General features: G+C 33.2%; 4 protein-coding genes and 1 long non-coding RNA gene across 5 annotated transcripts; 4 read left to right on the top strand and 1 right to left on the bottom strand.

The window, feature by feature from the left end:
- Positions 1 to 4,236: 4,236 nt before the first annotated feature.
- LOC129806303 (zinc finger protein 771-like) lies at positions 4,237 to 55,122 on the bottom strand. Its single transcript, XM_055854776.1, has 8 exons — positions 54,532 to 55,122; positions 39,842 to 39,952; positions 37,878 to 38,049; positions 37,188 to 37,478; positions 36,408 to 36,577; positions 32,257 to 32,422; positions 16,355 to 16,438; positions 4,237 to 9,967 (listed from the first exon to the last, which is right to left on the bottom strand). The coding sequence occupies exons 1-8, from the start codon at positions 54,721 to 54,723 to the stop codon at positions 9,765 to 9,767; spliced, it is 1,389 nt and encodes a 462-aa protein (XP_055710751.1). The 5' UTR covers positions 54,724 to 55,122; the 3' UTR covers positions 4,237 to 9,764.
- Positions 55,123 to 63,270: 8,148 nt separating this feature from the next.
- Positions 63,271 to 63,740, top strand: LOC129806304 (uncharacterized). Its single transcript, XR_008752157.1, has 4 exons — positions 63,271 to 63,318; positions 63,393 to 63,466; positions 63,530 to 63,603; positions 63,678 to 63,740. It is a non-coding gene; the product is annotated as an uncharacterized LOC129806304 (long non-coding RNA).
- Positions 63,741 to 63,819: 79 nt separating this feature from the next.
- On the top strand, positions 63,820 to 69,270 carry LOC129806804 (uncharacterized). The gene has a single exon (XM_055855577.1). It carries the CDS (start codon positions 63,820 to 63,822, stop codon positions 69,268 to 69,270), a length of 5,451 nt encoding a protein of 1,816 aa, XP_055711552.1.
- Positions 69,271 to 76,008: 6,738 nt separating this feature from the next.
- Positions 76,009 to 78,521, top strand: LOC129806803 (putative gustatory receptor 28b). Its single transcript, XM_055855576.1, has 3 exons — positions 76,009 to 76,209; positions 77,650 to 77,718; positions 78,204 to 78,521. Exons 1-3 carry the CDS (start codon positions 76,009 to 76,011, stop codon positions 78,303 to 78,305), a joined length of 372 nt encoding a protein of 123 aa, XP_055711551.1. The 3' UTR covers positions 78,306 to 78,521.
- Positions 78,522 to 79,457: 936 nt separating this feature from the next.
- On the top strand, positions 79,458 to 87,864 carry LOC129806302 (UDP-glycosyltransferase UGT5-like). Its single transcript, XM_055854775.1, has 4 exons — positions 79,458 to 79,888; positions 82,361 to 82,737; positions 83,521 to 85,075; positions 85,290 to 87,864. Exons 1-3 carry the CDS (start codon positions 79,637 to 79,639, stop codon positions 84,446 to 84,448), a joined length of 1,557 nt encoding a protein of 518 aa, XP_055710750.1. The 5' UTR covers positions 79,458 to 79,636; the 3' UTR covers positions 84,449 to 85,075; positions 85,290 to 87,864.
- Positions 87,865 to 125,342: the final 37,478 nt, after the last annotated feature.

Below are 125,342 nucleotides of genomic sequence, written 5' to 3'. Positions count from 1 at the left end.
CTGGCTTATAATTTTATGTTGTTCAAATTGGTTGAAAACGAATTGAATTTTACCAAAATACGGAAAATAAGAAAATTATTATGCATCATTTTTTTGCAAATACGCTGTTTGATTTCTTGAATAGAAATTATTCAAAAACTGATATAGGCTGATAAATGTGATATGAACGCATAAAACTAATCTGCGCAAAACTGATATGAACGTATTAGTCCTTAAATGTTACATTTATTTTACGTACCGTAAGTATGAAGTATTTTATTGTAAGGTTGAAGTATTTTATGTAAGGTGACTTTGTTCTTTGAGGGTGACTGTGAACTTTTCTTTAGTTCTAGCACCTTAGTAATGATCTTTACCGATTTAATATACCATGTCTGATCGATAAAGAACATTCTTAAGTTCTAGAAATAAAGAAAGGCTTACGAACAAGGAGTATCAAAGTCACTCGCACTTACGGTAATATGCGATGGGAAGGTACATCAGCTTTGCAGAAGGCTCGAACTAGCGATATCGTTTTGAACGCATACCGGTTAACTACCAATGAAATTAATTAATAAATCATAAAACCATTACTGAATTTTGTTTCGATAATAGTTAGTAGCAAGTTTACGAACAAATAAAAAATATATTATTCGACAAATATAAATCATTTACGGGAACCTTACCGTTTAATTAACCGATGCAGCTGGATTGAAAATTTCAAGACCTTTCCAAAAAATTCAAATTACACTAAATCAGTTGAACAATGAACCCTCTAGAGTGGCTAAACTTTGAATTTAAAAATTTAAGAATTGAAATTTTTTACGTCTTAGATTTGTAGAGACAAAATACTAACTTGGCCTGTTCCTAAAAGGTATCTAAAAATGAATTAAACCGCATGAGTTGCTTTCGGAATTAACCAAAAGTATAAAGGTTCTTTTAAACAATGTTTTTTTTTGTTTTTAAATGAAAGTCACTGAAGACTAAGTGAGACAGAGTTGAAGTACCCTAAAAATCCCCACTCTCCCCTACTAATCAACTTTGACTTTTTTTGTTTGTATACTTAGGGAAAATTACGGCAGTAGTAAATACGGTGTAGTATAAGTATGAAAATTAGTGTTCACAAATGCTACAGTTTCCCTTGAATTAAATAATAAATACGACTTCATAGGTATTTAGAGATTTACATCACTAAGTATATTGTTATTGCTATATTACAATTGCTATTATTATTATTATAAAAGTAAATTTTACAATAATCGTTTATTTTCATATATTTTTTTCAGATAATGCAATAAACATAAATTCATAAAATATTTTTCTTTATTTACTTTTTTATTTCTAGGCAGTTAAAGTTAAGTAAATACTTAATAAAGTCATAATTGTTGACCAACGATGGATCATTATTGAAAATTTGGTTAAAAAAAACAATACAAGCTTTAAATATTATTTATATTAGCAACTACATATAATTCTTTTAATATTAAGCTTTATTAGTAGTTATAAATTTATATAATTGGTTAATAATAATGAAAAGATTTAAAACTTGATAATTTTAATGATTTTTGCCTAGTTTTTTACTTTAAATTATTAATAAATTACAAATAAGTAAAAGGTTAGAAAAATTAGAGCTTCAAATTGCTCTCTGACATAGGAGTATAACGTGCCGTATGCTAACTTGTCCTTCCAAATTAATGTTTTAAAGTTAATCAATAATTATAAAACAATTCTTAACACTTTACTAATAAAACTTTGACATTTTTATGTCTAATTAAGACATAAAATTATTATTTAATTAATTTTTTGTTTATTCTCATTTACCATCAAAATATATTTTATTCGATATTAAAAAAAAAAAACAAAATATATTTTTATTGAAGAATAGACCTATTTAGTAAAACAAATTTCTTAAAATATAATATAAAATCTTAACTGATAAATAAAAAAAAATCCGAAATAGGGGGAAGTGGGGAACTTTTGAAAGTGAGGTACCTTTGAAATTGGAATTTTTCTGCTATGCTTAAGTGAAACTGAGCCATATCAAAATGTAATTTAGCTTCTCAATCTGTTTGTGCAGCTAAATTACATCATGATAAAGACCAATTTTATTTAAAGACATGGTGAAAAATCCCAATTTCAAATGTGCCCTATTTTCAAAGATTTCTCACTTCCCCCTATGTGATTTTATAAGGAAATTTTACACTTTAAGGAAGTAATGGAAATTGCACACAAGTGAAGTTCTACTATTTTTCTTCTTTTACGTTATTTGAAAAAAAAATCATTAGTTTTGTTTCAATTTTCAGAAATAGAAAAATATTAAACGATTTTACAAATAAAAATCGACTAAAAGGAATATTTAATATAATTTGAACGTCACAAAAAATCATTTTGACTGATTTCTATCATGATATATCGCTCATTTCGATGAAAAGCTATTTATAAGGATAAAAAAGGCTCAATTCGTTTATGACAAAAATAAATATGTTTATCAATCAAATTTAGGGGAATGTAGGCATGGTTCGAACATAGTGAACCTTCAAGCGATGCGAATTTTCTCTGTGTTTGCAAGGAGATGATTTACCATTTCTCATCTCGTTTCATGAGGAAAATAATTATCCATATTCCTCTCGTTTAGTAGTAACCTTCCCGATTTGATAGCTCTCTCCGGTTGAAGTTTTTCCTTTACCGATTCGAAGGTAAATCAGAGAGAACTTACCTAAAACTCGTTGGAAGTTTGAACGTTTAAACCGACGAGTTACACAAAAATGAGCAAGATCATGAAATGGATATTTATCTTAATAAAATTACAACTCAAACGTTCTGCCATACTGAAATCCACAAAACCACACAAAAATTCACATTTTGCAGTAAACGTTTGCACAGTGTTGTTGACATTGTTGATGATTGAAGTGTCAAAAATATCGAAATTCGAAATAGCAGAACAACCACCGCTAGAGCGGCGGCTACGTGAACTTGCACTTTAGGCTTCCGGCAGATTTTCGAATAGGTTTGGCTTGGCTTTGGAGTGGATATGTCTCTTCGAAAGGTTATTACTGATTGGAGCCATTATGGCTAATAAATGACAAACTAGCTCTTTGCAAACAAAGAGATAATTTACGTTGTTTAAAGGTTCACTGCGTGCGAACCATGCCTACATTCCCCTATATGATTAACATTAAAGGTGTTTACAGGTAATATGAATAACTCTTTATTATCTCTTTGTTAAAGCTTTCATGACTATTAAATATTTTCCATGACTATTAATTTCATGACTATTAAACTTCCCTGCTTTTAAAATTGTTATTTGAATTTTAACCAAATTTGATTTATTGCTGACCAAATCTAACTCTTTTCTACTAATTTATAAATAGCAAAAAAATTGATCAACAAAAAAATAAAGAAATATATTTTTTACATTTTTTTCTCAAAGTTACATCAAAATCTTAAAATTGGAAAAAATAGACTTACGTTCACAAACTCCATTGGACGAAATAAATCTGCAAGGCACTGTACATGAAAAGATTTTAGAAACAGCGCCTTTTAACTATGTCCAAGCAATGACATCAACCGTTTTAGAACAGTCTGTTTTACCGACATATTCCACAAGGTGCTCTGCTTTTCTTACAATGCCTCCGCTCGTTAGCCTGTAATTCCTCAGAACGATGGAAGGTATCAAAATGAGAATTATGTTTCAGGGGGCCAATTATAACCAAAGGGCCATATTCTCAGTCAACACGCGAAAAAAAAGAAAGAACTGGTATTCATAAATTCTCCTTCAAACAGTGACCTAGTACAAATTGGTTTTAGGAGAATTTTTTGGGGAAAAGAAGAAAAAAATCTCCATGGGAGCGATGTGACATGCCTAAATAACAGTCTACGTCAAATATATAATATCCATCATTTCCTGTTGAAATATCAAGGGACAACACTGTAGTAGAAAATTACGGTTTGAGTTAGAGAATGTGAGAACAGAAGCTGGCAAACATGTTTGTTTCTTTTTAGTCAATTCTTTTATTTATTTATTTTTTGGATTTTTTTCCACATTGGGTTTCGCAAATCATACCAAAAAGTCCGTCGGCGAATTCGTTTGTTGCTCTGGGGCCCATCGTTTGGAATTGGGAGACTGGCGGTGGGCAGCCACCTCCAATGCAAAGGGGGAGAAGATGGATTACAATATGGGTTTCTCCTGGTGCAGCTGTCGCGAGATCAAGCAATTGAAATGGTGAAATTTTATATGTAGTGGAATAAGAAAACACAGAATTTGTAAATTGAATGTGAAATTCAAGCTGTATATTTTTTAAAGTCATTTTAACAATGTCCATCAGATACCTATATATACTGGGTGGCCGACAAAGGCAAGTGCACGATATTATCTCACACAAACTGTAAGAAATACGAGAAAAAAAGGACAAAACTGTTTGAATTCGTTTACTAGACTTTATCGACATTTGTCGTTTTCAGCTTTAAACTTGTGCTTTGTCTTTCTAAATATCCTTCTTATCGTTCCTTATCTTATATCATCACTTTTGTATCTCCTATAGGTTTCTAATAAAATATTGGTATTCGGGATAAAAGCCTTGTTGTTCGAGATTTTTCATTCTGAATACAATGTAACTGATGAGAAAACTGGAATAAGTACAGAGTAGCATAATTCTTTATTTAAAAATAGCTTTTTTACAACAAGGTAGTACTGAGCTTCATAAATAAGCCACCGATAAATTAGGTCACGCCCCTTTTAGGAGTTACGGCTATATGACAAAGTTGATTTTTTCTCAATGTCTAATAAAATGTAACAATATCTGCCAAGGTACCATTACTTATTCGTTTCTTGTTCTTCCTGAAGGCTCCGCCCAAAAAACAATAAGCCACGCCCTTAAAGGGGTTTATATGAGGCACAAAATTAGAACATATTTCTCAGAATGTTTTTGATAACTTTACCATTTTCTACAATTATAAGAATTAAATTCTCACTTTCCAAAAACTAAAAGCTTTGAGAGAGGTCAATGCTAAACAACTGGGCGGGGCTTGAAAGAAAATCCTTTTTATTTGAAACTTTCCCTTCTTCGTTCAATTTCCATCAGTCTTATCCGTTACAAAAATAAAACAGAATAAGGACAATCCAAACAAGTGACCGGAACTTCATATAAAACGCTTTTGAAATTATTTTTTCGCATTGCCTCCCACTTTCAAAAATTTCAAGAAAAAGAATTTTAAAAATAGTAGTCTTATACAGAATTATTGGATACGATTGAAAATTTAGCAAGATTTAATAAAGTTTACGAGAAACAGAGAAATTGTTAAAAGTGGAAAAAGGGAATTAGAGAATTTGGGTGGAGACAATGCAGAAAAGTGGGCGTGGCTTAAAAGAATTCGAGGTTTGGCCTTTTTTACCACTGCTCCCTTTTCAATCAATTTTGTGGGAAAAGTAATAAAATTAGGCGCTTTGAATGGGGACATTGCAACATATTTGCATATGTGGGACGTGGCAGCATATTTTTTGCATTCATTCTGCACTTAATCAATTATACAGAAAGGAGTAAACATTGGTAGCTTTTGGTGGGATAATGAATAAGTGGGCGGGGATTAAGATAAAAGAACATATAAGAATTCATTCAGAATTTACAGAACAGCAGATAAAAATCGGTGGGTTCGAGTAAAAATGATGTAGGAGGAAGTGGGGCACCTTTGAATTAGGGCAGATTTGAAATTAGGGTTTTCTCCTATTTTTAAATGAAACTGCACCTTATCATGATATAATTGGGTTCTATAAACTAGTTGTGAAGGATAAATCAGATTATGATACGGTACAATTAAATTTCAAAGCTGCCCCACTTCGCCCTATATCTAACAGATGAAATGTATTAAGCCAATTTTCATGTAATAAATCGTCAGAAAAATTGGAAACTTTGAAAAAGCATTTGGTGGCTTCTATTATGCTTTTTCAACGTGTTTAAGATTTTTAGTCACACCCACATGTGGGAGTGGCTTATCTTATAAGATATATATCTTATATATAATAGCGGGGCGTGACCTAAAATAATTTTTGGGTGGAGTTTATGAAGTTCAATATTGAATTTCTTTTCCCATTGTATCATTCTTTAGAACTCCCAAAACATTAATAGCTCTTTTATCCCGAATAATAGCCTTATCGTGTATTTTCTTTTAATTTGTCCAGCCTTCCCATATATCCTATACAATGATTTCAATGTGCCTGCATATTTTTTTTTTAATATTTCGCATAACTTGACTAGAAAAGTGGAACATAAATATTTAATAAAAACTATCCAATAAACTTACACCAACAATTAAAATAGAGAAACATTATTTCTTAAAATTTTAACTATGGGGCAAAATAGAGAGCAAACTTAAACTAACAAAAATAAAATCATAGCTTTCAAAAATTGTTCACTAATTAAAAGTTTGTTATACAAGTACGTCAAGTTATCATTTGTAAACAGCCATATACTTGAAAGTGCACAAAAGGACCAAGTAGGGAATTTTAGTTCTATTTCAAAAATACTTGTTTTTCCGATAAAGTAATGCGCTAAGAAAATCAGTCTCGAAGAAAACTTCATAGGCAGTCTTGTGAATAAGGATATTTTTGTACTAAATAATAGAATGATGCTCTGAAATAAAACTGATTTTGGAATATTAAAAGAGAAAAATATCGATGTTTCTGATAACTTGACATCTTGAATAAATCAAAAACTTAAATTGCGCAGATTTTAATTAATTTGTGTTGTACTCAGTGAGATTCATAATAATCTCACCTATTTTTCTTACAATTTAACAAGTAAAAAATATGAATACTGAAGAAGTTGGGTGATTATAGTGTGAAGGGATTATTTTTGAGTATGATTGAATATTCAATAGTATAAATCAATATATGGAAGAGCGGGGCTACATCGTACGCAGAGTTCAGTGTACAAACCTAAATCTTTCAAAGTGAAAATGATCTTTTTCCCATTTTTTCCTGTCTTTCTTTTTGGATTTTTATTTCTTGGTCTTCTGTAAGATTTTATTCTCAACATTCTGTTTTTAATGAATATTTGACAAGATTTTTTCCCAGAGAAAAGTTTCACTTTTGGAATTGTTCTTCACCTTAAATCAAATAAATCAGTTAAAGGATGAATGAGAGCCACTGCTCTAGGTTGTACTAGGAGCATTTTCTTTAAAAATGATTTTTTTTAAGAAAATTCCCCTATCGAGCTTGAACTGCAGTTTTTTTTTTTAAAGTAATTTTAGACGAAAATTGCTTCTAGTGTGTAAACGCCATTGCTCAGAAACAAATATAATAATTCATTATCTTTAGAAACTCAAAGTTGTTCATTTCAAAGTTTAAGCAATTGTTTATTATTTTTTTTTTAATTTTAAGAATCATTTTGTAGTATCGCCATTTGCTTTTAATATTTTTGTCTAACAGAATATCTAACAATTTATTGAAAAATAATCTGAGTTTAAGGGAAAATGATTGGTTTATAAAGGGTTAACTAAAATTAAAAAATAGAATATTTTCTTAAATATATTTTTTCATTTTTTTAATTGAAACTGTTAAATAGATGAAAAGACAACATTTAAACTATATTTTCTGAAATTTTCATTTAAAAATTTTGGAAATTTTGCCTCTCGTACCCGTTTTTTGAAAATCTTTGTTTTTTTTTTTGAAAAAGAAAAATAACTTTGCGATAGTCTCGACTACTCAGAAGTCAAAAAAACAAAATATTTCTCGTTAACCCTTTAAAAACGAAAGGATCAAAATTGACGAGTTACACAAAAGTGAGCAAGTTGAATTTCATTAAAATAATGGCAGGACAATCGCGCTAAAGCGGCGAATACGTGAACTTAATACTTAGGCTTCCAGTAGATTTTCGAATAGGTTTGGCTTGGCTTTGTAGTGACTTTGTATCTTCGGAAGGTTATTACACTGAGAGAAATCCGAAAAAGTTAAAATAACATTCCGGAAATGTTATTTTACCCTGCATTATTGATCCGAAATCGGTGTAAATATTATGCTTTTTAGGTGTATTATGGGTTAAAGTTACCCTTTTTCATGTTAATTTTACCCTTAAAAAGGTATTAAATTAACATTAAAAAATGCTGATATATTTTTACACCAAAAAAGTGTTAAAGTTACGAGGAAAAAAAGTTAATCGCACTCCATTTTTTCTCAGTGTACTGAACGGATCCATACAGTCGTTTCCATCATCACCAGGGGCGCTGGACTATAATTATTAGGGTTGCCTTATAGCACTTAATTTTAATTTAAGCTCATCAAAAAATCAGTTTACTTTTATTCAAATTGTTTTTCCATGTTCATAGGCAGATATATGACAACTACAGCGTTACTGATGAAGAATTTTGAAAGTCAACTTGTTTTAGAGAAAGATTAGAAATTTGAAGACCTTTCATTTTCACCATAAATCATTAAGTTCGGTAAAGTAAAACCAGAACTAGAGAGATTTTAATTTCCAAATAAGGTAAATTTGATTTTTGTTGATGTAGGCGCTGCTGTATGTAAACAACAGCGCCTCTGGTGATGAGTTTTTAAAGTTAACGTGTTGTTCTTCTTTGCTTGAGGTTTTATTCAGGACGTTTTGTCCATATCCACACAGCCATTAAAGTTAACTTGTTACAGAAATTTATTGGCTCTTTGAAGACCTTTCATTCGCACTATTGAAGATGAACTTATGTCTCATAAAACCAGAGCCATGACCATTTGAATACCGCAAAATGAAGAAATTAGTTTTGCCTACATTTCAGGTGTATTGAAAAGTCTTGGGAAAATTAAGAAGAAACTAAAAGACGATGTAACCCAGCTCTTCCGTAGTGCAACAAAATAGGAAAATTAGCTTAAGAATCGTGAAATTCGATATAAACTGTCGAATTAAATGATCAATTATAGCATAACAGGTAATTTTTTTCCTTCATCTGTTAAGTTTGTCAAGCATCTCAAACTTCACAGTAAATCTTGGGATAAGAATGAGAAACATCGCTCTTATTTCAACCAAAAATCAAATACGAGATTTTTAGAGGATTTTGTGTCATATGTCCCTCATTATTTTCTTCAATACATAGTTTGGGAACTGCTCAAATATTTTGTCTAATTGATATTATATAAGATGAATTTCATTGACACAATCAAAGTGTTTGATCTAAGGTTTTCAAATTATTAAATTATGTGAAAAAAATAAATTCCATGTATTTAATCTTCTGTCACATGATTGTATTAATAAATGTACAGTTAAAAAAAAATGTCATAAAAACGTAAGGTTCCGAAGGAGAATTACAGAAAAAAAGACGTCAGAATCTACACAAGAAACTGAAGCTGCACAAAAAAGTGATTGAAAAGTGTATCTATATGTTTTGAAGCGTAAAATGAAAAATGAAACTGACAGATGAGATACATATAGAGCTAGAACTATATTTTCTGAATCAATTAAAATTCAAATAATACGAGCACAGATATATGTATAGCTTAAAAACACCAACATGATTGTCAAGTTCTTCCTCCCATCATCGTAGATTGAACTTCAATATCATGTGAAGCCCATGAATGATATAACTGTATGAAACATAACTATATATGATACGACACCTTAAAATAAGTATTTTTCCAATGAAAAAAAAATCAAAAATAATAAACTACTTCTACAACTATGAGAAAATTGTTTTAAAATTATTTTTTTTAAATACAGAATTAACTTGATAAATTAACTTCCATATTTTACTCAATGAAATGGTAATACTTTAGTTACACAACATAATTACATGTACACAATTTTTTATACTTATTCAGTATCTTCATTTATGGATTCATCTTCAGTTCCAGATTCACCCGATGAGCGAAAAATACTTGTTCTAGACTCCCTGCGTCGTTCTCCAGATTCCCCAGATGAATTAGAGATGCATTTAGAACACATTCCCTGATGTATGATATTTGATGATAGCAAGTACACTTTACCACAGCTCAAACATTCTTCTTGAGGATCGCCTTGAATTGAAAGTTTAGAATTTCACGTTCATTTTTTTTTCTTCAAAAATAAAAATTACAGGTAACATAAAAATTTATGGTGAAGTATAAGGCAATTGCAGCAAATGCTCTTCAATCTTTGCAAAAGTATTGCACTTTATAGCAATCGACATAAATATAGAAAAAGTTTTTATGCAAGGAATAACTCAAGAATCTTTATCTTCTTGCATGCATATGTACCTCATAAAGGGCGTATCTTATTCATAAGGACAAATAGCATTTTATGCCACGCCCATAATGAAATTAATTACAGCAGAATGGGAAGTATTTTAGTAAATACGGTTAGTAAATAATATAAATAAGTAACATAAATTTTTAATACAAACATAAATTATTCATATTTAAAGAAAAGTCTAACGGTTATGAAGCATCTTTCAAAAATTATAAATATTTTTGTTTTTTTTTTAAATCAATTGATAGTATTGCTATTCGTCTGACGTGAGAAATGATATGGGAAATAGAAAGATAAAACTCCCTCCGGTTGCATCAGGGTTGTTTATCCTTTCAGAACAGGAAAAACACGAATATATTTGCCAAAGCTTTCGGCGCTACAACGCGCCTTCCTCAGTGGTGAAAATCGTGATAATGTCTCTGAAATTTGTCTCTTCTTTTTAGTAAATAAAAACTCTAGTTCGGTTGGTAATAAGTTCGATTATGGGCAGTAAAAATTCCAATTCTGTCAGTAGAATAGCGAAAAAAATCCACTAAAATCGTATTTTATTCAAAAACGCTTAAATTTCGGTCAGTGAATGGATTTCATTTAAGTTAATTGAACTAACATCTAGTGATTGGATTAGAAAAACATACTAATACTCACCCCGTTCCGAAAAAAGTCGTACGTTTACTAATATAATTTATATGAAAAGTGTAAGACTTTTTCGGAACAGAGGGAGAATTTATTTTCTCTGCTACCAAAAAACTTCCATGATTTCACGGTTTCGATAATTCTAAATCAATGATAAAATTAATTTTTCAGCACTAAGAAAGACTTGTAAAGTTAAAACAATTCTATCACCGAACTGAGTTAACTCAGGGGTTATCTATGTACCTATTACTCCTTTTTGATCTGAAATATTATCTCGACTGAATTATATGCTTTAATGTTTTCAATTTAACAATATACTTCAGTCAAGATGATTTTTTCTTGGCCAAATTCATAAGGAAAATCAAATGCATAACAGTGTTTCGTGAAAACATGTTCAGTGTATCATATGCATCATATGCGAGTTATTTCCCAATATCTATGACAAAGAAAGATGATACCTATGATATGAAGGAAATGATAAAGTAGAAAATTAAAACGAAGAATAATGACCAGCACTCAATAACTTTTGTTTGTAAACATGTTTAAAAAAATTTGCCATGAGAATGAGTGAGATGACTAGATCTAGATCTCACTCACTCTCATTGAAATTTCAAAAGCACGTTTACTAAATAAAAGTTATTGTGCATTTGACATAAAATAACAGAATCTGTTAGTTTTTCAATTTGAAAAAAAGTTTGGGAGTCACCAAAAAAAATTAAGGAACTTTTCCGCATAACCGAAAATAAAGTAAAATTAAATCAAAAATTAATATAGTTAATCAAGATCATACTGAATACTTGTTAATTTTACACCGATTCTAGTCAGTCTCAGCAGTCATACTTTTTCTCCGTGTACTGATTACATTTCATTTTATTATTGACCAAAATCAGTTTTTTATGGCTTTGGCATAACTTTTAGATCAGGAAAATTTCACAAGATCAAAATTCATATCCCTTTCTTTTTAAAAGTTTTGCAGTTGTCTATCAAACTTTCTCCCTCTCTTCTTCTTCTTTTTCACATCACAGCAAATTAAATTTAGTTCAGCTCAATTTTGAAACCGAAAAAGTGGAACAGATCTATGCAAATCTTTTGAGAAAGAAAAGGAATTTTGTTTTCATGAAATTTTACCGATCTAAAAGGTGTGCCGGAAGCATTATTAAACAAAATTAAGTTTTTATGGCTCCAGTACACCTTTTAAATCACGAAAAGTTTGTAAAGTCGAAATTCGCATCCCTTTCTTTCTCACACTTGCTGCATATATCTGTCCTACTCTTTCGCACTCTTCTTCTTCTTTTAGACATCATAAGACATTAAATTTAGCTCAATTCAGAGTACGAAAGAAAGAGATATATACATATGCAAAACGTTTGAGAGAGAAAGGGATGTGAATTTTGATTTCATGAAATTTTTCTAATCTAAAATGTGTGCCGAAGCCATTAAATTTGATTGAATTAACCCATTTTGAGTTTTTAATGACCAAATTTGCTTACTGCCTAACTAAATTTGAATTTTCACAAAAATACTGTTCATTCTGCTGGAGCTAATATAAATATTAAACTATTAAAATTGTTTTTTTCTAATCGTCATCTCCGTTCCACCTGTTTAAAAATAGCTTCTCCATTCTTTAATTAATTAATATAAAACTTTAAATTGATTCAACTAATTTTTATTTCCTTTGGTGTGAAAACTGATAGGCTTATGGAGTTCAGAAGCTAAATTTTTGATAGCAAACTTGGCAGTTTTATGTTTCTCCAAAAAACATTCGATGACATAAAATTCTTTTCAGAAAGTGTTCTTCACCTTTCACAAAAATGCAAATGAACTAAATTGATGATTAGATTGTATTAAATATTATATTATGAATTTATTTATTTTAAATATTTCTTAAATGGAACTCTGATGGGGGATGAAAATATTGAGAAGAGCTACCTTTCTGTGTAAAAACAAGATCAAAGATGCATCTCTGAATAGTTCGATTCTAATTTGAATATAGTGCTTTTGGTAATTGATGAAATGGCTCTCTCTGAGATATATATAAATTTATTTATTGAACAAAATCAAGTGTGTGCGGATGTGTGTGTGCGAGGAGCAGAGTTTCCCATATTGCAATTCATTCATGGTGAAGATACTATCGCCTGATGGCTAAATTTCTTCTTTGCACAGAAGCGCGCCGAGATCATTTTAAATTCATTCTTTCTTACTTCAGGTTGATGAGATGATTATTGCTTTATGACCGTAAGATCAGTAACCGGTTCACATCCTGTTTTCTGCCTTCTTTTATATTCCATTACACCACATATTATACATACATATAGTTAGATTTCCAATGGAATGGGTACATTTTATAATAAAATATCTGTGATCATGCCATGCAGTGTTCAAGTTTGACTGTATGCATATGTCCGAGCCACCATCAAATATAATAAACAAAAAAAATAAACAGTAAAAACAGTGAATGAAAATAAGAAGAGTTTGAGATTTAAAATGCTTCAGAAAGAAGGGATATAAAAAGGCAATAGAAAATAATGTCGTGTGACTGTGATCGATCTATCACGCAATATTTGCATATTACATCTACATATAATCTAGGATGATGGTTTTGGACTCTGTCCAATGCTCAATCTTCTTCAGAGGTCTAAAAAAAATGAAGCCAAATCCAGTGATAAAACAATTCTAAAAATTATTGCATTTTGTCTGTTGCAATGCGTTCTGTGTATTTCTCAATAAACTGCTGTATAGGTTTTTGCGAAAAAGTCGTAAATTTAGACGAGAAACGAGAGGCTTCGGAACTTGGATCTTAAAATTTCATTCATCAGACGCAAGTTTCGTACCACTTGAGTTTTTTTCTTATGTTTCTTATTGCGTCTGATCCATTGCAATATATTTTGTTACACGATTCTAGGGGGTATGGGGTAAAACCTTTCATCCGCTCGCAACCACCCTCATTTGGCTCACGACCGAAAGACAGCTAGGTGATCTCCCAGGTTAATTCCCGAACGTAATCAGTCACAGCTAGTTACTGTCTATTTCGTTTGTCTATTGCCTGGTTAGTCAGAAATTTAGCTATGGACAAAACCAATTTTCTCGTACAACAATCCATTTTGTTTTGATCTGAGACACTTTCCCTTCTTTTAAGCTGTGAGGCAAAATTATCTTTATATAAAATATTGATCAGCAACCAGTTAATAACTTTTCTGGTTATGCTCGTGAATTTAGACTCAAAATTCCTATAGAGCCCAAACAGAAGTAGATTTTGATTCTCCAATAGTGTCTGGGATAAAAGGTAAATGGAACTCTATTTGCACAAAAAGTCGTTGAAGTTCGAAGAATTCAAATACAATTTAGAATTTTCATACTAAATTTTCGAACAAGGCGAAGAAAATTTATCAAATATCACACTAAAAAGCTGACAAAAGAGTTACTGAGCCTAAACACAAGTAGATTTTGATTCTCCAATAGTGTCTCGGATAAAAGGTAAATGGAACATTATTTGCACAAAAAGTCGTTGATGATCGAAAAATTCAAATTCAATTTCGAATCTTCATACTAAATTTTCGAACAAGCTGGGGAAAATTTATCAAATATCACAATAAAAAGCTCGCAAAAGATTTACTCAGTGATTATGAAGTGATTAAGTAATGGGACAAGAACAGTAAGCGTCGTTGTCCTATTTTATTCCTCACAACAATAAGAAGACCGTCACATTTTGACACTTGAGCACTTCGAAATTCGAACAGGATGTATCTCAGCCACCTTGCGGAATTATCTAAAAATAAGAAAGTCTCTTTTTTGTCCACTTTTGTACGGAAAAATTGTGGACTTTTAATTAACTTCACTACTACATTTTACATTAATTTCCGGAGGGAGGATGGGTCACTTTAGCGACCGGTGGTAAGGGGGTTCTTCCACACAAGATCGGCCTAGGACAAATAGGAGCGGATCTCCAGAGTTATGACTTCCCAAACTCAAAACTATCACCAAACCTAATATAGAAAAATATTTCACTCTCGTTTATATTTTCATTTGTAAATGCATTGCTCTCAAAAATTATATTCTAAAAGCGAAAAATTTCTCTTTATGTATTCAAACTTATCTCACATTTCCTGTAACCAGTGACCTGTAGATTTTTTTAGCCCTTCAGTATGGTATAACACATCATATGCAAATTACCCGATTTTATACAACTCATATCCTTAACTATTTGTCCCGAAAGGATTGTAATTTTTCTTTAGTCATTTCAAATAAAATGAATTCCATTTAACTAAACTTTTCTTGAGTTGTCTGAAGGTAGCGCGCTTTCCCCTATTAAATTAATATTGTTTAAAATCAAGTTCAATATTAATTAAACCTTTAGAATTTTCTTATACGATAAAATATGTAGGAGGAGGTGGGGCTACTTTGAGCAGTGGGGCTATATCGATATACGATTTTTTCGCATAGTTATAAGGGTAACTTTGCTTTAACGTAATGTAATTTAACTCTACGAAACAATTGTGGTACTGAATAAAAAAAAATTCAGGCACAGCTTCATTTAAAAATATGTGAAAAGATCGTAAAACAATTTAGCTCCATAGCTCTTCTAAGCAGCCCCACTTCTCCCTATTTCTTTATTAACAAAAAATATTCGTCGTTTCAAGCAATCTACTAAATAGAAAATCTATTTAGTAATTTTTATTAGTTTCCTAATTAAATATTAAATTTTTTTTGCAAATCTTTGTCGTCTTTAGTATGTTTATAATTAGGGGAGAACCGCATAATTCAACACATGTTCCAAATGGTCATTTTTAATTAAAAAAAATCAAATAAATAAGATCGTGAATTATGAAATAGATAATATAAATATAAATAAAAAAATAAATATTTATTTGATTAGTAAGGGAAAATGTTGTATTTTCAAATGGGGATTTTTTTTCTCAAAATTATTTTAGTACATGACTGTATTCGTATGCGCTATCGACTTTTCCTTGTATTGATTTGTATCACGACTGTTTTCAACAGTTCTTCTTGTGTTCCAAAACCACCAAACAGTCGTGACAGGAACCAACACAAAGAAAAGTTGATTACAGAGTAGCAGATTAGAACAGTCATGTACTAAAATATCGTTCAGGAGAAAGATTTCCCCTTTTCATTTTCCATTAGAATAGCACCATTAGGTTATTCCCATACCAGCTTATCGTTATTTCACTAAATTTCTGTTAAGGATGCCGAATACGTAGAATATTGTTTTTAACAATAAAAGACAAGTCAACCGACATTCTTATAGAATATCGACAGTCATAAAGTTATTAAAAATGTGTGAAACAAGACTTAATCATCACGTCACACCCTTTCTCCCATTTATTTAAACAAAATAGGGTCAATTGGAAACTATTCAAACTTCTGGTACTATTTTAAGAGAACAGCATCATAAGAAAAATAGAATAAAAGGAAAATCTAATGGACCAGAACGTGCCATTGAAATGATTGCACCTAATCGGCCCCAAGATATCTACTTAAACTTTTGTTGTAATTGCCTCTACCTCAATATTCTTTGGTATTCTTACCTTCATGAGTCTTCATGTGAGCTCTCAAATTGCAAGCAAGGGCGAACTTCTTGTTGCACAATTCACACGCATGAGGTTTGTCACCTGAAGAAAGAACAGAAAATTTATTCTATAATGACGCCTCAATATCCATCTCGAAAAATTTAAATTAAAAGAAAAGATTAGCTGTCATAATTCTCCCATATATTAGCCTTGTAAAGGTGTTTTTTGTGCTGGACATTTTTTACTGAGTACGAATGATTGCTTCTGAAAGTTATTAGCTCATTTGGCCTATTACTCCCTTTTTTATACTTGTTAAAATCTATCCAATAATCTGAGGATTGTATATGATCGAAAACATCTATTCTTTTTTTTTACACGCCACATATCCATATACTCAACTGTCGGTCGACTATACATTTATCTAAATCTATTTCCATAATGGTTCTAATACGATACAGCAACCTACAGTCTTGTAAATAAAACAATTCTCAAATTAATGTACATTGGAAGCTTCAGTCTAATTGATTCCACGAGTTTTCTTTCAATGAATAGCATACAACAAGATGAATAATACTTAAGTTTTCGAATTCAGAAAGGTTTTTCTTCCCAACTATCTCATAGTTTGAAAAAAAAATCCATAAAGACGCGAGAGAGCTTATGTGAAGAAATTGCAATACTTTACAAAATAAAGATTTAACCTTACCAATTACAAACATAATTATTGTTTCTCAATACAAGAAACATGTTACTTGATATTCCAAAGAGCTTTTATTTGCAAATCCATGCTTAATTTGAGCGGAAGTGCATAAAAAACATCGATGCATTAAAATAAAATTATGGATTGTATTCCTTTTCTACCAATTAATTCTTTTATTGCTTCAACTTGTTCGGATTTCAACTAAAGATTACAATACAATGTAACCAAATCATTACTAGACTAAATAATAGCTTTTTATTTATAAAATGTAACGGTGTATTTTGAAAGAATTAATTAAATTTTGCAGAAAACCTAAGCGGAAATTTGAAACAAAAATAGAGAAAATAATAATTATTAAATGTTCATTGACAGCTATGCAAGTGGAGTGTGAACTTTAGAGCTTTTAAAATACGCTAAAAAGTATTATATTCAGAAGTTTCTTCAGTTAGCCGAGGCACTTACCAAATAACTGTTGAGTTTATTAACTAGTCGACTTAATTCTGATAATTCTTTCAAATATGTTTTCTTACATTTTTAAATTCAAGAAACGATTTACTAACATTTTTTAAAATGTTATTATAGAGGAGACTGGGGTAAAAAGTCACAAAACGATTTTTTTTTAGTTTTTTCAAGCTACCCGAGCGCCCCAGAAATTTCTAATTAGCGCAGTTTTACAGGAAATTTACCGCCTACAACTATTTGAAAGTCATTTTATTCTAGTTTGTAAGTAAATACATTTATAGAGCAATTTTCTTAAAAGTAATTTTGTAATTGATATCTTCTGCAAGGAAAATATTTCAAAAATAGAGCTAAAAGTTTCGATATTTTTTATTTTATAAATTCCTTGTTTGAATTCTAAGAAACGACATTGAAGAAGGTCTATGGAAGCTATCTATAGAAAAAATTTTAGGCCGCTATCTTTTTTATCTTGGAAGATATTGACTTTTTCGATTTGTGACTTTTTGCCCCAGTCTTCCCAACTTGTAAAAGAAATGAATTGTTTTAGTGTGTGTCTCGGCTTACAGCGAAAATTAGACCTTCGTATTTTTATTTCTTTATTCTAAGCTACCAGGGTTTTTAAATTAATTTTATTGCGATTATTGCAAGAACTAAAAATTGGAAAAATAGTGATTAACAAAAAGCGGGAACCTTGCTTCACACCATACAGAAAATGACTAAAATTAAATTATTGCGCTGCAATGACTAAACTCATTAGAACGTGTTTATGTACAGTTGGTATGTGTCTCGGTTAATTGTTTTGAAATTTTGACAGTGAATCTTAATAGAATATCAATGGACTTAAAATTTGGGAAACGCAACGGATTTTTTTTTCAAAAAAAAGTGCATTTGAATGTCTTTTAATTTCTTATCTAATTTATCTGAATTAAATAGAAAAGGTTTAGAACAGAAATAGGAAAAAATAATTATTAAAACTACTTTTTTAAATTGGTAAAATCAAAATAAATTTACATTTATTCTTTTGGTTAATTTAGTAGATATAATTAAATAAAATTATCAGATTTTGCTCTCTTTCACTCTGTCTATACTGTTACTCCCAGAAAAACGGTGGCTACATAGCCCTAGTTTGATCGCAGTTTAATTCTAAAGCTCTAATGAAAAACGATAGATTTTTTGCAATGCTCTATTTGAATATTAAATACAGTAAATAGAAAAAAATCTACATTCTCCAAAAAGAAACATTATTGATAGCAAATCTCGTGAGAGAAGAAAAAGATTCCCATATAACTCGTATAGAGACTTGTTTTAAATCACCCAATTTGAAACACATTGATATGCGTCCGATGGGCAGTAAATACCGCGTCCGGAGGTGTGAAGCGCCGGGAGACCCAGTTCGCTACATCTTAAATATTTGCCTTAATTTGAGAGACATCAATTCACGTGAAAGGTGTACGGCAATAAAGTTCAACAGGAAGTGATTGTTTGCTATATATAAATATATATCACATTCTCAAATCAATTAGTAATTTCCTTCTCTCTTTTTAAATCAATAATAACAATTCATCTATGTGGATTTTTTTAATGAACTTTAACATTGAATTATACACTTCCACATGATGATAATAAATTTAAGTTCATTTTTCCATACAGTTTCCCTGCATATTAACCATCTTTTGAGAAAAAAAAATGAGAAAAAAATTTCCATTCAATATATTTTAATTTCTTCTTTCAAACCTAATAATTATTCGATGTGAATTCAATTGCTTATTCCCACAATCAATAATTGTTCAGATTTATTTATTTCTCTTACCATATATAAAATATGCATTTTGTTAAATAAAAATCACTTTACTACCCAGCAAAAGAGATGCACGAAAGTGAAAAACACACAGTATGCTTAACATTTCAGCATGAGAATATACTTTGGGATGACTGTATAAATTAGTGTTGAAAAATAAAGGGTAAAGTAACCCAGACTTTGCAGAATGCTCGAACTACGTAACTTCGATAACACTGTCAAAAACCGTTTGAACCGAATCCGCGTAAGGCATGAAATAAATGTTGGATAAAATATAATTTTAGTGGTACACAACTTATTGGAACTAATTTAAAATTGTCAAGAATTCCAAGGCCTTTCAAAACAATACAAATTTATTGGATTCGGTCGAGAGATTGGGAATTAAAAGCGTTTTTAGTTTTAACTTTGACAAATCACTAAAAGAAATCAGTGATCAATGACCTGTGGATTAAACGACAGCTTGGGCATATTCCTAAATATTCATGGTAACATTCGTGATAACGAAAAAAATTATTAGTAACGTTTCCAAAACGTATCACAAACAATTTGATAATTTAAAAGGAAGCGTTCATAAAGATCAAGAAAATCTTCCCATCCATCATCCCGCGCAAATTATCTACAAGAGTATGTACGGTCCCGAAATATACCACCAATGAAGGGATCTTCCATCGTTTTGATCCCGAAATTTAGAATCGACGCTAAGACGGCGATGACCGTATGAGAAGTCAATAAAATTCAATTGAAAATTCAGTTCAGGACTGTTTAAACTCTTTAAAATAAAGAAAAAATTCGTTGTAAAATTATCCATGTATTAGACAACAATTTGTCCATTAAAGAAAGCCGTTTATAGAAAGCTTTGCTAAAGAATTTTATGTTTTCTTGTCCAGAAAGGAAAAGCACAGCTACAAGTAGTTTCATTCATTTAGATTTAAACTTGTTAGAATTTCTAGAAGTGATAAATGTTGTCCCTTGCGGAATACTACAAAGGCAGAGAAAAAAGCCCTGAACCAATTGATAGCCCCATCTAAAATGATTGATGCTGCCCTAATGGCCTTTAATCCTGATTCAAATGAATGTCAGGTTGCAGGAAACCTAAACAGTAGATAATGAAGGCAGGATGGAGTCCCCTTGTCCATCCTGTCTCCATTTACCAATTAATAAAAATCCATTTACCAATTGTACAATTGCATTGAGAAATTTGAAACGGAAGAAACGGAAGATGTTTGGTAAAGCAGTACTGGCTCAAGTTGAATTATCAGGACTATAGCCGGTCTCTTTGATAGAGTTTATTCGGAGAAGGAGCTGACTTAATACGGCAAGGGCTAATAGGGCTTAATACCCTATCCTTAATACGGTATTTTTAGGTAATTCATAATGGGCCTAAAAGAGAGGCTTGGATGCAGCGGTCACCTTTACAGTTTATTGTTTAGGGACCGCCCCTTATTTTTGAACCTAAATCTAATGAGGAAACTTAAATTGGACGTGAATCCCTGATGCGTTTAAATTAAAAAGCTCTGACCAAATGAAATGGACTAGAATCTCTACCTCTTTCAAGAAGAGTTTGTACTTTTACAAAGTTTGTTCTCGTGATATAATCATTTGACGAGCATTTTTTGTTTTTTTTTGCGAATATTTGTTTGTACATTTTTGTTTATTTGGAGAAGCTTTATGAACTAATAGCAAAATTTTACAATCATGTGTGTTTACGAACCTTTCCTAAAAAATGTTTGTAAAAGAAAAAAAATCTCGTCATGTGATCATGTCAGAACAATATTTGTGAAAACTTACGAACTTTTACAAACTTCTTTGTGTGAATTATAAGATTTACGAGCACTTCGTAGGGTCCCAAAAGAAATTCACAAACATTTACGAACAACGTTACAAAATATTTTTTCTGTACATAGCCAGTTTATAAAAAAGAGAAAATTGTTACTTTGAAGGAAAAAGTTTGTCAACAAGTTTGTAAAAAGTTTATAAAAGGTATGTTTTTCCGATAATTATACAAAACTATTTATATTTTTTAAATATTTTGACAAACCACAAACAAAAGATGTGACATACTTTTTCTTACAGAGTAGATATCGAAAAAATAGAAGGATTATATATAATGCAGTGTCTGTGAAGTTGGAGCAATAAAAAAGAGAGACTAACAAATGGAACATAAAATACGGGAGAAGATAAAAAAATAAATATTTGTGCTTGGGTGCTACTCCTTTTGCTTGCCAATATTTAACATCTCTATCGAAAATTTGCCAAATACCGATATCACCTTATTTACATAGTACAAGTGGTCGATTCGAAATGCATTAAGAGTTAATTGTTTCTATCAAGAAGTTGTACTCTTCAGAGTTTTCAAGACACAAGTAAATGAATAGTATAGAAGATGGACTAAAGCAAAAACATGGCAAAGTATCGGCAATCTTGCCTCTCGTTTCTACTCCATTATATACTTAAGTGATTTTGAAAAGAGAAAGAAATTAAAGAAGAAAATACAAAAGTTTACCATGTTATAACACGATACAAAAAGGATGCTATTTTATGGGACTGCTGATATAATTTAAATTAAGTTGCAATTGAAATTGTTGTTTTGTTTGTTCGTCATCCTCTGCTTCTTCACATCGGAGCTTTCCTCTCTCTTGGCTCTATCGGACTCATTAAGTCTTTATTGTGGCATTTATTTACAATCGATTAAGGCTGCAGCGTGGGTGGATGAAAGAAGCTACAGCTTAATTTACCCCTTCATTCTTATTTAGTGACTCTATTTCGCAAATGATATGAATTACATATCAATTTTAGAGATTTAAAGCTATACCATTCCTTCGTGTGCGAAGAATGTGGATTCCATTACATGGCATTAATACACAAGGAGACATTATTGTTGGCAGCTTTACTGGTTCAACAATCTCATTTAATATCAATTTCATCTACTTCAGCCACATAAATTAATGACGCATTTGTTGGAGTAATTCGCAGCATCTTTATGCAAAAATCACTTTGCAACATTTTCAGATGAAATTCTCTACGGCGACACATCAATGGTTAATTGGTTCGGAAGACATCATATTTGCCAGCTACCTTATAAATTAATAAACCAATTAGTCGATTTTTTTTCATTCTTATGGGCTTCGCACTTAAGAATTCACTGTCGGACTCTTCCCCACAACAGAACGTGTTTTAAAAGTGAATAACATTAATTTTTTATCAATTTCATCAGATTCATAAAAAAATAATATTCTACCTTGTCAGTTTTTTTTTTCAAAATTTAATAAACTTATTATATCGCCAATAACGATGCTATAAACATTGAGAAATGATGAGTAATGTGTTCAATATCAATGTATTTTCAAATGTTTCTATACATAAAATAATTAATTAATTGAAATATTAATAAAATACCAGTAACATATTAAATTTCGGTAATTCAAAAACTATTTAGAAGAATGAATCTCATTTATATAATTTTATCCGGTGGCAGCTAAAATCCCGAAAGCCAAAATCCCGAAGGCCAAAATCCCTAATATTCAAAATCCTGAAATTAATGAAATTATATGGATGAAAATGTTTAGAATAATATCCTAGAAGATTTGCCTTTGCTCCCGGAAAACGCGGGTACAATCGTGGGAGTAGCTGTGCAACCTTTAAGAATTCGGGATTTTGACCGGGACCCAATTTTATCATCTAAGATGGTTGTACGTAAAATGAATAACAGGAAAAAAATAATAGTTATAATTTTTACTGTTCGAACTCAAAGAGAGAGCGATATTACAATAATCAGCTTTTTTTTAACTTTAATTTAAACAGTAATACTGGATTCAGACTTGAGCTTTAGCCTAGTCCTCGAAGGTCTAAAAATTAGAAATTGCAGCCAATTTTATTGGTTTTCCAGGATTTTATGTGTCATTTGCCCATAGCATTCATTTCTTATTTTTTTTACTATTTACTTATTTTTTTTAATTCTTGACTAACAATAAATTACAGAACTTAAACCAAATGGCTAAGCCTTAGGTCTGAAGCCCGCATAAGATATCAATTTTCAGTTTTCCGTCTTGGATGCAATTCATGCTCATATTTCGTCCATAGACTCGTACCTATGTCCAAAAAATTTTCAATATCGCATTTTCAGAGATCAAAGTTAAACCATTCTGGACGGTGTCCTATTCCTCAACCATTTTGGTTAAATTTGAATTTTCTGGAATGGTTTAGAAATTTCAAACTCGATTATATCGAACTCTATCGTCACTTAATCAGTATATAGGGTGGAGTCATCACTTTCGTATGCTAGGAACGGCATGGAAAAATCTTAAATTTTCACCTAAAACACATTTCGAAAATTATAAAATTACCAGGTTAATAATTTTTGTACGTTTCCAAAATCGGTTTTAAGTATAAACTTAATATTTTTGCAAGCTATCCAGAAGTGTGTAACGTCTATAAGCGATGGCTCCACCCTAAACTTAAACGATTTATTTTGTTCGAAAACTTCTGATCAATCGTTTTTCGATCGATTTTCGATCTAAAACCTGAACGGTAAGAGATATTAACTTCCGGTCTTCGGATATTTATAATTCAAAACTTGAAATTTTGAGTTATAGCCTAATGATGCTACCTATTCAAATCTTGTCTCAGAAATTTCCGCATTGAAATGTTTAAAAGGTCCTTCCGAGGAGCTTGACATTTTAGCTGAGATTCTTTATAATCTCAGCTTTTGTTATCTTATGTGAAATCCGACCTCGGCAGATCGGATCAAAATTTTGGATTTACACGTTTTGACACTCATAGATCACGAATATCATATGCGCCAAAAATCGATTTTTGTGGACGTCCATCCCGACCGTTCCATCCGTCCCATCAGGAGTACAAACACTCTTGGAGAGAGAATGGACAGAGATATCAACAATGCCGAAGTTAACCGTTACAGCACTTCTCAGAGTCACCACCCCGACTGAACAGTGATTGCTACCATTATTGGCTTAAAAGAGTCTTCGTCAGGACGGTGTTTATCCCTCCAACACCTCTAGGCTGAACAGTCCTACTACAAACTGTGCTCCTAATCTGTTTCTTAATACAAAACAACCTCCTAGGTTTGTGTCCTCGGAAGGAATTAATTTCTAATAAGAGCAAATTTTTCCTCGCTACCTTCTTTGTGCGCGTTACATTTCAATTTTCAATTCAATTTATTTAAATAATCAAATAGGACAAACTGCCCTGTGTACAATAAATGTCCCTATACAATTGATTGTCTAGAATTAAGGAGTGCGTAGCAGTCACAAATCTGAAGATAAGCTTCCTGTTCCGCTCACGATATCACATCTCAGTCTATGAAATAGTTAGTTTTCCCTAATAGCATGATATTTCCTATGTTTCCCATATATTTCTAGTGAGCCGAAAAAACTTTTGAGTTCAATAGCTGTTTTCTGTCATTGTATAATGAATTAGCAAATAATACTAATACAAAATAAAAGCCAATTTAATAGCGAAGAGGCAACCGAAAACCCCAAATTGGCAACCTACGTAGTTTTGGAGATATCTCGTGAAATGTGTACGAAAAGAGAAAAAAATACACTAAAATCGGTCGCATTTTTCAGAGCTAATGTCACCCCCTGGTTTTCCCATGACACAAACCTACGCCTAGGCGAAATAGTGAGAGATATCAACATATATCCTTCAAAGTACTCCTTTTCTTTCCTTTTAAGTGCACTTGACGTTTTTTACCCAGGATTTACTATTAAAATGAAACAGTTAAATTATGATAAATTATTTTAAAATTTCTAGCAAGTTTTTGAATCAGATCGTAACTCCATATCTCTGGTGCTTTGTGAGAATTGACTTCATGATGACTTTCCAATGCCCCAAAATCGACTTAATAGACCGTATTTCAAAACGGACAACATGAAAAAACAATTTCTTAAGTCACCCAAGACAGGTAGAAAGGAAGAGAAATTATATGAATGATCACCCCTGCACATTGTTGATCCTGGAAGGTGTAGGTAGGTATATTGTGGAAAATAATACTCAATGGAGTGCAATGAAGACAGTTGGATATTATAATTGATGTGAAGCGTCTTTTGGGTGAGTTATTATCTTATGTATTAGTAATAGGAAGAACCATAAAGTCAGTTTTAAAGAAGAGACAGGTGCGTCGGTTATTTACAAAATTAGGTACATAAATATTCAACTGTTCGTCTGCCTCAAGCTATACGCCGTTCGTATCCTATTGCATACGTCTACACATACATAATATTGAAGGTGTCTCACGAATATTCCTACATCAAAAAATTAGGAAAAGTACAAGTGGCTCTGCACTTGGCACAAAAGAAATAAAATTCCAAATAAAATATCCTACATATGCTCCCTTTTTTTTAAATTCCATAACAATTGGCTTCTTTTCTTTGCAGCATGACTACCGTTTCTATTTTGTTAAATATAATTGAATGCAATTGTTGGTGAAAATAATAGCTGTGATAATTGAATATGCAAAACAGTCACATTATGCTATTATATATGACGAGTGGACTTCAACTACTTAAATAATCTCAAGATAGAAATTTCAGCTAAATACATGGAATAAAAATCTTAGTGCTATACCACGGATATGTACACTGAACCAGTTTGCAAACGGGAAAGATGATCAACTTATCATTAGTAAGAGATTGATCTTCAATCACACACGCGATTACAGTGAATGTTAAAAGGGGCAATTCATATCGAGTTGAATGGCTGATTTAAACTATCATGCGTTACAAATTTGCCTAAAGCTTGCATGAATGGAATGACATTCTCCTTTTATGAACTTTTAATGGCTTTCGGTTGAAGAATAGGCTCCCTGTATGAAATATAAGTGAACATTGATGTTGCTATTTGCCAGATTTGAACGAAATATAACTCCATGTCGGAAAGGAAGTTTGCAATTAATATTTAACGTTTTTCAAACAACCTCTGAACATATATTCATTAAGAGGAAAGCCAGGCAAATATTGCAACAACTTTAAATCCCTCTTAGAATTTTCATATTGGAAGATAGTGCTTGAACTTATGGGCTCTGCACGTAACTTATTCATGTATTGATCCCATGTCAATTCAATTTCTTGTTCAGAGAGCTTTAAGTTGTAGGGGGTAAGAAATTTTGCGGATGAAAATTATAACAGAATCTCAAATTTTTCGGTACAAAAATGTGAGTTGTGCATTATAATTAAAGATCTAATTTTATAAAATATTTAAAATCAATTGAGTTCTCTGATTGGCTATAGCTTTGAAAGCTTATAATGCTCTGAAGCTTTAGCCAATCAGAAAGAGCGATAGAACTGAAATATTTTAATAAATATTAAAAGAAATAATTAATGCCAAAAAAAGAACTTAATATAGGTAATTTAGATCTCGGTTAAAATCCCGAAAGCCAAAGCCCCGAAAACCAAAATCTCGAATTCTTAATAAGTGTCATAGGTACTCCTACGATTGCACCCGAGCTCGCTGGAGGTAAAGGAAAATCTTCTGTGTCTTGGGAAATTATTCTAAATATTTTCCTCTATCTAATTTCATCCCTTTCAGGATTTTGAAAATTCGGGATTTTGGCCTTCGGGATTTTGGCTTTTGGGATTTTGGCCTTTTCGGGATTTTGGCGTTCAGGATTTTGGATTCCGGGATTTTGGCTGCCACCGTTAACAACATTTAAACTATATTTTCTAAAATTTTCATTTAAAAATTTTAAAAATTCAGCCTCTGGGACTTGATTTTGAGAAACCTTTTTGAAAAAGACCATTATCTTTGGATCTTAATAGTCTCATAGAGACTTAGTTTTCTGTGTTGCATCCTCTATGGCGCTGCGATCGCTTTTTCTGCAGGGACATTTTCTTGATATTCTGTAAATACAACTCGTCTTGGTTGATTGGTTTAATAAAAATCATTGTCATTTGAAGTGGTAGAAATTGGCAGACTTCTGTCAATGTCAGGTAAGCTAAAATAGCAATGTCACGACTACAGAATCGCTTTTTCGAAAAGACTCTCCTGATATTCGAACGAAATGTTACAGAATTCCCCTACACTGAAAAAAATATCTTGTAAAAGTGTTTGTAAATGTTTGTGAATTCCTATTAGGGATTCACGAAATGCTCGTAAATAGTATAACTTACAAACGAGTTCGTGAAGGTTTGTACTTTTATCATAAATATTGTTCGTAATATGATTACTTGACAGTCATTATATATTCTTTCACAGACAATTGTTCGTAGTTTTTTGTTTCTCTGGTAAAACTTTACGAACTAGTGACAAAACTTTACAAACTTTTTGTGTGTTTACGAACATTTACGAATAAGTGTTTGAAAAAGTATAAAAATTCTCCTAAAATGATCATGTTACGAACAATGTTTGTGAAAAAAGTACAAACTTTTACGAACTTGCTTGTGGGTTATACGATTTACGAACAATTTTACGAAATATTTTTTTCTGTGTATTGGATATAATATACCCAAAAATAGAAAGCGTTGGCTTTTTAATGCAGAGGTCTTGGGTTCGATTCTCGCACCAAACCATTAATAGCTTGAAAACAAAACAAAAAAATGTTGAAAGGTTTCATTTCTACACCGTAAAACTCATTCGCGCTGAGTGGTAGCGCTTCTCGTCATTTCTTCAAACGCGAGAATATTCGTACAAACGATCGAACGTCCGAAAAACGATTTTGGTATTCTGAGTATTTTCCGACGAATAATTTAAATAATAGAGAACCGGTAAGCGTCCCAGAATGAGGTAGCTTAGAAAAAGACGATTCTTCCCAAAGCTTTCGGCTCGGATGCCCTGTGGAACCCCAGACAAATTGACAAAGCAAGAAAATTCTAGATTTGACCACTGAGGAAGGCTTGAAGTCCGAGCCGAAAGCTTTGGGAAGTATTGTCTTTTTCTAAGCTACCCCATCCCCTCTCTCTATTAGTTCTTGGTATTTTTCAAAAGATCAATATTTCACAACGAAATGTTCTTTTGGACTTAATAATAATTTTTCATGCCCGATACTAAATTCTTTTGGGCAATTTGCTGACACACTTGTACTAATGAAAATTGATTTAAAAGAAAATAAAGTACGCGTTACCAGATAGTTCTTGTTTTTTTTTATTCTAAAGCAATTATTCTCGAATCCACTGTGTGATATTTCATACACGGTAGAAAAGCAACAAAGGTATGATCACACAAATTAAATATCTGAAGACCTTATTATGGTCCACTCTTATGATACATGATGTGTAGTTCAATCTATATGGTGAGGAGGTTCATTACTTTTCTGTACCCGGGCACACCACAGATAGATATACAAAAAGAGATACTGAATTAACGCTATAAAAAACCGCCACATATTCAGAGCAGATACTATTTTTCATCTTCTTCTACTCAAATACCTTAAACCAATTTACTTATAACTGCTTGTTTATTATACATATAAAGTTATGTACGAATGAATAAAATTTCAATACCTTGAGGGCAAATGGCAGTGAGCGAACACCAAATGTTCGTTTGATCGGAACGACTATAAAGTCTATTGAAATGAAGCACATGTCTCGAATTTTCAAATATACCTGCATATATATTGATATATATACTGGACGATACATAATGATATATCTAAATAAAAAAAATCATATATAGCTACTCTGCAATTCGTTGGTCCACATGGTAATATGAATAACATATTTTTAAAACTGATATTTAAGTTTCTTTCTGTCTTTTTTTTTAGTTAGTGCCACATGTTGGTATTGAATACACTACTGCTAACTAATCTTATTCCCTATTATATTGTATATCATTATACAGAAGCCGACTAAAATTCTCAGAGTTGATTTAACTTGTTCTTCTCTTTTCCTTTATTCTTACTAAATGTGGGGTGAAATTATCGTTTGTCAGTGCCCGAGGTATTAATTATATTGTGTCGATGAACGTTGCGGCTATCACATTGTCTGGCTGTAAGGATTGGATTTTTCCATATATTATATATCACATTTTACACATATACATATACTCATAATGGACTCTACCCGGCTGACTATAAATTAGTACCAATTTCATCATGAACTTGGACTTGTAAGTATTTTATTCTGAAGGGTAGTACTCTGATGAAAATGATTAAAAAACGCTTAAGTCCTAAAATGAGTATAGAGCGTACGGCCGATTTGACATATGTCAACCCAGTCGACGGCTATAACCACGGATTACTATATTTCTGGATGGTAGGTAGACATTTTTGTGTCCCATAGTAGTGTAAACAAAGTGAATAAAAGTACGAATAAAGACGTCGTACCCTTGCTTCTTGATATTCTCGAGACTGAAAATCACTTAAATCCTCCATTTTCATTCCTCAGCATCAAATCGCATCATTCCTGGGTGCACTTTTATATGGTTTGTGTGCACTACTATGAGACACGAAAAGCTCTATCTACTATTCAGGAATATAGTAATCCGTGCTGTAATCCTAACCCCCCTATTCTTACACATCCTAAATACTCCTAAAGACCATACAAACCGTATAAACCGTCATAATAAAATTCCTAAGGACCGAAATGTAAAGTTTCCTGAGGAAAATGCTAATTTAAAGTGCAGAAATCAGAAATTTACAATTATGGCTAAAATTCATGCGAAGAACCGATATACCCGCTGGTATATCTAGCTAAGTGAATAAGTAGATCTTTACAAAATGAGCGTAACTTCAGATTCTATATCTAAGATGGTTTTAGAGGTTGTAGATAAGATGTAAAATTTTTATTACCTCTTTGCTAAAATTTACCAGACTGTTATCACTTACTTTTAGATTTCTAAATTGAGTACCGCTCAATTTTTTATTTATGAAAAACAAAAATAACTTTTTGCTCATTTGTACATTAAAAAATCTACTGAATTACTTGAAATTCAGAACGCAAAAATGCGGTTGTTTCCAGACTTTTAATATTAAATGTCAAATTCGAGCCTCAATTTTGTTGGATATCTTGAAAATATATCGAGGATTTATCAAAATCTCTTCATAATCACTGAGCAACTCCTTTAACATCTTCTTACTCTGGAATTTTATAAATTTTTGCAATCTTGCAAGAAAACTAGTTTACAAATTCGAAATTCAATTTGAATTTTTCGAATATCAACGCTTGATACCACGATTACACCCGTACTTGCTAGATGTAATGGGAAAATTTCTCTGTTTTGGGAAAGTATTCCACACATTATTCTCCGTATAATTTCGTCTCTTTAAGAATTTTAACACCTCGGAATTGTGGCCCCTTGGGATTTTGGCCAGAACCGTATTAATCATGTTTTCTAACCTAATACTAATATTTTTATTCGTAATGGCGCAGGTACATATTGTATATCAGGAAAATTTTATGAAATCAAAATTTACATCCTTTTCTTTCTCAAATTTTTTTGCATAAGTCTATCTTACGTATTCATGCTCTTCTTCTTCTTCTTTTGAACATCATAACAAATTTAATCAAATTTCAATCTAATTTTGGGTGGGAACGAGGGGCAGACAAGGTGGCTGAATCAAATTCAAAATCTTGCCTTGGAATGCCTTGGGATCGAACCCGAACATCTTCCTGAAGTGGCGGAGGATCGACAAGCATGGGCTGCTAATTTGGATGTCATGGGCCCGTGACCCCAATAGGGATAAGCGGTTGAGAATGAATGAATTAATGAACGAGGGGTAGATAACTATGCCGCTCACGGTTCACTTGGTGCCGATGTAACGATCTCTTGTAAAACTTGCCGATTTGCTGATTTTGCACAGATTTGTCGATCTCGTGCAGAATGCCGATTCTGCGAAATTTCCGCAGAAATTCCGTAGAAATTTCGAAAAAATTCTGAGACACGAATTTAAACGAGCCACACTAGTTTAAACGAACTCTATATTTCATAAGAGCCAACTGATATTTAAATCTGCCGAGTATTCGCTAAAATCGTGCCGATCTGCCGATTTTTGTTAACTAACATGTCGATCTGTCAATTTTTAGCTCGAGGTTGGTCAATTTTGCCGATTGAATGAGATGGACTTATGCAAAATGTTTGATAAAAAAATAAATGAATTTTAATTTTAGGAGATTTTCCTCTTCTAAATGCAATAATTTTTAATTGAATAATTTCTCCAAACAAAATTGGAAATTAGAAACACGAAGCGCAAAATGCGAGAAGAAAAACGAATAGCTTGGTCAACCGGGTGAGTTCGATCCTGAAGATGGTGAACTATATATGTTACTATATGTAGCATAATAATATATACAGGAGATCATTTTTTCATATTGTGCTACTAAAGATGCAAGAGCACAGTAGCCCAATATACTTGGGGCTATGTGATTATCTTTATGTTTTGCTACACATTCTTTCTTCATGCGCTAGTCTCTTCTTTTCTGCGTTCGTTTGATCGTCTGACATTCAGAAAATGTTCAATAGTCATATTTCTCTGGAGCCTCCATTCATATATAATACCTTACATTCACATATAAGTATGCATATACATAATGATTTCCAAGTCTGCACCTTTATTCTCAAGCATCTCGTGCCGCTACTGCAGAGATTGAACCGGATGACTATCGATAAGAACATCTTTGTCGGGTTACTTCTTCACTCGAATTCTCTTAGTGATCCCAAACATATTTTCGATCTCCTTTTTTTTAATTTTCTTTTTTTTTCTCTCTCTTTCTCTCTTCCCTGCTCTCTTCAGATTTAACTTTATTGCGAATAATTGAATGAAGTTTCATTTGCTACTGCTACTCCCTTGTTCATGAATACTATATATGCGATTAAAGACAATTTTTTTTCTCCATGCACCAGACATAAATAATAAATTTTTTCATGTTTCCCTCCTACTGGTTTTCCAACCCCTCGGCCAGAAGAAATCCTCTCAAAGTCAATTGTTGGCTATTGTTAATCTATATACATTTATCTAAATGTGGCTCAAGAGAAATCAACAAGTTGTAAAATTATTCAGAGCAAAGTGCAACTTACCTGTGTGGAGAAAGAGGTGGTTCTTGAGATTAGTATGCTTTGAAAATCCTCTCGAGCAAATATGACACTTGAACGGCCAAGAGCCACTGTGAACATACATATGTGACTTTAGATCTCCTGGAGTTGGAAAAGACTTGGAACACAATCCGCATTTATGAGGTTTTTCCTACAAAGAAATATCCAGTACCGGAAATTAATTACAATATCTAAAAATACAAAAATATATTTTACAAACTGTTTTGAATTATTTTCAATGAACTGTAAAATAGTTTTAAAAAAAAAATCAGAACATTCTTTAGCAAAAGGCCACAGGTGTTAGAAAGGAATTTTTTGGGGAGAAACAACATATAGTACAGTATGGAGACGAATTTGGAGCTAATTAGTTTTTTATTGTGGATCTTTAGAACACTGCTATAAAAAAAGTAAAAATAAAAAAAAATATGCCCCGTTCCTATGTCTTCAAACACTTTCATCCAATTTAGTGGCTGAGAGATTTTATATTTCACAAGACTTTCGACAGTATTCTAGTTTGAGAACCAATATAAAGTTGAAAGATAACATCAAGATTCAAAAGATGATATGTCTAACTGAAAAGCTCTTCAACACTTTGCCTTCATTTATATCTTTCTTTTTTTCTGGAATATGTTTCTTACATAAAACGTTATGCCACTCAGAAGATCAACATTTAAATTCGTTCATACAATTTCACCTGACTTCGATGAAATTTTTTCTGAAATTTTGGGAAAGATAGATAAATTACGAGTACTATACCGAATCATGACCGATTAAATCCGATGCAATCGGATTTTAAATTTCAAAATCTTTCAAAAAATCCTTTGAAGTGGTAAAACTTTAACTTTCGAAAATTCGATATCGAAATGGTTTTCGAACTTAGGTATCTAAGAACGAAATAATTGCCTTGATTACCTCCAAAACATATTCGAAGAGAGAGAGAGACATATTAGAGAAAAAGAACTGTTAAATAGTGTACCTCTTTACTTTTAGTACTCACAGAGACGGAACAAAGAGCGCTGTATAAGTAGATAATAAGAATTTTGGTACTATAAGTCCTTACTTCAAGAAATTTACTAGACTATAAAGAGAAAAATATTGTTATTGAGTACCTCCCTTAAGATCTTTTAAGCTGATTTTTTTATTCGAAATTCCTTTGTTCGAAAACAAACCCTTCATGGAGCAGACCTCTGTTCATTTGTGTCTGCCTTTCAGTGTACAAAATGGCCTCTGAAAAAATCCGAATCTGTTTAAAGATACTGTTCGAAATATTTACAAAGAATTATCTATTCTGAGGAAACATTTTGTTGAATTACATTTCTTTATCTCTATTTAAAACTGTATGAAAGTCAGGAAAATAAGTTTAGTTTTTGAAATAATTTCCTAGATATCGTATTTAAATATTTTTGAGATTTTTTTGAAATTTGAACGTATGTCAGAGAAGTTCTTTTTCTTACGCCGTCTAAAAATATAAGAGTATCACTTTTTCTGAAGTACCCTTCAAACAACTTTTTAACTTTTCGAAAGTAAATAGAAAATGTTTGTCCAATTATTTTAGCTGTGACACACTTGAGGGCAATTCAAACAGACGTTAGAAAACTTCCAAGACTCACGGTGCATAATATAATGGGGTGCATTTTGAAATACCCTCGTATAAACAAGCCCCTAAATTTCACAGACTTAACTTTAAATGATATACAAAAAAAATTGTCTGGGAAAGTAAATTAAAATGGGAAAATAAATTAAAATGTGGATGGATAAAATCTGTAAAGTTTTAAAAAATCAAGAAATATTCCTTTATTTTAATGAAGCATGAATTTCATTTTGAAAATATTTGAGTAGGGGGAAGAGGGGCTTTTTTTGAATTGGGCCACCTTTGAAAGAATTAGATTGTTTTTTCATCTATTTATAAATTTTTACTGTAATTCATATTTAAAATTGGTTTGTGGAGCTAAATTATATCATGGTAAAGCTGCCCAGGATATGAATTCTGAGATTCGTGATTTACTCACATGATAAATTCACGGCTCTGAGATCACCTTTAGTAAGCGTTTTTGTGAAGCTTTCGTGAAAACTATACCATGCTTCCTTATGTGCTGTAAGAATTTTACATGACACTTTTACAGGAAAACTTAACGAAACTCTTACTAAAGACGATTTAAAAGCCGTGAGTTTCTCACGTGAAAAACTCACACATCTCAGAATTCGTACCCAGGTCCGTTTAAAAAATAGATGAAAAATCTGTATTTAAAGGGGGCTCTCTTCCCCATATTGTTTAAATTCAATTGTCACGAGTTCTAATGTAAAATGAGATAACGTATCCTCTTGAAATTTTTCCTAAACATCTGTCACATACTAAAACTTACTTTGTTTATATTCCAAAGGTAAAATATTACTAATTTGTCATTAATATGTCTTTTCCCTTTTCCGAAAATACCGACCAATTCTAAGGGAAGATGAGGTAGCATTAATTCATACTTATAGGGATCCTTATATACTGAAAAAATGCTCGACATAAATCCAAGCAGTATAGCCACAATTATCAGTGTTTCATGCTATCCCATGTTTACTACTGCCCCATTCCCCCCTATATCTTTTATGAAGTCAACTTGTACGCTTTTACAAAAAAAAAATATTTTGGCAGTTAACAGTAATCCGCATCTAAAAGTTATCACGTTAAAAGTGTCTAATTGCAACTAAAATATCTAAAAGTTTTTTTCTGTACATAGTAAATTTTTACTGACGTGGTATATCGGAAAAATACTTTAAATATGGCAAAACGTGACTTTCTCTTATTTTCCGTAACATTGCTAGACTCGCGGTGCAACGCGCCTCGGGTACAACATTAAGCTGCTTATGGAATAATAAATGCTTGCTATTTGATTCGGAGCGAATCAAGTTGAATTTATACAATGAAAAAGTAAAAACGAAAAAAAAAACAGAAATGGAAGACTGTAATTTTCACGGTGAACCAAGACACACCCCATAAAAGCCTATTTTTTATTCTTCTTGTGAAAAATTCTTAATGTGATAGTGACGCTAACAATTTGAATTTAGTAGAGCAAAGAACAATTTTCCAGGGAAATTTATTAAAAGTGAAGATCTTGAAATTCAGAATTTTATAACGCTTTGTCTGGTATGTGTCTCGGCTAACTACTCTTTAATTATGCGTTTTAATGTGACCCATTCAAGGGGAAGATACCATCTTCTAAATAAAACCTTTTCAGAACTTCCACAGACTTTTCTACCACTTTTAATCAATTGAGAGTAGAGATTCTGGTCAGTTCAACAGAATGAACGAGCGAAAGAGTCTTCAACAAGATTACAAGTCGTATGGGTGGGCAAATTAAATTGCAATTTATAAAAAGAATATATTTTTGGAAATTTTGTTTAAAAATTAGGAAAAAAGAAAATTTAAATTTAAATCTAAATCCAAATCTCAAAATCTCTATAAAATTTTCGGTATGATCACTCACTTTTACAAAACGGACAATGGTTCCATGTCTACCGATTAAGAACTCGATACTACTGATCCTGAACCTCCGAAATGCAAGTGCAAATGGACAAAACCAAGCAGATTTGCATCTGGTGATCATAAAAATACCGTTTTGGTGAGCGCACGATTTGTATGACAATGCGATGCGGTAATGCGGTAAATTTGCGTAAGAATTGCAATGGAAATGCATAAATTAACGAAATACGGTGAGGCTACGGCGAGTATTTTATTGTCAATGTGATTCTGCCCTTAAGCCGTAAGTGTGTTCAGCACCTTACGCCCCTGTACTACAAGATGAGTGATATGCACTATGTTGTTATTTTTGTCAACCTTTGAGTAAAATGAGGGGTAGTTAGGGAAAGGTTTTCAGGCTTCGCACACACTCTGGCTTCAAACCCTTCATATTCTTCCCGTATTCCTTTAATGAATCTGCCCTATTTTTTTCAGGAAATGTGCGACTTAAGATAGATTAATTTCATTAAAAGAATATGGGAAAAATATGAAGTGTTCGAAGCCAGAGTATGTCCGACGTTTGAAAGCCTTCCCCTACATAGATTTAAAACTAAAATTCAGGATTTTCATACACACCAGAGACAAGTTTATCATAAATATAGCTGGAGAGATTATGAAAAAAGTAGCATACCTTAATGTGAGTCATTCGATGGTAATATAAATTGGAGCTGGCCGTAAAGCGTTTCCCACACACCTGACACTGATGTGGCTTCTCGCCGGAGTGTATTCGACGATGTGTGTTCAATGAACTTGATGTACTGAAACCTTTATTACATACCATACAAACGTGCGGCTTTTCACCTAAAAGAAAACATTCACTTACTGATAGCAAACTCGTACATATTAGGAGATTATTAATTAATACACAAAACTATTCATCTGCAAATTCCCTGACTTGACGCATTCATCATATTCCTCTTAACGAGTTCTCTCAAGTTCTTTTCATTTGGCACGCATACGCATTCAACTTATACCATTTGATCGTAAATTTACTAAAGAATTTACGATAAGAGGAGTGTGTTGAATTCTTAAATACTTCGACAATATTATTCGATAAATTGAATTATTAAATTAAAAATGAAAGGTTAAATATATTTGAAAATTTTAAGTAGTAAAAAAATGTGATAAAAACATGATCTTGCAGCAACTTTCTATTTAAAAGGTATTTTGCAGAAATAATTTCTGTATGGGTTTAAGGAAAATACAAGTGTTATGCTTTTGTGTCTCTGCAACGTCCAAAGAGAAACCAGCGATAAATACTTTTTTTATCAAAAAACCCATCGCTCTCTAAGGACTTATCCTCAGTGGTTTTTGTTGATATGTTGTATATGAACAAAAACCACAAAATACTCAGCAAAAAAATTCCTTTTAGACAAAATATCATTCATCATGAAATTAAATTGGCACCAACCTGTATGAGTTCTCATGTGTCGTTTTAACAGACTAGGTCGATCGAAGGTTTTTCCGCATACTTCACATGGAAGTAGGGCCCGCTCTCCACGCGTTGTGCGTGACTTTGGGGAGCATCTGTGGATTGAGCTCAGCATCCCTGTTTCTATCAGATCTCCTGTACAACTAGCGGCAGATGATGACGTAGAAGATTCACCAGATACTGACTTGTGCTCGTCTTCACCACCGGATATTGGTGAAATGGGCAGCAGGACTCGCGACATGAGAGACATCGACAAGTCCAGAGGCGAGTCTAGATATTGCAAAAATAGGTTATTTTTATCCAGGGCTAAAAATAACAATGTGACATGAGTAATTTTCAACACCAACTATTGTATCTGCTTTAATGAATATTTTGTATTTTTCCATCTACTGTTGATTAGATTAGTGACTTTAGTTATCTTTTTTGATAATAAAATGATCGAAGTCAAGAGAATCATTCCTTGAAAAGTTATCATAATGCTGATACGACAGTTGGTGATATAATCGACGACATTTCACTAAAACAGAACTTGCCAGATTCTAGAAATGATTATTAAGAATTCAGAATATTTGCGATATATCCAATAATTTCACTATGTTCGTAAAATTCCTGGTTGATATTGGCTAGTGAAATGCCCCTTAGAAAATGATAAATGAGAAGTGACTGTACCTTCAATTATTGAATCCATCGTTTGTCGATACAGAGTATTTCTCATTCTAACGAAGAAAAGTTCCTCCGGTCGCTCAGGCAAGTAATATACGACTAGCTCTTGATGAGCAGGAATTGGCTTCACAATTTCATAGATTGGTTCTCCCTTGACTTTAGTACAAACTATATTTACCTATAGAAAAATTTAAATTGATTAGTAAATTAAAATCTGTAAATAATCGTAAAACTTTTTTAAAATTAAGAAATAAATTGAAAATTTTGAAGAAGACTTTTTGGGTAGTTCCCACAAAATCTTGACTTAGATTAACCTATCGTAAAGTCATTTGGATTAGAAATAGTTGTGACCTTTTTGATCCCTTATACGAGCAATCTTTCATACAAGAAGCTGAAGCTTTTAAAAGCTCAAAATTTACAACGGAACCGTTAAATCTTGATAAAAGTTACGTATGCACAACAAAAGCTCAGGATAAAATGGATACAGTTGTAATACGAAATGGAGAAATCTAGAGCGAAGACTCAAGCTAGAAGGGATTTGGGAAGCTCTGCTAAAGCTTTCAAAAACTTAAAATCTACAGCGGAATCGGTAAGTCTTAATCAAAAGTGAAGTACATATCAAAAGCTCGGGACAATAAGGATAACGTTTTAATACGAAATTTAGAGATCTATAGAGAAGACTCAAGCTAGGAGACATTCGAGAAGCTCTACTTAAGCTTTCAAAAGCTCAAAATTTACAGCGGTATCGGTAAGTCTTAATCAAAAGTTAAGTACACGTGAAAAGCTCAGGATAAAGTAAATACAGTCGTAACACGAAATTTAGTGATTTAGAGCGAAGACTCAAGTTAGAAGAGGTTTGAGAAGCTCTGCTGAAGCTTTCAAAAGCATACAATGTTTAGCGAAATCGGGAAATCTTGATCAAAAGTTAAATATACATCAAAAGAGTGAAGGCTCAAGTTAGGAGACATTTCAGAAGCTCTTCTGATGCTTTGAAAAGCTCAAAATTTACAGCTGAACCGGTAAATGTTGGTCTAAAGCTTAATACACATCAAATGCTCAGGATAAAATGGATGTAATTATAATTCGAAACCGATGGATTTAGAGCCAAGAGATATCTTGGCTTTAATTAACCTCTTGTCAGACGTTTTAATCAGAAATTGTTGTAATTTTTTTATTATTACGTATACAAGCAATCCTTATTAAAATTTGATATAGGAGAAAGTGATCTGCCTTTGAATGAGGTAGCCTTTGAATGCTTCAATTTTTTTCTTATTTCTCAAAGCAAAAATTCTATTTTGTGAACTATACTTAATACTATTAACTATTATCTATAAACTTCGATTAACAAAATGTAATTCTAGCTTATAGAAATAATAGAAAAATTGAAGCATTCAAAGTCAGGCCACTTTCCCCTATATCAAATTTTAATAAAGATTGTTTGTGTACGTGATAATAAGAAAATTACAACAATTTCCGATAAAAACAACCGACAAGAGATTAATTAAAGCCAGGTTATTTTGGTTCTAAATCCGTTTTAGAAGAATTGCTGATTTAGGTGATATGTAAATTATGACAACTCCTGATCCAAGCGACGCTATATTATTGTAACCTTTTTGTGGATAATTTCAGATTTTTAAATATTTGAAATTTTCAGAAAGCTTAATTTTGGTTAAAAAAAAACGATTACGTTTTTTTTTGTTTGTTTTTCTTTATAGAACAAAGCCAAACAGTACTAAATTATGTATTTACTTGAACTCAATTAGAAAAACAATACCAATTTTCAGAAGCTTGCCAAAAGGATCACTTTTAAAAATCGTATATCAATGTAGCCCTACTCCCAATTTCTTAATTTTGCAATTTATTAATTCTTTACTGGTTAATAAATTTTCAACTGTTCAAGAACACGTAGAAAATTGTCCAAAAGAATAACAACAAGAATTTATAAAACAGAGGATAAGTCTGCATCTTACCATTGAGCCATAAGTTTCTGAAACCCTCAGAAACCTTATCCAGTTACAGTGTCGAACACGTTTTCCATTAGTTGCAGAAATTTCATCATATAATCCAAATCTGTGCCTTATCTGCAAAAAAAAAACATTAAAAAATGTTAGTATTGTCTGTTTCTCAATTATTTTATTTAATAAAGTTTCCATTGCTTTAAAGGTTTAGGGGAAATTGGGGTACTATCGAACATGGGGTAGCACCGAACATTGCGATTTTTTAATGAGAAAGGGGTGACCGGTGCAGAATTAGTCAGAAAATGAAATTTTCTTTGACTATAATTTATGGAAAACATGTTTCAATAAGCCCGATATGTATTTCAACAACCCACATTGCCTAATTTTATCCGTGGTTTATTCTGCTCCGGTCTCCCCTATTAGACTTCAGATGTCAAGGCCTATAAGAATTTATAGGCACTATATGGATGCTCGTCCATTGAGGAAATGGTCAGGATAATCAAGCAGTTTAGAAATAAAAATTAGTGTTCAGTGATGCCCGAGTTTCCCCTATTACTAATACTAAGACGGCAATGGGCCCTGAATATTGCAACTCAATCGAGCTTTATAAGCATCCTGGATGAATTAAATATCAATCGTCTATTTAATTAATTGTGACTTTTTTATTAAAAAATCACTGTTCCATCTAAAGTGAGAAGTCTTAAGCTAAGAACAACCTGAATCACATCACTCAGAGTGAGTGCTCTCAGTGCAAGAAAATTAAAATTCTCTACAACAGCGAAGAAAAAAACTTTCAACTAATTCAATGAAAGTGAAATCCCATATCTTGCTATTTCTCACTATCGTGAAATATATCAGAAAATCTTGTCAGTCGAAGAATTCAAGTCTCAGATGTTTCGCGCCAGAGCGGCAAAGAAGAATCTCCGGGTACGCTAAAGAATTTCTTAATTCAGAATGCGACTTAAGTGTTAGACCTATTGAAATTTAATCAGCAAAAAAGAAAAATATTGCAATTTATTGATGATTTCATTGGGAATCGCGTGGTTTTTTTTTGTTGTTTCGGAAGAATTACTTGAACAATGTGTTCTTGTGCATAAGTTTATTATTTGTTGTTTAGGAAAAAAAAGCAGCAGAATATTATTCCCTTTGGTCAATGGAAAATTGACATGAAAATGAACAATACCTATTTCTTGCAAAAGGCGCAATAAATTATGATAATGAGACACATTTTAACTGTATTTCGGCAATCATAGTTTATATTATGCTACTTTCATAATAGAAAATATGTATATATAGAAAAAGAAATATTGTTAAAAAAAAGGAGTAAACAAGAATGGGCATCAATAATGAGATTTTGCGAGATCCCATTAAAATTGTTCAAAAGTATAGAAATCAAGTACAGCTTGTATCGTATTCCTGAAAAGGTATTGAAATCTCGATATTAGTTACTTTATTGTGCATCACACGATTCTTTAGTTGGATGCGGCTCCTTTTGAATATGTAGTAAAATATCTCTTTTTAAATTCCCGACAGAAAATATACAAAAAGAAAACGATAACAATGGCACGGGCAGTTGATTCTTCTTTTTTTATTCTTAGCTCGCGAATACAATAAGCAAGTCTGCACATCGCGATTTCCTCCTTTTAATTTGGTAATGTGCATCAATATCCCCATAGATCACCCTTTTGCATCTTATGCCGAATTTGACCCCTAATTCAAACTACAAATTTAAACTCACTTTGTGAAAGAAAAGGTATACAAGGCTTTTATTTAAAATTTTGTTACAAGGAACTTTGATAATATTCACATGGGAGGTGAAGGCGTTGAAAGTTCTACAGATTTTCTACAATTTGAGCATTAAAATTCCATTAAAAATCTGAGAATTTAGTTTTTTAGTCATTGAATTAATAGTTTAGTGCTTAGGGTAAAGCGGGGCAACTTGAAGCATGAAATGCAAATTTGTATTTGATATTTTAACAATAAACCAAAACTTAATAGAGGAGAGCAGGAATATAAAAGATAGGGATGGTTTCAAACATGACAAGTTTTTCATTAAATATACCAAAATAAATTAAACAAAACAACCAAGTATTTATTTGTAAAAACTATAAACATATGGGCCAATTGAAGTTTCCGTCATCAATATGCTTCCGTAAAATGATGTGTTTTCAATAAAGTTTTACTACCTAAAATATATCAAAAAGGATGAGGAAATTATTACGTTCACTGGATGCTATTCGAACACCTACAATGCCAGAAAAATTTCTGGTAAGAGGATTTGAACCCGGGACACTTGTAACATAGTGCGAGTACTCTACAACTTAACCCATTGATAGCCCTGTCTGTGGGTAAACTATGGGCCATATAAAATTCTAACCAATGCAATTTCTTGATTTTTTGAAATAAAGTTTTAAAGTTAAAACACAAAAAAGTATCCCGATCATCCCCGCTTTCCCCTATATAAAGTTAACGAACAAACTATTTTCATTAGTAAATTAGAAATAGGATCAGTAAAAAAGTTAAAACTGAACAGAAATCCCTTTAACCCTCAAAGACGAATGGGATACCGGTATCCACAAAAAGACAACTTTCGGATAGGGTAACGTGTGGTACTTCGGGACACCTTTTATCATTTTCAAATTTAAAACAGGCTTATGACTTCTCAAATTATTTTTTTCTTTGTTGATACAAACATTTATGTTCCCTATTCTATCCAGAATAAGATTTTTGCCGAAAAATGCATAATTTTTTATTCAAAATAGCAAAAATGTTAAGAAGTAGGAATGGTATATTTCGGGGCAATTGGGTATTTCGGGACAGACAAAAATTGCTATTAAACAAATAAATGTCACTGAGCCCTTTACCTTTAAGAAGAAAGTCTAAACTTCACCCTTTCATAAAAATGTTGTTAAAATTTCACTTGTCAAGTGGCTCAAATCGAGAAAAACTCAGCACTGTTTGTATTGTCATCTGCAAAATTAACCACACTGAAGGTTTAGTAATAAATAGAATGTGATACTCAAAATTCACGTATATTTCACACTTTAAATTAAATAAAATTTCAGAAGTTTTATGTTTGTCTGATACATAAAGAGCTTAAAATTTCATATAGAACTTAAAAATAATAAGAAAACAAATATTTAGAGGATTTTTGATGTGTCCAGAAATATTATGTCCCGAAAAGTACCTTGTCCAAAAATACCACACGTTACCCTATAGAAAGTTATTTTGTTTTATAAATAATCAGAAAAATCGTTTTTGTTTTTAAGACGTCACTGTCCCAATTGTGCTTAATTTTTTTAAGAACGATTGGGTGGCAAATATTAAGTTCTAAATGGTGTGTTGATTTTAAGGAAAATTCAGAAAGATGTGTCGAGAGTGGTTTACAGATTTTTTCATAATATCTCTAACTTCGTCACCAGTGAACCAAAAATGGTTATTTAAAGTTATGTTTCGCTCTAAAAAGTCAAATATGGCTCATAGCTCCCTAATTCATTCATTGCCTCCTTAATATATTATTTAGGGGGATGTGGGGCTACACTGAGCTGAGGTCACGTTAAAAGCGCTATTTTTTGTATATGTTTTAGGAAATCTGAATCTATTCTTAATTTAAATAAAAACTACATTTATTTTGTCTTACTTAATTGCATTACATTAAAGTCCAGCTTCCTTTAGGAATATTCGAAAAAACTGCGTTTGCAATGTGGCCCCATATTCCCCTATATGAATTTAAAATTCATGAATTTTGCTTTATTTATTTACTGACTAATTTTCTTTATTATTTGATTATTATAAAAAACAGAAATATATCAACTGAAAAGACTCTGGCAGTCACCATTACACACACGTTTTAACGGTCACTGTATTTAACTTCTTCACCTTAAAACTTTACAAATACTATTTATTTATATTGTGTAACTGTCTGTGAAAAAAATTCGTTACACAGAATTCAAATCTAGAAAGAGAATGAAGGAAAATATTATCAAAATCGGCGCGATGTCAAACTTTCGGTATGTACCCAAGAAGCAAAATAGCTGCCTTGTAAAACCAAGTATCGGACAACTCTTTTAGTGCAATTAAAGACTTAAAGTGAGAATTTTCTGTTGAAACTCTTATTGAAGCTCTTAAGATCCTTAAGAGTACGCCACTTTACTTATAATAATCTCAGTGATGGAACCAAGGGCGTTAAAAGATTTTTCGTTCTATAATGCCTTACTTAGGGAATTCTACAAGAACAAGACGAAAAAACTCACGAGACCTAAGAAGAAAAAATTGCTTCTTGGGTAACTCCGTGCACAAATTTTGCAAAACACTTATTGAAATGATAAAAGTTCAACATAATCTAATTCTACGTCTGTTAGACTATTATTTCCACATTATTGAAAAACTAAAGTATCTGAAAATCCTTTCCCTGAGACGAAATGCACAGGGCAAAGTTCTGATGCTTTGCATGGTCCAAAGCTCCATATTGACTAATTTTTTTCTGTTTCTGAATAAATGTGACTCAGCAATGTATTTTAAAAACAGGACATTTTCCCCTAGTTTTTAAAATATGGGTGCGATGAGATACATTTATTTAGAAGAGAAATGTTGCTATTATGAAGCTTGGGATCGTACAAAGTATGAGCACTTTCCCCTACCAATTACGCAGAAATATTATAAATTAACCAAAAATCGTCTAGTTTTTGATGCAATTGATATGAATGGGTTAATGCACAAGGGTATTAGGTACAGCTTTATTTGCATAAAGCCTTAAACATTTTATCCATTCCTCTCAATAGGGAGATAAAATACCGGCAGATCAAACTGCCTTACTGTGCCCTAAATCATTGTGAAAAGTCTACTAATTCATTTTGTAATAAGAATAACTAAATCTTAATAAAATAATTGGATAATGTGGGAAATTAGTATGAGAAATAAAATAGAAAGTTGTGAGACTTGAATAAAAGGACCAAGAAGGAGTTTTGAATAAGGTACATTATGTATCTATCAGTTGGAAACCAAAGCTTAATAAGCTCGTTTCATCATTAATCTGGCTTAAAAGTGTCCTTTATAATAAATTGCTTTCATATTTAGATGCACTAATTGAGGGTATATTCACCCCTTTAACTTCAGGAGCTCCCTCACTAAGATCCTGTCTCTACCCTCGAAAAAGCAAATGCCTTTAATATGGTTCATGTGTGGAAAAGATTAGGTCTCTAAGTGGCTTGTTCATTTGGTTGCGGTAGACTGAACATTGAATGCTAGTTGGTGCCTTATGAGTGTTCCGGAGCGTTACCGGCACGTGGGCACAGTGATTTGAGGAATTGCATAGGGAAAGAGGTGTAACAATCATTTAGTGGTACACTTGTTTTTACAGAAGACTGCAACTTAACACCTAAACTCTTACCGACAGACCGTAAACATTGAAGAAGAAGATTGAGGTTTTTTTCCTCCTCAACACTTCATTTAAATTTCTAAATAAACTTTAATGTGGCGATTAATAAAATGTCGCTCACTAACTTGTTTGCCATTTGATTTATCTATTGTAATTAATAGGACACTTTTTCTAATGCTCTATTCGTGTAAACTTTTTACCATGGAGGAGTAAAATGCTGATGTCATTCCCAACGATATTTACAATCTAAAAAAAAGAATAGTTTTACAAATTGATCCAATTTTAAAGTTCCTGTATATCAAAGCAGATTTGGGAGAAGCGCCATCTCAAAAATAATGCCTTTTATAAGGAAGATAACTTTTGAATGTAAAATTACTGAGATGTTGAAAAGTCATTGCTGAAAATGATCAGTTTGCCAAATGAAAATCAATTTTGAATAAACTGTTTCTGTTTAACTGATAAACGAAACTTTACTGATCGTTTGCCACAACTGTTATTTTCTTTAATTTATTATATTCCTTTGACATCAGTAGTGTTAGAATTTGCATTGAACAAGCTAAAGAAATTTGATTTCATTTGATAACTGAAACATAAATACAAGAAAAATCTGCTAGGACTTTAACAACGCTAATTTGAAGGTCAATATATCTTTCAATTCTAAAAATTTTAAATTAAATATTTTAACTAATATAATTAAACACTATTTCGATTTTATATTCTGCAACCATATTATATTAATTATACTTAGAATATCCTGATCTAAGCCTATTATTGATTTTTACTATTTTCTTTACTTCTCTAAATTAACAAACGATCAATCCGGGAAATGTAATTCGCTGCTCAAACTTGTGCAGAAGTCACTCATTAATGGAATTGATTTCTTGTTTTAATTACAATTGATGATATACATAATAAGCATGTGCAGACTAATAAATAGTGCAAACAGCACTAAAAACATTTAAGTATATCCTTGTTATTATCGCTTGAACTCAAAGAGACAGCAATGTTATATAATCCGTTTTCTGTAAAAGTAATTGTATATATTATCTTTTTTCTAATTTAACGTATTCACCGTATTGAAATATAGATCTAAATATAATACTAAGTAAATTTAAAATATTCTCTTGTATTATCAATTAATTTCTGCTATCCAAACTGACATTTTTAATTTATTATTTAAAATATTGATGTGACATTATAATTATTTAGCCATGATTATTTTGATATCAATATAATTTAACAATATAGGGGAGACTGGGGCGAAATTAATAAAATCAAATATTTCACAATTCAAAAATATTCTCAATAATTAAAAGTGACAAAGGCTTCAAATTTGTATTATAGTTTAGCTATCACGAACCTCTTAAAGCGTACAGAATTTTAAATAATTCGAGATATAAATATGGAAAGAATTCAATGTTTGAGTGATAGCGGCCACCGCCGTCCTAGCATTGGTAACTAAACTCCAGAGTAAAACGGTGGAAAACTCTTTCTCAGGTTGTATGAGCCATCTGCATCAGAATAGTTATTTATTAATAGTTGTTATTTATTCAGTTATAAGAAGGTCATAGTGCTTCTGTCCGTAAGAGAAAGGCCTTCATATTGCGCTTAGGAATCATCCAGCAATTAAACTGATCACATTTATTAGGAATTTATGCAAAAAACTGTAAGTTCTGATCCTAAATCCCAACTAAATGTATGATAATTTTAACTGATCTATTACCGTTAAATTTTTAAAGCTGAGTATTGTCGGGGATCAATCTGTTTGTTTTTTCGGCACAAAAGCTTCGCGGCTTTAAATATTGTCATATCGTTCAACGTGTTCGGTGATTAACTAATGACCTCTACACACTGTGAGATATTTTCTTCAAAATAAAGCATTTTGCCTGGATTGATATGCACTATACATGTGTAAACGTTCGACTTCAAAATCACCCAATTACAGTGCCCGCTCTCTAATCAGGATTGGCGTAATCCGGATGAGTTATCGACGGTTACATTTAAAATAATTTTCAGGTCATGTATACATGTGTGTTCAGCAATGAAAATGAATTATCCTGTGATGTTTTTGTTTAATAAATGAAGTATAATAGCATAGAATTCTCTAATTATGTCTTTTTAATCTTCTTTAAAACTTTTATTCTAATTCTACAAAAAAATCTTGTATTGTATTTTCGAGACGTTGAACGTTGAACAATTCAAAAAATTCATTCGGATTACGAAGTGATCAATTTGTCATATTGTCTCCCAATCATCCGGATTACAAAACGGGCACTGTAGATGAAAATCTCTCACGATATCTATAAACGCCTCTATACGTTGGGATCAATTTTCGTCAAAAATTGTTTTTTTTTTAAGGAAATCGACTGAACTGCTGTAGGAGGAAGTATTTAAAATTCTGTCAAAAATGCAATTTTTGACGAGAATCGCTCCCATTGTGTAAAAGCCTTAAGTCTCTATAGCGGTCTTCAGACTAGAGGCTTAGCCCAGTTCCCTAAGGTCGTAGGTTCCCGAAACAACAAGCAATTGCAATAACATTTCAATCTTTCCCAGGTTAATTCCTAAATATACATTATTTAGTAAAACTTTTCTTAAGAATTTTGCGTATTGAGAAATTACAAAAGCTAAGCCATAAAGCTAAGCCTTAGGTCTGAAGGCCGTATAACCTTAAAAGCATTCCAATCCAAGCTTAAAAGTGTGCAATCAGCGAATGTAATTAACCTGAAGTATTTTACAGGAAAAAATATGAAATTGAAATTGAATAAAGTTTAAAATATCCCTTATTTTCAGAATTGAGATAGCTCGACAGAGTATTTTGAATAAGAAAAGCAGTCATTTATTCGCCAGGAGGGGTTATATTATGATTTAAGATTTTAAAAGACTGTCAAATTATCTTGACAAATACCAAATATGGACATAAATATCTCTAGTGTGTAAAAGGTAGGGGAAAGCGTGCTACCTTCGCACGACTCAAGCTTCGAACAATTTTTTTTCAATGTGTTTTAAATGAATTTAGGCCATTATAGTATTATATTTTAATATCTAGTCCAATACCTCAATTTTCAATAAAGGAACTATGAGTGAAATTAATAAGGAATATGGGAAAAAATTGAGTCGTCCGTAGGTAGTGCGTTTTCCCATATAAGGTAAGGTACTCTCTAGTCGGCCGTTTAACAAGTCGGCCACTATGTGTTCATCAAGTCGGCCGGTGGAATTATTTATTCATATTATTTAATTTTGCAATAATATTCCAGGAGTTTTATAACATCATAAGGTCAATAATTGTATAAATAACACAAATGACCGAGAATACAAATGAAATTAGACACAAAACATTAAAAAAAATTATTAAAAGTCAGAGGATTCAAATTTACCTTAAGCAATATTGGTCATTTTTAAGCATATTTTGATGTTCTTTATAATATTCACGACATTTTTTCACAAAGAGTTATTCGATTTATTACCTGTACAGATTACTTTAGCAGTCAAATTTTGAGTCAAACCGCAAGTTGAGAACTTTAACTAACTCACTGTGCAATAAATTTATTTTCATTATTGATAAAAATATTAATTTCCTGTCTTAAATGTGAAGGTGTGAAATTTTAAAGCCATGTTCCTCAATTCGGCCGGCTAAATAAAAGAATAAAAAGAATTTTTCCCTTACAATTTTTTGTTTTCTTAAAATTACTATTCTTTAAAGGTTTTCTTTCTTTCTTTCTCAATATCCTTTTCTAGTCCGTAAAAACGTTACGGGCTTTTAAAATTTGAAAAATAGGTGGCCGACTAGAGGAACCCCAGGTGGCCGAGTAGAGAAACGCTTATATTGAAGTGGCCGAATTGAGGAACACTCTACATTTTTAAAACATTTTAATTTTTTAATAATCTAAAATTATTTTATCTCCAAATAAAGTGTACAATCAGATGGACAAAAATCTATACTACAACTTAGGGTGAAAATTTGATCAAAACAGGCAAATTAAATGTCCTTTTACATAAGTTTTTCATAAAACCCATCCTTAAGTGGCCGACATACAGTCCCTTACCTTATGTAGCTAAACCATAAAAAGTGCTACCTTTGTATTTGCATATACGTTATTTCAATAAGGTTCAAAAACTTTTATAAGTTTAAGAACAAATTAAAATGCAAGTAATAAAATAAAAACAAATCTACAACATCTTATAAAAAGAAATAAAACTATGATACCATTTTCATTTTCTCTTAAATTTTACGGCCTAATATCCCACAGCAAGGGAAAAAATCATGTATGCACTGTATTGTACGTAATGTTCTTATTTAATTATTTAATGTCTTAAAGAAGCATTATTTGCTTATAATTATGGGAATAGAGTCTTTGGCGAAGAAGTGAAAATGGTTCTCACAATGAGAATTCCCTTCTTTATGTCACAAGATCAACTTATTATTCTATATAGAAAGGGTGAAATATTATAATGTGGTTTCACGGTTCTTACCCATCTTATTAATATGAGCACTGGCGTTACCCTTATATTACGTCTTAACCATTACATTTGACAGAAACACTTACTTTATCAAAACCATACAAGCAAAGGAAAAAAATTCTTTTTTTAAAACTGCCTTTCTTAACGTTTTCTTCAAGATTTTCCCACGGTCATGGGAGGGTGATTCTTTACACCCTAATGAGTTTCTCAGTGTTTTCCCTTTTTAGTTTCTTTCTCAATTAATCTTTTGTTTCTGAAGAAGTTACCTTCTTGAATTGCTGAATATATTTTTTGAATTTTAACTTGTAGGAGCACTTTTTTTTCGTATGTCTCTCAACTGACCAACATTTTAGTGCTTCTTGAGAGCACTTTCTCAGGGTTCTACAAATGGGAGTTTCCGTCTTCTGCTCAATTTAGAATAATTATGCTATTGAAGCTTTATTAAATGTCGCCCATATCGACAAAATATAACCTGTTGAAAATACCAGACACTCCCATTTACTCCCACCGAAATTATGGTTTTTAGACTTATTGTCATTCTGTCAATTTATGCCTCTGTTGAAATCTCTTATCAGCACAATTTGTTATTTGAATATAATCAAAATGCTAAAGGATATTTCCATTCGACACAATCATTAATTTGTACACATGATTTCCTTTTAGAATTTTCATTCAAATGGCCTAGAATAGATACATATTTCAAGCCCTGAAATAAAATTAGAGTATACACCTGCCGTATAAACAATCATCAATGATTGCTCCCACGAAAAGAGCTCTAAGAAAATAACAAAGGCATAAGACCTGTAATTATTGAGCAAAGAACGAAAGAGCAATGCTATATAATCCAGAGATATTTTTGAAGAGTCGTTAAGACAGCCTCTTGATCTCCAAAGGTCATTTTGGCACGCTCCAAACTCAGTTGTTCATGACGTAAATGGTAAATACGGCAAATGATAAGTTGTATCAACGTCATTGGAATCTTAAGCATTTTTTTTAAATTAATTGAGACTTCAATATTTAAATAATTCTAAAATCACAACGTTAAATTGTCAATACTCTTAATCGTATAGAGATATTCATTTGTTCGTTTGCTTCTAATTACCCTTTTAAGGTCCATTTAAATCTTCAAAAAGTTTTATGTTCCAATTATTTTTGAAAATGTCCGTTAAAAACAAACAAACCTGAGATACTTTCTTAAGCTCAGTGTTATGCATTCCTCATTATTTGTTTCTCTCAAATTTTTATTACCAAACCATACTGCATTATAAATTTCAAAAATTGGCAGATTTTCTGTTTCGAAGTAGAACTGAAAATCTGACTAACCTAATTAACTGATGAGGCGCATACAGAAATACCTCCATTTAAATTGGCCCATAGTGAAAGTATTAGCCAGTTCATTAAGGACTCTTCTTCAGTTATATCTCTGATATCTGGGCATTATTCTTTGAATTGGGAATATGGCAAAAATATGAAGTGTACGAAGTTAGAGTTTATGCTAAATCTGAAAGTCTTCCCCTATAAATTGTTCGTAAAAAAAAACACTGCGAATATTTAATTAGATATTACACTGCAGAAGACGAGACCTATATGAATTTATCAGTACTAAAGGAATGCGCGCCTACTGAAGAAACGATCGCCATAGTCCAAGTAGTTTGGTGATAAAAATCAGTGTTCGGTGCTACTCCATGTTCAGTGGTACCCCAATTTCCCCTATACTTCTTGCATGGATATTTCTAAAAATAGTTTGAAGATTTCAAGAAATCTCATAATTCCCACTGAGGACTTATGGTCAAAGGAAAACAAAGGGGAAAGTACCTATGCTTCGTACGATCCTAAACTTCGTAATGACTAAATTTATTTATATTCTAAAAAATGGTCACGCTCCCTTAGTTTTCAAAATATGGTTGGAAAGAATCAATTCTTTTTTTTTCTTTTGAAAAAAAAAGAAAAATGTAGTCAATACGAAGCTTCTTGTCATACGAAGCATGAGCACTTTCTCCTATCGGCATTTTTATAGCGTATTTAAATACCTATCCTTGTAGAAAAGGTAGATTAATGAAAAAATTGTCATATTGCTTAAATTTTATTAGTTAAATTAAATAAATTTCAATATTTATACAAAAATTGCTAATAAATTTTCCCTGTCGAACAGGTGCTCCTTGGATCCTATACAAAATGTTTGTGAATTGTATAACGCACTAAAAAGTTTGTTCCTTTTTCGCAAACATCGTTCGTATATTTTTGTTTGTCTGGAAAAACTGAGTAAGACTTTTTACGAACAAATGCCAAATTTTGCAAACATTTTTCTATTTGTTTACGAATTTATATGAACAAATGTTTGTAAAAAATTAAAAAATGTTCGTCAAGTGATCATATGACATACAATGTTTGTGAACAAAGTACAAGTTTTTACGAACATTTTAGTGCATTATACGATTTACGAGCACTTCGTAAGTCCCCTATTAAAATTCACAATCATTTACGTACAATTTATTGAAATATTCTTTTTCAGCAAAATTAATATAAATGCTCACTTTAATCATGAAGTGATGAGGAAGTGAGAGTACTGTGTCGGCCAGAAGATTCTTGACAAAATATATATAAGAAATCTGGTGGAGAAAATATAAAAATTATTGTAACCCATATATGACATTTGTGTATTTCAAAATAACAAAAATTTTTTTTTTTTGAAATACATAAATAATATCTCCGGAATACACTTGCCGAAAAAAAATTAAAAATAGTAATTTTCCAACTCATTTCTGATTTATCAAGAAAATTTTGGTCGACACTGTATCTGAATTTGACAGGGTGTATGTTCCTAAAATTCGGTGACTGGCTCTTTAATAATTGTAAAAATTATTAGCTACGTGATGTGTGAATCAAAAATACGAAAAGATACGATTAAAACATGTTCTTAATTTTTTTTTAAATCTCGAATTAGAGAAAAATGGAGTTCTTTCAAGTAATTCTTTTCTAATCAGAATGCTCTTCACTTTTAAAAATTTTGGATAACTTTCTAATTGAAAAAGAAGAATTTTAAGAAGAGTAAATAAGCATCTACTGCCCATCATCATCATCATCATTTGCAACCGTTTATCCCTATTGGGGTCGCGGGATGTACCGCTCTATTAACCCAAAAAGATAAATTAGAGGAAAAGCTCTTTTGGGTCTAATCACATAGTTTCGAAAAATTATTTTTTAAGGGTTTGTAATAAAATTTAAAATCAGTATCTAAGGAGAATTTTCATTTCAATACTGGCTTTTAGAATGCCCTACTCAAGGCATTGTCGTACCATAAAAGTTCTCCAAGGAGCTCAACAGCTTTGACAAGCTTTTTATACCAAATTCCCTTGATAAGCCGTAAATTCGTAAATTGGCCGTTATTTGACCATAAATTTATATGCCTGTCCTTAGATATTGTTCTTAAGTATTATTCTATTTCAAACATAAAGCAGGACACAATATCCCTTCCGGAAGTGTCAGTGAAAAGGTATCAATTCAAAATGAAACTTCTCAGACCCCAGTACTCCAAAACTTTAAGCGGCGTAGGGTAAAGTGCGCTACTTTCGGACGACTGAAGCTTCGGAAACCTCATTTTACTACTCGAACTCCCCGGAGAGAGCAATATAATATAATCCCTTGATTTTGAGTTATATATATTTTCTATGTTATTAAAGGATTTGACTTTTCAAAAAATTTAAGGCAGTAGAATAGCAATTTTAAAATAATATTTTTATGACTTACATTCAGTAAATAACATATTCAAAAAAAATTGTTTGAAGCTAGAGTCGTCTGAAGTTAGCCTGTTTTCCCATAGTGAACAAAATTCTTATTTAAAGACTTTAAGTTTTGACTTTCTAATGTTGTAGCTTTCATAATATTTCGAATCGCATTTTCGAAAGCTTTAGAGACACTCATTTGATATTCCCATAGATGTTTTTCTTACTAGAATATGGGGTGTAGTACAGTATAATATGGGGTAATTTGGAATCATGGCTAATTTGGAACTATAAAATTCTTAAACAGTCAAGAATCTCAAAATTCCAAAATAGACATGATTTCAAATTACCCCATCTTACCCTAAGCCCTGCTTGGTCACTTGGACTAAAATCGGCAATTAAAGACAATTTTGAGTTGGTATTGCTACGAAATAAGTACTATTTCATATGATCTATTCTAACGAGTTATCATATCTCGTATTCAATTACAATTTATCTTAAAACGAATGGCGGGAAGTACTGAAACACGCAAGATGCGGAACGAACAAATTATTAAAAATATTCGCTAATTTATACCTAAATTTGACCCTTACGGCGTGGGAGGGATTATAAATGGTCTCTCTTCCAGTTAAAGCAATGCAGAATCTTTGAATCTTTAATAATAATAGACTTGGGGACTTGGGTGAAAAATTAAGCCACTTTTAGAGATATTTATGTTTTTGGTTATGCAGTACACCTGTTGCAATATTGGGCAAAATTTCCATGAAAGGATCATGCAGAATGAGTATTTGTATACGTTCAACCTCATATTTGGTATGCCGCATAAAAGCATAGCCACTTGTTGAATGTTTCATACTTTTTCGTGACAGATGTTTTGGGGGTAGATTAACTTTAAATAATAACAAGGAAGGTAGAGGAAAATCTTAAAGTTTGCCTTATAAATCTATTTCTAATGAAAATGTTCTAACAAGTTTTTTTTCTATATAGTTATATCGTAATTTTAATCACTGTTCATTGTTTTTTTTTATAGAGAGCTTCGTGGGAAGCAGCAAGAACATTTGTATGAAAATTCTCACATTTTAATGAGGAAACAAAAGCAATTCTGGTCGAGAGTGTAAGTGTAAATATCCTGGTTCAATACTCACATCATCATCCGAAACATAGGAATATACTTCTAGCTTATCAGTTCTGATAGTCCCTTGAAAAGGATAACAGAGGGATCCTTGAGGAATTCGAGTTATGCTCCAAACTGATACAATTGGCTCATTTGAATGACGAGCTCCCGCCGTTGTAACGGCCAAAGCCAATTCTTGAGGTATCAATACACAAGTTTCCATAACTATGTTTAAAATCACTTTTAAGCCTGTCAATAATAAGCAATAAAGCACAAATTGTCACCCTTCATTATTCACTAAAACAACAAATTTTATTTCACAATAAAAAATATTCTGTTGGGTCTATTAAAAATTATTCCGTTGAGTTTAGAACGTCCAATTCACTTGTATTCTTAATTGATCTCAAATTAATCGATGTGCAATAATTAACAATTGATCACATTTCCAGCATCATCCAAGTTTTCACTAAAAGACTTCATCAAAACGTTAAACGTACAATTCACTCCGAAATAATCCCGTAATCAATTGAAAGATGACCCACACCTTGCCACAACTTTAAGAAAACTGTTTGCCGAGATCGGCCGGTATCTAACCATGACCTTCTGGTGCACAGCTCTGTACAGCCCGAATAAATATAAGAAAGAAAATAAGGTGTAGTACAAAGCGGTAGAGAGTGAGAGAAAACCAAATACAAGCAGACAAGTTGATTTCTCTACCTGTTGATCATACATATGTACATATGTGTTTATATATATATAGATAATTATAGGAATATATCTCACATTCCTAAAACATTCATTCAATTCGCGATCTTTCTTAGTATATGTATTTCTGGATCGGCGACAGAAAGGCACCGACTCAGTAGCTTTACCACATTCAATCAACTCCGCCTAGACTATCATGCATCTAACAAAGTAAAATATGTAAAGTGTTAATATCTCACCTTGACCTTAGTTGATTTTTCAAATCAAAATAAATGCAAAATAATTTTTTTTAAAACAATACTTTTCAGTAAAAAATGTGTTTAATTAATTCGAAAACATAACAGAAAGATAAAGCCAAAAAATAAAAATAAATCTAGCAAATATATTTGGGGTTTCCTAAAGTCGATATCTCATCAGTATGAGTCGATAAGTAAATCGACGAATCGATTAAATCATGTACGTCCAGCCGGGTCCTTATAAGAACGTCACTCTGCTACTGTGACTCGATCTGTCAAAATCTTCTTGTAATATCCTTCGCGAATTATTCCCAAAATATCTTGAATTTATTGTTAAAACTAGTTGATTTTTTTCATTAGAAAGCTGTCCTTATTTATAGACGAATTCCTACGCAGGATCTTGTAAATTGGCGATACGGAGCAGTTTTCTAAACCTCCCCTTTAAACTTAGAAGTCTCAGAAGTCGCGCCCCTCGCGGAAAAAAAAATAAATCAAAGAATTCTGATGAAAGTTCGAGAGCGAGAAAACCCATGTTGAGAAATGTTTGTTAGAATTGGTAGATTAAATCAGGAAATCAACGCAGAAATCAACGCATAGGTCTTGTGAAAGTTTTCTGTCTTACGTGACAGAACTACAATTGATATTTTACTACTTAAAAGTAATTCGCCAGAATGAAGTATTTTTGGCAGTGCAGGGGTACTAAAGTTTCGTCTTTTATCTTAAAAGTAACCAACATGGAAGAAAGGTTCATTTTCCAAGCAGAAGTTTTATAGGAGTGATATTTTATCATAAAGGTACACCTTCTACACACATAAAACAAAGCACATTGCCCTTTCTCACAGATATCGTATATACAATTGGTCCTTCGAGTCGGATGCTTCTATCTCAATATATTTCTATCACAGGTTTTACATAACAGTCTTTAAATTACGGGATTAACCCGATTCCAGAAGGTCTCAAAATCTTAAATAATAAGCATTTTTATTGGTTTTTCAGAATCTAATGGATCATTTACCTTTAATACTCAATCCTAAGTCAAATATTTCCAAAAGAACTTCACTGTGTAGCCGGGCTTCTGCCCTGAAAGATTCCATAAGGAGACCAAGGCTTATCGCGGCCAATTGCCCGGCAGCGACCCAGCTCTGTGCCTCCATCCGTACTCTTTCAGGCCATGTTACCGACTGACTGCCAGTGTCGCCTGTCAGCCAATCCCCCACACGGCGGGCAACAGAACTATTACCGCCAGTAAAAGGCCTTGCTTGGAGCGAGAGGCGGGAAATATGAATTTCCCGCGAACAGGGAAGGGAATCCACCAGCCGGGCTCTATTTCGCTATCAGGTGGAAAATCTCGACTACAACTGATAAAAATTTGGAGAAATTAAGCAATATGGCTCAGCCTTAGGTCTGAAGCCCGTATAAAGTTTTTCAAATGACATGTAAATAGCTTCCAATCTATACATTACCAATTCATTACTGATTGAGATCAATGCAGTTTATTTAGAAATATTAAGAGTTTACAAATACATCCATTCTTTACATAAACGACTGGGAATTAAACTATCCATAGTGATTTAACTTTTTCTTTGAAACATCCGAGATGGATAAACAGGGGGAAAACAAGTCTGCGCTATCTTGGAGACTGATCGCGCGATCATGAACACTGATTGCCCGATCTTGGAGGCAGATCGGTACGATCTTCCGGTCTGCCATTCACGGTTCATTCGCTATCTATACTTGTTCATCCCCTGTGGATAAACTGGAAGTGAAAAAATTGTACAGCTGTGGTAAATTTAAGCTTAAACTCAACATATTTATAAACTTAACATTTGTGAACTAACTAAATCCTTACAGTCTTGCGTTGCAGCCCCAATTTTCTCTATCTCAGTAGAGAAAAATATTCACTTAGAAATGACCTGCCCATCTTTTACTCTGGGGAATATTTGACGACCTGCTCTTCATACATTATTATATCATAAATAGGGTATGTCTTTTTCAACTGAAGTATATCCATAACTTGAAATTTTGCTCCTGAAAGCAAGATAGACCCTGAATTTATGAACAAAGCGTTCCAGCGTATGGTTTAACACACATTATTGAATATTTAATATTTTTTTATATCAGTAAGTAGTTTGAAATATATCAAAATTGATGTAAAATAAGATACGCCCCTGTAATTCTGGATTAACAGTCCAGTACCCTTTGCCTCTTTCCTTGACTTCCAGTAATAATTATTTTTAAATTTGCATTGATTTCGCTGTTTGCGTAGATCTTACGCATCTGTAGTGAAGAAATGGAAAAATGATCCAACATGTCAATATTTCGAATAAAAATTAATTTTTCAAGATTAAAATGTAGATAGCAAACCGTTTCTCAAAGTGTAATTCCAGTTCGGTTTGACTGTAGACTACATTTATTATTTTCATATATAGCTTAAAAAATAATAGATTCAGTTTCTCATGCTGACTTTTTGAAGAGATCACAAACAAGTTTAACGCAACGAACTTATAATAATATTGCTACCTGAAGTTCACCTTTTGATATACAGGTATAGTAGTCAGAACACCTTGCCGATGTAATACTCATTGACGTGTAGATAGTTGTACAGAGCCATAGCATAAAACGAAGAAGCGGAATGAAAGAGAAATAAAATTAAGGAAAAGGTGCTATAAGAAGATATGCTGAAATTTATCTTACTCTGTATGGAACCTACACAAGAATTCTTTCAAGTCGCTCACAATACATTGATAAAAAACCCCCAAACATATACCTCTACCGTCTTCTCCAGTGATATGAGAATGTATTATTATTGTTATTATATTGCTGTGGATCGTTCGCTCTTCCAACTTTCATGCAGGCGTTACCTATCCATGTGTCTCCAATTGTTTCTACCACCACTATTAAATCTTATTCATTTTCTGATCTGACCAATAGGCTTCGCGACCTTCCTTCTTAATGTAAAATTCAAAGCCAATCACTTCCATGTAGATTTTACTACATTAGACTGTAACTTTTATACATCAGTCTCCAAGCAAATACTATTAAACCTACTGGATTTTGCATTAGAATAACTCCTAGAGGACTAACCCACCCAAAGAACGCATGAGTGCATCCAATAATTCAGACATTCAGATTCGGATTTTATTTGTGCGATCTTCGCATTTTTTTGCGCAGTAAATTTACAACATTTAATTTTCAGTCTCGCAAAATGAAATTCAGAAGAACTCAGAGAGTGATAAACCTGCAATTTACGTCTTGACCATCTAATGATCCAAAATATAAACCTATATTCGCTAAAAGTGTGCTATACTCCCGTGATGTGATTCTGTTTAAAGGAATTTAGGGTTTATTCCTAAATAAAGATATAAAAAGAGTCTATCATACATTTCCCTATTATTATAGCTGGTTTTCGCTGTGTAGGTCGGTCACCAGCGTTAAGCTAACGATGGACGATTATTCCTTAATCCTTTCCTTAATTCCTTAATCCTAATAGCCTTTGCTGCGGAAATCGTCTTTTATAACAGACGCTTAGTTTGAAAAACGAATTTTCTTGAAGTAAATAAATAAACAAAAAACCACTGCTTATTACACAGTGCTAGGGTAAAATGGGGTAATTTGGAATGATTTCCAATTTAGTATTTTAGGATTTCCTTATTGTATCAGATGGATAAGGAGAAAAACCAGACCAGAAAGAAGTTTAATCCCAATTCAAGAGTGCTTCTTCAAGTTTTTTTTTTAATTCTTTTGTCCGTCTAAAACAGTGAAGAAACCTTAAAATTCTTAATAAAAAAATAGTATTCCAAAATACCCAATCTTACCCTAAAAGCCCTTCAATCCTTTCTAACAACAACGTAGATAAGTTACTCGAATTACTGGCTTTAGGAAGCTAACATACTATAGTTAAAGTCTTATATTAAACCCACGTTAAGAAAAAAATATATTACAGTAAAAAAACCAAAATCGTTCCAAAATGATTGGCATAAGGACGTGGCCCGTTTTGCTCAAGACACTTATAAATTTTATAAATTAAATTGGCATTTGATCCACATTTTTTTATAAATGGAACTTACTAACTATGGCGAATCATCATCGTTATCGTCATAATTTTCTACCACTTATCCTTATTGGAAATCCAGGTTAGCAGCCTACGTTTATCGATCCGCTGTAACTTCAGGAAGATGTTCGCAGTTGATCCAAAGCCGCACCAAGACAAGATCCTGGGGTGAAATGATAACTTTTATCGACTTCATCAAATCGATAGCATCGATAAATCTGTATCTGTTAGATTAAATTGAATATCTACTGTTTACGCATTATTGAACCATTTATTGAGACATTCTTAAGAGAATGTGATTGCTCTAATAGCTATGAAAAGTTCAGCTATCGTTTAAACTTTTCAGAATCGACATTCGATAGGGTAAAGTGGTACAAGTTGGACAGTGGTACAAGTTGGACAATGGTATAATTTGGACAGGGCTTTTCGTCTTTATAAATTTACTACTTCATTTTTATTTGTATATTTTTAATGCTTTAGTTTTATAATTTGGTTTCTTGTGCTTAGAAACAAATTTTGTACTGTATTTATCAAGAAAAAAGCCATGTCCAACTTGTACCGGCGAATTGTCCAACTTATATCACTAATTCCAAATTATACATTTTACCCTACTATCTAAAATAAGTTATCATGTCATTTCTGAATTTAATTCAACCACCTTGTTTCAGGTCTGCCCCTAAGACGAGGGCGGTGCACAAGGACTTGCAAAGCTTTTCTGGGGAATCTTTTTTCACCTATCGAGAATATTTGATAAATATCCTTATAATATTATTTTATAATTATAATAAAGTTTGCTATAATAGTATTTTGTAGAAAAACATATAAAAGATGAATGCTCATGTAACAATGAATACCAAAGAGTTCGAAGGTTTTCGATCTATTCGAACTTCCGAAAAGGAGCTGTTCCTTATATTATTTTTCGCAATTTTTTACCTGCATATAAGATTAATGTAGATTTAAATTTATAATTCATAAAACTATCTTGAATTTGATAATTGTTCAAGGAGAGGGTATTTCAAAAAAATCATTAACATTTTAATTAATATTCGCCAAATCAGGTGAAAATTATGCTTTTTGACCTCGAAAAATTCGAAATGGTAATTTTTCCAGTTGAGTGTTTATGGATAAAGTTCAGCTGGACTACCCCCAAAGCATAGTGAAAAACGATCTAAATTGCCTAGGCCAATTTTGAGAACAATTAGACGTATTTTTAGACGGATTTCTGACGTATTTTACTAGTATAGGGAGCGTATAAGAAGGATTTGAGAAAATAAAGAGATAATCTTCTACATAATATCGTTTTAGAAGGGGTCAATTGAAACTGGAATCCGATATCACTCACAGTTTGCCTTTTTTATGGGCCAGAAGACTGAGAAAATTTGAAAAAGAGTATTTTTAGAAAAGAGCTTTTACCGTTTCTTACATTATTCATTTCCGATTTTGACCGATGCAGTCGTGTTAGGAATTTCAAGATCTTTCAAATAAATCAAAATTAAACCAAATTCGTTGAAAATTATGCACAGGGTGGTTGAAAATTGACCTTAAATAATCCAAGATGACGATTTTTCCGGAAATCTTATGGGCGAAATATTTAGCTGGACAACCTCCAAAACATATTCAAAAATTAATGAAATCATCTATATCAGGGGTGAATAAGAACCATTTGAAACCGAATAAACGTCATAATAAAGTTGTCCAGATAGAGTTTTGACCATTGACGTACAATATTTATTTGAAATTGTGGAAATTGAAAAAGAAATTGGAATTCAAACAGTTAAAATTTTGAAATCGAATAAGAGGTAAAAAACACGGATCACAGTATGTTTAAAATTCAATAATTAAAATATAACATAATTTATTCTTGCAATGTTTTTTTTTAGAAAATTTCCATCTTCATTCGGGAAACATACATCCATTAAGCTAAAGAAATATTAAAAATAATACATTTACAATTAAAGAAGTAATATTATTAAGATATTATATTAAGATATTATATCACTTACTACTTTTTCATGATTTTAATTTAAACACTTACTGAATTAGGTTTCTTTAAGATATTTGGATCAAGTTTGAAAGAATAATTTGTGTTTTTTTTCTATTTATTTAATGTTTAATATTCTGTGAACAAATTTTCTTTAATAAAACAAATCAGAAGTCATAATGATCGCGATCAAAAAAGTAATAAAGTTTTACGAGGATGCGCAACAATAAAATTTAGCTGTGATTCTCGTCTTACGCTAGAAGGCCTTCATAATATGTTACAAATTTTCTGAATAGCATATTCTTCCGATTATCGCTAAAGGCTTTAAAATAAAAGAATAGGTTTTCGAAATTTCGGTGCCGCCTATCCAGCATTCCTTATTTTTTGATTATCAATAAGAAGTAATTGAATGTTCTAATTGAAGTATAGGTCTCTTTAACTATGGGTCTTACTCCTTCCTACTAAAACTCTTACTATACCGAATTTAAACAGACCCTATCTCTCAAATTTACAAGAAAAAACAGGACAAAATTTACGCTCGTGAATTGAAATTTTATTTAAAAAAAAATATTGTATCAATTTCAACAAGTATCAATTGCCACAATTTTTAAAAACAACACCCTTTTATGTTCTATGCATGAAAAAAATCGTAAGCTTGATCTTTTTGTCCAATAAATCATTACTGCAAAAAATATAGTGTATCATTTTAATTATTTTATCTTATAAAATTCCAATTAAAACATAAATCGTGATCTCACATGACAGATCTTTCAACGAATTAAAAAAAAGTGCATTACTTCTTGACTTAGTGATCTCTCCCTAGTTTTAATTCATAACTAAATTAATATTCTCATTACTTTGGCTTGATTTTTTTTTTATACACCAAACAATGGATAATTTTCATTCACTTTCAATGATTCGCACAATTTAAATGCATTATACTTTTATCTTATTTGTCTCACTTTATACATACATATTTCTATCAAAATTTTTCTCACTATTATAAAGTATGTGGAGAAGCTGAAAACTTTCATTGAACATTTATTTTCATTTAAGGTTTATTGACATGCTAAACAATTGGATATTGTAATACTGAAAAAATTATTTAAACATTTTATAGAGAAAGGTTAAAGACTTCAAAGTGTAAATGAACTTCTGACAAATCTTCGTGTGAAAAGTAAAATTTAAAAAAAAAGTAAATTAGACCTGTTACAAAAAAGTATATCCTCTTCATTGCTGATGAAGTTGATCCCCTTCTGTGATAACGAATTTTTTTCTCTTACAACATTTAAGGGGGAAAAATTCAATCGCAATAAGTACATTTCCTTGATATTGAACACGATGAGTAGTATTAGCCTGTTGGTAATTATCGCCCAATAAATATATGAAACAGTACACAATTTTCATGCGTTTTTGGTAAATAAATAACAATATCGAGTATGTGTTTTTGTTCTTCCCAACGCCTATAAATTCATCAGCCTTTAAGCCGTCTGCACACTCTGGAAATTTTTACAATAATATTTGGTACCGTACTGACGGTTGCCATTTGAATGGTTCATCCGAAATGGCGGATTCCGAAGCGGCGAATTTCGGAAACGACTGACTTCACGCCATTCATCTTTTTTGTCGTCACACTTTTGAGCGGTCTGTCATCGAGGCGTCATTGGAAATTTTCTTCATAAGCATTTTATTAATTATCTGAGTTATTTTGTCAAAATTTGTGAATTAAATCACTATCTGAATTAAAAAAAAGTGCGTTCTTCATCGTGCTGTTAAGGAAATTGGCAGGAATCGGGAATCTGGTCAAATCTCGCCAGATTCTAATCTTTTCCTCCATTCTTACAGGTATCACTCAATACCCTCAAGGGGTCTTTCAATACAGCAGTCACATACTTAACGCAGTCAAATTATTCTCATAGGTACACTAATTCCCACCAAAGGGTAATACATTGCATCATTCTTATCCTCATCACACCTTTTGTTACCATCACAGGTAAACACACCATAAAACTGGTCAAATCTCGCCAGATTCTAATCTTTTCCTCCATTCTTACAGGTATCACTCAATACCCTCAAGGGGTCTTTCAATACAGCAGTCACATACTTAACGCAGTCAAATTATTCTCATAGGTACACTAATTCCCACCAAAGGGTAATACATTGCATCATTCTTATCCTCATCACACCTTTTGTTACCATCACAGGTAAACACACCATAAAACTGGTCCTCCGAGGCTCCTTTGAGCCAACCCTGTGCTCCATCGCCACTTCGCTACTCAGAAGACTCTCACATTGACGCAATCTCCAAGCCTCTAAGCTTCCGGAAGTCACCTACACGTTCTCACGATGGCAGAGAAAGGTGCAGCACAACGTCAGCCTAATCTCAAACAGCTTCACCGTGAGAGAGGTCGTGTCAAGGGTCGATTGACAAGGATAGAGACGTACCTCAACTCAAACAGAGAGCTTTTCACTCAAGAAGTTCTCTCAGTTCATGAGGAGAATCTACACCACATTCGAGATGACTTCAAGGCTGTCCAAAAACAAATTTACAATACCATTCCAGATGAAGAATTGGACACTGAGGAAGCTGAGGAAGACGCATTTGATGACAGAATGATATCTGCTACCGCAAAAATCAGGCAGATGCTCAAGCACATCACAAAACACACAACACAATCAACTGGTGAATCATCGCAAGCAGATGAGCGCCTACTTCAGGTTTTGGAAGTCCTAGCAAACAAGGAATCAGAACCAAAATCAAGAATGAAACTTCCTGAACTCACCACGCAGACATTCTCAGGCGAATACGCAGATTGGGAATCGTTCAGAGACGTCTTCCTATGCAACATACACAACAATTCATCCCTGAGTGATGTCCAGAAGTTTCAGTATCTCAAAGGGCTGCTCGTGGGCAAAGCCAAGTCCGCCATTAAGCACCTCAAAGTGACTAATGACAATTACAAACAAGCTTGGCAAGTCCTCGAGAGACGATTCAGCAAGAAACAAAACACCGTTGAAGAGTTCATTCACCTCTTCATGAGTCAGCCAACGTTGAAAAAGCAAGACTACAAGTCTCTCAGACAGATGTATGACGTTGCACTTGAGGTCATCAATGGGCTCAATGCTCTCAACTGTGAGGAACGAGATGTCTGGCTTATCTACATCTACCTCAACAAGATGGACGATGAAACCAAGCTTCTCTGGGCACGTGAGAACAAGAGGTCTGAAATTCCGACATTTGACAAATTCCTGGAATTTCTCGATGAGCATTGCAACAGTCTAGAGTCTATTCAGCTGAAGCCTGGTGACAGTAGCCAGCTGAATCAACAGAAAGCAGCTGATTCAAAGGGTGCAAAACCTAAACAACAAATCAAAGCAGCAAATGAGAAGCCTCATAGCCAGAAATCATTTGCCATCCGTGACTCACCAACTTGCAAGATTTGTGCTCAAGTTGGACACAGCGTCTTCAATTGCCCAAAATTCATTGGAGTCGACCCTCAACAGCGGCTGCAACTCGTCCAGGGGGCACGCCTGTGTACAAACTGCTTCAGAGCTTCACATACAGTAGAGTCTTGCAAGTCATCAAGTTGTAGGCAATGCCATTTGCTTCACAACACCCTTCTGCATGACGCCTTTTCCACAAACGCACCAGCTGTTCACAAGCAAACAGTACCAGCAGAGGAGGCGCCTAAGGCAGTGGAAAAGCAACAACAATCAACAGTGCCTCCAAGTCAGGCTGTGGACAAACAGGCCACCAAAACAAGCATGGTGTTGGCCAGTACAATGCAAACATCAGACAATTCAGATCACACTCAAAAGGAGATTCTTCTACCCACAATCAGTCTGCTGGTCATGGGGGCAGACAGAAGATTCTACAAATGTCGCACATTTTACGATTCATGCAGTCAGCCCAATCTCATCACAAAGAGATTTGCAGAAAGGGCATTCCTCCAACTTCAAACAACATCACTCCGTCCACTCAGAGGTGTGACACCGCATCCAATGGAGGTTCAGCACACAGTCACGGCAGCCATCTACACAAAGGAAAAGAAGTTCATTGCATCAGTGGACTTTGTGGTCGTCGATGAGATCGCAGATGTGCAACCCACAGCACTCATAGATGTCAGCACACTGATCCCATCAAACATTCAGCTCGCCGATCCCGACTTCAATATTCCGGGAAGAGTGGACATGCTACTCGGTGCTCAGCTATTCTGGAAAACTCTTCGACAAGGCAATTTTGGGGAGTCTCCAGAGTTCAGGGAGACAGCCTTCGGCTACATTGTCTCAGGGACTGTCCCAGTGAATACAAATAGTGAGGCCTGTTACAACGTATGTTTTCTCACCAAGCAAGCTGATCCTCTTCAGCAACAGCTTGAGAAGTTCTGGACGATTGAGGAGGCAGAAGAGCCACAAACTGTTCTCTCATCAGAAGAGCAACTTTGTGAGAAGCACTTTTTGGAGAACACGACACGAGACGAACATGGACGTTTCATTGTGCGTCTTCCAACAAGGGACAATCTTCATTCGATCGGGGACTCCAAGCAAACAGCTTTCAAGCGATTTCTCTGCGTGGAAAGAAGGCTACAGCGCAATCCCGCACTCAAGGAGAAATACGTAGAATTCATGAGGGAGTACGAGTCATTGGGACACATGCGCCCCGCTCCGGCATCATACACATCCAACCAACCTGAGATCTACCTTCCACATCACGCCGTTGTCAAAACATCATCAAAGACAACACCCGTTCGAGTTGTTTTTGACGCTTCTGCGAGGTCGTCAACAAATATTTCACTGAACAGCACACTCATGGTTGGTCCCAAAACCCAAGAAGATCTGTTTCAAATACTGCTCAGGTTTCGCCAGCATACCGTGGCTGTCAAGGCAGATATCAGGAAAATGTTTCGTCAGGTCAGAGTCCATGAAGACGACCAAAACATGCAAAGAATCCTCTGGAGGGAGTCACCTGACAAACCAATCATTTCATATCTCCTACAAACGGTCACCTATGGCACTGCCTCAGCTAGCTATTTGAGTACCAGATGCATGCAACAACTCATTCAAGAAGATGGTGATGACTTTCCACTCGCTAAGGAAGCAGCAGCCAGAGATTTCTACGTTGATGACTTCATGTCTGGCCAAGACAGCGTCGAAAATGCTATGGAACTCTGTGCACAAGTTCATAGTCTCATGAAACAAGGAGGTTTTGAGCTCACAAAGTGGATGTCAAGTCATCAGGAAGTCATTCAACAGTTCCCTCATCAGGATCACGAGATTGAAACATCACTTGGTTTGAGTCCAGACGATACAGTCAAGGCTTTGGGCTTGAAGTGGAACCCAAGTGAAGATACATTTTCATTCGATACCATCCCAAGCAATTCCAAGGTCACAAAACGGATCATTCTATCTGAGATATCCAAGGTCTACGATCCATTGGGTCTGCTCACACCAGTGGTCATCACTGCCAAGATGTTAATGCAGACTCTCTGGCAAACCAAAATAGACTGGGATAGTGATATCGAAGATCCAGATATTCTTCAACGATGGACAGAATATCAACAGAGCATTCGTGATATTTCTCAAATATCCATACCACGATGCATCACACCACACTCAGCAACACACACAACGCAGTTGATTGCTTTTTCTGATGCCTCAATCAAGGGTTACGCGGCATGCATATACATACGCACAGTGACACCAGATGGCGAAGAGAGTTGCAGACTTCTGTGCGCAAAGAGCAGGGTAGCTCCAATCAAACAAGTCACTATCCCTCGCTTAGAGTTGTGTGGAGCAGTGCTCGCAGTGAAACTAATTCGTGTCGTACAACAATCTCTGACTTGCAAAATTGATTCCATCCATGCATACACGGATTCCATGATTGTTCTTCACTGGTTAGCTGCCGAAAATCCACGAAAATGGAAGACATTCGTAGCAAATAGAGTGTCAGACATTCAGGGAACGCTATCAAGAGAACATTGGGATTATGTTCCTTCAGAACACAATCCTGCGGACATTGCGTCCAGAGGTACTACAGCCAGAGAACTTGCAAATCATTCACTTTGGTGGCATGGACCCGATCTCAGTGTGTGTGGTATTCAGGAATTTCAAGAGCGCTTTCCAGAGGACGAAGTGGAACTCGAACAACGAGTCTTCCTCACCACGAAGAAGAACAACAGATTCTGGGAAATCATCAATCAATACTCACGATTCACGAAACTTGTCAGGGTTTTGGCTTACTGCAAAAGGTTCATTCATAACAAGTTTCTCTGCAAGCGGGACAATTCTGAAAGAATCACTGGGCCACTGACAGTTGACGAATTACACAATACGAAGTTGCAAATCATCAAGGCTTCCCAGCAACAATCTTTCCCAGAAGACATTCATCACTTGAAACAAGGCAAAGAGCTCTCAAAAGCATCACGCATCAAGAGTCTCGCCCCATTCCTTGACGAAGAAGGAATTCTCAGAGTAGGCGGCAGGATCCACAAGGCGAATCTCAACTACGAGCAGAAGCATCAAATCCTTCTTCATGACAAACATCATTTGACGGACTTGATTGCTGAAAAACATCATGCAGAGAATCTCCATGGTGGTCACCAGCTCGTGTTGGCTTCAATCAGACAGCAGTTTTGGCCACTCAGAGGTCTCGACGTCGTCAAAAGGGCAGCCAGAAAATGCATCACTTGTTTCAAGTGCAAACCTCAACTCAGGCATCAGCTGATGGGTAACCTTCCAGCAGAAAGGATTCAATACAATCGACCATTCAGCCGTGTTGGAATTGACTTCTGTGGCCCGTTCTTCATCAAACCACCACTTCGACGGTCTGCTGTGGTCAAGGTCTACGTGGCAGTTTATGTGTGTTTCGTGACCAGAGCCGTTCATCTCGAACTGGTTCACGATCTCACATCCGAAGCATTCATCGCCTCACTTCGTCGTTTTTGCGCACGCAGGGGTAAACCAAGTGACATCTTTTGTGACAACGCAAAAAACTTCGTTGGAGCGGCAAAACAAATCTCAGACATTCACCAACTTCTCCGAGACGAGAAGATCCAGACATCAATCTCAACAGATTCTGCACAGCAAGGAATCCGATTTCACTTCATACCTCCACGTAGTCCGCATTTCGGAGGGATTTGGGAAACTGCTGTGAAGAGTTTCAAGTCACACCTGAAAAGAGTTGCTGGAAACGTAGTTTTTACCTTGGAGTCTCTGGAGACAATCATTGTGGAGATAGAAGCCTGTCTCAATTCACGTCCGTTGTGTCCAATGTCCAACGATCCCCAGGACTTCACAGCGCTCACACCAGGGCACTTTATGGTTGGGGCAGCACTCAATACCTTACCTAGCCAGGACTTGACTCACATTCAACAAAACCGGCTCTCCAAATGGCGTGTGAACGAGCAAATCCTTCAACACTTTTGGAAGCGCTGGCATCGAGAAATCCTCACTTCTATGCAACAGCGTAAGAAGTGGCAACAGGAACGTCCAAACATCGAGAAAGGGGACCTCGTCATCATTCAAGAGGACAACATTCCACCTTTGAAGTGGCCTCTAGGAAGAGTTGTCGACGTCCACCCGGGAGCAGACAACAGAGTTCGCGTTGCTACAGTCCAGACACAGGATGGAATTTATAAGAGGGCCATCACCCGTCTTGCGGTTCTACCTACAGGACAAGAAGGTCTGGAGTCTGAACACAGTCCAGAGGGGGCAGGATGGTACCGTACTGACGGTTGCCATTTGAATGGTTCATCCGAAATGGCGGATTCCGAAGCGGCGAATTTCGGAAACGACTGACTTCACGCCATTCATCTTTTTTGTCGTCACACTTTTGAGCGGTCTGTCATCGAGGCGTCATTGGAAATTTTCTTCATAAGCATTTTATTAATTATCTGAGTTATTTTGTCAAAATTTGTGAATTAAATCACTATCTGAATTAAAAAAAAGTGCGTTCTTCATCGTGCTGTTAAGGAAATTGGCAGGAATCGGGAATCTGGTCAAATCTCGCCAGATTCTAATCTTTTCCTCCATTCTTACAGGTATCACTCAATACCCTCAAGGGGTCTTTCAATACAGCAGTCACATACTTAACGCAGTCAAATTATTCTCATAGGTACACTAATTCCCACCAAAGGGTAATACATTGCATCATTCTTATCCTCATCACACCTTTTGTTACCATCACAGGTAAACACACCAATATTGAAAACCACTATTAAATTAAAAGACAATTGATTCAAACGAAAAACTAAATTAAAGTGCCCGAAATATTGAAGTTATCAAAATAAAAGCTTTCAAAATTCTGAAATACACGATTCTTATTGACTGACAGCAATCTTTAAATGTTTTAACAGATTGGACGCCACACCTCATGTTATGAAATAATAAAATTACCAGTCTGACCAGATAAACGTCAATTAGAGCCTGAATTAACCCTTGTCTTTTATACGTGAACGACATTGTTTTACGATCATAGTGGCGAGCATTGGAACTAAAGAAATTGGTGTTGCCAACCGTGTAGCTTAGCTGTCACTGACAAAGTGAAATATTTTTTCAGTTATCTTTTTTTTTATTTATAATTAAAGACAAAGACTTTCTCTAATTTATTTTAAACACAGAAGATTTTTTTTAATTATAAAGAATTATTCGATGCTATGTTATGCATAGAAACTAGTACAGTGATAGCAATCCACAATTTCCAAACCCAAAATACGTTATTTTTTATATATCTTTTACTTGTGTATTTTTAGGGAAACCATTTTTCGTGCTTTTCTAAAGTGTTAAATCGTTAACGTTCTTTTGTAAAACATTATAACTGTCCTTACAACTTATACCATTTGTACGTCATTTCGAAGTAAAAACAGTAAGTCCTAGTTCGCCATTTATGTGCGTGGAAAAGTCTCGTCCTTAATTGAGTCCTATCGTAAAAATCTTAGTGTTAAGGCCTTGAATAATGCCTGAAGCTGGTTCTTATCTAAAGCATTATGATAAAGGGCCCTTACCCTATGTCAAACGGGTATTGATGAATTTTGTTTAAATTTGTAATAGTTTTAAATGTGATATTGAAGTAAATGACGAACTTAATCCATTATATGAAATTTAGAAAGATATTTTGAAATATATTTTTTACACATTAAGCCGTCTACATATTGGGAGCATTTTTAAAAAATGCTTTTTATAAAGAAAATTTGCCTTATTATTGGAGGCAGAAATGTCAATTGATTTTAAACGCATTTTTTAGCGAGAATTACTGTTAGTACGTAGACGCCATTAGAAAAATAATTATTTCAGTTATTCAATTATTTCTCAATTTCAATTATTTATTTATTGTTTGTTATTAAAATTTTGTGTGCAAGGAATATTGCAATAGTTTGTAAATACCCTTAGTACTAACCTGTGCTTCTATATGTAGTATTTTAAGAATTTTATTTTATTAAATTTTGATATAAAAATTTTTTGGGTATTTTGATATAAATCTTTTCAAACTGACTCAAAATACGGTTTAGTAAAAGTTTGTCAAAAAGATATTTTTCCATAATAAAATGTGGGAAAGTTTCGTTAAATTGAACACTGACAACACTTTTCAATTTAATAAAAGTAAAATTTTGATTTAAAAATCAATTTGGAGGTTAAGGGTATTAAAATTTCGACTTAGACTTTTATACATTATGAGAATTTTTTGTCAAATGGAGAATTTTGATGCGTTTTATCAGCATATTTACAAAGAATTTCCCTCAAAATGCTACATTTTGAAGATATTTTTTCGCAGTGTATAAATATCATCAGAGGTCTCACTTTATATCCTTTATGTAGCATATTTTAGACAAATGTATTTCATTAGTCCAATCATATGTCAATAATGTAAAAATATTGATTGTAATTATTGATCTAAATTTTTCACCATGTGGAGAAAGCTTAATCCACAAAAAATGACACATTTCCAAAGGAATGAGGGAGGACTGAGACCCTCAAGATATGGGTCGTGGTGGGTAGAAAAAAATTCTTGTTCGTGCAGGTGTCTAGCACATGGCTCGTGATGGGGTTGCAATACAATTTACGCCTTCAAAAAGACGTTGGATGAACCACTTCGTGCTGCCATTAAGTTGTGGTATCATCGAAAGAAGAAAGAAGAATAAATAATAGAGATGGTGGAGAAGTTATGCGAATTTATACAAAAGCAACACTATCATCAACCGTCATTTGGCCAAGAATGTCAGAAGTTACAGAACAACATAGGATATAGTTAGCTGCATTCATATATACTTAAATACAATTTTATGTTTTGTACTTTTTGAATATTTGTTACACTCTTTAGAGATGAAATACAAAATCAATTGCAAATAATATCCCTTTTCTATTTTCCTTTCCTTCCGTCCAATTTTTAAAGACCATGGAAAAAATTAAAACAATTTTAGGGGCATGTTTTTTAAATGATTTTCACTGATTAGTTTGTTCGTCTGTCTTTTCGGCCGTTACTGCGTTTAAGGCCCAAACAGTTAGAGACAGAGATTTGGGATCTTCAAAAGAGCACCTTCATAAGTCGACCATGAGACCAATTAGCATGTCCCTTATCTTCATCCTTATTAGCCTTCACTACCAAAATCATGTCTTTTTTAGATTTCTCGAGAATACATTATCCAATTTTCTTCATTTTTAGATGTGTCCTAAAGGAGCTAGAGGAACATTTCGTCCTTATACGAAAATACCGTTAAATCATTTAAAAAAAATGGATTTTCAAGGTCAAAGATTAAAAATACACTGAAAAGCGTATTTCTCAACAGAATGGTATCATATTTGCCCCATTGAAGACGTTCTTGGAATTTTCGATTAAACTGAGCCGAATCCGACCGGTTATGATGCGGTCATGTTCCGGTACGTAACCTGTAACTTATTTTTGTGCAACATAGAATTATAGCACTCCTAAAGTATTTTGGGACATGTTTTGGTTTTGAGTGATTTACAAATCAGTTTAAGTCGGTTGTAAATCGGTAATGAACCAGTTATAAAACGATAAGTCCAAAAGACAAATGGAAATCTGATAAGTGGAAAATATTATGAATTCCATTTTCCAACGGTTGTCGTCTTCAAGGAGTTGCTTTGGAATACCATTAAAAATTCAAAAACGTTCAAAACTTATAATGCTGTTTGTTAAAAGAATGTTCTTCAATACAAGATGCTTATCACAGGAAATAAATGAAATAAAAATTTTGATTTTTTTTAATGCGGAACGCTTCACGATTTTGATTGTCGTCGTTGCATTAAGGCCATTTTAATATTCTCTAAATCGTTCCAGTTTAAAAAAAATCATTCATTCGAAGAATAAATTCAAAAAATTTTAAAAATCTAATATGCCTGATTATAAAATAACAAAGAAAACAAAATAAAACCGCAAATATAGTGAGTAAAATATTAAATTTTGGTTAGTAAAAACTTTCATCTTAACAAAAAACGATCTAATATCTAACGCGGTTTATGGTAAAATAAAAACCTCTTCATTTACCGTTCTCTAAAATTTGCATGAAAATTTTTGATTTCTGGCTCAACAACTTTATTTTTTTAACTTAAAAAAAAGAAAAATATCTCAAACCATTTTATAAAAAAAAACAAAAAATAGATTTGGAAAGAAGGAGTCGTATAAAGAATAATCTAGTGGAAACCGCGCTACCTCCAGACGACTACAGATTCGAACAACTTATTTTTTAAATGTAACGTTAATAAATTTGATCCATTACAATCATTTTTTTTATTAGTTGAATTCCTCAAATTTCCGGGAAACATCTATGGGTTAAATCCCTTGAGAACAAACGAAGTGGAATTTCCCCTGTATTCGAGAAAATATCAAGTAATGGAAGGGGGTCACTGAAGTTTGAAAAGCGATGTCTCATTCAAATAAAAACCTAAAAAAAAACAGTTGGGGTAATAAAAGTTATTATTAATCGTATCGGAATACTTTATTGAAATATAATTATACATTGAAAATGCGCATATCTATGCTTCGTACGATCCAAAGCTACAGAATAATTAAATTTTTCCTATGTTTCTCAATAAATATGATTCATCGCACCCATATTTTAAAAACTAGCGGAAAGTGTCCTGTATTTATAATACATTGCGGAGTCGCATTTATTCAGAAACATAGGAATGATTTGGTCATTACAAAGCTTGGAATCGTAAAAAGCATGGACACTTTCCCCTATACGGTTTTTTTTTGTAAGTGCTACAGTATCGCAGACTATTCTATAGGGGGAAGTGGGGCACCTTTGAACGTGGGGCAGCTTTGAAATTGGAATTTAACTCCTATTTTTAAATTGAATTGAGCCATATCATAACGTAATTTAATTTCTCAATCTGTTTGTGTAGCTAAAATATCATAATAAAGTCCAGTTTCCTTTAAAAATAGGAGGAAAGAGTCCAATTTGAAAGTTGTCCCACATTTAAAAATTCCCCACTTCCTCCTAATTTATTTGTGTTTATTATTTCTAGAATTACATCGGTATTTGAATTATTTCATGTCGAATGTAGCCCGTCATTCCCCTATTGTCAATTAGAAAGGGTCTGTCGGTATTACAGATATTTTATCCAACTTTTGTTGAACCTCAGACACAAACCGTTCCGTGTTGACTCTTCCCCAGAAGATTGAGGTACAAGTTGTGTAATAAGAAACCAAGGGAAAAGTTTTGCAGTGGAACACTCATTCATAAGTTTACTAGGAAAACAAAAGCGTGCTTAAGTCTCTTGTAAATAGTTAATGAAAAAAACCGATCAATATAATTGCATGACTAAAGTAAACAAAACAAATACATTTTCATTGATATCACTCTCACCTTCTGTGCTAAATTGAATGTTGTAATTTAATTAGTATATTTATTTTCTATCTATTCAGAAATATCTTTCTACCCTTTAATTCACTCTTTTTTCCAATTAGTTTGAGTGGTACGAAAAGGCCTGACAATGGGTAAAATAAGTATTTTGACTATTTCAGTGGCAACTATTTAAAAGTTGAGTTTGAACAAGTGAAACAAAGTGAAGCAAAATGTTATCTAATAAGATAAATAATTTTTTCAAACCAATCAATATTTATTCAGCACATCGTCCTATATTTTTTTGTTTGTCATTTTCTGGATTGTTTCCATTTAAAATTATCAACAAGGAGGACAAATCTAAAATGGTTTTGACACTCCATGGACTTCTCAGTACACTTTCTCATATAATATTATTCACTCTTTGCTACGTGAGGACAATGAGGAAACATCAAAGTATTGTTGGATATTTTTTAAGCAGTGAAATATCCTCATTCGGCGATACTTTCCAATTTGCCACAAGTATAACGTCCATTTCTGCAATTTATGTTTGCAGTTTCATAAAAAGGAAAGAACTTGTAAAGTTTTTCGAAGGAATGTCCAATATTGATGCTAATTTTGCTGAATTGGATCATAAGAAGAATTATACGGGAACCTTGGCTCTCATTTGGATAAATCTTGTTGTAATGTTTATTCTTTACACAACATATTTATCCGGAAGCTACTTGTTGCTCCACAGATCTTCTATTTATCCGGAAATTAGTGTTTGGGTGGCATGTTTTCTTCCCTTCTACATGATTTGCCTCTCAATTGTTTTTCACGGATGTCTCTTGAAGGAAGTCGAATCTCAATTCGCAACCCTCAATTCTGTATGACAAATCCTCAAGAAATCCCTATAGTGCAGTTGTCTGAGAAGTTCTAATGGAAAAGTGAGGAATTTTCCAATAGGGGAAAGTGGGGCGCTTTTGAAAGTGGAGAGCTTTTAAATTGGGGTTTTTTACTAATGTTTAACTGGAACTGAGGCATATCATAATGTAATTTAACTTCTCAATCTGTTTGTGCAGCTACATTATATCATGATAAAGCTCAATTGTATTTAAAAATAGGAGAAGAATCCCAATTTCAAAGGTGCCCCACTTTCCCCTATATTTCTTAAATATTAATCCCAATATTCGTTCTGAAATATAATACGAATCTCGTGTTATTTTTAATCTTCTAGTAAGATTAGTTTTCATTTAATTTATTTCCTGGGTTAAGCATATCTTGTATAGGAGTATATTCTTTTAAAAAACAGCTTTATAACTTTTGGTTTTCCGGTACATATGGAATTTTCTAAAACGCTTAAATATTTCTCCAAAATTAAATTAAATTGTCAAAGCTGTGAAAAGCTCTATTAGTTTTTCCAAGCTTATCAAGCTCAGAAATGCCCCATGAAACATGTGAAATTTTCCATAAGAATGTCATGGAATCTTCTAAGAAAATGCACTGTGGGGATAAATTTTCACACAAACCAAAAGAACATTTTATTTAATTGCAGATTCTTGCAGAATTGCGCGATCAAGAAATTTCAAAGAGAAAATTGACAAGGGAGATCCAAGTAGAAAATTACAAGCATATAAGTGTTCATTCTCAAAAACAGACAGATCCTCTGGATAAGACTCTTGATACAGTAATAGGAATTCATGGAAAATTATACGAATGCTGCAGAGCAATACAGAACTATTTTTCCGTCCAAATGTTGAGCATAATTTCCATTTCTTTCATGACAATTGTATTTAGTACATTCTACGTCCTCTCAATGGTATTCCAAAGCAATACCTTGAAGACGACAACTGTTGGAAAAGTGGAATTCATAATATTCTTTACTTATCAGATTTGCATTTGTCTCTTGGGAATTAGTCATATTGGACACAGAACGAATAGTGTAATTGAGAAGGTAAGTTTACAAATAAATAGTGACTTAAAATTTTGTACTTATATTAAGGTATATTCTGTTAAAATTTGTAGGGGAAAATTTAAAGTTTATATCAGTTACAGTGTCGTTCAAAAATTTCTCGACAAATATAACTTTTTGATTTTTTTCTTTTTGCAAATGTGTTGCTTGTAATCCATATAGATGGTATTTATTATATATATTTTAAAGTTAGTTCGGCTAACTTCTCTTGATCCTGTTATATTTTAAAGTAATATCAGTTGAGAGACAAATTGTGGATTTCAACATTTTTAAAGTTTGCAATGGTCAATCTTTTGTTACACTACAATTTAGGTTAAAATGGAAAGTTAGAAGAAGTTTAAAGTCATTAGAAGTCGTCAATTGTTTAATTTTATGGAAAATCAGTGGAGGATATACATAAAATCGTCAAAATTTCTAGAAATAAGGCGCAAGTCGCACAAGTACATTTGGAAAACGCTACTGGCCTACCCAGGGTTTCGACTCAGAGGATTGATAACCTCGGGTTTGACTCTAATCCTAATGTTATAACTTCAAAACATAACAGGATAAAAACAAGTTAGCAGTACTTATTTGACCATTTTTAATCTTTTTTTTTAAATGTGTCAAGAAACTTTTGACCCATAAAAAATGTACGACTTTGAGAAAACAATTATTTTTGATATGAAAGAAAGCAAACTAATTTTATTTAAAATACATAAATAACATTTATGGATTACAAGCAACTCATTTGCAAAAAGAAACATTTCAAAAAGTTATTTTTTTCTATAATTTTTCCACCTGGTTTCTCCAAGAAACCTATGGGCGACACTGTATTTTAGTTGGAATGATAGGGGAAAGTGGCCTACCTTTGAATGCGGTAGCCTTTGAATGCTTCAACTTTCTCTTATTTCCCAAAGCTAAAATACCATTTTGGTAATCTAAGTTAATACAAAATAGTTAATAGTATTAACTATATCTCACAAAATAGAATTTTTGCTTTGAGAAATAAGAGAAAAATTGAAGCATTCAAATGCAGGCCACTTTCCCCTATAGGACAATATGTACAAGAAATATTGCTTAACTAAATCAAAACCATTGGCACTCAATGGGTCAAGTGATAGAACACTCGCTCTATGATGCAGGTTTCGAAGTAGTAATAAATGTTCCGAACTCCTCTTGCGGAAAGATCTACGTTCCTCTATGTAATGTTGTGCCACCATTATTATTATTTTTAAATCAAAACCGTAAAGAAAATTTAATTTAAAAAACTTCATCTAAAGTAAATTTGGTGCTAGAGATGTGCTCCTGGAAGACCAACTAAATTTTTTAATTTCTAATCGATCAACTAATGTCTATGAATGTAATGAGTATACTCACTTAACCCATTCTCCCATAAAATACCTCACAATATTATTATTTTGTGATAATTCCTTCTCATTCTAGAACATCGAAACGCCTATTCACGTATTCAAATTGATTTACAATGTCAAGGATCCAGAATGCAAAGAAAAGGTAAATTTGTGATAAAAGTTTTGAAAAAAATGCATTGATAATAAAGTTTCAAAGAAAATAGTAATTAGAGTAAGTGTACCAAATTTCGGGCTAGTTGCAAGCGCAAAAGTTTAATGTTTTAAATGTAATATTTTTAATACAAATTGATTTTTTTTGTTACTTTTTTTTAAGGAGTGTTGCTTGGAACCTTATAGATTGTTAATTATCTTTGTTTTCTCTAAAATCATTCTTAATACAGTTTAAAATGAAAAACTATGTAGACGTAGCTTTGGGTATTGTTTCGGCCACCTTGAGCCTCATAGTTTCTTGCCATTCCGGAATTCTTACAAAGTCTTTTTTTGTCTTCTCTTTTTATTTTATAATGTTAGAATATTCAAAACAAAAAATTCTTGAAAATTCAAGGAATAAAAAAAGTGGCCAAAATTGCAAGCTGGCCGAAATTTGGTACAGATCCCCTTATAGATGAAATATTTTTCAATTTTCAGCTGAAAATATTTTCGGATAGCTTGCTTCATGTGAAAATACAATTTACTGCCTATGATCTCTTCAAACTTGATAAAACAATTATCGTTACTGTACGTAAATGAGTTAAATAAGAGGAAGCGGGGCTAAGTCAGTCAGGAACTAAATTTTCAATCAGATAATTTAATTTGTTTAAAATAGAATATTAAATAAAAAGTGGATATGAATCTCTATATTAATTGAAATATTAGAAATGAAATACAAATACTTTATTTACTGACTAATTTGGTCCCATTCTCCCCTAATACTCCAGTTCATTTTGTAAGGTATTTAACCATTATTTTCAGGTAATCGGAACAGCATCGACATATTTAATTGTTTTAATACAACTTGTAATCTAAAATATCAAAAATACAAGGAAAAAAGGACAAACGGACAGACGGACAAACAGCCTGACGACAATTCTCAGAAATCATCTGAAACGCGAAGATTTTTGGGAAAAGTGGTCTTCACGGTATGAAAGGTTGGAATTTTGGGGAGTTAAAACATCGGGAAACTGCTCTCTCTGTGGAGTTCGAGCTGTAAAAGTATATTTTCAAATGGAAAATAATTAATAAGAAAATGAATTAAGCAATAAATTAGGGTTGCCAGTGTACTCATTTCACCTTTTCCGATGTAGCACTATTTTTAACGATCTCAAGCCTGGTTGAAAATATAATTCAGAATATGTTTATTTATCTAGACTTAAGAGTTCATTAAATTTTCACTAAGCTCTTAATCATAAAAAGATACTTTACAATATCTTACTCCTGGATTCAGTGATAAGACGGCGGCGGATGTAGAAAATATTTGCAATAAAATTTGTGTTTTGTTTAACGTAATATTTTCAAATAATACTGTTAAATTTTAAATATTTTATGTGTTTTTAAGATATAATATAATATATTAAATTGGAAAAGAATAAAGAATATATTTATGCATATAAAAATTTGTTTTATTGTATTAGTAAATTTTTAGGCCCAAATTCTCGCACCAGCATAAATCACGAAATATTTAGAAAACATTCCGATGTGGGTGAAACGATATGCATAGCATTATCTGTATGGCATTCTTTCGAAATTCATCAGAGAGCCTTATCTAATCATTTTGAAGCTCAAGATCCAATTAGGTAAATATTGGGTCAGTTTGCACCAACAAACCAATACAAACGCTACGTGTTTATAAATATTCTTGCACAGAAGCTATTAGCGATATTTAACTATTTTTAGCACCATCTCAGTCTTGAAAATTTGTGCACAGAGTGAAGAAGTAATTTTCTTTCAGACGTGCTTCAAAAATTGTTTCATTCACAAAAAAGACCAACACTCTCTCTCTCTTATTTGTTAGCCAAAATTCTGTGAATAACTTGCCAGTTCTAAAGTAGTGTCTGAAAGTGCTGTGAGCCAGTGATAAGACAATGAGGATTATTCTCAGTTTCCTTGGAATACTCCTCCTACACAATGTACTTGCCCATCGGATCCTTGGAATATTTCCTCTGGCTGCAAAGTCGCACGATGCTCTATTCCAATCAATTGTTGAGGCACTCGCGGAAAGGGGACATGAAATGACTATTATCAGGAGTCTTCCAACTTCCTCCAAACCTTCTCAGAGCTACCAAGAATTTTTGCTGAGAGACATGGAACCATTAGTTGCCTCATTCAACCTAGAAGTAAGAAATTCAGCCAAAAATTACAATTAAGGGGTTTGTCATTGATCTCTACTCCGAGTCAAAATTGATAAATACAGAAAAACATAGTGTGAAGGCTACCTATTTGGTCAAATTAACACCACATATGGGCAAAAAATTTTAATACATTAATTAACGGAAGTAAATAAGTTCAAAATTTATTCGCGCATTTTGGTCAATTAATTGGATACATAAAAAAGTTAATTATGTTAAGTTAGAAAAACTTTAGCATGATTAAAGCGTGTCTTATTTTAACATAATTAATTAAATAAGTACTGCAATTTCCGAATTTCTTTGGCTTTCAATCCAAAGACATGTAAACATTTCAAACAAGAACGTTGTTAAATGAAAACTATTTCGGCCGAAGTATATGCTTCATCTTGCAAATCTTCATGAGTAAATAATTTAGTACATTTTCGGTTTTTCTAATTTCCTGTTTTGCCAAAATTCCATTCAGAAAATTAATAGTAATGGCTCCGGTACATCTTTTAGATCTGGAAAATTTCACGAAATCAAAATTCGCATCAATTTCCTTCTCGTACGCTTAGCATGTGTCTATCTCATTCTTTCGTACTCCAAATTCGACAGGCTAAATTGAATTTGTTGTGATTTTAAAAAGAAGGAGAACAATGCGAAATAATGAGATAGACATATGCAAAGCATGTGCTTTCTCACATAAGGGACACAGGGGAAAGAAAGGGATTCAAATTTCGATTGTAAAAAAAATTTCCTGATCTAAAAGGTGTGCCGAAGCCAAAATGGCTATGGCACACCTTTTAGTTCAGGAAAATTTTGTAAATTTAAAATCAATATCTGTTTCTCTCTCAAAAGTTCCATATGCCCATCTCAGTCTTTCCCACTCAAAATCATATTGAACTAAATTTTTCAATTTTCAATTTTTGTTTTCAATTTGAAGTTTATTTCAAGTTTAGATTTAGATTAAGTTCAGATTGAACTAAATTAAATTTAGTGTGATGTTCAAAAAAAGAAGTAGAGTACGAAAGAGTAGGATAGATTTACAATTTGAGAAGGGAAAGGATGTGAATTTCGATTTCACAAATTTTTTGTTGATCTGAAAGGTGTGCCAGCGCCATAAAGACAAATTTTGAAATTAGTTTATTGCAGAAATTGTCAATATAGTTTTTTTAAAGCAAAACTTTTAGAATTCGTCGTCAATTTAAAATGAAAGAGAACTTATTGGACCATACAATATTTTAATTTGTAAAATAAAGAAAACATTAAAAAAATATTAATTGAAAAAAAATGAAAATCTATAAGTTGATCTAGGCATATAGCTGGCTTTATTTAAGGGGTTACATAGATCTTGAAGACTAAAAGAGCAGCATATTTTCTTTAAATTTTTTAAGCAAATAAAAATACGGCATTTAAACAAAAATTTCTAAAATTTTCAATTTAAAACTATAAAAATTCAGTCGTTGGGAACTGATTTTTGAAAACTTTTTTTATACTTATACTCGTAAAAATTTACTTTGCGGTAGTCATGATTAGTCACAGTAAATTAATCACAAGTCAGAAAACGAAATATTTCCCATTACTAATAATTTTAAATTATGTTAAAAATAGTATTTCAAGAATATAATGATATTTTTTAGTCTTCATAGACCACATAACCCCTTAAATTATTCATAGAAAAATTTCTGCTGTTAGTCGGATCTCTATAAAATTTTTACAAAATGTTTTCTTCATTAACAAATCATTCATAAATTTATTTAAAAAATAAATCCCGAATTTATTTGAAAAAATCCCTGCTGTACCAGGACTGTTCCCATTTTCGCCGCATCTGTTCCCATTTTCACCGCGATTGTTCCCAATTAATGTTTTAAGCTGTCCACAGCGGCGCTATGCTTTATAGCTAATTTACAAAGTCTTGTTTTCCTAATTAAACAATTTAATTAATTTGAAAAGATTAAGATAAGTCCTAAAAAAATTATTTATTAAATAATTTCGCTATTAAATAATTTTTAAATAAGATTTTTTTCTTTACAGAAAAACTTAGCAGAAAAGTTTTAAATATTAAAAAAAAAACATTTACATATAATATATATATTTTTTAAAAATATTTTGAGGTAGAGCAACTTTTTTATTAATCAGTGCCTAACCAAAAACTCCAATACATTTCAAAGGATAATTAATTTTAGTAAGTAGAAGTGGCCAAAAGTGGGAGAAAGTGGCCTTGAGGCGTATCACTCCCCTATTGCATAAGAAAAAAAAATCGATAGATAATTTGAGAAACTAAACGTAAGTAATAAATCTTCCGGGATTTTAAACAGATTGCTCGAAGCACATTTGAAACAACAGATTTTGCCCTTACTTTTGCCGAAAATCAATCAACCCTCGAGTGGGATCGGTGTGTGAGAAATAAATGACAAACCCTTTGATTGCCAACCACTTGAATTGATTGAAAAGGCCCTCAAATGGAACCGTATCCTACAGAATTCCTTTGCACCCAATATCTGGAATGTCTATCGAGATTTCTCAGGATTGATCGAGATGTCTGAGCGGTTGTGCAGGAGTCTCCTGAAATCTGAGGCACTATCCAATGTGCTGACCATACATGAGGAGAACCCTTTTGATTTAGTGCTAATTGAGCTCTTCGCCACGGATTGTCCCCTGGGAATTGCCAGCGAGATGAATTTGACCACAATTGGTATTAGTCCGTGCGCCCTAATGCCATGGCACTACACCAGGTTCAATCTGATGGATTTCCCATCATTTATACCTACGGAAAATTCACCTTTTGCCACCCAAATGACTTTCTGGGAACGGATAGTTAATTTTCTCACTGGTAAAGTCATGAAGATACTCTTTAGGTTGTTGTGAATTTGAAATTAACATTCCCCATAGCGCAAGTGTCCATGAAGTTCTGATAGTGAGGACATTTCCATGGAAAATTCTAGAACATTTCCCTATTACTAAACGACTTTCCGAGATAGGGAAAGCTGGGGTAGATTAGAACATTTTTAATAGCTGCTTAATTCATTGAGGATAATCGAATCAGTAGGGGAATCGCCTCATCACCTGATAGTCACTCATCGCTGGCATAATAGTTGTTCGCGTGAATTTTACCCTTTTAGGGTAAATGGCGTAGGAGACCGGGGCAGAATTAGCCAGTAAATGAAATTTTTCATTGAGCATAATTTTTATTAAAATGTTTGCATCATGCTAACAAATACTTCAATAAATAGGAAGGAAAGTGTAATTTTGGAATAAATAGTGGTTTCTTTAATATTCCTTCTAAGACATGCTATAACATCCCACTGTCTAATACCATGCGTGGCTAAATCTACCCCGGTCGCCCCTATATTGTTGCCTTTTTGTCGATTTAATCTATTATGTCCATCAGCAAAGGCCATCCTTAAGTGCTAGAATTAAAGAAAAGCAGCAGGGGTGCAAAGTTACATATACTCCTACTCCTCAATGTCTTCTTGACTGCCCCAGCCTACCCTATATGAAACATCCACGGAAACTCTATGGACAATTTCTTACGGAATATACGAATTTTCCATGGGAATTCAATAGGATTTCTTATGGAAATGCGCTATGGGGATTTTTAAAGCATTTTTCATGTTTTCGATTTTTGTCCTATTCATCAGGAAAATCCAGGAACAAGATACTGCTCTCCTGAAGGAACACTTTGGCAGTCACGTTAGAGATGTCGAAGTTCTGGGACATGAAATATCCCTGGCACTCGTGAATCAGCACTTTTCCGTGAGTGGAGTGAAACCTCTCAATCCGAGAGTCATTGAAATCGGCGGAGCACATATTAAATGGACGAATGAATCTCTTTCGGAGGATTTTGAGGCATTTTTCACATCATCACCAGCTTCAGGAATAATTTATATCAACTGGGGTTCAGTCATACGATCATCAAGTCTGCCAGAGAGTCATTTGAGGGCACTAAGAAATGCTTTAGACAGGTTGCCCATGAATGTGATATGGAAGTGGGAGGATGATGTACCCTTTCCCAATAAATCCACCAGGATTCTCGTGAAGAGTTGGTTGCCCCAGCTCCAAATTCTCTGTCATCCCAAGACAAAAGTCTTCCTCACCCATGGAGGACTCTTGAGTGCCAATGAAGCGGCTCATTGTGGAAAGCCCGTGATCGTGACTCCGGTATTTGGTGATCAACATCTCAATGGAGCAGCTCTGGTAGAGCGTGGGATGGGTATTTTACTGCCACTCACTGATTTCACCGAAGAGACAATCTATGCTCGTCTTATGGAAATTCTCAAGCCACAGTATCAACTCCGAGCCAATCAACTGTCTCACCATTTTAACCATCGTCTCATGAATCCCCTGGAAATCGCCGTCTGGTCCATTGAGCATATTCTCATTGAGCCAAGTGCAGCAAAATTTCTTCAGACACTTCCAGTCGATTTTAACTACACGAAAGCCAATAATTTTCAGGATTTTACTCCTATAATTTTGGGAATTTTCACATCTGTCCTTGCCATCTGTATTCTCTTCATTTTCATGGCAATTTCCCATTTAGCGAGAAAATTAAAGGCAAAATTTGTATGAATATTCAGAGCTGACAGAAAAACTCAATGATAAATCCCACAATTTTAAGGATTCTCTCAATTAAACATGAAATGCAAATTTCAGTAGAATAATAAATACTCTCACCAGAAAATTGCTTCCTTCAGGAAAATTTTCTCCTTTTTGGAAGACAGAATTCCAATGAAATGTAATCACAGTAAATATTTATTTAGTGTATTTCTCACACAGTTTGAGACTTTCAAATGGAATTAAATCTTTTCTATCCCAGCTGACCAGGGGGAGGACCTATTCCACCCCTTGAAGAATTTTCCGTCTTAAATGAAAAATATTTTAAAGAAAAAGCAGTCATATGTTCATTTTTTCTTGTCATTTAATCTAAGAGAAATGAGAAATTGGTATTAAAACGTAATACTATAGCGAAATAAGAAAATGCATGTTTAAACATCCAATAAATAATAAATTGGATAGGATATTGCATAAGCAGATTCTGATATAAAAAAGAGATAATATAATACTATTAATAAAAAAAGAGAAGCGAATTCAATTAAATTTATTGTCAGTTGTGAAAGACATATTTTACAATATTGTAGTACAAATTTATATAAATGGCAATAAAATACCATAAAAATAATAAATAGGAAAATATTTGTTGAGCTAGGGGAAACTGGGGCACCACCAAACACGGGGTAGCACCAAACACTAATTTTTATTTCTAAACTATTTGGACTATCTTAACCATTTCTTCAGTAGACAAGCATCCCTATAGTACCTATAAATTCGTATAGGTCTTGTTCTTAGAAGTCGAATATCTGATTAAAAAATCGCAGTATTTGGTGCTACCCCGTGTTTGGTGGTGCCCCAGTTTCCCCTACTTGAGGAATTCAGAATAAAAAAAAACTAATAAGGAACAATATTTTGTTAGAAATTTAAAAACGCAACAGGGCAAATTAAAAATTATTTACAAAAATTGTACTCCCTCTTTACCAAAAGAGTCGTATATGTTCGACTACAAAAAATAAATTTAAATTTATTTTTTGATTAATAAAAAATCTCATCCCCACTCATCCCTCAGAGAAGAGATGAGCTCGTTAAAAATCGTATCTAATCGGAAAATATGTATATGAGTTTACTGGCAATCGTAAATTGTAGAATTTCATGCATAACCCAGCTGAACTAGAGGAGCAGCTGCCACTGCTTACAAGTTTGTACCTAGTACAATAAGTGCTTTGTATCTCTTTGCGGAATTACGTATTTTATTGAATTTTATGAACTGCTTGATTTTATTTTCGAATATTATTCGCTAGAAATGTACGCCGAATATTAATATCTTTTAAATGTCAAAACTAATCATAGAAAACGTATCAGAATGGAAAATTCAAAGTTTTTGCAACTCAGAAAAATTATCTTATTGTTTGTAAAGCTTTCCGAAAACAACCTCATCACCAATTCAAGCCAAGATGTTTCAAGTATAAGGTGGGCCAAATCGAAGTTCCAGTGACGTAGATACTTTTACCCGACTGGTACAGTGTTGACAACACAGATTTGTCAAACATTTGTAATAGAAAAATAAGAATCGAATAATTTTCCTAAGATTAATTAATTTTCTTCATAAATGATAAATTTTGATTTAAAAAAAAAACACCTTTTTACTAATATGACCACATGTATGATATTAAAACTGCCTAGGATAAAATATGGTCCATATTATGCTATTAAACATCAATAATTTCCTTAAATCGATATTCCATTGTTAAATTTTAAAATTTAATCTTATTTTGCAGCAAATTGCATGCATGCTAATTGCATTCAAAATTGTACACTTCTTAGTCAATTTTCAATTTTGTTAAGTTTTTTTGAAAAATTATAGACAACACAGAAAAAAAATCACAGCATTCTCGTCAAGGCTAGCATTACTGGCCAATCCAATTTATCTCAATAGAAATGGACAAAAGTCGTTAATAAAATTATATGTGAACTTTAATGAAAAGTATTCACTTTCCTAGCTTAATGGAGCAATAATAATCGCCATATAGCGAAGTCAACCCAAATCATTAATATCACTGAGACCATTTCAGTAAGGACTGCAGCGACAGCTGGGTAGATGGTCACATTTTCATATAAAAAGTCGTTTATTTTTCAAAAGCAGAAGATGATGAATAATGCTTATCAGAATGACTTTCAGATCAATTTGTAATATATTGGGGGTCATCCGGGTGAGAAATTTGTAAGTCTTTCTGCGAATATTTGGTTTCATTCGCGGAAAAGTGACAGTATCGTGAGTCCATTTCTGAGAAGAATTTTTTAAACGAAAGAATAATACAAAAGAAGGAAAACTTTTAATTGGCATACAGATAATAAGAGAGTCGTAGGGTTCTTTTTTTTTGCTTTAAATCACACTCAATGAATTTTAAATTATCTCAATTTCACAGGGCAATAGATAGGAATGAAGAATAATAAAGATTTTGCAGAGAATGTCCTCTGGAAAAGCATCTCATTGGAAATTTTCATGAAGAAATTTACTCGCTTACTCAGCATAATCATCTTATCAATCAACATCATTTCCAATTTAAATATTTCCCCATCTCTTTCCTCCCGAAAATGTTCTCTGCCGTTTTTATGTGGATGATTTAAGTATCGGTGGTTGTTGCTTTTCATAACAAAACCCAATCCAAAATCAATTGGAGTGACATAATGGGAACATTTTTATTAGAAAACATTTATGTATAAATAAGAAGAATAATGAATAAATCAATTCACTGCTGAATTAATTGGAGAAAATTTAAATAAATCATTTAGAAATCAGTATGGAAACAATTTAAATAAATCAATGAATGTGTGTGTGCATAATTTAGATGTACCCAGAACCAATGTGAATGATTATATTCTTTTGCGCAAACACACTAATTCCACTGGATGAACATCAATATTATAATGCTATGTATAATATATAGCTATATGGCACAAGTACTCTAAAAATCAAGTAGAGTAAATAATGTGCAAATTGAAATTTGAAGAAATATTAAGTTGAGGAATCTCTCAAAGTATATTTATGCTAATTGAGTGAAATTAATTCGCGTGATTAATGGTAAAATGGAATGAGCAGAAAAGCTCCGCAGCTCAGTTTAATTGAAAGAGTGAGGAAGCTTTTAAAGTCATCGTTTGTGGAATATTTCACCGTACAAAAAGCACATGGAGATTTTGTGCTACTGAGGGAAAATATTTCACTTCAGGAAATTAGCACGTAAAACTCGCTGGTTGTAATTAATTATAATCATTTCGGAAAATGAAGAGATTGACACTGTGGCTAAATATTGTCCGAAATTCCAATTGAAAATTAAATACCGCAGAATTATTAAAATTTATCAGGATATTTATTATGTGGGCATTTTTGTATATATGGCACCAATAAATTTTATTTACCTATAATAAAAAAAAAATTGCAGAGTATATTTACTTTCGATGCAATTGACGCCCCATATTCACCCGCATGTTAATAAATTGTATGACACATTCCAACTAAACCAGAAATAATCCAATTTTACAATCAAACAAAATCATTAATGGATGTTATTTTAAGAATAATATGTGTGTACTTTATCGTTTATTATCAAAAATATAAATTCATATGTATTTATTTTCACGCAATATTTTCTGCTATATCGAGGTTTATTGCATCATTTATTGTCGCGCTTTTGGCTCTTCAAAAAATTTTGCTGAATATCAATATTACTAGTCACTATTCCAATAGGTAAATTAATTTTTGTTATTTTTTCCAACGGAATAATACCAAGAGGTAAATACCTCTAGGTTCTATTATACGAACATTTCATAACAAAATTCACAATAAACATCATGCTTCTGAAAGGGTATTTTCTACACAATTAGCATCTAGGTACAGCATCTAAATAGCATCCAAGTACAATTTCGAGCACTTTGCAAAGCCTAGAACACTTTCCCACCCCCCCTTTTTGTTCAATATCAATTGTATTTATGTATAGAGAATCATCAGAGCAAGTGATACTCAAATTATCCAGTCTGACCCACTGATCCAGTCTAGACCACTGATCTATCAATTGAGTTATGAGAAAAATTTTCAAAAAAAAGAAAACACCCTACATAGTGATATACTGCTAGTGATTATCTTACTGACTTATAAAATTCGTCTGATCCCTGAGAAAATCCGCGAAAACACAATTTAGTCGATCACTGAAGAGGGTCCACATCATATAGGTACCGAAAGCTCTGGGCAAGACCTAAAAAGTATTTTCCTCTTAAGGTGACCAATTTTTCATTGGCGGAGAACGGAGATACTCCCTATCAAGAAAATCGCGCCAGTTGCCATTGTTAAATAAGTGCTATAAAATATTGAAGAAGAATCTTCACTGAGAAAAAAAGGGGGTGCGATTAACTTTTTTTCCTCATAAATTTAACACTTTTTAGGTGTAAAAACATATCAACATTTTTTAATGTTGATTTTACACCTTTTAAGGGTAAAATCAACATGAAAGAAGGGTAACTTTAATCCCCAATAGACCTAAAAAGCATAATATTTACACCGATTTCGGATCAATACTGCAGGTTAAAATTAACATTTTGGAATGTTATTTTAACTTTTTCGGATTTCTCTCAGTGTTATCACTAATCTATCAAATGAGATTACTTCATTACTTTTGTCTTTCAATTGTTATTTTTGAATGTTTCCATTTTATTTCCAGAGCTCCAAAAATTCGAAATGGCAGAGCAGCAAGCGCTAAAGTAGCGAATAAGTGAAATTGCATTTTAGACTTCCGATCGATGATCGAATAGGTTTGGTTTGGCTTTATCTGTTCGAAAAACTGTTACTGATCCGAGCCAGTATTATACGGGCTTCAGACCTGAGGCTTAGCCAAGTGGCTTAACTTCTCTAATTTATTATCAATTGTGATTTTTTGGGAAAATTTAACTTAGGATTGGATTATTAAAAATAAATAACCTATTAGGCTCTCAAAAAGCAATTAAATTGCACGCTATTTAGGATTTTGAGACCTACGGAAACTGGGCTAAACCTCTAGTCTGAAGACCGCTTTAGGGTTTAAGCTTTCCTATCTTATTCTTTAGACTTGATCCTGGTCTCATGCAAAATCGCGATTATTTCCCATAATCTTTGAATTTTTCGAACATTTAAAAAGGTGTTTTGTTTATTTTATCATTACTAAGGATGTATACGGTGTATACGTATTTCTCATTACAGAGAAATATTCAAAACAAATGTTCCTTGTGAATATCAAACCGATCGATCGAAGGATTACAATATATCACAAATTTGATTTGAAAAATTTTGCATGAATCTACCCCACACTTCATTGTGATAAATTCCAATTCTTTTAAAAATGTACACATATTGATTTTTTTTATCGTTTCTAACACTTTTCAATTAAATTTATTCTCTGCACATTGCGAACACTACTATAGTGAATTTCAACGTATAAATGAGCGTATAAATTTGTCGAATGTCTATTTGGGAAATTGAGAGCTTTTTTTTGTGCTCCATACTCTCATCCTATATCCATCGATTTATAGCAGTGAAAAAAAATCAACCCACGTATCTTCATTTATTTGCTCATTTGACATACAAATGCAAATATTCCACTTTAAAGCTCTATTTTTCATTTTCAACTGAGTGCATAGGAGTGATGGCAGAATGTTCAGAGCACAATTGTCATAAGCCTTGCCGCGTGATGTAGCAAAAAGCAGAATAATGTTGCGACAGTGCACAAGAAAGTTCATGGAAAATTGTTAGAATGGGAATGTGACACAAAAGTTCAAATACAGCTTCATTGCGAAAACTTTCCCACGAAAATTTTCTTTCTATGAACTTCTATCATCCCCTAAGCTCTATATATACCCATTTTCTACCATTTTCAAGTGTGATACAGCTATGGTAAAAGTCTACAAAAGCTCCTCAAAATATCAACTCAAAATAGCATAAATTTCTCGTTTTTTGGTGTATACACAATTCTTCATTTCTATACTTGCCAACTAACTGCCAATGAGATGTTCCATTGATATGAATATTAATGTTTTCCTGCAAAATACTCTCGAAAATGTTTAGAGAATGATTTATATAAACATTAGCAAAGGAGAAATTGTAGAAAACGTAAACAATTTTCTTCAACTCCACCTTCTGCAACATAAGGAATATGAAATATTAAAATGTTTACTATCTTCAGTCTCAAATGTAAGAAACCTATATCGTTCTATGTATATTTGGGTCATGCGATACGAAAAATCCACGAAGGCAATTCAGTAAAATTCAAATTTTGTTCAACGGCATCAACAGGGAAGGATTTTTGCAATTTCTTCCAAAGAAATAGCTTAAGGCTTTTGTGTTGAAAGTACTATCTAAGCCATATACACTGACATGACTGGCATATAAGAAAATTATAACATAAATTAGTTTTTAGTTTCCTTTCATAAAACTGTTCATCCATTCAGTTGTGTGCATTATCTTCATGTCCAAAATCTTTCACCTTTAAATTTCGGAATTAAAAAACTGGAATGGAAATGTGACTCCTTATTAAGTTGTCTTTAATTTAAACCCAGTTGCGTGAATCTATTAAAACTTTAAATTCCCGTGGCTTTATTCACGCTACCGGGGGAGAGGGGGCTCAGTAATTGGCCCATCACTAAACGGCCCATTCGTACAATTGGGGGTATAACTGGAATTTTTTATTTTCAAAAATTCGAAAACTATTTTCATAAAATAATGAAATTTATGTGAAGATAAATTGTAGGGGAAAGCGTGCTACCTTTGGACGACGCAAGCTTCGCACAACTCATTTTTTTCAAAACGGGTTTAAAGAATTTGTTGCATTATAATATTAAGGTAGCTCGCTTTTCTAAATTCTAATTAAATGTCCGTATTTTCTTACAAACATTCAGGAAGCAGTCAAATAATATAGTTTTCAATTATCCACAACGCGATTTTTCTAATGCAATCTTTAATTTTTTTAATGTAAATTTCTGATATTTTAAGTTTTTGAGAGAATTATACTTGAGAAACTCCAGTATATTAATAGCTCAAGCCGATATATTTTGACTGTAAGTTTTATTTTATTATCAATTCGTAGGACTGTTGGGTCTAGAGGACTTGGAGGGAGAGAGGCCGTCATGACGAAGGTTCTTTTAGGCCAATGAATAGTATCAATCACTGTTCAGCTGGGGTCGCTGGGGTGGTAACTCTGAGGGGTGCTATAACGGCGGCTAACCTCAAGTTACGATATCGCTATAGCTCCGTTAGACGGGGTTATGAGTGCTCGTTATGCCCTAGACACACTTACGATTTAAGCCGAGAGACGATTTAGTGGAAAATAATGGAAGGGAAATGTAGTTTGATCATCATTTCTAATATAATTATGCTAAGCCGTCTCTAGGCTAATCCTCATGTCTGTCAAGGTCTTTACAATTAATGTTCAACATAACGACCGTATTTGGTCACCAAACTTTCTTAAATTTCGCTTTCTATAAAGCTAGTCAAATGTTAGGCATAATACAGCCAAAGCATTACGAACGGTTAAACAGGTTAAACTACATCTTTTCAGCCTTTTAAGGACGATTGGAATACCACTATGTCACAGAGAAAATGATTTTTACTATTTCAAGTTACTTTCTCTTAAGTTTATACATAATCACAAAGTAGAAGCTTGTAAGAATGTAGGATATTTTTGAAAATCCCTAGCTATTTGCTTTATTAAATATTTAAGCTCAAAAGTGCGAAATTGTCAAACAATCGCATTGCAGAATTACTTTTAATATTTCCAAACCCTTTTTGGGAGTAGAAAGTACGATAAATGTACATAATATTTTTTAAAATAACGAAAATTATTATTCATTGGTATTTTCAGAAAAAAAAAAATAAAAAGAGTGAAAGAAAAAGAATTCACTCTTTTCTGTTGGATTTTAGCAGGTTTAAAGTTAAGCGTTTCATGGATTTTGTTCATCTGTTTTGTTTTTATTGTTGATTTTCGGCCAGTAAAAAGTATTTCGTCCTTAAAGGGTTAACCTTGTCTCTCTGGTCATGAGATGCTACTTGGGATTTTTCAATTTTTTGGTAAGAGATCATTTCAAAATTTTGTATTTTCAAGTAAAACCGTCGGAAAATTACCGGTGAATAGAATTAAAATTATTACATATAAATATTTTGATGAATTGAAGCCTGTACATACTAAAAATTTTTGGTCCAAATAAAGTCTTCGTGCACCTATTTACGAGTAAAAATAAATTTTCTTTAAAATACTTCAGTCTTTGAATTTGTGGAAGCAATTAGATTTCCCTCCATTTTAGTCTATAGACAATTTTTTTTTGAATATCCCTATCATATGTCCATAATGCCAAATCTTTACATTTGTATAGGGAAAAGTGTCAAAAATGTCTTCAATAATGCTAAATATGGACTTACAGATATAAACTTTTCTAGTACGTAATGATTTTGAGAAAATGCTTATAATTTAATAGGTCCTGGAAATATCGTTTTAGTTTGTTTGGCTGAATCACTTACAAAACAGCTTCTGATTGTGTTTTTTTCTAGCTTCGCTTCTTACAAAGCAATATAAATATTTGAATTTCTTTGATTATCAGTTATGACAATTGTTAAAATATAAATTTAATGATTTCAACTGGAATATTGAATTTGAAATTCCCAACATAAATTAATAAAGTAATTTCGCATTTTGATATGAATCAAAATCAACAACATTTTTCTCCGCAATTAATTTATTAAACTAACGATAATCCACAATTTAAATGCATTAAAATAATTGAATGGTTTTATTAAATACTATGATAATATTCTGTTATCTTGCCATTAAATACTGGTCTAGTAATTTGTTTTTGTTCAGAAGTTCTTCACATTTTTTTAACATTAACCTATTACTTGTGATTAGTAAAATACAGCAATAAGTACACAGCAAAGAAAAATGTCCAAAATCATTGGTTCACTATCATATCTGCTGCATTTCGAACTAAAATTCTCTGAATTTTCTATGTGACTCTAAAAGCGAAATTTTGAATGGTGTAGTATAGTGAACTAAAATGACAATGGTTGGAAAATTGTTTTAAAAATTGGATTATGGAATAAGAAGGGGTTTTGCTGCGAGAAAATTTGAAATATAAAGCTTGCAAATTGAATTTTGACAGAATTCCGCTATTCTTGAAGCAATCACCCCTTTTTTCCGCTATATATTTTCTTACACCGCACTTTCCCCCCTCAATATCACCCTCTTACTGGTTTTTTCACATTTCCTCTTGTGATATTTTCCAGGGAAAGTGATGTACGGGTGGTAAAAAAATAAAATATCAAAAGCACGAGAAAAGTGGATGAATAAACGGCGGAAAGTTGTGATTGGGTTAAATCGCTATACGCATGAAATGGCGGAAATTGTCGAATATGTATTTCCGCCACTTTCATTTGTTTCACCTCAGGCTCTTTCCTCTTTTCACTTCCTTCCTCTCTGCGTCTTTTTCACGGCCCTCCAATGCCCCTAAACCCTCTGTAACCGCACTGACAGTGAGTACTGCACTGAGAAAAAATCAGGTGTAAAATTGATACAAATCAGGGTTCATTTCTAACACTTAATTCTAGTTCTAAACCAATTACGCATCGTTTAGAGTAAGGCTTACTACTAGTAATGCTCGATGTATCAAAACTCTTGAAAGTAGTTCATTTCTCCGCTATTGTTCAGTATGTTCTCTTTCTAGTATACCGAAGCGCACTACCTTCGAACGACTAAAGCTCCCGGATAACTCATTTTTTCTTATTAATGGATTTGATCCATGATTTTTTTCAGGGAATATTAGGCATTGGGCCAATATTCAAATATAATATTATAATATTTGAAATTTGTTTAAAATACATTAAAAAATTAATTGTTTGAAGCTTTAGTCGTCCGAAGGTAGCGCGCTTTCCCCTTTTAAATGTGTCTTTTCAATTATATATCGAAGAGCGACTGTTTCGAGAGAAAACTTAGAATTTGGTGAAAATGAAAATGAATTCTATATAAAAAAAAGAACGGAAAAGAACATGTAGGGTAGCTGTACCAAATTTTGGCCAGCTTACAATTTCGACCACTTCTTTTCTTCCTCAAATTTCCATGGATTTTTAGTTTTTGTATACTAGTTTTTATATAAAGACAAAAAATATCGCTTCGAGGGACAAGATAATGTGAAAAAGACATTGGAAAAATTTCGGTAAAGCAAGGAACTAGTTGAAAAATTATTTTTATTATTCGAACTCCACATAGAATTTAAATATTTGATATGTATACTTTAAGATAAAAGACCTAGGCTTCAAAATTTATGGGACTAGCATTCACGAACCTATTTAAAAGTACCAAAAATTTAAGAAATCAAAGTTACGGCAGAAAAATGATAAATAAATTAAATACAAACTGAATTTTAAAGCTGAAAGATATTTAATTTAATATTTTTTTACACCAGGGCAAGTTCGAAAGATTATAACGAAATGCTTAATTTCGATTCGTAAATTAAATCGCTTTTTTTCAAAAAAAAAAAAAAAATGGCAAAATCGTGCCAAAAGAATTTAAAAGAAGGGCTAACAAACTTGCTTGTCAGAGTTTTGTAAATTATGAAAATGACAAACTTGTTCATTAATATTAATCTCACATTGTGTTAATTAACAAAATTTTGTTTGTTTATATGAAGCGATCACCTTTTGACAAAGTTTTAACAAGACATTCTTTTTTCAGAGATGCATTTGATGTCCATTACACTGAAAAAAAAATTGTAAAATTGTTCGTAAATGTTTGATAATTTGTAATGGGGACAAAATTCGAAATGTTCGTAAATTGTATAACCCACAAACAAGTTCGTAAAAGTTTGTATTTTTCACAAACATTGTTTATAACATAATCACTTTTATCTGTGAAAGCTAATACCACATACAATCAATTTTTTTAATCAAAAGAATTTTTGTAATGTCTCCTTTTCAACAATTCAGATAATTGCTTAAAATTTTAATTAAATCTTATTAGTACACGCTTAAAATTGTAGTTTTTACACTTATTCTAAACACTTACAGGTGTTAAAAATACCCTCATACAGAGTGCTGTTTCCATATCAATTCGGAAGTTTAATTTACATCATTTTAAAGTAAATTTAGCCCCAATTTTTCAACTTTTGAACCCCATCTCCCCGGATAATTTTTCCTGAGTGTAAGTGTCTCAACGGAAATTTTCTCTTTCGAATATAGTTGCATATTTTATTCTGTCTCATACATTTGTCTGGTTTGGAGGGTGCGCGGGGGAAAAAAGGCGAGAAAAATGGTAGCTCCGGAAAATTCCCAGAAGAACAACAAATTTCACTCTCTCACACAATTGTATCAAGCACTAACCTTCTGCGAAAGAGTCCAAAATGAGAAGCCAGGGTGAAATTGAAGAATCTCTGAGGTTTTCTGGCTCTGGGGTTGATTGTGAGACGAATTTTCCAGGGTGAAAATGGATGTGAGTTGAATTAGAGGCATTTCTACCAATTTACTTTATTCACCGCATATTTAGAATTATATAGAGTCACATAGGAATTGTGATTTTGGAAGAGGTGGGTGTGATTGATGCGAATTAAATTCCACTTTGGCTTTTTGGCAAATTCTTCACACAAACCGCCCTCTCCCTAAGGCAAATGGAAAGGATTTAATTGAGTCATTTATTTACACAACACTTTAACTTTGATTCTATCCCACCGACTCATTCAATTCCCCAGCACCACCGACAATCAACAAATGATCTTAAAGAGAATGGAAAGTTTCACAATAGACCGACAAAGCAGGAAAGTTCTTCAATGAAAATATCTACCAGAGACACTTTTTTTTTTGTTCATCCCCATGCTGTTTTCGCCTCATGAAATGCATGAGGATTGGGAAAATCCACAATCCTTCATAGACAAAATGGAATTATGCAAAGTGGAAATTCTCACTTGGAGTGATTTCTAGGTCAGTCAAACATTCATCCTCCACCACTAAAATCTGCTATATCCTCTCTTCCATAAATTTGATATTATGCGTCGTGAGACGAGATGATGAGATAAAACAGAGAATTATGGTTAATAAAAATAATAAACTATATACAGCTCTCATATCTTTTATTTTTTTTTGTGTATACTGTAATCTCTGCAGATCCCATGCAGAAAGAGATACGCGTCACTTGCATCAGCAATTGTTCAAACTGATTTTTGTCTGCTTTTTACGATGCGATCTGCTTGTGACGTAAAATAATCTATCACTATAAAAAGTATATATGGGAAACTGGGGCACCACCGTACACGGACAGGGTAGCACCGAACACTGCGATAGGAAGTTGTAGGCACTATAGGGATGCTTGTCTACTGAAGAAGTGATCGAGATAGCCCATGATCGGTGGTACCCCAGTTTCCCTTATTCTGTATCAATTAAATTGCATGTCTTCTGAATTTGAACCTCCTTAGGCTACAAGAGATTTTGATAGTTGTAAAGATTATTGAATTGTAATCAGACAGCTATGCCGGGAAACCCAAGGGGAAGATATCAACAGAACGAATTGAAAGTGAGTAAACATCCCGGCTAACAAGAGGTGTGTCTTACTTCGCAATGCTATATAAAAACATTATCCATGCTTTTAAATAAGAGCATTGTTCAAGTGCACAAAATAAGTCCTAAATAAGCACTTACTAAGTCCTTAATTAAGGCGTTTTTTGAACGACGGTAGAGCCATTCGTGGGAAATAGTGGGAATTGGAAAAAAGAATTCAATTAACACATATTAACTATTTAATAGAAAGAGATAGATCAATGATCAATATTGATACGTCAGAAAATTAAAAAAAAATTAATTAAGAGAAATATTACAGTAGCTACTTAAAAATGCTTAGTTAAAAGTTCCCAATTAAGAACATAATAAAACGAGTGATAAGCCCAAATAAGCTTATGGTAGCTGAGATTCTTTACAGGCGATCTGGAAATGCGTGCAACTGAAAATGAATATCTCGTTACCCGAACGTCGGATGACCACCAAATTTTCACCAATTGTAGATCTCGGTCCCAGGAACAACATATCTCTCGGAATAATAATTCTAAGTCGACTTAGAATAGTATGAAATGGAGCCGTCGAAATAGTCTTTTAGCTAAAATAATGTTACGAGTATAGTTTGAGGATCCCCGCTCTGTAACAAAAGCACATTGGTGGACCGTTTACCCCCAGGGGGTGAAAAAGCTCATCTGTAGCCTCCACTGAATAAAAGTAATCGTAGTTTTCCTTAAGGCATCTACACATTGGGAGCACTTTTCGTCAAAATTGCTTTTTTTTTTAAGGTAATCGTCTGCACGGTCTGCACTGTTGTAGGTGGAAACGTCAAAAATACCTCAGAATCCAATGTCTGAACTCGTCTAGGCGCAGTAGCTTGAGGGTGTGGCCGATGAAGAATCCCAAAGCGAATCTCAAGAAGAAGTGTCCTAAACCTCGACGGTTCTTTGGCCATGTAGAGCTCTCTATTTCTCATTGGCGGTAGTACTTGGAACTTGGAGCACTTCTAGAGTCCTCAAAGTATAAGGGGATCCTCAGGTTTGATTTCCTTAAGAGATTCTGCTTCTCGACTATCAGTAAGTCCCTTAGGCGACTCGCCTAGCCAAATGCTCTCATGGCAGTCGGATTCAGCCTGAACCGAGGAATCATAGAGACTCCAGAGGTCTCTAGAGGTTTAGTTCAGTTCCCGAAGGTCTCAAAATTTTAAATAGCTATTTTATAATTTTTCAGAATCCAATAAATTATTGGCTCTCAATAATTTAATCCTAAATCAAAATTTTTCAAAAAAAGTCTCGTCTGATAGGAAATAGAGAACTTAAGCCATATGGCTAAGTCTTAGGCTTGAAACCCCTATAAGACTCCCTGAAGGACCACAGATTGAATTTCCAGGGTAACGAGAAATCAAGAAATAAGGAGATAGATTTTTCTTTCAGATGGAATTTAATGAATAATACAGTTACAACAAGTGTTGATGCGAACAACAATGTATTGAAAATTTAATCATTTACTCGCAATTGGTGCAAGAGAACTCAGACTGTGAGTGAGAAAGAGATTTTCGTGAAAATAGAAGCAATTTAGGTGAATTCCATTTATCCCCTGGACAGCATCCTTGGGAAGTCACATTGTGAAGTAGTAGTGAAATGGATTTGCACTTTCTTTGTCATCGAAACACATAAGAGCATTGGGTGATGAAAAGTCCCCCCAAAATCCCTACTTTCTGCATTGTCGTTTGCCACAAAATAGGAATATGTATATATGTGAATAAAATGGGGTGAATTATCTAACATAGAAGATTTTTGGGGGGGTTTAGGTGAAAGGCATTATAGTGTATGAGTCAGACAATGAGACTGACTTTTGCTTGTATTCCCCATATATATTGAATTTAGGTACCATTCTTACCATCCCTTGTAGTATCATCCAAGTATCCTCCCGAGAGGCTCAATGAGATATTTTATTCTTCTTCCTTTCGGATAAAGTGTCAGTATAATTTTTCCCTTATTTTCTACACTCTCAATCCAATAAGGGTAGGAAAATTGGCGAGAAAAAAAATCTCTTTCTCTCTGGATGAACATAATTTATTTACATCGACTCTTGTCTGCGGCGAGGGCAACAAACACCCAGGAAAAAAATTATCCGAGAAAATGCAAGGGGTCACTAATTCTAAATTTCAATTGACAAGATTTTCTGTATAACTCTAAATAAAAAAAACGTTTTCCTAAATTTCCACACCGTAGATACGAGTGGTCTTGCGCTCTGGGCGTGACTTTTCATTTGTATCCTTGCTTTTCGTAAGGTTTTCTTTAATTACGGCACTTCAGGATGGACTTTTCTGATCGGAGACAATATATCGGATCGATGAAGAACATGCTTAAGCATTAGACTTAAAGAAAAGCTTACGAAAATTAAGGGTGAAGAGGTCCCGCATACGGTATTCTTTAGAAAAATAATTATTGAATCCCTTCAGCAATGTACAATAAAAATTAGGCCCCGCCCATTTAAGAATAACGTCTAACTAAAATTAAAACTATTCTATTTTTAATGTAAATATTATAAAATTTTGTAGTTTATAGGCCGTCCAAGCTAATTTTAAAACGTCACGCCCTTCAAAAATAAACCACGCCCCCAAAGGATAATGTAAATAGAAAATAGTTTATATTTTATAGATTTTTTTTGAAATTTGTTGTATTTCCTAGGACTTCGAAGTGTTTCAAATAATATTAAGGAACAGGGATATTGACTAAGCAATATGTTCGAAAGAAATTCAAACAAGTGGGTGTGGCGTACATTTTTCCTTTAGACCAAGATATTATTGACGACTTTTATGAAAATTTATTATAAATTTTATGTCCTGTTTTGGTTCATCTTCAATTTAATGAAATCGGGAAGGTACTGGCAAACGTACGCCTTTTTAATCTGCGATCTTCAGCTAAAAGCTAGGAGATCGAATCCCAAGATCTTCCTGAAGTGGTGAAAAACAAGCGTTAGCTACTAAACTAGATGTAATGGGCCTACGATCCCATTAGGGATAACCGGTTGAAAATTATGATGATAAAGAAAGAGAATTCTAAACCAACAACTATATACAAATAAACATATTCTAAAAATATCTTATAAGGTGGGTCGAATTTTTTTTAATGGAGAGACATTTTATGTCGCGCCCATAAGCAATTGGATGGTTTCTTGAAATGTCATATTATCTTTATTAAACATTAAATATGTAAAAAAATTAAAATCTCATTGACTGTAGCTTCTGGGGGCGTAGCATAAAATTGGTTTTAGGTGGAGATTAAACTTTATGTTAATTTCATTTCTCTGTAAAATATAGGATCGAATGTTATGCTCATTTAAAGAATCTCCAGAGTTCCTCCTTTCGAGTTTAGCGAAAACTTTGATTTCCAGTAGTGGAATTCCCTAACAGTACGACAATGTCATATGACAAAGTTTAATGCTGTAATTTTGGAAGCAGGACAACATCAAAGCCCATTCAACATTGAATAACCATTCCAATGAGCTTCATGAAGCTTTCAGTAAATGATATCTATCGGATTTTCGATTAGTAATTCGCCTATAGGATACCTTCTAAAGAGTTGGGTTATTATTTTGGATTTTTCGTAAAATCCTATTGCTTTATCTAATTTAATGAAACTTAAAAAAAGATTCCTCAAGTTTCGTAACATATTTTTAAAGCAGTAGCAACGGGTTTGTGAATATGAGTGACCTTTTGAGAAAATGTGTATGCAGATCCTCAAGTTGGGAAGAGAAAAGAAAATTTATATTGGATGTCTTCGCACAAGATGAAGCAACAAACAACAACGTAAGGAACAAGGTGGAAAAAGGAACAGACAAGCAAAACCAAAGGTGATATAAATTTAATTGAAAATTTATGAGGTCAATAAGGAGCCAAAGAGAACGAAAAGAGGAGATTGAAATGGATTCTTGGTTTGAAACTTAATTGATTTTATTTACCTCCATACTCCTCATTCACTTGGAGAATAATTTCTTGTAATTGCTATCGTGACACCTTGAGTAAATCTCCCTTTGCTTACACTTGTACCCAATGCTGGTATTACCACAAAATGTAATCGATTTAACAGTCAAGTGCTGAGAACATACCACAAACAACAACTATATAGAAAAAAAGGAACGTTAGAGAATAAAGTGATTATTGATCTCGATTGACCAGAAATAAAAGTTTTCCATGAATTTTCATTTGTGTTGAAGTTTAGGGAACAAAAAGAGAGAAACTTTAACTCAAAACCATCATTGAAGTTGATAGTTGAGTGTCAGTCTCTTGAGTAAAAGTTATCTATGCATATCCGATTTGGTTTTAGAGTATTTGCCATGGTTGGAAATTTCCTCTGGCAAAATCGAAAAATATATACCCCGTTCCCCATATGTTCAACCTTCCGCCCAACATGGCAATAGCTTCAATTCTAAATGTATCCAGACACATATTCTGCACCAGACATTAAAATGTCTCGTGGAAGATAGAATGAAATTGGCATTTCGCGAAATACACCATTCTCAAACCTCTCCCCCTGTAACATTTCCATGGTATCTCTCAGTGAATTTCCCGAGATAGGAACATGTGTAGTAGCATGGAAAGACAGCAAAGAATTTCCAATGGGGATGAATGTTTTCCTTCACTCGAAAATCCAATCGAACAACTTCACCAATCGCTGTGTACTTCGCCATCTGTGCTAAATATCACTTAAAAGGATTCATTGTCCGCCAACGTTTGAATTATACTGTACTTTACTTAAATTAACATAGGATGTAGCAATTAAAATGCTGGTATAGGCGGAGATTAATAATAGTTGAGATAACCGATTAGGATAGTGTAGTATCGATAAGGATGAGAGAAAACCAGTCTGGAAAGTCTAAAGGTTAGATCCTTTCTTAACGACGATATGCTTAAAGGCATGAGGATCAGCAAAAAAATCTACAATAGAAGAAATAAAAAAAAGTACTAGGGTCGAAGGAACACCGATTGGCATTATAACCATTTGGAAGATTTGGAATAAGAAATTCGAGTAGGGTAGAGTCAGTACTTTTCGCCACCATTAAGCTTTTGGGACCTCTTAAGGTGTGATATTTTTGTCAGACTAAAATGAATTTTTGTATAAAGATACTCTCAAGCAATATCTCTATATATATCCAGGATACGTCTCGAGAATTTTTGAAAATCTCATTGAAAAATATGCATTTTCTCCAATTATGCTTGTTTCAGTACTTTTCGCCACCTGTTTTAAAACGAATTTCAATTAATTAAGAGACGTAATAACGTATTGCGATATTAGAACAGAACATATTATGAGTGTTGAAATGCTACTTGTTCTTAAATGCCTTAAATTAGTTGTTTTATATTAGGTGGCGAAAAAGTTCTTACATGGCGAAAAGTGCTGACTCTACCCTACCTCTCCTTATGAGAAAAGCTTGAAAAAACGTCTTATCACTTGACAAAGCTAGAAGGTCATGAAAGGACAATGGGCAAGAGTGATCTGTGGTGCGTCCATTAATGAGACCTATATTATTGTATAGGCATTTCAAAAGGTAATAACTTTTGTTCCGGAGCGAAGTTCTAAACCATAGGGGAAAAGTTCTATAGAAAAAAACTATTTTCGTAGAAGAAAAGTAATCTCTTCTGCTATATTATATCCACTTTTATATTTTTTTTTAAGAAAATAAAAAATTTGCAACATAAAATGTATTAAATGATTGCTTAGTTTCGAAATGAACATAAAAGCATATGTCTTTATAGTGCATAAGATGCGTAGGAGGACATTGAAACATAAGGGCTGAAAGTCTTAATTTGAAACGTTATATCTCAGAAATTTATCAACCAAATTTAATCAATGGATTTTTCGAAAATGGGATTTTGCAGAAATGTGACTATTGCGAAATGCACTTAAAATGGCACACACTGTATTTTATATAAATATATACAACAAGGTTTTTCCAGTGTATTGCACAAAGCACAAAAAAAATCCATTAAGCTCAATCTCTTATGGAGGCTTTAAAAACGAATTGGAAATAAACGCGAAAGATTTTTTATAATACTTTGTAGGAGGGGATAATTCTTCTTGTGTAGGCTTTAATATCGGCATTTGAAGTAGGAAAACCTAAAGAATGGATACCGAAGTATAATTGAGAGTTTTCAATTTACGACATTGCAAAATGTGGTCTGTGAAAGGGTAATCTTCATTTTATTGCTCGAATTCTGCGGAAATTGCAACAAATGATAATCTTTCTATTTTTAGATTTTGTGTGGAAGTGAGTCTTGAAACAGCTCATCCCGGAATGAATCACTATATTGAGTATTGAATCAGAGGTAATTTTTATTAATGAGTATTGTGACAAGTCGCACAATAAGGTTTGATTAAACTGTGAGAGAAGTTCAAAAAAGTTAAAATAATATTCCGGAAATGTTTATTTTACCCTGCAGTGTTGATCCGAAATCAGTGTAAATCTTATACTTTTTAGGTGTATTAGGGGTTAAAGTTACCCTGTTTCATGTTACTTTTACCCTTAAAAAGGTGTATAATTAACATTAAAAATATCGATATATTTTTACACTTAAAAAGTGTTAAAGTTATGAGGAAAAAAAGTTAATCGCACCCCCGTTTTTTCCTCAGGGTAGGAAATTTATTATGTCAGACGAGTTTAAATGAACGCTACACTTTATAAAAGCGAACTAACATTTAAACCTGTCGATTCTTAGCTAAAGTTGTGGCGATCTGCAGATTTTTCTTAATGAACATGCCGACCTTATTGATTTCTGGACAAATTGTGCCAATCTGTTTGAATTCTTAGCAAAATAATGCCATTCTGCCGATTTTTAGCTCCAGATCGGCAAAATTTTGCCGATCGCCGCTTACGGTTCACTCTGAGAGCCACTTATTCACCCCTTGAGAAATGTACTTAGGAAATTTTCATGAAAACGCATGCACAACATGTGAGTATCTCGCTTGGTATCTCACAATTAATGTCCTCGAGTTCAGATGGAATGAATTAAGAAGTAAATTAAGTTAAAGTAGTTAATAAAAGTAAAGAAATAAAGGAAGAAATTATAAAGGGAATTGGAAAAAAACTAATTAAAAAATAAACAAAATAGTAAAAAAGAGAATTTTAATTTCTCTTCTTTATTAAAATTATGTAAATCACACAACGAAGTCAACTTTTGAACCAAACCCTCGTCATACTCACACTCGATGAAGCTTGAATTTAACCTTACGAGTGTATTGAGAAGCCTGGAGTGTAATATCAAGCCTCACCCAGGGACCTCTAGCCATTTTATTTTTCATACGTTTTTGCATAGAGGCACTGAAGACTATTGGCAAGTTTTTTCCTAAAGAGAATTGACTTGTAAGTCTTATATATTTCGAAATCGTGCACTTAAAGCTATCTAAAAATACATATTTCATAATGCTCGCCGAAATAATACAAAAACTACGAGAAAATTTGTTTAAGACGCGGTGCAATAGCTGCAAAATTTTTACAAAGAAAAGTGAAAAATATCGTCACTTTTTATTAAGCTTGATGGGCCCCTGCCTCACCTGAGGATCCTGGTGACACTCCACCTTCTCTCAGTGCAAACTAAATTCTGAAAGCATTGAAGTTATTAATACGAGTATGCAGCAGAAGCTGCAATACTTTGACATTCCCTTTTCTTTTTTATTTATGGTCAATTTTCTCTGTCATTTTGAACTAAAAGCAAAAGAGAGTCATTTTGAGAAAAATGATTGTACTTCTCCATATAAGTTTCAAATGGAAAACTTTTGCAATAACATTTATCTGGTGCAAAAAGATTCCCTCAATAAATGTTACCAATATCATTCAATATCATATATGTATGCTGAATTAATGGGAAATTTATTCAAGTATCAGTAAGCTTTTAGTGGTTGAAAGCTTACATAATTCATGTGAAAATGTTTGATTTTCAATCAGCGAGGTGAATTTTATGATAATTTTCCCACCATTATTCTATGTATGCCAGAATCATGGGAAAATCCATCGATATTTGATATTTGTCTCCATTTCACCTCCTACGGAGAAATTACGCAAATTTCACCCATATTTGCCTCTCTTCTCCAAAAAGTACACACACTTTTCCCTCACTTTTCGCAGTATGACGCCAAATTTCAATTTTCCCATTGAAAAAATTATATTTTCCGCTATACCATCGAGTCACAATTTTACATTATTGCCATTTTACCCATGCACAAGGGTAAAACTGCGCAGATGAAAATGGTTAATGGGTAGATGGGGCTTTTCCACGGGGGGAAGGACGAAAACTGAGGAGGGAGGGTGGTTAGGAAAATCATGGGTGGATGTATTTTGTGCCGCATTTAAAAGTGAAATTTATGCTTTCGCAGTATTCCTCGCCTCTGTATCCCATAAATCTCCATGAAGATGCACGAGACTCCATATATCATTGCCGCAATTTCTATCTCAATAGACAAAAATTACCTGTACAAATATTTACTCATTATTCATCTTCCACTCCCACCCACAACCCACTTCCTCCCATTGTCGCGATGGGTGGCAAAAGCTCTGCTTTATATATAATAGAGCTTTTTGCCACGGGGGCTAAGAGGATGAGACCATATCGTAATATGTGAATAATGTGATACCCAAGAGAGGAAAATTCATTGTGAAGGAAAATAATACACCGTGCACAGGAGGAGGTAATACCTGCTGTCTTTTTTTTTCTAACTTCATGTTTCACCTACCTCGTACTACCTTGAAACAAAAGAAAAAGAAATCTCAGGCGCGAAAAGGAGAAACAGGTGGTGTTCAACAGGTGCTTCTGCCTTTTTTCATAGTCTTCTTTTTTTTATACATATATATATCACCCTCCTGTGTGAATCACCTTTTTTCGCCTTTTCTCTCACTTTTGTGCTAAAAATTCTCTACACCAAGCACCATTTGTGGAAAAATTCAAATGAATAGCTTCAGGCGAACTAGAAGATTACAAGTGAAAATAGTGGATGAGATTGCGGTAGAGGAATACGGTGAAAGACACTGACAAAGAAAAATTGTGGTCACTCTTGAGACACAATTTAAAGACAGAAAACGGGATGGAAAAGTACAGAAGACTGGGCGAGATGCTCGAACTCATAAATCTTATGCTACTCTCTCCGAGTTCTTCTCTCACTGTTTAATTGGTAGCTTAAAATCGTAAAATAAGACCAAGCTAAGAGGGGAAGGATCAAACACATACATACACTCGAGCTTTATGCGAAATTCAAATTAACAGAAGCTTTATCTGTTCACAGTCGCGTGAAATTGATTGACACATGTTGAGAAATCCAAGACCTCATCATCATCATCATTTTCAACCGCATATCCCTATTGGGTACTCAATGGGTCAAGTGGTAGAGCACTCGCTCTATGATGCAAGTGTCCCGATCCCGAATTCGAATCCTCTTTAGATCACCAGGAAATTTTTTTGGCATAGGTGATCGGATTGCATCCAGTGAACTTTCACTGCACTTGATTCCACGGGCATGGGACTGACAACCTCATCTCGTACAAGAAAAAATAATAATACATGTTTAGAAATCGCCTTGTGGGAAGGCCTTGTTCCTTCATGGAATGTTGTGCCAATATTATTATTATTATTACTATAATTATCCTTATTGGGGTCGCGGGCTTAGGACATCCAGGTTAGCAGCCCACGTCTGAAGATCTTCCACCACTTCAGGAATGTGTAAAGATATTCCATGTAGCCATTCTGAAGTGCCGTTATCGTCGTAGTAGGTTTGCCAAACCTAATGCAACCCCAGAGCCTCTTCTGTTAAAGCCTGAATAGACTCAGGGTAATCCTCGAGAATATTTAGCCTGTAAAATTCAGCAGTAAAGATCTACCCTAAATTGTCATATACTGTGGGCTTAGGATCATCAGTTAAAAATTCTCTGCATAAAATTCCTTTACCGGATCCTTTACTGCCAAATTTTGTATGCTAAATATTCTCTAGGATCAGCCTGAGTCTATTTGAGCCCTTACTCTGATGGTCGTAGATAATTTCCCGTGCTATTTATCCGTCATCCAAGGCTCTTTCTTGTGTTTTTTTTACGGTCAGGTTACTGCAACAACAAGGTGCAAGCCTAATCCATAGGCCTCCTTATCCAGGAGACATGGGTTTTGGGGTGGTCCGCGGTTTAGTATTCACTAAGGGACGAAGGACTTCTCGTTGACGTAAAGATGTCGATACGTTCCTGTAACTATATCCAAACAAACTATATCCAGTTCCAGAACCAACTACAGCTATTCCCTATCCCCCACCTAATCCAAACCACTCCCCACTTGTGTGTCTATTCATATCTATTTTTACATATATCTAGACATATCTATTTTTTTAAAGTCTCTAGTTTCGACACGATTAATAATAACCTAACATACGGCCGATGGGTACCCTAACTACACGGGAAATCTAAGACCTTTTAAATAAAACTCATAACTTCCCAAACTATTCAGAATTTTGCCTTTTAGAGCAATTAGCATTCTGATCTTAAAAAATAACAAAAAAATTCAAAGTCATCAACGTCAGGCAGGAGATTTTTAACAGTTGAACCTTAGCAGAGAATGTAACATGGTAATGTAGGTTTTGTAGGTTAAGATTTGTTTGTTAGCACGTTAAAACCAGAATTTGGATTCTGTACCGGTGACGAATTTTAGAGAAAGTTCTATGAAGAGACTTGCAGTGGAAAGATGATTCAAGATAAGCTGTTCCGGAAGACATCTTCACTTGAAAAAGAACTTCTTGTTCCTTCTATCTTTCAAGATGAGACCAAGGGCCAGTCTAAAGAATAAAGTATGGAAGCTCATAATAATCGAATACTGGCTCTGATCAGTAACAACCTTCCGAACAAATAAAGCCAGTCCAAAACCAAGCCAAATCTTTTCGAAAATCAACCGAATATACTAAAATTCAAGTTCACATTTTCACCACTTCATCGCTATGTCTGTTTTTCCATTTCTAATTTTCTGTATTCTTGACACTTCAATCGTCAACAAATTCAACTACAATTCGTACCGTAGATGCGGGTGACTTTGCCCCCTACTGTTCGTAAACTTTTCTTTAATTCTAATGTTTAAGAACGGTCCTAACTGATCAGACATGGTAGATCGGATCAGTAAAGACCTTCCTTAAGTGTTAGAATTAAAGGAAATATTACGAACAGGAGGAGGGCAAAGTCACTCACGGAGGACAAAGTCACCTGCATCTGCGATAAACGTGTACTGCAAAAAACGGATTTTTGTATAGTTTCGTAGAATTTCAGACTGACAGGATATTTGTATTATAATTTCATTAAAATTTTCATGAACTTATTCACTTCTGTGAAACTCGGAGGTTTAAATTTTCAAGCTTCCAACTGTTAGTTCTCCCTGAAATACCTTCGAATCGAAACAGGGAAACCTCAACCGGAGAGAGCTTTCAAATCGGTAAGATTATTGTTGTATGTAAGGACTTAGGCAAAAATTTCTTATTGAAGGTAAAGATATGTATATTCCTGAATTTTGAGATTGACTAGGAGTCCAAAGTAGATAGATGAATATTTCCTTCTATTGCGTCAAAATTACATAGGGGAGATCGGGGTAGAATGAGCCAGCAATAGAATTAGATAGTGTGATGTTACAGTTTTTCTTAGAAAAAGTATTGAGCAAATTACTATTTTTTTAGACTAATTAACTACCTGGCTATTTATTGAATTATTTATCAGTCCGAATCAAAAACAAATTTCATAAATTCTAGGCAAACAAAAATTTCATTTTCTTAGCATAATTTTGCCGATCGCCGCTCACGGTTCACTCTGATAGTTAATTATTCACCCCTCGTGCCAGAATTAAAACTCGCATCTACGGTACGTTGTTAATGCAGGTATCAATATTATTGGTATCAAAGGACTATATTATATAATAATTGCTGTTTCAGCAGACTTCGAGCAATGGAAAAAAAAATAAAAAGAAATATATATGAAACCAAGTTTCCTTGTTAAGATGATGTTGAACATGGTCAGATAGGTATAAGAGGAAGGCCAACATGAGATGTAAAGTCCTTTCTATTGATACTCTCCAATATTACGTAGAGTAAAATTTTCTTATGTTAGCATTTTGGGTCGGTATAATGGTGAGTTGGTTTATAATGATGAGAAAGTTTCCTTCTTAGCCACCTTTCATCCTACCACCACCCCCTCATCCACCTGCCCCGGCCCCACAGAAACCCCCCATGAAATGCAAACAAGAACGAAGAGGTTCTGCATATACGGTGATAAGGCATGAAGATGGATAGAAGAAGCAAGAGAGGAAGAAAAGAAAAAAAATATATATAGTTAATGTGGAACCCCAACAGGGATGAAAATCGACAAGAAACTCTCCTATGAAATATATCGTGTAATATGAAAAGGTAGATCATCTTATGAGATTGTATGCAAATTTTGATTACTTCAGCCTCAAGGATTCCCATTAAGTCTTGCGGAGGAATTTTACACTTACAGCACACGTCAATTTAATCCCACCCACGACTTTTTCCCAACCCCCACTTTCACGCCCAAACATTGCACGTACATTTTACCATCGCACTTCTATGAAAGGAAGAATTTTCATCATATTAAGAAACTCAGCAATTCCATTCTCACTAATAATAATCATTTGTACATGGTGCCAGAGGAAAATGGTATCTTGTACCTACTTCTTTTATTTTTTATTTAAAAATTCCACTCAGCACATTAAGACTTTTTCTTCATTATTTGCATTAAATTTGTGGAAAGGGCAAAGGAAGAAAAATGATTAAAAAAAAAAAAGTAAAACGTGAGAATTTTTCAAATGAATTTCATTGCTTGAACTCAAAGTAGAAGCAATATAATCCCTCGAGTATGCAGTCCCTATACATTACCCTCCAACACCCCCTAACTCCACTCAGGTAGTAATGTTTTAGATTAATCCTGGACACTTAAAGTTCAAATAAAAATCATATCTCGCTGTCCATATTGTCTGCTCAGACGTTTTGGTACCAGACTGAGTGGTTAAAAGATATAAAATGGTACCGACCACAGGTTTTTCAAAAGTTCAAAAAACTTTTTTCAGTTGCTCTCTAGCCCAATTAGCCACACTTTTTAGTTTAATAGTTCAATTACAAATTTTCTTTGGCCAAGCCAGCTGTATAAGGAAAAATAGCATTATGTTTCTATATCTGACCACCCTATTCCCTTTCTACTGTCTTTAAAACTTCTAAAAATTTGACACTGCCGGATAGATAAATAAAACTGAGACGAAGAGCTTTCGATGAGAAAATAATATTGCAACAAAACAGATTAATTACTATAATTCTTATGTCATACAGGAAAATTGCAAGAAAAAGGCCAGTATTTCGTGAAAAATTGTCTGTAAAAATCAAATTTTGTCAATATAAGAAAATGCCCCTCTATTCCGTAAAAAACTTTATGTTTGTGAAAAAATTACGCGATAAAGAAATGATTTAACTGAACAGAATAATTATTCTTAATGGTTTTACGGTAAACAGTTTGGTTAGTTAAAATCGAATTTAGATCAGTAAAAAATGACTTTAGTTACTTATGCCTTCGCCGCACTTTTAGTTCTCTTTTTCTACCTAAAAGATTTGCATAAGTCTATACCACTCTTTCGGGTTCAAAATTGGACTGAACTAAATTGAATTTTATGTGATGTTCAAAAGAAGAAGAAGAAGAGTGCGAAAAGATAATTCACGAGGAGTTCTATTTCGCGCGATTAAATATTAATACTCTCAAGTTACGGAAATTATAGTACTAATAAGGACTCGAACTTTACATTTTACATTTTGCATTTAAAATGGAACTGAGGCTTATTATGACGTAGGAGAAACTGGGGCACCACATAACACCGGGCAGCATCAAACACTGTTTATTTTTATTATAGTTTTCAGAGGACCAGAACTATATATATATATATATATATGAAATCATAGATAATATTGTAATGCTTATCCACTGAAGAAATGATTATCATAAACCAAGCAGTTTGGAACTAAAAAAGCCCTACTTCGGTGATGCCCCAGTTTTTCCCAATTGACCTTTATAATTGACTTGTGGAGCCAAATTAAATTCACGATGCAGTCTAGAAAAATTTAAAAATATGAGAAAAATTCCTATTCCAAACGTGCTCCGCTTACCCCTACCGAAAATAAAAACATTTTTGCCAAAGATAAATCGGATCAGGGGATTTGATGGGATTTATTTCAATGCTTGTATGAAATTCAAATTATGATTGCATAATTTGTGCTACAATTATGCGAATCAGAAGTTGGGTTTCATTGTTTGTCCGTTTTTTCGTTTATTTGTAGCCTTTACAAACTAGGAGCAATTTTTTTTAAATTCTTTTCTGAAGAAAATCGGTTTTAGAGTGTATAGACGCCCTGCCGTGGATGTCAAACGGATTGGTCCCAGATTTTAATATCCAATCCTAAGGACGCAGATATACTTAAGCTAATCCTCAAGAATATTTAGTCCGTAAGATTTCATCATCATCATCATTTTCAACCGTTTATCCCTATTGGGCTTGCAGGTTTAGGATATATAAGTTTGTAGTCCATGCCAGCCGATCCTCCGCCACTTCTCGAATCTATAATATTCAGGGTCGATCCTAAGACGCTGCAAGCCAAGATGTTGATTTGATTCAGACACCTTGTCCTAGGTCTGCCCCGAGGTCGACACCTCCTCGCAATGGCTTGCATAAGTTTTCTGCAATATTTGTCAGTAAAAGTTTATCCCAAACTGTCATACACTGAGGACTTTGAACTATTGATTAGAGGCCCTTTCCTTAAATGTCCTTTACCCAACCCTTAGCTGCCAAGTTTTACTGTCTAAATATTTTCAAGGATCGGCCTGAGTCTATTAGGGCCCTAAGTCTAAATTTTCCACAAAAAACTACACTTGATTATATAAATTACAGAAGTTAACACATACGATTGGAATAGACACACTTACGATTTAAATAAGCTGAGAGACGGATTAGTCAGAAAGTGAAGGAAATGTAATCTGAATATTATTTTGATTAATTACGCTAATGTGTCTCTTGGCTTAAGTCGTAAGTGTGTCTAGGGCATTAGGTTGCGCGCTCCCTGTACAATAATCCTTCCTCTTTGATACCATCAACTTTTGGTTTACTCTGAAAAAGTCTGAAATGATATAGGGTAAGTGTGCCAAATTCCGACCAGCTTGCAATTTCGGTCACTTTTTTTGTTCCTCGAATTTCCATGAACTTTTAGAGTTTACGTACTCTAGAGATTATACAATGCAAAAAATAACAAAAAATGTAGCTTCGACAAAAGAGATGACGTGAAAAAGATATTGGAAGAATTCCCGAAGGGCAGGGAACTATGAGAATGAAGGTGGCCGAAATAGGGCACCAAAGCTATTTCTATATTTTAAAATGTATTCAGAATGATTTTAGAGTAAATAATGACGGTAAACTCTTTACAAGGTTCCAAGCAACACTCTTACAAAAGAAAGAATAAAAAAATCAATTTGTATTTAAAATATTACATTTCAAATTTGAGACTTTGACGCTTGCATGCAACTATGCCGAAATTTGACACACTTACCCTATTACGAGATTCTATGCAATCTGATTTCATTTCGTATATGATTCAGACGTAGCTGTGTTAATAGACTAACATCAAAGTCAAAAGTTTGAGCATTCAACTGAAGCATTTTGCCAACCCGTTTTTGCCATCGAACTATACAAATAAATCATAATTGTTATAATCCAATTAAGAAGTGAATTTATCGAATTTACACTCTTGCCAAACTTGCAAAAAAAGAAATAGAAAATCAAGTCACGTTTTTAGGTAGAGTCAGTAATTTGCAGGCTATAATCAATAGAAACGTCTATATAATGTAAGTAAAGTATAGGAGTACATCCAATTAGTGAATGACTGAATTTAAACTGGCAATAGTCAAACAGTGGGAAGGAAAAATGCAAATGAAAGATTTGAAAGTGAAAAAAGGTGAATTTCGCGCCCTTTTTTCACTCTCTCTCTCTCCTAATTATGCATTTTTCACTCTCAACCCCTAATATGTTCTTTCATTAAGTTCTCCCTTAGCACACACTTTTTGTTGCGCTCCCCACGTACCCCCCTGGTGTTCCGGCCTCTTTTGGAAAATATGCAAATTTAAATGGTTCATTATATTGGTGGCTCTTGTAATTTTCCGTGAGCACGCGGAAGAGAGTGAGAAATTTGAGTGTGTTGAACACCTTCCAAGCAGATGTAATACAAGAAGCAGCAAACTCATGCTTCACCAGTATTTTGTACAACACAACATATTATGTTAGTTTGGTGGGTAGTACAATTTTCCCTGAGCCTCCCTTGCACACCATAACTCCCCCCCCCCCCTCCCCTAAAAGAACATTTTGTTCCTTCTTTTTGTCCTTCTGGCATCACCTTAGAACGGCACAACCAGCAGAAGGAGATGGCAAGTGCGAGTTTCCCGGTTATAGAAAATTTATGAATAGCCGTGGAAAGAAAATGCCTTGAGAAGAAAAGTTTCAATGTGGGTGGCTGCAGGAAAAGCCAACTCTTATCGTAGATTATAATGTGGATTTTACTGCATGTATTGTAAGTGTACATTCTCATACAACTGCCACAATGGGGAAAGTATAACACGCCTTTTCTCTCTCTCTCTCGCTCTCTTTTTCCCACCCACCCAAACAAAACCACCCCCCAACCCCCTACAACTCTCACACTCCCCTCAAAAGACGCGAAAGGAAAAGCTAGCACAATGATGTGAATAGCAGAGTACAGAGTATGGAGGAGAAAACTTATTACATTTTCTCAGTCATTCTAACAAGAATTTTAAATTATATGTTTGAAAAGTTTTCACTCTCAATGTGTGCAACTTATGAGAGTGTTTCTTCTCTATGAAAGAAAGTACCTAAAACATCGACGCACGGGCTAAAAGGAGCTGTTTTATACCACACCAAAAAGTCAGAATCCCATACTCCATGTAATAGCATCAAGGCACCCCATATGGCCACTTATGCCCACTTTCATGCCATGCTGAATTTTGAAGAATTAAAAAAAAATTTTTAAGTGAAAATAGATGCAAAGGTCTTTGCAGAAATATTTTCGTTTGATCCAGCAAAGGTTCTATGTATATCGAACATACAAATTTTCAGAGGACCAACTAGCTGGTAATCACATTTTATGCATAATTATCAATTTATAACTAAATGTGTTATTTGCGGTTAATTGGAATTGCGCTCTCTATGCCCAAAGCGTGTACTATTACAACTTACAATTTAATCAAATATCCACGTACTCACCCCTAGGTATAGGGTGCAATCCAATGGCGTAATTGTGAACAGAATCTAATTTTGAATTTTGATACTTGCTAGCTGTTACAGATGTACAAAGAAAAATGATTCTTTTATTGCTTTTTGAACCCAGGAAAAAAGACCTAGGCTCCCAAATTTGTCAGGAGATGTGAGGTGTCGGACTAGCTATTACGGGCGTTATCACACTTGCACATTAAAATTTTAATGTGATTCACATTAATTGTCGCTTGTGAGCGTCCAAATATGTTATTTGTGTCTTTGAGTCACTTAATATTTGGGGTTTTTCTATTTATTGATAAAGAAGTGGACTTGGCCTGCAAAAATAAGTTTAAATTTACCTAAAGCATAAATATTTTTCACATTAAAAAATTAAAGAGAAAATCGCATTAATTTTTCGCATTAATGTTATAAATCAATTTTTATCAAGTTTTGCGGGCCAAGTCTACCTTTTTATCAACAAATAGATCAAATCTTGAATATAAAATTATTCAAACACACAAATTACACATTTGGACTCTCATCAGCGACAATTAATGTGAATCATATTAAAATTTTAATGTGCAAGTGTGATAACACAGTTAGAATATATGGCCATAGATTAATTTAGCAACTTAGAAAAAAATCAACTTTTATTCATCTAAAACATGACAAAGGAATGACTGATACGAGTTGAACCTAAGCTTCTAAAAGATTTTTGTGTCCTTTTGCTTCATAATAATTGCACAAGTATGCAAAAGAATTAAATAAAATTGTTTTTCCACGTAAAATGAATTACCTCAAAACATCAAAGAAAAAAATTGAAAATTCGAATAAGGGATATAAAAGAAATTAATGACACAGTTTTCAGTGATATTAGTGCATAGGGGAAGTGCTTATAAGCATCAACATTCTAAGTTTGAAGTGCGATATTTTCAATACTAAATTGATTTTTTGTTACTCTCTTTTCAGGAGAGCTGTTTAGAAACTTGACAAACTATTTATTGTATTTGTTTGTACTAAAATTAGTCTTAATACTTTTAAAAATTATTCGATATGTAGCTATGAGTTTGACTGCAATTTTGGACACTTTGCTTGTAATTTTGGACAGCCAATCCGCTTCAATAGGATGCCCATTGTTCTTTATTTCAAGAACCTATCTTACCAAGTTTTCTTCTTGTTTATTATAAGGAATTGTAGAATGTCACAAGAAGCCCGGAGATATTCTATATCATTCATTAAAGTGAATTGACTTCGATACTTCAAGTACGCACGAATTCGCGAATTCTCTGGTCTTTCTAGGACACTTTTAAGGCTTTTCTCACTGCATTTCGTTCGTAGAGTTAATGCTCCTTTGTTTCTTCAGCATTGATACAACATAGTCATCACAAAATCTAAAATTTTACAAAATTTTGAGAAAAAATACCTTTCCAAAGTAACAAGTATCACCAGACTGGTGAACCTCTTAGAAAATTGCCCATTTTTCACATGAAAAACGTGATTCACAAGATAAATCTCAATTCAGATCAAATGCACAAATCATTATTAACATGAATCAACACAATATTCAATGAATATTTAATAATATCACTTAAAAATATCGAGGAAAGATTATTAGTACTTCACCAAAGCTAAATAAGACCGAGGTAAACAGCAACTGCTCTCACTAAAGTTTCAACAAATTTTAACTCAAATCATATTCAAAATTTAACGAATTTATAATATGAATTAATTTTATCAATATTAATTAAGTTTTAGTGTACAATTTCACCAATTTTTACTCAAGGTGTTCGAAATTAGAAGCTGTCCAAAATTATGAGCACCAATCTATTGCATAGGGTGAGAGAAAGATGACAAAAATCACTCCAAAAAACTTGTTTCTTTTATACTAATTTATAAGTAAAATATTTTTCAATTATTCCGTAATGTTTTGTATTCATTTTGGAAAAAGTTTATACGATGTTTAAGAAAATTTCAGTCAAAGTTACAAAATCTTCAGATATAATATAATGGCGTAAACAGAATTATAGCTTAAGCTGGGAGACGGTTTAATTAAAGACAAATGACCTATTAGACTATGAAAGATTTTCTTAATTAAAAATTTAGACTAATTAATCAGACTTTAAAGATCTATGTTAAACTTCCAATCTTAATTCCCTGCTACGTTTATTTAAGATTTAAAGCAATAATGGTCAGATCAAAATAAATTTACAAAACTATTGTAAATCTGTAATGGGAATATTACAAAATTATCTTTTTTTTTATTGAAATTGAATAATATTAAATTTCATATCCCAAATGATGCAAAGTAGTGTGTCAATAGGCTAAGACACGAATTCTTAAAGTGTCAATAGGTGTTCCCTCGATCCTACAACGTAGCTGAGACTGAAACAAAATTTGTCAAAGTGGATATTTATTTTTTTCATGAACTCTCAGGAAACCTAATCGATTATATTAAAAGTTTCATTTACAGTATTATGAATTTTTAATAAAATTTACTTAAGAATATATCTCGAAACATCGAAAATAAAAATTTGCTTAGTTTTATTTAAAAAAAAAAAACTTTAATTGGACGAGTTTCATAATCATAGTGATAATAGTAGTGAAAAATAGGTGTGATTATGAAGGAATCACACCTAATACTAGGTTCAAGCGGTCTATTGCATTTATTCTATTGCATATTTTCCTTTTTTTCGTAAAACAATTATTCTACTCTATTAGGTGAGATTCTCAACAATCTCACCTACTATTTTATTCTATTCTGTTTTGTATTCTGTTATTACGGTATAATTTTTCTTTAAGAAAAAAAGAAAATTGAGATGTTCTAAGGGGTCCCAGTCAAAATCCCGAAAGCCAAAATCTCTCGTTCTTAAAAGTGTCATAGCTACTCCTACGATTGCACCCGAGCTTGCTGGAGGCAAAGAGAAATTTTCTGTGCCTTGGGAAATTATTCTAAACATTTTCCTCCATATAATCTCATCCCTTTCAGGATTTTGAACATTAGGGATTTTGGCTTTCAGGATCTTGGCTGCCACCGGTTCTAAGGACCTTTTACCTCAATTTTTATTTTTATTTTACTGCTCAAACTCAAAGAGCGAGCAGTTATATAATCGACTTTTTTCAAAATATCATCGTACTGGACCTTAAACGTTAAAAGATATTAACTTGCGGCCTTCGGTACTTATGACTTAAAAAAATTGCCATCTTGAATTTTTGAAGGAGAAAGTGCAACTACTTTGGAAGGCATATTTTTCAACCGATTTGTTTAAATTTCGATTTTTTTGGAAAGGTCTTGAGACCAGTAATGCATTGGTTTAATTTCCATGAATAACTCCTAACAGATTAATGAACCAGTTTTTTTAAATTATTTTAAGTAGTGGCCATGAATGGTTTTTTAGATCGCCATTATGTAGGGAAAGATTTTACCACAGCTTACCATACGTTTCCATAAAGTAGAACAGTTGAATTCGGATCTGCTCCAAGTATTAATAGAATTTCGATTTATTTTTAAGAGTTTAGGAAAAATTCTGTATTCCCATTTGGCAAAGATTCTGACTTAGGCTACTCGACTCTTCGGAACGTGTACCAAAGTTTCAAGCAAATGCATTTCAAAAACAGGCAATAAAAGGTAATCTGACCCTATACTGGCTGCCTGGTGTACCCCAAGAGAATCAGGAATTTTGTAAAACACAGCACATAAATTGAAACTAGAGCTAAAAGTGTGAGAGAGAAAATTTTCCTTGCACAAACCTCAACCGGTGTGAATTTATCCATTTTATCGCGTATTTCATCAAAAAGTCTTGAGGTAAAATTTCACCAACATCCATTTGAAATATTTCAATATTCCCATCCAGTTTTGCGTTGCAAGGCCCCATACCTCCCAACCCCCCCCCCCATTTGGCATAAAAACCTCACGAAATGAACTCTGACGGCAAATTCATTTCAATTTCAGCACATATAAGAGCACCAAGAAATATCTCATTATGCTGATGTCTCATCTAGCACAATTCCTTCTCTCTGCACACCCCAACGTATAATTCTTCATTTTCCCGCAATATTTGTGAATGTTTTACAAATTCATGCACGTTTTAATTCCACCCTCGTCTCCCAGCCTCTCTAGACCTCCCCCCAAAAATGTCTCACGTGAAACATATTCTCAGTTTTGGAGTCACTTGGGAAATTTCCTTTATGCGTCTCGTGTTTTGTTTACTCCAACCGCACTCACTAGAATATGCTACCATAATAATGAGGATGAAGCACTTACATTTTGGATAAAGACCAACAAGATTGCATTTATATCCCAACTTCATGACCTGTGTATAAGGGGGGTTAGGTGGTGAATGAGGCGGAGATTTTCACATTTTCAGCAAATATTCCGCAACAGAATGGAAAAGTGGTTCACTGCATCAACTTTTTTTTTGTTGTTACAAATGACGCAATAAATTCTGGGAAATGACCCACAAAAATCAGAACAGCTATACCGAACTACGTCTATATCTTTCTACAGTCATCATTATGTCTACTAGAACAACATGTACATAAATCAGACTACAATATCCTATACACGTGCAGTTTTTGTATGAAGATAAAATTTTTCTGCATAATATCTCTATGAAAAATTATCCAGTTAGACTAGATAAAGCCTTGAGACTATCCAAAATACCGAAATCCCCTCTGAATATTTCGATTTAGTTTGAAATATTTCAGCTCTGCGTGAGATTTAGTATATTTATATATATCAAGCTCCAGTCGTAGAGCCTAGCGACCTAGTATTTGATCAAAAGCCTTATTTTACAGTTCTTATTAAGGTCCTCTTCTTAGAGACAGTAGACAGATTAGACGGTCGAGAAAGTAATTTATTTGACTGATTTAGACCTACACAGACTTACAAAATTATAGAGGCATTTTACTATCGAACAATTAGTTTACTGAATTTACTTTGAACCATCTATATGAAAAATATTTAGGGGGATATGGGGCACTTTTAAATTGGGCATACTTCTATTTTTAAACGAAATTGGAGGTTATTATGATTATAATTTAGTGTAAAAGTGAATTGTATGATTATAAGGCTAAATTCTATTATTTATTTATTTATTTATTTTATTATCAATTAAAAAAATAATAAATTGTTTTGAAGGACTGGCGCGATACGTAGAGATAAGGGACTCTCCGGTGCTGGCCAGTTGATTTAATGTCACCTCACAAGGAAAAACAATTCTTCAATCTTGCCTGACTTTTTGGAAGGAAGTCCATATCCATGACTGAAAGCTCTGGGCAAGATTCAAGAAGTGTTTTTCCATCTGAGGTGACTTTAAATTCATTGGCCATCACTGGAGAGTCCCCTATCTATTGAGTGTTCATGTTATTCTGAAATTATTTAAAATAAGCCTTGGCCTATCCGGATCGAAGGACCAAAATGTTTTTTTTAAATTGATTCTCCTAAACAAAATTAAGGCTTAGTTGACACGCGAACAAGGCTGTTCTCTTCTCGATTTATGAAAACGTTTTTTTTTTTGTATGATTTTATCTGTCATATTCTTTTGACAAATTCAGCAAGTCTTTTATTTTATTAGATAGATAGATAAATTTATTCATTGAGGATGCTTTTGAAGTACAATTTCGTTTTGATAAAAGACTGCGTTGTTATCAACGTCTACCGCTGTCTTAGCGTTGGTGATCAATCCCCATAGACATATTATAGAAAAGATATTTCTCAGGTTGTATATGCCAAACATGTAACAATATAATCAATTTTTTATTATTATGTGTTTTGAAAATTGTTTATTCGATAATATTGCATTGGTGGACTAAGAATACTCCACTTAGCTGGGGACAAAAGGGTACACTCGCTCTGGATGAAGTTGCTATTTTTTTAAGAGTGAATTTTACTAACCCCATAAGAACCACGTTCCTCACAAAATTTCAAATGGGCATTGGAAAAAAGAATAAAAGCAGAATGGTCACACAATTTATTAACTGAGTGTATAGGATAGAGAAAAGTTTCTGCTGGCTTTCTCGAAAAACATTTGAAATGGTAGATTGTTTAAATCTAAATCCTCGAATTTCTAACGAAGAACATAAGACTCCTCAATTCAACACTACATTTAACCCCTGATGGAAATGTAGAAATTTTATTAAGAAACAGAAATCCACCCTTTGAGCCAAAAGAGGCGGGAAAAGGGGATGTTACTTGAAAGACCCAAGAATGATTGTCTTGATTTTTTTTCTGCGTCTTCACCCACAAATTTTCTACATCTCCCTCGAAATCTTTTGCCAAAAATTCAACACATCTTGACTCAAATGGTCGGAACAAAAACCGAAAGGAAGGAATAAAGAAAAAAAACCTAAAGCCAAGATGAGAAAAGTAATCTGAAAAACTTTCACCCTCAGATATCACCCCAAGTATGACACTCCCTCGTCCCTGGGTATTTTCGCACCATAAACTAAAAATGACAAGATAATATGTGAACATGCGGTTGGCGGAGGAAGGACACACAAGTGGTAGTTGTATGATAGGCATGTGTTACAATTTATGATTAGATAGAAAAGAATATGGCAAAGAAGGAGGAAAAAATTGCCATTTGTGACTTCTTTTTATCCACCCACCCACCCCCATGCCCATCCTACTCCCCGCAATATACACAAAACACCCCCAAAAACTTCATCCAGATAAGACAATTCCTTCCATGGGGGGCACTTTTCACCCTGACTTTCCCGTGAGTTATATTTCACAGTATCCGCCCCAAAAAGAAATATTCATCCCCTGATTGAGCACTGAAATTTCTCTCAAGAGAAGACGATCACTATATACATAACTATACATATCCACCAACCACCCAAATCAATTTGCCCGCCCAAGTTGGGCTACGTATGTGGATTTTCCACAAATTTTCCAACCCCGAAAAAAAAAGTAGCTACAGCATAAGTTTTCGCACATGGCGAATTGAATTTGATGCGCGTGAATGGTGCGACTGGATTAAGGGATATTCAAAAAAATGGATATACGTCTATAGAACAGCCTGCTCATATCGTACCTTTGCAATGGGGAAAGCATAACTCATATTTTATTGCTCTAAATCCACAGGAAGAGCAATATTATTCTCTCGATATTTCGACACTTCGAACTCACATATTGCTATCCGTACACACTACACAAGTTTAACAAAATAAAATAAAATAACATTCTTTCATTGGCTAACAAGTTTCTAATCTCTTTTTCTTGGCGCCTTTTCTTAGTCAAAATTTTCAAAAATATCTTGACTGATAGGAAATTGTAGAAGTTAAACCATATATAGCCATATAACTAAACCGGCTAAACTTTAAATTTGAAGCCCGTTTTAGATACTATATTTCAAAAATACTTTCGCGTTATTTACCGTTCATCGGTTCATAACTGATTTGAATCGATTTATCAATCACTTTAAAGGTTACCCAAAATATCTCAGGAGTAATATAATTGAATTTAGGATAAAAATTAGTTATCGGTTATGGACCCGTTCATAACCGATCAAGGGGTAATTCATAATCAATCAGATTGGCTCGGGTTCCCAAAAAAATGTATGGGTTCCCCGGGTTTCCTGAAAAAAATGTATGGGTTCCCCAGCCAGATTGGCTCGAGTTCCCCGAAATGAGTTACCCCTCGTAACCGATTGAAATTGGCTCAAGCTTGTCAGGAATTACAAGGCCTTTCCAATGAACTCAAACTTTTGACCTTGAAAAACCGTTTTTCAAAAATGCAAAAATTCCGAATTGGCCAGAATCACGAAAATAAAATCCCGAATTCTTAAAAGTGTCATTACGATTACACAGGAGCTTGCTGGATGCATAGGGAAATTTTCTGTGTCTTTGGAAATTATTCTACACATTATCCTCCATATAATTTCATCTCTATCAGGATTTTTAATATTCGGGATTTTGGCTTTCGGAATTTTGGCATTTTCGGAATTTTGGCGTTCGGGATTTTGGCTGCCTCCGGATTCGATGATATGTATTCAGATCTTCCGGTGTTCGTCAGAAGCAGCTTCTTCTTATCAATCGAAAAACTCAAATTTTTCTCCAAATCACTAAGAAAAATCCATACCAATGCCTTGATATGTGTCGGAAAATCGAATTTAGTCAAAAGATAGAAATTGTTAAACGTTTTATTGGAACAAAGTCATTTTTTTCGTTTTTCTGTCGATATCAAAGCCCATTTGCGTCTCCCGAACAATTTATTCCAAATGAATTATGCCATTCCCATGGCAAAAGAGCGATTTGTGAAACTAACAATATGATCACCAAGGGTGCAACTTCACCCGGAAATAACCCTCGCCCCAAATGTCCTCTCATCCCCATTTTATTTTTTTATGTATTGAATATTGGACCAAAACGAATACACTTTCATACAAAAAAAAATCATATGAAACAATATGGAGTATAATTTCATACAAATTGTGTATCCATTCAGAATACTGATAATAGCGATTCCAGGGTGTGGTTCGTACTGTGGAAAAAATTTAATCACATGCCCCCAACTACCCCCATTTTCTGTACCACCCACAATCCTCCTCCAATCCTCGATAAAAATGTATGTATGGCGTGACCAGGCAACCCCATGGCTCAATTGTAACCAGATCCATATTGTAAAAAAAAGGAATTTATGCACAATTCAATACAAATGTATACACTAAATTTCGATTTGGTATTCCACTTTTATTCTAGTTCACACTCTCATATCCCCATGAATTCCACGAAATTTTTCTACCCTCCTGCACAGATAAATGTATGTACAATTTTATTGAGGTCAAAAGGTTGAAGAGCATAGAGAATGGAGGTGTCCATTTGCATGGAATTCATATTTCAGGTGCGAGATAGACAGATGAATAAATAGCAATGAAGCGCCTTTTTTCACCAAAAAAATAATATATAAATAAATTAAACTATATGTCGGAAAAGGCTTTTTTAAAATTTCAGCTGGGAATTTCTCTTTAATTTTTATAAATATTCAGCAATTTACACGTTCCATATGCAGTTATTTTGACCAAAATTTAAAGAAAAGACTGCGTAATCCCATTGCTGCTAAAAACATAATGTTGTAGTGATTTGTGAAGCCTTTTATTTAACCCGTATATCTTTTAAATATAAGTAATTTATATCGGTCATTACAATTGCAGAGAAGAATGTCTTGAATTTAATTAAGTTAACCTTTTAATTCAATGTTGAAGTAGGTGATATAAAAGAAAAGTAGGTGATCTAAATAAACAATTTAAATATTTATCAATAAAAGTAAAAATTTTCGATCATTGGTTAAACTACGTTAACGTTAAATAATTCCCAAAGGTTCATATTAGAATTTTTAAAATTTGGTTCATATAAATTTAATAAATAAGGAGAAATGGGGTGCCTTTGAATTGGAGCAGCTTTAAAATTAGATTTGGATTAGAAAAAAAAAGAATTAAAAGACTAATCTTAAATCTAAGATCAAAGGCCTGAAGAAATAAAGACTAAAGTTAAAAAAGTTAAAGAAGTTAATAAATAATCTAAAGAATAAAGTTAATAAAAACTTTCGACAAACATATTTTTCAATTATTCGTCAATGTTCGTTAACGCATTGCTTTTTGGTTAATAAAAAATTGCAAATTTTACAGATTTATTTCCATTTATCGCATTTTTAATAGTTATTAATCTTCTTTCTTTAACATTTAGTGAGAAAAATTCTTAAGGAATCACTGAAAAAAATATGGCCACCCATTCTGGTAATGTTATTATACCAGCTGAAAATCCCCATACATTAGTGGAAAATATTTTCCTATCAGACATGCAAAAAACTGAATGTTGCTCATGTTTTACTGAAGAAGACAAAATTTTGAAAATTTGCTCCAGTACAAAAATTATACCAACGCCGTAAAAGTTTTTTCTACGTCCTTGGTAAAATAAAATACCAATGAATGCTGAAATGTTTTCAATGGTAATATATTTTACACTCTGCGAAATAAAAATAAACATATTCCAGCAGCTCCGGTTATATAGTTTACTGAATACAGTAAGTGTATCTACATATAGTTGTCACTTTCTCTAGTCGTCTCTTTCGTACGCTCTACACAAAGTGAGACAGTTCGTTCTGCGCAGAACCGTCAGTTCCAATTTTTGCAAGTGACTGTGCAAACGTGACAAATATTTTTGCCGGTTTTGTGGGGAAAATTAGGTTTTCCTGAGTTTTTCATCGCGTTCAAAGGTAAGTAATGGATTCATCAATGTATTTATCGTGTTTGTTAGTGAATTTTACGATTATAATTAAATGAAAGAATGAGTTTGTCCAGAAAACTTAAACCTAACCTATAAAATGTCTTGTAAAAAAAAAATGGGAAAAAACTTTTTTTTATTTCTTATCATTGCAGATGAAGGATTCAAATTCACATCCAGAGACTCATTTCTTTGTATTACGTACAAGGGTTTGAAGAATGTGATTTTGGAAAGTGGTCAACGAGACGTCTTTTGGACAAATGTTAGCAACCTCGGGAAACGCTCTCTTCCTACACCGTGGAGCACAAAAGGTGTCTTTTTTATTAAAACCAGTTATGTGAGGCTGCTGATGGTTAGCACTGTGAGAAGCTAAAATGTTCGAAGATGTCTGCAGAATTAGAAACTACTTAATGGACTCTAGGACTACTTCATGGCATGAAAGTTTGAAGCTCAAAGATTCCCGGATGCATTCAAAGTTTTGCGGAGATGACTGAAGAATTTCATGCCCAATTTCCGAAAAAAAGAAAAAAAGGCTACGGAAGAGAGACAAGTTCCCTTGCTAAAGTAATCTGTATCAAGATTAAGTAGCACTATTAAATATATTTTTTTTATTTAAAATCACATATTGTGTCTTCTTATATACGTAAAATGGGTGTACTTATTTTACTGAAAATGGACAATATTGTACTGAAAAGAATAGATCCATAATACCAGAGCCGAAATAAGTTTGTCGTGATTGGTAAAACATTATCTTGTTTCAGTCATAAAATATCACCAAAAAAGTCAAAAGAAGTCCATAAATATTTTCCCATGCTGGTATAACTTTTTGCTTTGTC

This window comes from Phlebotomus papatasi, chromosome 3 (assembly GCF_024763615.1).
Source record: "Phlebotomus papatasi isolate M1 chromosome 3, Ppap_2.1, whole genome shotgun sequence".
In the NCBI taxonomy this organism is placed as follows: Eukaryota; Metazoa; Arthropoda; class Insecta; order Diptera; family Psychodidae; genus Phlebotomus; species Phlebotomus papatasi.
This window is presented reverse-complemented; position numbering and strand designations above follow the sequence as displayed.

What these genes read in the sequence shown, in the direction of transcription:
- LOC129806803 (XM_055855576.1), top strand. Translation starts at nt 76,009, where the DNA reads ATGTTGAGCATAATTTCCATTTCTTTCATGACAATTGTATTTAGTACA. An exon ending in CGAATAGTGTAATTGAGAAG is followed by an intron (nt 76,210 to 77,649) that starts GTAAGTTTACAA and finishes TTCTCATTCTAG; the next exon opens with AACATCGAAACGCCTATTCA. An exon ending in ATCCAGAATGCAAAGAAAAG is followed by an intron (nt 77,719 to 78,203) that starts GTAAATTTGTGA and finishes TTCAATTTTCAG; the next exon opens with CTGAAAATATTTTCGGATAG.
- LOC129806303 (XM_055854776.1), bottom strand. Translation starts at nt 54,723, where the DNA reads ATGGAAACTTGTGTATTGATACCTCAAGAATTGGCTTTGGCCGTTACA. An exon ending in CAGAAACTTATGGCTCAATG is followed by an intron (nt 38,050 to 39,841) that starts GTAAGATGCAGA and finishes ATTTTTCTATAG; the next exon opens with GTAAATATAGTTTGTACTAA. An exon ending in GATGGATTCAATAATTGAAG is followed by an intron (nt 37,479 to 37,877) that starts GTACAGTCACTT and finishes TGCAATATCTAG; the next exon opens with ACTCGCCTCTGGACTTGTCG.
- LOC129806804 (XM_055855577.1), top strand. Translation starts at nt 63,820, where the DNA reads ATGGCAGAGAAAGGTGCAGCACAACGTCAGCCTAATCTCAAACAGCTT.
- LOC129806302 (XM_055854775.1), top strand. Translation starts at nt 79,637, where the DNA reads ATGAGGATTATTCTCAGTTTCCTTGGAATACTCCTCCTACACAATGTA. An exon ending in TTGCCTCATTCAACCTAGAA is followed by an intron (nt 79,889 to 82,360) that starts GTAAGAAATTCA and finishes CGTATCCTACAG; the next exon opens with AATTCCTTTGCACCCAATAT. An exon ending in GTCATGAAGATACTCTTTAG is followed by an intron (nt 82,738 to 83,520) that starts GTTGTTGTGAAT and finishes CCTATTCATCAG; the next exon opens with GAAAATCCAGGAACAAGATA.